Here is a 102429-nt window from a genome sequence, read left to right as displayed (position 1 = left end):
GGTTGCAGGTGGATGATAGGCTGGACTGGTCAGTTAACACTGACCATGTCTGCAAGAAGCTGCAGTGTAGACGGTTTAATCTGAGGAGGTTGGCATCCTTCAACATCTGCAGGAAAAAGCTGCAGATTTATTATCAATCTGGGGTTGCCATCTTCTATGGGGTGGTGTGTTGGTGGGGGCATCAGACAGAGGGACACACAGAGTGTGGACAAATTAATTAATAAGGCCACCTCTGTGATCGGTGGTGTAGAGGAGAACATTTAAGAAACTGCTCTGTGTGATGTTTGACAGCAGACGTCCGCTGCATGATGTGGTGAAGGGACAGAGGAGCTCCTTCAGTAAGATGCTGCTCTATGAACGGCTCCACTGAAAGACTCGAGGTCCTGCATGTGATTGCTTTATTTTACTGTGTGACTGTGGTGCTGTGATTTTAACTGAGCACTTGGAAAATTGAATTTCCCTTGGGATTAATAAAGTATCTATCTATCTATCTACAGCTGGCCCATCTCTGTGTTTGTCTGTGTCAGTTCCTTTGTGGATTGGTGCTGGTTTTCATAGAGCATTCCTCTGTGCAGTATGTGTGTTTGTTTTTGGACACCTGCTGTTTGCAGCTGCATGTCCCCAGACGGCTCACTGAGGGGACGCTGAGGGGCTTTGAACCCCCAGCGGAAAAGGATGACTCGCTCACGTGTCACGTGCTCTCATCCGAGGAAAACAAGAGAAAATGTGTCACTTTGAATTGTGTGTAGATTTGTCCTCAGCGTTTCATGCTCTGTCTGTCCCCTCAGGTGTTCTGTCTCTAAGATTCGCTGTATCTTTCTATTAAAGAAGGGTCGAAGTGAAAACCATCTGTGGTTTGTTCCCATAGCAAAACATCCATGGATGACAACGTGCACTTTACATGTTTCACATTCACCCACACACAAACACACACACCTGTGACAGCAGAGGTCCTCACCTGATCCATAGGACACTTTGACATATTGACATCCTTTAGGAACTGAGGATTGATGGACATCCTCTCTGCCTCCTGGGACATTGCTGCAAAAACAAAGTAAACAGAAAAGGAGAGAATGGGCCACTTGTCCTTTTCTTTTTGGTCATTTCTTAAACTGTCTGTGGGGATTTCAGGAACTTTTAGCTTGTTTTTAGCTTTTTGTCATTTTGTGTCATTTTATGACTGTTATGCTGTCTGGTCATTTTTCCTTATTGAGTTGTTTAGCATCTCTGAATGAGCGTTGTGTGACTCTTCGTGGTCATTTAGTATTTTTTAGCTGAGCTCTTTTTACCACACATTATGAACAGTAACTGCACTTTGACCTTTTTGACACCTGTGCCCATTTAGTAATCCCTCCGTGATTTAACATCCCTTCAGTGTCGGCCCTAAAAACTAACCAGTGTGTACAATGATCCTTGTCAGTCACTGTGAATAAAAGTGTCTGCTAAACAACAAATTGCTCCAGTGCCAATTATTGCATTTCCCACATCTAATATTAACTGTAGTTTGACCAGTTTCAGGACAAGAGACAGAATATGTCTCACATGAAACTCACATTCTTATATTGTCTTGCAGGAGAAGACCCTACTTTGCCCTACTCGTTATCATTTGTGCAGTGTGACATGTGGCCCATGGGACTGCAGGATGTGGTCACCTTCAGATTCCCTTTCTGGAAGTTACGAGGACATGTTTTGAGAGATTAAACAAGCTGATTTGAATTATAATGCACTGAAAATGATGTTTGTGTAACAGTTCATATTTTATTTTGCTCTTAGGCCGGACTGACTTCACCTCCTTCAATTAATTCACTGGAAGGCAGTTTGCTAATCTTTGTTGTATTATTGCTTATTATCTCCATCAGTTAAAAGTTTAATGTATAAAAAAAAGTAAAAGTATGAATTCAAATTAAGACACATTTGGAGACAAACTGTATGTCCAATGCTAACTTACATTTACGGACACTTTTGTTAGAATCATTTTGGTGACATCTTGTAAGGTTTCAACACCCACAGGGATCCAAAAGCAGGAGTCAGGAGAAGCGCAGTCAAAGCAAATGTATTAAAAAGAAAACTCAGTAATAAAAACTCAGTAACAAAAAACTCAGCTTACGGGTTGAGGAAAGAAACAAAAATGCTCACTACAAAAGGTAGGATAATAATAGATTAATAGAATCGTTAGAAAACAAAAGCGCTCGCTACAGACAGTAGGAGAGATACAAACAAAAACTCAACTGCAGGGACACATGCAAAGAGAAGATCAAAAAACAAAAAACACACATGAAAAAACTGATAGGAGAACAGAACACTTAACTTCTGACACATCTAATATTTGTGGCTCAGTTGGAAGCTAGTTACTTTTCCCATTTTGTGGTAGCATTAGCTTTGTCCATTCTGGGCCACTGTGGAAACTTGGCGGTGCAACATGTTCCCTTACTGAAAGGTGAACACACAGCTCCAAAGCTGGGGACACCTGCAGAAAGGGACAGAGAGAGGGAGACAGAGAAGGAGAAAGACAACTACGGGAGATCGAAGACACAGAGTTAATGTGGTGACAATTGTGGAGAGAGAGACAAGAGTAGGAAAGGAGCTCAGTGCATTGGGGGGAGGGTCCCCCAGCAGTCTAAGCCTATAGCAGCATGACTACAATTAACTATAAGCTTTATTAAAGAGGAAGGTTTTAAGCCGAGACTTAAAAGTAGAGAGGGTGTCTGCTCTCTGAATCTGAACTGGGAGCTGGTTCCACAGGAGAGGAGCTTGATAGCTAAAGGCTCTGCCTCCGATTCTACCTTTGGAAATTCTGGGAACCACAAGTCTACTGGGATGATATGGTGCTATAAGGTCTTTGACATACGATGTTTAGCAGTTGGTTTTTGTTGCCTCCAGGCCTTTAGACGCCTGCAGATTATTCTATTTCACTCTGCGTTTCTTTGTGGAGGACACAGTTAATGTAAAAGTTGAGTCTGGTCATTTATTACATGATCAGGAAGTGCTTTCAACAAACGGACATATGAGAGGTTCAAATGATCTGTGTGGCTTTTAAGACTGCAGAACAGAATGAGGCGCGAGACACAGGCGCATGGCAAGTTTGTAGAAACAAATGAGACTTACTTTGGTTTGATCCACTCACCAACCAGCTCACTGGGGGTGCAAACCTGCAGCCTTCCTTTAAGAAGCTTGCTTCTCTAACCACTAGGCCATCTAACCATCCTCTCTTCCCAAAGATACAACAGAAATAAAAAAAAGAGTGATTTTAACTTTTTAATGACATAAATCCTATAAAAACACTTAAACAGTAAAAATATAAAACAAAAAGGCTCCGTTCAAGTGCAGATCTTGCCTGTAAATGTCAGCTTTCAAAGTTTTCTCCAGTAATACAGCAATGCAGTGATGTCTGCACGTTTCAGTGCAAACAAGCATTGTGTAAATAGACAGTGCGAATAGAAATATACTGTGTGCTTAAACCCATGAGGAGGCCCACAGCATTAACCATGGTTACATAATATGTCCTGTTTACTTCTCCTGCATATTATGGGAACTGTAACTCATAAACTTTGAGCAATGATCCCCAATAGTAAATAAATAGAAGCAAGAGTCAATGACTGAGAAGTTGGAAGGCTCGACTCAGTTTGAAGACTGTGAAAGGGAACGTTTCCTTTGTAACCTTATGCTTTGTGCATTGATTTTTTTCTTTGTCGTGATTCCCTGTTTCAGGAGAAAATCCCATTTCCTGTCTTTGTATGGAAGGGCAGAAGTTAATGTTGAAACGTGAAGGCCCTGCTAAGTCCCCCCAGAATCAGAATCGCCTGGCTAAGCCACGCTGAAAAGCTTTATGTTGTTTATTTTGTGTTACTGAGTCTGAACACAGCGCTTTGCAGTATAAGCAGTATCTGTACTCACAAGGCCTTAACCTTATCCACAGTGGAGCTGTTCTCACAACAACAGGGTCATTGATGAAGCATCACGATCAGCATTTTATTTACAAAGACCAACAGCAGCAGCAGAGGAACCTCTCAGAACAAAAAGAAGGATTTCTCTTGTGTCATTACACCAAGTCAAAGGAAAAAGGCGCTTTGTTTGCTGTGCTACTGAACTCCATCCATAATGCTGTTCATGCGATGAAATACTTTGAGGTTTAATTTCTACACAGATAAAGTAAATCTAAACTACAGTCATTTACACTAAAAATGAACAGCACAGCTCCGAAAATCTACAGTAAGTCAAGACCACTGTGCACAAAATAACATTTTTATGTTAAATAATAACTCAGCATGCTAATGTGTGCTTGCACTTCAAATGCAGATAAACATGCAGAAGCTAAGCGGGTCTCGTGTTAATTATGTCCACCATGAGCAATCAAACATTTGCTGATTAAAAGCCAATTTTGCAACATGTTCCAGGTCCTCAGAGGTGCAACTTGGCCCCTGTCGTTTTGGAAGGATGTAGAAGTTGCTTCATGTCCCTTCAAATCAAATTCATAATGTTCTGATTCTCCATACTGCAAATGTGTTGTGTTGATTTGCACATCTGTGTTGATCTGTTACATGTTCCTGCATCTCAGCTGCTCTTCATGGAGTTTCTTCCATTTCTTCCCTTTAAAGCAGGGTCTCCAGTGCTGCAGTCCTTCAGGTTTTCCAACTACCTCTGCATTGCACTACCCACTGCTGATCACCTGGATCAAATTAGAGAATTAATGCGAAATTATCTGATTAAGGGATGTTTGATTTGTTGCTCTTGGCGAAATCATGAATCAGTGGCTCAGGCAGAGAAACCCTAAAGATGAGCCTTGTTGTTTTGCTGCACTTTTCTTACTTCTGTCTTAAACTAAACCCACAGTTGCTCTGACCTGGGAGCACGTTCTAATGAGGACATCAGGTTGGAGTCAGATATCTCAGCACCTAATTACAGCTTCAGCCAGCGACTGGCCCTTGTGCCTTTTGGAGTGGCCTCATTGATCTGTTGTGTTTACAGGTTGTGTCTTTGAAGGATCGAGCTTTCTGTGCGCTGACGCTTGCAGAGGTCTTGGCTTAATCAGATGAACGAGCCGAACCGTACACATTTCCTCCCTTTCTGATGATGTCCCATAATTGAACACTCCAGGCCCTGCATTAATCCTCATTATCTGCGAGGCACATAAACACCGTTCACTGCCATTCATTAAGATGATTTGTGGTTCAAGGTGCAACAACTAATTCAAATGAGTGACATGATGTGCAGAAACGCTCACATCTTCACGACAAGACAGCAAATGCTTCTTGTGTTTTAATGGTGTTCAGGTTTAGAGAAATGCTGGAGTTTGACCTCTGTCAGGTGATGTGTCTGTCCATAAACTATCTCTAGCTTCTCTCAGTGTCCTCAGTCAAACACAAAGGATAATTTCGGTCATTTTCTAAATTAGTTGCATTTTCCACATATTGTTTAGTGCCTGTCAGTCTCCAGCCTGGTTTTTCCTGTTTGTCTGTGCTCAGTTATCTCCGGTGATCCTGGTATTTTTAGCAAGTGTTGCCTCACATGGCAACTGACCGTGTGCGACAGATTGCGATTGGTGTGGACAATGTTTAACAGCATCTGGGTTTTGGGAATTACCTTGGAGAATAATCGAGGGCTATGGCACAAGCTAATCCAGGCTGCTGACTGACGGTTGACCAAATGTGATTCAGTGCTGGTTTTGGTGTCTCTGTGGTGATTGTGGACAATATGATTCATTTAGAAAAGGGAATTATCCTTTGAAGAAAACCTTGATCTTTCCCTGATTGTAACCGAAGTGCTTTTGTTGCCTAACCCTAACCAGCCTGTTCTCATTTGCCAAGACGCTGAAGTTACCTGCTTGCGTCAGTGATTGGAACTTTCGGTGTATTTAAGTAAAAACCCCGGCACATCCATATTTCATGCCAAAATCGATAACATAAAAAAAGAAGAAAAAAGTCTCATAGGGAAGAGGACAGGGTGGATGATACACCAAGACACATGACTTTTCAATGGTAGAGTGGGGTTCTACTTAAGTACGAGATGTTTTTTGCTTTATTGATGATTGTTTCACAACGTGGTTGCTATATTAAGGAAGTACATGTGTGTCGTTGTCCCTTTTTGTAACCTTACCCTGACGTTTTTGTGCCTAACTCGAACCGTAGTTGCTTCTTATGTAACTTTACTCTGAAGTGGTTTTTCTGCCCTAAAGTAGTTTTTTGCGCACAGTGGTGATACTAGTCTGTTTCCCAAACCAGACTCCAAAGAGCACAGTAACTTACAGTAAGACATTGTAGTGATTTATAGCACACTGTCTTTTCTTTCCATCTAAAGTTCATAACTTAGCATCATAGCTCAACAGTTAGCTTCATCACATACAGCTTTCATCAGATTACTACAGAAATGGATGGTCTGAGTTAGCTGATTATTTGCAGCCTGTAAGCTAAGCTAACACATTGACTTCTTGACACATTAAGCTGTTAATTCAATGTCAATTTAAACAAAAGGAACAATGTGACACCAGTGGACGTTACGTTATTGAACTTGTTTTGTCTCTTTATCACAATTTCAGCTACACTAGCAGCATTTTTCTAACGCTATTTAGTATATTTAATCTTTATCACCGCCACTGCTCCTCTCACCACTATCTTGCTTTTTTTTCCTGTTCTTCTTTTTCACTCCCAGAATCATAAGTCCTGTTCATTCTCATCTTCATTAGACCTGTTTGTTTGCTCTGAATCACGGTGACAGTCGGGGTCCTGTTAGGGGGGTCTGCAAGTGGCAGTGTTGTTGCCACATTCAGTGCTGTACACAGTCAGCCCTCGGGGGCCCCTACTGGCCGGGGGCCCGAGCAGTTGCCTGCCTGGCCTCTGTTTGTACATATGAAGTTGGTCCTATCACTGTGGTCCTGTTGTGCCCGTGTAGTGTCCAATAGTAACCGTTTGGCATCATAATTATATGCCAAAGAACGTGTAAAGCAGCACAATTTGACGCCGTAGGACCGTGAATATCTGACCCTGTGGGATGAGAACGTGTTGCCCTTACGAGGTTCATCCATTCATCCATCCACTTACAACATTTTCTACACAAAAATAGTTGTAGGTGGATGCTGCTAAAAGGTCTGAGCATCTTTTAGTTCAGATGAGCACATTTAGTTCATTCTGCAGTCTTGGCAGGGGTTTAACTTTCTCTGGGAGCTTTCTATCTGCCACATGTCAGTCAAGAGAATTATTTTCACACATCACAGAGATTCAATGCAATGTGTGTGGCAGCTGTGGTTCTGCTTTGGGGACAAGAATGTGGCTTTGGGAAGGTGACGGCACCTCCCTCAAAGGGCAAATATTAAGATTACAAACCAGTTACTGCAGCGTCGAGCTCCTGCAGCCTGCGGAGGATCGATCACTAAGAGCATCTTCTATGTTTGCGTGCCAGCTTCACTGCTGTCACATGTCTGTCTGTGCTGGGCAGCTGGCTGACATATACGGCAGGACATGGGAATATAAACCACACCGGGAAATACGTTTGGAGCCCGAGTTAACCTTTGCTATGCTAAATTATGCAGATGTAACACTGGCCAGCTGCACCTTGTGAAAACTTCCCATGACAGCAGGAGTTTGTTTGCTCATCATAGTGGATGTAGATCACTGTCCCATAGGTGCTGCTGACATACAACAAGTGTCAAATAACGTCCAAAGATCCTCACAGCAACACTGCGGTGAACTAGTTTCAGGCTGTGTTTAGTGTATTAGGTCAGCATGTGTGCTTCAACGATACATTTATGACTTCAGGCTAATGCTGATAAGTAATTGAATGAGAATATGGCTTTCGAAGCCATAATTCTCACAAACTGGGCTTAATAAAAGCCCTTCTTCTCATGGGAGAAGAGGAACTTCTTTATGAAGCTTAATTGATTAAAAGTGGACTCAGAGAAGAAAGCAGATGCCCATGTGACCTTTAATGCAAATGGTTTATTAAAAGGAAAGAAGAAGGGAGGACCAGAAATAAAAAGCCCATTTAGAAATAAAAACTGAAAATTGGCTAGAGTAGTTAGAAGAAGGAAACAGTGTGAATCTGCCCAGAAATGTACACGTTTACAGCTCAAATAAAAGTGTGGCTTGAGACGCAGCAAGTTCAGGGAGCAACCCACAATGTGTCTTTATGAAACCAAAGTCAGATCTGGATTGATTTATCAGAACCGGTGTTGACGACAGGCTCAGCAGAAAGACGTAACAGCGACTTCCGCTCCATGAAGACTGATAGCATTTGTTCCCCTTCCTATTGGATTTTTCCTGACAGTGACGATGAATGTGTTCAGATCGCGAACAGATAACATGACAGAGCATCATTATATGTTTCAGAGGAGGGATGAGGGTACAAATGAACAGAAACACCTGACGTGTGTTTTGTGTCAGCATTGTTTATAGCTTCAGCCGACACCTTTAGAGTCGTTCATTCATTATTTCAACCAACATCATCATTGGAAAAAAGCCTTTTTTTAAAAATGGTGGTGATAAGGACGTGGAGAGCTGAACAGGAATAAGTATGCATTTATGTTCTATTTTACAATATTAAAAGGAATTTTCATGGGAAAGCAGAACCTACTCATGATAGGCAAATCCCAGGAGAGTGGACCCCCCAGTGCATCTGTGTCACCTCTGGGAAAATAATTAAACAAATCAGGACTAAAATACACTTGTTATAACTGCTAGGACGCCCTTCACTGAAGAATAAATCTGACCTCTTGTTTCAGCAATAACTGGTTTATGTTTATATAGGCTCTTTATAGTTCTATGTGTGTCTGCAATCATGCTTGAGCTCCACCACACAGACACGATTGGAACCAGTCGTAAACAGAAACATCACAAACATCTTATGTAAGTGAATATTGTGGAGAACAGGATGCAAAGGTTTCTGCAGCAAGTGCAGCACAGTGTTTAGTGAATCACCTGTTTCATCCACAGCAGCAACTGCTATGGGAAAATCTAAAGTCTGACTGTGGGTGCGAACGCTGTCAAGCTCCACCAAGACACGTCGTTGGGAGTTTGCATGTGATGGGATGGTGTGTGGTATTTTGCATGGTCGAGACAGTTTGGACATACGTAGGTTGATAAAATGGAAGCAGTCTTCATTAATTTAGGGGGTTTTCTCAGTTAAAGTTAATTAAAAATGTACACGTGTAATGGACTAGTGACGTATTCAAAGTTGCCTTCATCAAGACAGATTGAGCTGGTTCAGATAGTCGGACATACAGTCACAACAAAAAGTAATAGCATTGTTTGCAATGTCCTTGATCATGAAATATGATCTGCTCTTCACCAAATATCAACAAGCACAAAACAGTCATGATCTTTCATATCTTTAGTGACTACGTCCATTAAATACACAAAGTGATGGTGGAAAAACAAAAGACAACAGTGGTTTAATAACTCGCTGAATCACCTTTGGCAGCAATCATAACCTCAACCGAGCTCTTCCTGTAGCTGTGGATTGGAGCTGCACAGTGCAGTTCCTGCCCTTTATTTTCATCATTTAAGCTAAAAAGGACGAAAACAAGATATTTGTGTCCCTGTATGAGGCACAACCTAACTCCAGATTGATAATTATCTTTTGCTCCAGACTAGTGAGACTAGAAATGTCATGTTTACTTTGAAGTGGAAAAGGTCTGCTGCTATGGGCTCTGCATGCTTTTATTATGCAGACACTATCTTCTTTCAGCAGGCCCAGGAGGAACTCTGCTCTTTAGGTAAACACACATGTACAGGATCTGCACTTTTTTGCATAACAATAAGTAAGTTTAAAAATGCTGATCATGTTGGATTAGAGGGAAACTGCCTTGTTGAGTTGCAGGGCCTTGTATTAAGGCTCAAGGCTGCTCCCCTTTCTGCAGCCAACCGTGCCCTCGGGTATATAAAAGAATCAAACTCATCTCAGAGCCCAGCAAAGCACGGCACTCCTAACTAGCATAAAGGTCATCCACAGAGCTGATCACAGCGAGACGAGCGGGAAACATGGTGGACAGCAGGATCAAAAGGATCCGGAACGAAGACAAATATCCAGTGAGGCATGGTTTGAAAAAAAGATGAGACAGAAGGAGCGGGAGCTGAGGAGACTCTTGCACTTAAAAGTACGAAAAGCTTGTGCGTATTCGGATCACGTGAAGCTGAACAACATGCAATATTGGGATGATCAAGCAGAAGTTGGCGTGACACCGATGCACACTTCAAAGCCAACAGAGCAGCGATTTGTTGCATCTGAAGTGTAACAGACGTTCAGGTCCAAGCAGGGTTATGACTGTGACTGTTCCCACTTTGAAATGTGATAAACGCTTCATTTCCTGCTTGTTCTGTGTTACTCTGCTTTGTGTGTCTCCAGCAGGTCACCAAGCCACAGATCGCCCTGAGGTCAGTCGCCAAGATACCGAATGCGGCTGAGGAGACTCACAGAGAGTGATGATGATAAGTTCATTGAGGGAAGACAATGAAAGTCCCACCTGATGGAGTCCAGACGCTGTGAATACCTACAGAAAAGTCATCAAGACATGATAATTGGACTGAATTCAGATGACGACACATCTTTGACTGTAGTTTAGGTTCAGATATCAAGGGAAATGTCTAACATGTACTAAATGACTACACGTACAACTAAGTGAGCAGCGTTACTGATGTCACCAAATTAGAAAAAAAAGACCTGCAGGGATTTTGCCCAAATTTAGTGGAAGATTTTCTCATTTACTTAAAGTAAATATTAAAGTTTGATAAATCTAATGAATTCAGTGCGCCTTTGTTTCCAGACCACTTTACCATTTAAAAACACAAATTTGATGAATCGAATGAAAGAATGACTTAATTTAAGTCATTTTTAAAAATAAAAACAAACCTGTCAGACTTGAGGCCTAAAATTCCTCAGACTTATTTTAGCAGTGACGATTCATTTTCATAGTGATGCTAAACATGATAAATGCATGTGTTATATTCAGTTTTTACCCACAAATTAAAAGAACAGCCTCAGAAACCTCAGAAATCACATTCACACTGATGAATACAAGATGACAGAAGTAGCTGCAGCTGCGTGTTGACAATCTGACTGACCCTTTTAGCACAAGGAGAATTATTATGTACATTTAAGGTGGCTTCATATATCTCTCCCCAGCTGTTAATTATTATTTGTTTCTGATTGTTTGGAGGTGAGTTAGTATGGTAGAAAAGTTACACACAGGACATCTCACACACTGAGCAAAAACATTTTGATAATCAAATTACAACCCTATCAATATACAGTTCATCAACATTTTTAAATTTGACTTTATGCATATGACTAAACAAATATCTACTGTGATTTTGCAGTTACTGTAACAACTCAGAAAATGGTGTTGAACTAACTATTTAAAGGTTTGATTTGCATTTTTAGGGAAACAGGGAAACTTATGTTGTAGGCTGAACAAACTAAAAATGATTTCCAGCGTCTGAACGATTGCAAAGATGACTCTAATGCAAAGTATAATTACAAGAACTTGTTTATCTTGTCAATGGTTAGTTTTGCCAAGAAAATACTTGTTTCACCCTGATTGACAGAAACACACAAACAGGAAAGACCACTGTCCACCTGCTGCCAGAGAGGCGATCTGCAGTTACACCAACATAACATGTCCCTGTCCAACAAGCCCCACACTCACAGCCATCTTTTATTCATGAACACCGTTTCTTTCAACCTTCTAAAGGTCAATGTGTTAAATCTCTTGATGTGTCATGTTCCATTAATGTTCCATGGAAACATCAAATTAAATTATATTTAAAAGCCCCAAATCACAAGTGTTCGTGACGGAGCTCTACAACATGTTTTATGGTTTGCAAATCAGTCGCAGCTACTGATTAAATCAAAGGTGTGTGCTACCTCCTGGAGACAGAGAATAAGAACATATCTCTTGCTGCTGAAGCAACAATAAAAATAATAGGTGTTTTCTCATTATTGGATTACAGGAAACTGTGAGGCATTCGGTTTATTTATGTCTTTAATATACTCAACTATTGATTCAACAGGACTCAAATTCTCAAGGGACAGGGATGTATAAAGCCTAATAATGATATTGTGTGTGTGCCACCGAGCAAACTAAACATTAGAGGGCCGTGGATTGATCCCTGTGGAACACCACAAACAGTCAGCCTTTGGAAAACTGCCCACAAACTGACTCCTAAAAACTTCAGGCTTTAGAATTGATTAGTGAACACTATGCACCCCAAGCATGGCTACAAGAAGGAAGAGACAAGACTTGTTAGTTGGAGACAGTTTTTGTTTTAAATGCATTGGGATGTAGAGCAGTAGCACGACGACCATCAGCATAAAGGTTTACGTTAAAATCCAAACACAGCTTTCCCTAACACATCAACTACACACTTATCCATCTAGAGGTGGCACGAGTTCAGAAATCTGTAAATGTAGGACTCTGTCCAAACTGGTGAATAACATTCTCAAAATGTATTTAATTGTGACTCTTTCTTACAAATAAATCCATAATACTGGAGGGAGGGAACTCTAGAAACAACAATGCAAAGTGCTTGAAAAGAACCTGTGAAGCAATTCTGATAATACAATTACTTACATATGTTTAGTTGTTCTTTGTGTAATTTCTGATTATATACAAAACAATACAATAAGTGCAATAGAGAAAGCTGTCACCACACAGTATATGAAAAACCATTCAATACTATATTTACTTTTGCCTTTTTGTGGTTTCTCTGAGTCACCAATAGTTTCATATACTGTGAAAACGTTTCAGCAAGAACACATGTAATGAATTAACAATGTTTATTTTTTGGGGCATATTTAAACTGCATTTATTGAAATTTACAGAACTGTAGTAAAAATTGAAAGGGTCACAGGTGCAGTCAGGACCTCAAAGCAGACATTTAAGTGCAGTTTCCCTAACTTTGCAAAGTAAATGTATTATTACCTTTAAATTCTCAGTTTTATTCCATAAAGAAAAACAAAAATCCTGAGGTAAATTCAAATATCAAATAACATTCCAGAGAATTGAAACAAATTTTAATGAACAACAGATTCAGCCACCATCCTTAACCCATTAGTCAAAAACACTAAGGTACAATGGAAAGCTGACCGAGCACAAGACCAACAGCAAGTATTTACAATAGGGCCGTTATTTTGACTTTGGTGGATTATTCATAAGCAACGTTTGTACAGTAACTATTAGAGATAATTATCAAACATGAAGAGTAAACAGTAAACTACAAAATCCTAATATTATAGTGCAACATTTATCTTTGCTAAATCTTATTGCAAGTCTGTGATTGTTTTTTCAATCTTTATCAAATAGTGCAAAACTACTGAGCAATTAATGTCAGTTTTTTTGAAACGAGTACAACATTCAAATTATGTTATAAATGATACCAGCCTAATAATAGTTTCCTCGCACCAAAGCAGAAAGAATTAAATATATACACACATGGTTATGAGATGACAAAAAAACCAATCAAGCAAGAGAAAATTACATGGAGAGCAAATCCATTTTTCAGCATTGATAAATGCAGTTATAAATAAAGTTTCCCAGGGTGGTGAATGGTCCCCTCAGCGATAGAGGCACATGTTTGTGCTCTGATAAAGGTACATGTAGGCATCACAGAAGAGACGCTTGGCCACACCTTTCATGTCTCGTGGCACTTGATTGGCCAGCTCAGCGGGAGACATTTCCATGTACATGCCAACCTCAGGACAGGCATGGACCTCAGGGATGTTGAAGCCATCTCTCTCTCCTAATCACAACAAACAGCTGAGTATTTCTATTAATGAAGAATGTGATGAGACAATGCATAAAAAACAAGCACTCACCTTGTCTGTCCGCCATGCTGTCAAAAAAGATCCAGTCTTCACTCTTGGGTCCGTATTTGATGAAGGAGACATAGTGGCTCGTCTCGATACAGAGCACGGCAAACAGCTCCAGTTTGTCTCTGGTCAGAGCATGAGGCATGCTGTGACCCAGGTAAGCTGGGGGGATGTCCAGATCGACTGGTTTATGAAACCGGCGCTGGGGGTGAGAGTGCACCTGACAAGAGAAGACCAGTTACAAACGCTACAAGCAATACTTATTTTCATTATAGATTATTATTAGAATATTTGCTTTTATCACATATGTAACTAATAATAGAATTATAAAAAATAATAGTAACAAATAATCGAATTAGAGTTGTTTAACAGCACCTACGGCCGGTGACATGGTGACATAATTATCAGTAGTATCACATGAAAAATTTAAATCATTGCTCAGTTCCACCCAACAAGCTCTTATGCTACCGACAACATCACTAGGGTGTTAAGATGGTGAGCCAAACCTGAGATGAGCATGTCATGCAGAAGACTTTGAAACCTGTCTGGTTGAAAACAGGATCTTTAAAGCACTCGGTGCACTCTTTAGCAGCCAGGTGTCCACACAGTATGCACTGCTGAGGCCCTGAAACAAGACACAGCACATGTGGCATTCACTTGTGTTTTTACATGTTGGTCTGTGTGCACCGTCTATGTGTGTTAACCTTCAGAGAGGAGGTCTGTGATGTCCAGCTCCAAAGAGGGAATGATCTTGTCGAACATCTTGAATTTCTTTCCAAAGCGAGGCATCTGGAGAATGAGGCAGGAGGGCACCTGCAATTATAAGAGAATCAAATGAAAAGAATATAGACTGCACAGAGAGGATTCAGAGAAATGAACCAGGATGTGCTGAGAAAAATGTCCAACAGCACCACCTAGTGAAAAAAGACACATCACACATCGGTTAAGGCAAAATATAAACACAGACATAAGACCCTGACGTTTTTTTACCCAAAAATTTAAAAACCAACTGCGTTACCTTAACAAACATCTAAGAAAAATACAAAGAAATATACCAAATGCCTGTTATTGACAGTTTGGAAATTGAAAGAATTATGGTGCATAATAATAATAATTTCACATTTTATGAAAACAAATGTTAATTGTACTGCACTTATACAACTCTTTGGAATGACCCGCTGTTTTGAATAAATGGTCTTAAAATATGGTAAGAACCGTATTAAAGTCAATTAAATGTCATCACATTTTCTGATCAAATAATCAGGTACTTGAAAAGAGTTCACGCACATTTTCTTGCCACTGTGGATCATTGTTATTAGGAGGTGCTAATTCGCAGAAAGTCTTTGTCTCTTAGTGCTGTACACGTAATCAGAGCTGTACAAGTGTTGACTGGTGGGGGTCTCACCTCTGCCAGCTTGAGTCCTGTACTGTGGAAGGAATGCTCCAGCAGCTGCTGGACTGTAGGCAGAACCAGGCTGTGGTTTTGGTCCAGGAAGATTTGATAGCAGTAACTCTCCTGCACTTTACCACCAGCTGAGCTAAATGTGACAGGGAGAGAAATGTGAAGCGTGAACGTAACTTTCCTCAAAAGTTCACTGTGTTCAAGCTAGTGTGAAGTGGTATTTAACAGTGTCCTACAGTTTGAGCAGAGGGTCCAGGGCGAGAATGTGGTGCATGATGACAATGAGGAACTCCTCTGGATCTGAAAGACAACAGTCATATCAACGGTTCCTTTGCATCAAAAAAGCTAATGAAGTGTTTCATAGCTTGATTTAAAGCTGACCCTTCTCATCTGTGGTGAAAGAGTGACTGTAGCCATGTTTCTGCAGCTGCTGCCGGAGCTTCATTATGTGCCGCCCTTCCACAAAGCCCTTACTGCAACAGACATACACAGGCAATCACAAACTGTATGGACAATTTACTGAGCATATTACAAAGTAACACAAAAACTGCATGCACCTGCGAAGGGGGTTGACAATGTTGTGAAGCAGGGTTTTCTGAATTGGGGCATCTTGAGGTGCTGTTGACTTAAATAGCATAGAGTCCAACACGGAGGAGCAGGAAAACAAACTGAAAGCACAGACAGAAACAGGAGTTATGACATGAGTAACTGATTATATTCCCTCCCAAAATAAAAAAAAATCTTTACACATATTTAAAACGGATGGAAAAAAGCTACATTCTCAAAGGCTCTAATTAAGGATCTAAAGCAGTAAACACACAGATGATACGGATGTGGACAGATGAGTTTGCTTGTTTCTTCTGTTAAGAAAAATACGGATTGTTGAATGCACCACATATCACTTACTAAAGCACAACTTTCCGAAAACCAGTTGTTTACAGTCATCATTTACCAACTCAGTCAGGTTGTAAGGTCTGTGAGTTAAATTCCATCACAGTGAGGTTGCAAAATGATTCTAAAATCTGACACACTTTTGAAATGTTCTACAAGAACGAGACTTGTGTGTGATTTTGTTAAGTTAATAGAGCTGCTAAAGTTCAGTGTAGACATAAAAATACACATCATTCTTTAGCATGTGTTCATGTTCCTGACCCAAAGAGGGCAGCATCCATGTAGCAGGAGTTGCAGTGGCCCTGGATCCCCTTCATTCGTCCAATCAGAATTTGTTGAACCTGCTCAGCGCTGACAGGAGGAACAGTCTCCAGCGTCCATGTAGTGGACTCTCCATCTTTCTCTGTAGTAATACACAAAAACACACACGCGTGTACGTACATACATACATAGTTACGCATGCAAACGTATAAAACCAGTAAGGATATTTGCTGATGCTGGTGATGCTAGAGTGATGCTACAAGATCAACTAGCAAATGTTGCCTCCATAATATTTTATGAACAACCCGTGAAAATGTAAATAAAAACATTTTCAAATCTCATCAACTTGTATTTTATCCACAATAGAACAAACACAACTGGATGCATGTGATCTTTGAGTCCTCAGGCAGCACTGCACTAAAAACAGGCCTGATTCTCTACTGGACATCACTGCATGGGCTCAGGAACACTTCCAGAAATCACTGTCTGAGAACACAGTTCACTGTACAATCCACAAATCCGTGTTCTCTGGGCCAAAGCTCATTTAAAATGGTCTGAGCAAACACGGAAAACTGTGCCTAAACATTAGTGTCTATGCTGTGGGCAGCTTACACATCTGGAAAGGCTCCATCATTGCTGAAAAGTACATAGAAGTTTTAGAGCAACATATGCTCCATCCAGACTACGTCTATTTCAGGGAAGGCCTTTCATATTTCAGTAACACAATGCTAAACTACATACTGCGTCCATGACAACAGCATGGCTTCACAGGAGAAGAGTCTGGGTGCTGAACTGGCCTATCTGCAGTCCAAAGCTTTCACCAATAGAAAACATTTGGCGCATCATAAAACGAAACTCCAGCAACTGGTCTCCTCACTTTCCAGACGTTTACCGACAGTTCTTAAAAGAAGAGGGGCTGCTACACAATGGTGAACATCACCCTGTTCCAACTTTTTTGAGATGTTTTGCTGCCATCAAATTCTAAATGAGCTAATATTTTCCATGAAATGATAAAATGTCTCTGTTTTAACATCTGATCTGTTGTTTACGTTCTATTTTGAATAAAATATGGATTGATGAGATTTGCAAATCATTGCATTCTGTTTTTATTTATGTTTTATATATAATAGTAATTTTCAACACATTTTTGAAATAATGGAAAGTAAACAATTCTGCTGCAATCAGGAACATGGTGCTTCCACAAGAGGGCACTAACTGCACAAACCAATGGAAATGTTGTTCAACGAGAAAACATGGATTTTATTGAACCCACTGATTCCATCAAGATTAGTGAGTCCGCTCCCAATCTAACCTGTGTCTTCCACTTGTGGCATCTTCTTGTGGTGATTGGCTGATATGCTCTGAAAGCGTGAGTCAGGACGACAGGAGCTCAGCTTCACAAAAAGAGCTTTCTTGGGAGGACACGTGAATAAGCGTACATCTTTAAGGGTACCATCACTCACTCCCCTGTCTTCGTCCTGCAGATGGAATTACAAACAGAGCCAACCAATGACAGAAACCAAGTCTAAGATTAGATCATATGAAATAACTTAAAAATCCTAACGGCTACTTCTCTTAAACAGTATCAACCTTCTCAGAAGATTTTATTCAGCTTTTATTCATTAGCCTAAACCTATTTAATAAAAATTTATCATGTTTAAGGGGCGGGGGGTGGGGGGGCTGGAGCCTATCCCAGCTGTCACAGGATAAGGCAGCCAAATGTGCACCTTAATGCGTCACTGAAAATATTACCAGCTCTAGTCCAGCCAATGTTTCCTTTCGTCCAGGCACGGTACCGATCCAGCGGATGATTCCGTATGAAGTGCCTTGAGCCAAGTTCACCTCTACCACAGAGTTCACAGTCAGACCAAAGTCATTACTGTTTAGTTCTTCTGCGGGTCCATCAATGTCCATTTTCTCTGGCTCTGTAGTAAAGGATACATCCACTTTAAGATTTTTTTAAAGAATTTTATAAAATTTGAGAAACAACCTCAGGCATCATCATGTAAACAGCTGCTCAAACCTGTAGGCACCTCTCCCTTTGCAACGCAGTCTAGCGGAACTTGAACTTCGCCCCCTGTCTTACCATTCTCATCTGTGTCCTGGAGAAAGCAACAAACAAAAATTAGACATGTCTTGTAAAATGTTACACTTGTGCCACAGGACAAAGCAGATGTCATTTCAAATCTGAAATCCCCAAGGATGAGCAGAAAAATACAAGTGATGGCTTGGTCTCTGATGGACAAAAACCGATGAAAAGTGTGTGTAAATATGAGCCAAAAACTACTTATTGAAAGCGCCGTCTACTGCATAGACATGATGCCCGAACAGCTAATGACTTACTGTGGAAATCCGAACAACGTGCTGTCCGTCCCTTTCCTGCACATCCACGACCATGCCGTGGCGACATATATTATTTGTGATATAAGTGACTCTATCTCCTGGGCTTAGCTCTTCTGTTTGTGGCTGTGGGGAGGGCGACAATGAGCTGGGAACCAAAGGCCTGACTCTGGAGAAGGGGGCAAAAATGCCACAGTCTTTCGGGCAAGGAAAGAATTCCTTATACCCATACATGCCATTGGTATTCCCCTTTCCCTTGTCTGGTCCCTGGGGGAAAGGAGCAAAGCAGGGTCCTTTAAACAATATCACAGTCTTAGTTCAATGCCCATAAAAAAAACTTTGGTTTTATTGTTAAAAAAACATTTTATATATATATATATATATATATATATATATATATATAAATAACACACACAGTTCCATTGTACTAGGGAAGGGACACAAACTTCAGAGCCAGGTGAAACCAAACCTACAATGCCTGATACCAGTGGGGGAAGCTAGAAAATGAGTCCCACCTGCAGTTCAACTCCAAAGAACGTTCCTGATATATGATGAGGATATTTGGGCTCTGTCAGCCTCCCGATGTAGCGGATCATTCCCCTCAACTCCTCTTTTTTTTCTTCTACGATCACAGGCACACCCTTCGTGAGTCCCAGTGCTGTCCGGAGAGCATTTCTCTCTCTGAACCACTTCAGCCTCTCTTTGTCATTAGACAGGGCCTGCAGCAGCTCAGCTTCCTCTGCAGTCAGTGGGCTCATGTGATTCACATCTATATCATAGTTTAATCCTACACCTGAGCTCAGTGGGATCACTGACAACTTGGATGTGGTCTTGTGCTTGTATTCAGAGGTGTAACAGATTTGCCCAGCCTCGATGTGTTTAGGATTTGGAGGTTTTTCTGTGATGATGAAGTACCGGTGGTCTACTGATGTCATGTTGAGATGTAGCAGGGACCTGTAAAGAAAGACACACACAGTCTCATACATCAGTTCTCTAACAACACTGGGAGCAGCTAAGTGGCTACAAACAATGATCAAGCTAACTAGCTGGGAGTTTACAGCGACACGCAGAAATCCCAGACGACGTTCAAGTTCATGTAAACTTAATGGAACCAATTGACTCTGGAACAGTTCAGAAAGTCTCTGTTACTTTCTCCAACAAGTATTCGTGACGGGTTTGAGTTTAGCGTAGGTCTGACGCATTACCTTTGCTGCTTTAACAACTTTCACGCTGGCTTTCTGTTTTAACTTCGTTCTTTTCAGTCTCGCTTGGTTTCACTTCCCCTTTCATTTCATTTCACAGCGGCGTCATTTGCCATGTCACGTCCTCTTCCTCTGGACAAAAAAGAAGGTTCCTAACAAAGTTTGGAACCTAAGTCCTTATTGCCAACAGCGCGCGTCTTGGAGAAGAGCTCGAGAAAGTTTTGAACGATTCTTTCTAAAGTGACGCTGCTGTTTTCAGTTGACAGCCAGTAGAACGTGGCCAATGCGCACAGTAAGCTCTGAGTACGAACTTACAGGATAAACACCGGCTTTACTAAATACTCTGCTCAGCTGGAAACTGGGTTAAGTCGCAGGGTCATCGTGCTGTGTTTTTCTGGTATTTGTAGTTCAACAAAGTGCTTTCTGATTTATACCGTGTAAGCTTAATTATGCAGGTCAAAAGTAGGTATTACCTAATATCTCCAATGTGTAAGCCAACTTGTCATTAAGTCTTTCTCATTATTATCAGTTATCCCATTATCAAAATAAAAATGGGCTTAGTTCACCCAAATGCCAAAGGGCTTTACCCCTGCATCTATTCATGCAGACAGTTCTGATTGTATATGTTTAGACTTTGAAACATGGCACTCAGTTGTTCCCCACACACTGGAGGTAAAATATGTATTTGTTGAGAAGAGTAATTCTATAAAGAGCATGACACACATTCTAAAGAATTTGAGTGGATAAAAAAACAAGAATTCTTTAGCTGATATGACCTAATGTAGGAGGTGTATTCTTTTGACAGACTTATATTTACCTTTTAAAAAGTGGTTTTGTTTTTTTAATGCGTTGGCAGTTTTTCATTTTTCCTAAGCATGAGATCAATTAGTTTTTTTAAAAATGCCATGAGATTAAAACATTATTAAACAATTAAATACTTTTACTACGTTAATTTATCTATTATTCCTTAATGATGGTTTATTACATAATGTCTTATTTTAGAGCTGTTGTTTCTAATTCATACTGAACACTTTGTGGTACGTGAAATCTTCCCAATTAACTCTCCTAAAAAAAAATAAAAAAAAAGAACATTTTTCACCACATAAGTTAACAAACTTTGACTACGACTGAACTCTTAGCCTGCCAGACATAACTGAGGGAACACCTAAGGTCTGATCAGGAAAACTACGATCTGTGATTGGATCGTATAAAAAACGTCATTTTAAAGCGCCAATGCCTTTGATGACGTTCAAATTCCGTTGTCAACATGGAGGAGAGAGAATCTCTCAAGAGGCAAATTGAACTTCTTCAGAGTAAGTTTTGTCTTTTAAATTTCGTGTGCTGTGTGAAGAGGTATCTCGTTGATGTCTCCCATCTAATCGGTGATTATTAACTAGCTAACTGTTTATGTCGGTAACGGTTAGCTAACGGTATCGCCTCATGTTATTAGCATTAGCTTAACGGTACATCAGGGCCATTCTGTCATAAGAGTACAACTGGACTTAAAGCCAAATGGCTTGATTCTTTTTAAGCGTTGCTTGACTCAAAAAGTTAAGAAAACCTCAGCTCTTTCGGAAAGCCTTGAGTTATTACTCGAATTTAACGTTACAGGTGTGTGATACAACTTCATTTTCTGAGGTCGACCACAATCCTCAAGAACAACTCTACTAAATGCTTTTTTCTGGAACAGGGCTGCCAAAATTGCTATATTAAGCCATTATTTGAACGATATTGACAATAAATGGACCAAATTTTTATCATACTGTAAGGTTACCCACTAGCAAAATGAAGATCTTTTGGTTTGGGGCTAGCTGTGGGCATTTGACAAACTGGAGATCTGTCCAGGGTGGACCCCGGCCGGTCGCCCAATGAAAGCTGGGACAGCCTCCAGCCCCTAAACATGATTAAGCGCAGTTAAGATAATGATTGATTAATGATTTGTTGGGGGCGAAAGAAATTTGCTCACCTTTTTTTTCTTTCTTTTTTTTTTTAAAGCCCTTTGCAAGTGGTTTCACAACAAACTCATGCCCTTGTTTTTTCAGATCTCATCAATAAACATAAGAGCATCTATGGTGACAGTCCCTCTGTAACGGTTGATCAGAGCTATCCAGATGCTTCAACATCAGCGAGAGGCAGAGGCCATAGCACGTCTATCAGAGGGAGACCGTATGCTCTTCAGAGCCGTGGAAGTTGGAGGAAGACCTACTCTCTGAGAAACAAGAATCCTCAATCCTCTGTTGGGCATCCCTCAGCTTGTACCTCCTCCTCTGTGGATCAGTGTAGTTCACAAGACCTAACTCACACCACCTTGCTGCCCAGCTACAGCAGAGCACAGCAAAATGATGAAACAAAAACTACCACTGTATTGTCAGAGAATACTCAACAGAAGAAGGAGGGACATACAAACAGCATCGCATGGATTAGGGATGATGCGACAACAGCCAAACATGCTGTATATAAAAGAAGTGAAGAGGTGGTTGGGTCTCAGCATGAAGTTGAAAAAGGAAAAGTTTCAGTCCTAGCAAGTGCTGGTGTGCAACAAGCAAATCTTGACAGACAAACTCTGGAATTTCACCAGAATGCTGACAGCAAGTGTGTTGTTCTTTTAGAAGAGAAAGTCATCGATTCTTCAGAAGTGCCTTCTGTGATCAACACCTCGACCACTTTACAGAGCAGCTCTGAAGTACAGGTCAAACATTCCCTGACCAACAAAACAAGCACGGACACTAAACAGGCTACAACTCAAGCACTTATTTTGACTGATAAAATCCCACTGCTTCCTCCTACTATGTCCAAAATATCAAAAGAAACTTCTCTTAACCCCCTATTTCAGAAGAGCCAGGTACAAGCTGGAGCATCTTTTTTGAAAAAATCCAAGTTTACTTGGGTAAAGAGCCAGAATATGGAGGGAGTTGACCTTAGAAAAGGTAGCTCAATTTCTTTGGGCAAAGCTGTGACTGTTGCCCCAACTCCAATCTCAAAACCTGGAGTTGCTCGTGGAAGCTCCCCCTCATTTACAATCAACAAGAAAACTCCTGCCAAGAAGTTACCTCGAAAGCTTAGCGTGATCAGTGTAGCCCCCAAGACGTCAAAGTACAAATGGGTGTCCTTCTCTGCTGGAGCCCAAGCTAAGACACCTCAGAAACCACTTTCACCCAAAGCTCTGACACTTGCTCAGAGAGCTCTAGAAAAGGGAGAGACCACAGTGAAACTAAAAACTAGCCCCACTCCCTCTGCTAAAATAAAAAAGGGAACCAGCTCTTCACTTGGTAGCCAATATTGCTGGAAGGCTGGGGGACAGGGTACCACTGCATCAGTGGCAGGAGGCGCAACAGCGGCCCGGCGAAGATCTGCCTTTCACTGGACTTCAGAAAAAAACAACAAAGGAGTGAAAGGAGGGCTCGTTGTTTCCCTATCTCTACCTCAACGTGCCCCCCTTCAATCTTCCTCCCCTGGTGGGTTCAAGCTCTGCAGCAGGATGAAAATCATTAGGAGGTCAGCCAGCAGGTAAGCGATAAAAATGTACATGTCCATATTAATGTTCTAATGTTTTTGTTTATGAATAAATTAGAATTTTGTCTTTCATTTGTTTAACAGTAGCTGCTTTTGTATGACTGATTGCACTACTTTCTTTTGCCCTTTGTATTGTGACCACAGTGGTTGTGGAACAGAGAAGGGGAGTGCATCGTCAGCAGTGAAGTACTCCCCACGGAGCCGAATACACCCCTCAACCAGGAGTGCCGTGGGAGTCAGGAGGGCACCCACCAGAGAGCTAGTGTCTTTTGGAAGACACAAGCTGAGGCGACTCTCTCCCGCGTTATCAGGGACAAGTAAGAACTGATACACTGAATTTAAATTATATGACTTATGTAAAAGCTGTTTTGATGAAAATAGTACTGTCGTTTATATTCGTATTTAGTTTCTTAATATTTATTCTGTAGAGCTTTTCTGTCATGAATTTCTTCCATGTCCAAGTCCTCTAATGAGTGGTCAACAATTTCATCCTTAAGAATTTAACACCAAGTGGTAGACGAGGCCTATGCTAAAATTATGTCAATTCAGTGGAAGTAAGGGAACCGTTCATTCTATATAAATGCTTCTTTTTACTATATCTTGTCTTTGCTTTCCCAGAAAGCTTGTGGATTTCGAAAACTTTAAGCTTTACATTCGGACTGCCAACATCCATGTTTCAAATCTTTTCCACTCCTTCTATAATAAGAGCTATACCCTGTGGCCATCTGGTGGTGCTACACAACATGTCTTAGACAATAACTCACCAACTGTTGATCAAGCTTTCAAGTCCCTGATGTTACCAAAATGGAATCAAATTCATCACAATTCAGATCTTTTCTGCTAACTGTTAAATTTGCCATTTTGCTCTACATAATAAAAAACAAACTCACCAATCTTTTGTAGCATCCTCACACACTGAAGCAATTTTCCTCTGATTTTAGACATGGAGTTAGTGGTAGATTTGCCATATGAGAGATGTCTGTGAGGATTCTCAGTCATCCAGGTCGTGGTTTCCCAAAAAGGCAACTCCTTTTAGTTTTTGTTACCAGTTCTGCACCAACAAACTGTGTCCAGTGAGTAGGAATGTGTGTCTGTCTGTGTTAGCCCTGAGACAGAGAGGAGATGTGTCCAGGTTGGACCCCTTATCTTTCCCAATGATAGCTGGGATAGGCTGCAGCTCTCCATGACCCTGAACACGTTAAGCAATTTAAGAAAATTCATGGATGTATTAATTATGCAGTACACTGTCTTTTATAGAGATTTTTAAAAGTTACTTTATTAGATATCACAGAATTGTACCATTGTACATTAAGAAGCTATGATGTAGTACATGTGCTTAAGGTTCCGTCTGAAATTTTTTAAAAAGTTTTAAAGCTTAATTTTGGCGTTTTCACCTTCATCTTCAATTAACTGTAGTTCATCTATTTGCTTATGTGGAAGAACGGTATTTTTAAAAAATCAAGCATTTTCAACAAGAATATTTTTTTGATTAGTTATCGTAAAGGTGTGAATGCATTGATTGAATCACAGTATTTACTGCATGTTGCTGCCTCCTGCAGGTATAGCTGTCTCCAGTAGAGGGCAACAACTCACATCCATGTCTTCCCTGTCTCTGCTTTGTGTTGCTGGCTGTCACAGCACTATAAGCTGAGGGGGGAGGTTAATTGATTGCCCAATTCAGCCATGATGGCGAACAAGTGCCGATAGCGGGTAATTTGCAGAGGTGGAGGCAGGCAGCGCCACTGCTATCAAGCCCTGGCACCACTCTCCCTTCAGTAGATAAAAAGGAGCTAATGCATAATTATCCTTTTGCAAATTGGATTGTTTTAACGAACTGTAGAATATAGGCCTAACCTGATGGAAAGCAATCATTGTTTTTACAGCCCCCTCTTTCCCTCCCTCTCTCTCCCTCGTCGCCTCTCTCCCTCCACTTGCCCCGCCAACCCTCCGGTCATTTTGCGTGTACCCTACACGCCTCATGCCCATCTTGGTGTAATCTCCCATACTCAATGGAGTCAGAAGACATTAGAAAAGCCATCACTATTAACATTAGGCTTTATTTGTCCCTATGGCTCTGCATCTATCAGTCTGTTTTTCTTTTTCTGATTCTTTAACTTTATGTGTCCTTTCTCACACCTACTACATCCTCGTCCCCCTGCCCCCTTTTCTTCATCATTTCTCGCTGCTTTTTATGCCGTTTGAAGAACCTGACTGGCCTACAGCAGGAACACATGCAATTCTAATTAAAGATGGGGATTTGGAATTGGACACAAAGGAAAGGTGGAGCAGGGGTGAGTGCAGAAGAAGATGGAGTGTAGAAAGCTGCTCGTAGCCGTCTGTGCCTCTGATAAGAGCTGCTAATAAAGAGCAAATTGAATTACTAATGATGGGAAGCAGAGTCCCTATAGATGAGCCTGTTAAACACCAACCTTATGACCACTCACACATGCATGATAATACACTCACAAACAATGTTTCTTAATTTCCTCCTCAATGACTAGCTTTAGCCTCCCCTCTTTACCTAAAGGGCTGGGCATCGTCTGTGGTGCTCAGTTATCTGCAGTTTAATTTAAAGACAGCATAAACCTAAGCAAGCAGTTAGGCCTATAATGAATTGAGAGCCTTGTGTATGTATATACAGTATCTGTATGTGCTTGCATCCGCCTAGAGACAGCCATGTAGCACTGATAATCTAATAAAGCAGATAAATGTCAAGAGCGGGCAGAGCACAGAGAGGAAGAGTGCTGAGCCGAGCGGCTTCAGGCCCCATGTGACAGGCTTCTGGAGCATTTTAGGTCTCTATCTCACTGGCTTTTCCACTTTTCTTTCCTCCCTCACCATCTCTCATCCAGTCTCACTCAGTCTTTTCCCTATTTGAAGCTGTCTTTGCTGTTCTGCTTATATTCACATAGATTTTTTTTTTAAGCCAAGTACTGTCACTTTGAAGACTGCAGGCTTTTTTTTTGTATCTTCTCATTTTAGCTCTGCTCTGTCATGAGAGTTACTGAGTTTCTGAATTAGAATTTTCTAAAAATGGGATTATGTATTCAAGAAATTGAAACATCCATATTAAATCTTGGCATTAATCATGTTACAAAATAATTCGATCTGAAACTGCAACTAACAATTTCCAATTTTAATTAATCTGCTCGTCGTCTTTTTTTTATTGTTTTGTTTTATAAATGTTCAGAATGTGGCTTAATGCTTTTTATTTTTTTTTAGGTTTTGTGCAATAAACAGTCCAGAATCAAAGATATTCAGTTCATTGTCACATAAGAGAAAATCGGCAAATCCTCGACTTCACTTTCAAATTAGCTGCAGATTTGTGTTAAATTAATTTCATTACAGTATAAATTCTGTTATTCAAAAATGTCAATAAGGCAATTTGTTGCATGATGTGTAATTTTTACTTTTTACCTCAGTTATTGGTATTTATGTGGTGCAGTGATTCTCAAGTTTTAAACCTCTAGTTCATTATATACTGTAGTATTATTTAGTACTATTGCACAATTGTAGCAGCACTAAAAACTCACTGTGTGATATTGCTCTAAAAAAAAAAGTCAGTGGTACATTATTTATAATGACTTTCAAAAATATGACTTCAGCCTGTTGAAAACTTCCTCCCTCTGTCTGTCGCCTTAACAGAAACTTGTTTTACTCCCCTTTGTCTCAGTCTGTCAGGTTGTTCAGTGTGTCTTTCTGCATTTGGGCAGTGGTGGAGCCTTCATCGCACTTCATTGTGCGACCACATCCCTGATCAGGCAGGGCAGGGTAATTCTTGGTTTGGGGGCTAGTAAAGCTGTGACAGAACTGTTGTGAAAAAAAGCTGCTACACTACTAGCAGACCAACATGCTGCTAACGTCCATTTTCAGTGCATGGTCTAACTGACACACCCAGAACAGTGGAACAACCAAGTAATATCTTGAAAGAGGACATCACAGTTCCACAATTGCATTGGCACTTTTTTTCTATTCTGATTTCCTAATTTCCTGAAACGAATATTCTTGTATCCCTAGTAGTTAGATTTGTGAAGATTTGCATTGGCCTTGCATTCCCAAGACCCTTACCGTAACTATCAGAACTGAATGCAGTCCCAAGAAAAAGTAATGGCCTTTTTTGTAAATTCCTGGATTTCTGCATAAATGGGACATGTAATGCAATCTGAAGTTCATCATAGTCACAAATATCACCAATCACAAACTGTGTACAAGGGATGGTGGACGCAACAAAAGGCTACTGGATTCACTAAATGTAAAACACTCACAGTATTAGCGGCTGTAGCTCAGCATCATCGTTCTTTCAGGAAGCATGACCCAAAATTCTTCCTTGACACTGTGCAGGTCTAATCCACTGAGGCAGAGGCAGTGCCTGGTTGAGGTTTGTTGCCATAGGAGTTATAACCAGTTTCTAAAGCAATTGATATGATTCATTCTTTGGATAACCAAACCTGGATGACTGAGAATCTTTACTGACCTGTATGACAGCTGTAAGACCGTGGTGAGGTGCTGTAGGTGTAACAGAGGTGGAGGTGAGTCTGCATCAAGGATCAGCTCTGAGCCCCTTCTTGTTTGCTCTGGTGATGGACAGACTGACAGATGAGGTCAGACAGGAATCTCCATGGACTATGATGTTTGCAGGTGACATTGTGATTAGTAGTGAGAGCAGGGAGCAGGTGGAGGAAAATCTAGAGAGGTGGAGGTCTGCTCTGGAAAACAGAGGAATGAAGCTTAGCCGCAGTAAGACAGAATACATGTGTGTCAATGAGAGGGACCCAGGGGGAACGGTGAGGTTACAGGGAGCAGAGGTGAAGAAGGTGCAGGACATTAAGTACTTAGGGTCAACGGTTCAGAGCAACGATGAGTGTGGAAAAGAGGTGAAGAGGCGAGTGCAAGCAGGTTGGAACGGGTGGAGAAAAGTGTCAGGTGTGTTGTGTGATAAAGAGTATCAGCAAGAATAAAAGGAAAGATGTTCAAGACGGTGGTGAGACCAGAGATGTTGTTCGGCTTAGAGACTGTGGCTCTGAAGAAAAGACAGGAGGCAGAGCTGGAGGTAGCAGAGCTTAAGATGTTGAGGTTCTCTTTGGGAGTGACGAGGATGGACAGGATCAGGAATGAGGACATCAGAGGGACAGTTCATGTTAGATGTGTTGGAGATAAAGTCAGAACCTAAATTGTAACTTAAGTACAACCATTTTCCCCGAAACCAAGTCGTAACCCGTAAACACCTCTTGGAAGGTTTGAGGTCACAGCAATATTTCAAATTAAAACAACCATAGAGATGTGTTTTTGTACACACACCCACACAGCGGGTCAGACTGTTGACCTGTTTGTGTGTTGGCCCTCTCACAGTAGCAGTGCTGCCACCTTTGCTCTCTCAGCTTCAGCTTACCAACATGCAGCCCTCCACCAGCTGACACCATGGAGCCCATTACCGCCACAAAGGAATGCTCCCTCGTCACCGCCCTCCTTCAGTGATCGTGTTACCGTGCCTACAGTGATCCCATTTATTTCACCCATAAATCATATGTGCTGCTCTGCATCAAGGCCCTACTCTTACTGACATTTTCCACTTGCTATATTGTAACGTTTGAGCACATTCCTTTATGGAGTGTGTATCCAGTATGTTCCTGTATGCAAACACACATTGAAAAATGTCATGTACAATACTGTAGTTCAACAAAGATATTTGAGAACTTCAAAATATTCTTGTAGGTTCTTCATAAAGTGGATCATGCAGTACAAGTAATACGCGAGTTATATTTTTCTTGTATTAGCAGGTCCCAGTGACCAGGGCAGTTGGCTTGCATTGGAAGAGTTGCACTTCTAGGAAAATCATGGCTTCTTTTAAAATAGAATTCCAATTAAAGTAATTTGCTACCAGCAGCTTTTTTAGGAAAAGACTGTAGTAACGTTTCGTTTCCCCTTGTTATCTGTGTGAGATCAACTGGCAGTGGAACATTAGTGATTTGATTGGGGTTGAGTGATGTATCACAGTAATAAAGGATAATAAGGATTTAGAGATGTTCTTTATTTAATTTGTTAATCCAGTAATCACAATGTCTTTTCATACATTGCAGCATGTGCAGCTCTACTCCTAAAGCCCTGTCTGTCCTTTTCTGAATTCAGCTTGGCATGACACAAGTTTGCTTATTTTTGTTTGTATATTTGCATCTCTCCCTGGTTCACACATGCTCCAGTTTCTCCCACTTTTCCTTCGTGCTGCAGCTACTTGTCTATCGCTCATCTCTGTGACTGGCTCTCCCACATTAACACACACACACACACAGAGGTAGCTTATGGAACACATTAAGTCACTGTGTGTTTGTTTGGACCTCACCGCACACAGCAAGTGTTGCTATGTGCAAACTGAAAGTGTTACTCTATATCATATGTATATGTGTTCTGAGCTTTCTCTGAACCTTTTATTAGTCAAATGATTTTAATAGTTTGTGTGTGTGTGAGACAGAGATTCACCCACCAGCTGCTTTCCACATACCGTTGTTCGAATGCCATACCTTAGTGCTCCCATAGTATTATCAGTTGTACAACACATACACATTGACACTGTGTGGACCTTAACCTAGTACACACATGCATGCATTCTGCTCATTCCTCCACACTTTCTCAGGCTCTCTGTGTCAAACAGGTGGACCTCTGTCTTCTCTTTCTGTCTGTAGCTTTCTTTCTCTTCCTTTCTCTTTATATCTGTCACCATTTGTCTCACGCACACACAGATGCTTTACAAGACATATGTGCCCGCAAACATTTAAACAAATCACACATCCAGAATTGTTGCCCAAATGATTTAGGCAGAAAGTGCTGCTATCATTGGAGACAGAAAAGAAGAGTAAAAAAAAAAATAGACTTGTTATTGGTAAATTCCTGCAGATTTTTGTGGGGGAATTTTGGAGAAAAGACTGTGCACCTCTGCATAGAATTTGCATGTATCTTTGTGCCTATATATAACAGTTTGCTATTCGGTTGCGTGAATGGTTCAGTTTCTCATGAAGATGGTGTCTTGTGCAGGACAGGCTTAGTATAGCACTTTGCCGTGGTGCACAGTAACATTTGGCATTTTGATTAACCTCTCAGGACTCGGTGAGCAGTGCGTGCCATGATCGGACCCCCGTACCTACAGTATGTCTACATGAGTAACTCCACTCCATCTGTGTTGTAAGACCACGTCCTCCTTTCCAGGACTCTCATTAAACTGTCAACTGGCCATAATTAAAGTTCTCAACTCATATGAGGTGAACATGACGATGAACGTCTTGAACATTCAGTAGAGCAGTGAACAAGTGACTTGTATCTTTGGTTATAAATGTTTCAGTTTGTATTTATTGATTTATTTTTCATTAGCACTATAAGTCCTGTTTTTTTTTTTTTCTACATGTTCTACAAGTCTTTTATTAATAGTTTTTAAAAACAAAACATAAAAAAAACAACTCTAAGATGAACTCAGAGTGTTGACTGCCACGAGGGGGTGTTTTTATCCTGTGTGTCTCTGAGAGGGCGATGAAGAGCATGTGTTGAAATGTGTAATCAATACTATTGAGCCCAGAAACTTTAGCCTGAGATGACTCTGACTCCTTCCCAGTTAAGGACGTAAATGTTTTCTTGGTATTCACAAGAGCGGCCCATGTGCCAGGCTGCCTGAGTAAATCAGAAACCTAACAGGACACGAGCAGAGCCCTACTAATTATTTGAGAACACATGGCAGGAAAAGAGTTTCATTTATTAATTAATGCCTTGGCTTTAGGAAGGCGTGTGTGCGGTCATCTTTTCTTATAGGGTTAATAATTTTACTGATAATGCAATTTTCCACTATTTAAACAGGACCTTTCGCAACTTTGTGGGTGTTGTCTTTGGCTGTTGTTACTTGTTAACGATTACACTAGTGCATTGTTTTTGCAAGTTAACTCATAAACGAAACCCTGAATAACGTTTGTAATAGTTCTGACTATAAAGCTGGAGTTACATCGAGTGCAAGATTTGGATCCATCTACACAGGCCCTCAGTGTCAGCTTTACAACCACAGAATGGTTTGATAGAAGTAAAATGTTTAATGGGCAGAATATCATAAATCATAAAAACCCATAAAAAAGTCTAATTTTTAACCTTCTTGAAAGAATCTGGATTTAGTGTGTTTCTGAATTGCACTTTTTTTTCACACCCATATTTGCACACGGCAGAATATGCCATTTGATTTCTGATTGATTTTGTTTCTGCAGTACTAAAAGCAATAGTTGGCTCGACGGTGGTGGTAGTCAAGGAATTTGCTAAGGAATATGTGTTAATCCAGTGTGGGTTTGGTCTTGTGTTACATAAAAATGTGTATTCTGGTAACATGGAGGAGAAATTCAGGGGCCATTAGGAGCTGCTCCATAAATCTTCACCTTTTGTCAGCTGGAGAGCATGCTGGTATAGCTTCCTAGCCCCTCACCCCGCTGTACCTCTGGCCCTATCACAGTAACCCTATCCCCCCAGCTCTCCCCCATATGTCTGCACACTGACGTGCTACCATAATAATCATTGGGGGTTTGCCGTTTATGTGGGAAGATGAGCCAAGAGTCTGAGGAGTTCTTGGCATGTTAATTATGCCCCCAACACACACACACACACACACACCAGCATGGGCAGGGATTGTGTGACTGATTTGGGGGGGGTTCTATTGGGCACTGACTAGTCATTATGGCCATGACAGGGTTATCTGGGCACTGGGCATGGTTGTTGACATGGAGGATAGTTTATAACTTCATGGTCTTGTTGAGGATTTCTAGGTGGTTTATAAATTGCACTGTACGATTTAATCACGTAATGCATTCTTGTATTTAATGGCTTGACCAAGGGACCTGCTGTATGGATTAATCTGAAACCTTGGCTTAGTCCAGTTCCCGTGGTCTTAATTATCCTTAGGTGTTCTTTTTCTCAAGCCGTTTCCTTCACACAATCTTATTAGAGACAATTTCAGATTGTAGAATCTTTTCAGATTAAACTCTGCTGTCACATTGATGGATACTGAGAGAAGTCTTGATTTGTAAAATAGTTGGCTTTGTTGACCTAATTGGTGCTTGAGAGGGATCAAGGATCTTCAGGCAGATCCCTGTGTTGTCATACCATCCCTGCAGAGGTCACACTGACCACACACATACAGTGTACAGGCTATTATCATTACCATGCTTCCTTTCCTCTCTCTACTATCCCTCTTTCCAGTCTTCTGTCTGCAGGCACATTCTGTAATTGCTCACCCACACCCTCGCTCGAGTTCTCCACTGCCTCCCTGTCCAGAAGGACTAAATGTATTCCCTTAATTGATGGCTTGGCTGCATGTCTTGGTAGGCTGGTGGAGCCAAGCAGGGGCCGAGACCCATATTCCTATAATGACAGTGAATTTCGTATGGTCAAATGAACTGATCATCCCTTCTAGCTCAGTACTCAGGTTTTATCATCATAAGCTCTTATCTTTTTATTATCAATGTCTTTCTGTCTCTCTTCATCTTATCGTCCCCTTTTCTGAGTATGCAGTCCCCATCCCACCTACTCCACCTGGCTGTCCAGCCAAACCAGAGCAAGGTGTTAGGTTGAGGTACACATGCCTGAGTAACTTGACCTCTTATGTGTGTGATGTGTTGTTTTTTTGTTTTGTTTCCAATTTTCCATTTCAGTCACCTGAACCCCCCCAAGTCTATTCTGGTCTTGCAGAGGTATGCAGTGGCTCTCCATCTTCCCCACCAGTCCATACTGCTTATTTCCCCCCATCCCTCTAAGTACCTCCTTTACCCCTCTCTGTTTACCACTAGGTCCATGCGCCTGTGCCATATTTCTGTCCTGTGGGGAAAATTAGGCCTCGTCTACTCTTTTGGGAGCCTTAAGTATTTGAGAGCATGTCTTCAGCCATGATTGGCATGCAAGTGTCTGGTCAATGCCCCAACTTTCCCTTATGTCCCTGACATCCCTGGCTGAAGACAGAGGGTACGCTTCCAAAGCTCACCCTAGTCTCCCTGCCTGTCCCCCACTTTAACTATTTAAATGTAATGTGATGTAGTGTAGGGACCAAACGTGGAGTAGATTATTCAGCACAGACCGTTAGAAACTGAGTGATCGTTTAAACCTTTTGTCCTCTTTTGTGTTTTTGTTAATTGAAGATTTTACAGTGCCAAAAGAAACCAACCTCATTTATTCACTTCAAATACCAAGAAATGATGTTGTTTTTATTGACTGGCAGTTACTTTAAATGGTCTTTTAAGTGTAAGAATTTCAAGTGCCCATTAGAATTTCCTAAAGGTATGGTGATGTCATCAATTTGGCCCAAACCATATATATACTCACTTGTATTGTTTGGCTCTTTAGCTTAAAAAAATTACTTAAATCAATAACAGATTCTCAAAAACGCTGATTTATTTATTTATATTATTTTTTTCTGTTGATTGACTAAATGATAGGTCAGAATGTTTTTGAGCACTATTCTGTTGCGTATGTATGTATGTAAGTAGGTCTTTATAATGTCTAGGCTTTGTATTTTGGTTTACTTAAAAAGGTGGTGAACTTGCACACTTTTAGTCCAGATGTGCACAGCATTTATTAATTCAATGCAGAGAAGCCCCCCAGCCTGTGGAGCCTCAGTTGTGTGTTGATATTTAATATTGGATGACTGTGTTTGTCAGTATGCACACTCTTGTTAAAGGCCTTTAATTTCAGCAGGGCTGTATCGATTTGAGGGGCTGGGTGCAGATAGCTTTATAGCCCAAGTAGACCACAGACACATCACCCATCCCCTAATCACCTCCTACCCATGCTCCTTTAGTACCCTCTCTCTTTTCAAGGGTGTCTTTTTACTTCTCTGTGGTTGAATAATTAATGTCTAACGTATTTAATTAGTGAGATTTACTTTAAACAGAAGTGAGTAATTGAGTCTTCAACACTGTTTGACTGGGGAAGAGTGTTTATGTTTATCTGTGTCTGTGAGTAACCGTTGCACGTACGTGATCACGGCGTTAAGTTGCTCACTTCCTCCTGCACACTGTTGAAACTGCTGCATGATTTACAGTAGCACTGTGGTTTCAACAGGACCGTCACTGAGCTGGCAAAAGCTGTGTTGGCATTTGTGGTAGAGGAGGTGTAATCCACTTTGGTATGGCAACTTTGGCAGTAGAGGCTGTGGTTGTTTTTGAGCAGCGCTCACGCCAGCACGGTTGGCATGGATGACAAAGAGGAATTAGCAGTGATGGGTGGAGAGCTCAGACGGTGAGGAGTAGTTGTGACATTAATAACCAGTACAAGCAAAAGTGGTAAAGGATTTTTGAATTATCTTGGTGTTGTAATTGAGGCTTAAAACTTTGAATTCTGATCAAATAAAGTAACACAAAATGTTGCTGGACTCACAGCGCTCTGTTGTGACAGATGTTTGGATGCTGTGGTTTTACTATCTTCTTTTTTGAGACTCTGAAAATGTGACTCTGACACAGTGTAGCATATGATCAACTTCTATATCTTTTTTATTATTATTTTTAGTTATAGTTTCATTTATATTTCAGAAAACAGTGTTCCTCAGTCAATATGGAAACTGAGCTTTGATTCATGTGAGACTTTAATTGTGTTTGCAGACTTGCAGGACTTGTGGTCAGAAAGTGATTAGTGTATAATATGTGAAAATAAAAGTATTATTGGTTGATATATTGTTTACTGCAGTTGCAACACCGGCCAGCTCTACACTGCGACAGCCCAAAATTTGGACCAGAAAAAACTTGGCATGAAAACACAGAATCGGGGGACAGTACTATTAATAATCACCTGTGAGTAGGTCAGGGTGTACAGCCAGAATCTGGACTCTCACTCGCACGCACATGCACACTTAAAGGGATAGTTTGGGATTTTTCAAGAAAATTAAATGATGTTTCTACATCTTACAATTGCTTTTCTACCAGAATAATGGTTTTCTCTCCAAAACTGCACTGACATAGAATGAGAGGCAGTGTACACTCTGGACGGATCAGGACACAGATTTGCACATTTTCACGCATTCGGCACTTTGCCCCTGGCAGATATCCACTGATTGATCCTAATAAGACAAATTCTGATTGGGATCAAGGCAAAAAAATAACTTTATCAAATCTCTGTTAAAAGACTAAGCAGCTTGATGTTCATGTGATCACAGCTGCTAATATTATTAGGTTTAAAGTTCATTGGACACTAGCCAACTTCCCTGGAGGTGGCTACAGGAGGAAAACTGACCCCAGATGGAAACTTCAAAGCAGGTTGATGCTGACTCCAAAATCAAGGTGTCGACAGGATCAGCAGTGTCGCTTCACACCGCACTTTTTTTTAGGAAAACCCTGTTCACATTTACACACAAAGTCTGATCTGTGACCACTGAGCAGCTGTTTTTTTTTGTTGTTGTTTTGTTTTTACTTGTCTCACTATTTTATCATGCTGATCTGAGATTGAACTGGTGACCTTCTGGCCTCAAGCCTTTATAAAATTTAGGCAACCACTGCAACTAAATGAATACAGCTTATCATTCCCTCACAGGAGAAACGTACAGTACATCCCAAAAACTCAAAAACCTTCTAGAGTAAATCATTATGAGTCATGATCCTAATTCAGTTGAACATCTAAGAAAGGAAAGACATAATCAAATCTGGATTATTACGATGACTAATTGTTTTATTACAAGTTTATATATTTTTTAATACTTTGTTTAGATTAGTGGGCGAATCTTTATTTGAGCAGTGCTCCAGGTAAATTGGTTTATTGATAGCAGCAAAAAAAAATGGAGTTGTAGTGTATTAAAGCAGCATGCATGTAGCTTGACCTTAACCTGAGCATGACATATAGTCAGGCAGTATCATGAATGCAAACTCGGAGGAACTGTTATGTTAGTTATTAAATGTCTTTATTGGTTTTCAGTATTCTCTCGATTTGTGTGAAATACTAGGGACACAAAAATATTTCAAGCTAATTTATGCAAACAGATGTTCTTATGTCCCTTTTGTGAAATTCTGAAGTGTCTTCCTTTGGTGGGCTGCAGTTCTGTGTGTCTGTGTAGCAGAGCAGAGAGTGACTGTGAGAGTATAGTATTGATCTGGAGCGGTTCATTTTCTGCTGTCCCCGGTGAGTTGCTCTGGGGGAAATGGCTAGTTTGTCTCCTGTCATTGGAGCTTCAGAGTTAAAGAGGGGTTAAGAAAAAAAGAGGGTTGGGGGGGAAGAAACCACTTGTCAATGGAGACATGACAACCACAAAAGAGTTCCCAGATTACAGGGGAGCTTTAGCATCAAATTTTGCATATTTGCGTCTAACATGTTATGGACATGCACAGGTTGTCATACTGTCCCCTAGATATGCGTTTGTGACCTGCACATATATTGTACTTGGGTCATATGTATCTGTGACGTAATATTGTGTGGGCTCTTGTGAGGAACGTGATATTGATCATTTGCCGTTTTCTGTCCCCTGCTCCTTTGTGGGAAGTGGTTAATTTGTCTCTTGTCCCTCGTGTGTGTGTGTGTGTGTGTGTGTCTGTGTATGTGTGTGTGCGTAATTTGTGTCCTGTCTTTTGGGGCTTAGCTGTTAAATACCCCACTTTGTCTCTGTGGAGACACACACTGATATCATTGATCGTTTTGTTCCATGACAGTAATGTTGGATGTATTGGCAAGTAGCTGCCATTAACAATGTAAATTGTAATTTAAATACAGAAAATAAAAGAGATGTAAGTTAGTTTGTCCATCATCTGAAGCGGAGCAGACACATCTGATATTTACATCTATCCCACATTTTAGCATTGTCACAATCAAACAAATGTATTTAAAAAAGAAAGTACTTGATTAGTTAATTAAGTGGGAGGTAAAGGGTCAAGAATTCAACGGAATGAAAGGCTTTAACGTGCTGCAAAAGCCTTTACATTTGGTTGATATTTCAAGATAGTCGCACATTGATTAGGCAGGTCAGGCCATATAGTGAAATGAAGAACTCGACAACATATCTTTTTTTTAATTTGGTACAGAAACTCCAGATCAATTTCCCCTGCCTTTTATTTACACCGGGCATCCTGTGCCTACACGTACGCACCTGTGGATGCAGGCATGTCATATCTGCTCTCTTACAGTTTAGCTAGTGTACTTGAAGTTCATGGCCCCGTGCTCTATTTTGGAGAGGATTACCATGCTGCTATTTCCTCCCTTGTCTGACTCACATGGCAGCTTGTGTTTCAGTGCATTCCTGCTTTAATGAGTTTGTACATATGAACGACCAGTTGGAAGCAACACGTGTTAGGTTACCACAATGATGGGTTGTGTAACTAATGTACCTAATGGTAACTAATAGTTTGCAGGCACACATGGTTTGTTTTGCTGCAAGAAGCTGTCTTGCAGCAAAACACGATGTAAATGTCTCAGGTAAAGGAGCAGCATGATTTGCAGTCAATATATAACACATGGTCTAATATGAAGCTTAATACTATTTTAAGTTTAATCACCATGTTATTGAGCTGATGAAATCGGCTGTTATATCTGCTGTGACTTTGAAGGACCTTTAATAGTACAAACGTCTATGTGTTTGCAAGTGGACTGTGCCAGTGGTTCAGCAGCAGTGTCCGCTCTGAGCAGATGCCCACTCCTCCTAGTTGCGATCAGCATTTTAGCAGACTGCTGCCAGCTCTCCTATGGCCCAAAGGGACCAATTAGGGCCTGGCAGCTGCATCCAGAATACCACTATGGAATAAGGGGGCAATGGGGGGGTGAGGGTGCTAGATAAGAGAAGGGCAGATAAAACTAAGGACACACATGTAGACACAGAGTAAGAGCTCTGATATTGTTGTGAATTGCATTTATTCCGGCATCCGTAGTTAACCTTTCTCTGTCTTCCTGCTTTCCTCAAAATGTATAGCAACAGTGGTTTCTGGCTTTTATTTTGCTGAGCAGCAATATATTCTGAGTATGTTATTATTAAAGGCCCAATAAGAACATTTTATTAGTTATTACAGTAAGGTTCTACAAATGAGTCCTGGGAAGGAACAGGTAAGCACACATGAAATGACCAGGTACTAGTCAGGAGATGACGATAAGGAAGATGATGATGATGATGATGATGATAACAACAATAATAATAATAGTAATGGAGCATGCAATGATAAATAGTTATTTGTGTTCTGAGTTCCTAGGGTATCAGTACAGCAGCCCACACACCACCACCAAACCAGATAACACCCTGTAGCAGCATTAGCTGTCAGCAGAGAGTCCACATCAGTGGAAGACAGAGGACAGAGATCAGTGATAGGGACTAATGTTCATTCTTCTTCAACTTTACCTAGTTTCCATTTATTAAGGAGATATTGAGTCTTTTTGGTGAATTTTTGATGAATATTGGGGTGGACAAAATATTAGAAAAAAACCCTTTCGTATCAGGTTGTACTGCAGTTAGTGTAACCATTTCTCCAGCACTTGCTTGTAGCTAGTAAGAAGTGGATAAGCATAGTGTAACCTTTAACTGCTGCAGCCTAAAACAGAGCCACTCTTTGCCCCCTGCCCTCAACAGATTGACACAGATTGACATTGAGTCAACAAGAGGCTCTGTCCCCTATCACACAGTCCTTCCCACTTTCTGACCTCTAGCCCTCAAACCCTCACTTTTCACCTAAGTAGATACAGTGCCATTTTCAGACCTGGGCCCCCTGTTACTGAGCTGACCATGGCCAAGGGCCAGCTCAAACCATCAGATATAAGCTCCATAGTTATTCCAGCAGGCCCTCTTCATCCAGACTCAGAGGTCAAATATCAGTGTCATTGCCAAGGGTCATCTGTAAATCTATACTGTGTATATTATTGGACACACAGATTCACACATCGAGGCCTAATGTGTCATCAAATTCTGTTTATATGTATATTTAAATGTACAAGTATACAGTTCCAGTCAAATGTTTGGACACACCTTTTTTTTTTAAGTTGGTATTTTGTACATTGTGTGATTGTATTGAAAACATCAAAAGTATGAAATAACACATGAAATTATGTAGGAATCTGACTTTTCAAGGGTGATTTCTGAGGCTTGAACTCCTGGTCTCCAACACAGGTAACTCTCCATCAGCTTTTTTCTTGGGTTGGCCAGTTTTATCCTGCGCTGGAATAAGGTTAAAAATAAAGGCTCTGAGTATTATACATTTTTTCCAAGCCTTATAAGCTGCTTCATTAGCCCTATTAGATGTTCTTTCATCACCATTTCTGGACTTGGAGGCAGATGGTTACCAGTTCTACTCTGGATAGACTCCTTCTACACTGTTGTAAGATCAAAGCAGTTCATTTTCTAAGAAATGATCAGTTAACTGTATAATCGTTCCAACTTAAGATTCAAAGAATGGCATAAACTGATGTTGATGGCCTGGCAGTGTAAAAGCTAAGTGGGAACCAGTTACCAGTATTTTTGTTCCCCAACCTTGATAGAGTGCAGCTGTATCCAAGCGTCACCTTTATCCTCTGAAAAATGCACCTTCATTTGTAGCTGAGTGTAAAAACCCCCTAAATGGTGCTTATGAGCAGCCTCTTCCTGCTGCCTGGGGGGTTTTCTTTCCTCCCTACACCCATGTTCTGCCTCATTCTCTTTTGACACTTTAACACATTCATGCTTCTACTGTGTTTGCCAGTGGGCTTGTACATGCCCTCCTTGTCACTCACTTGGTGGTTGAAACAGAAGTTGGGGGAGGGGTTTTCTGACCGGCAGACCAGGGTCCATGATTCACTTGCCTAAAAGATCAGCAGCATGACGGATGGGCATCATGCTGGCATCTGCAACCAGAACAGCAGAACTGGTTTATCTGATCTGTGTGTGTGTGTGGTGACTGACATAAAGTACTGCAGCGCCCTGCATGTGTCTTCAGCCCATCAGTCAGTATGATAAAACAAAGTTAGATAAAACAAAGTGACCACACTGTCGGAACACAACAGCACATTTTTCTCAATATTACTTGATTCGAGTGCAAGAGTGTTTACAGCAAAGACCTGCAAGTCACAGACTATTTCTGAGTAACACTGTTTACAGAAGAAAGTTTCATGGCAGGTGGGACACATGTGCATGGGCTCAACCGTAACAGGGTCCGTAAGGCTGATACCAATATCAGGATTCTTAGAATTTGTAGTTTTAAGTTCAGTGACTTTTCATTCTATGACTTTATAAAGAGCTTATAAATGCTGACGCATGCATAAAACAAAGTCAAAAAACAAACAATAAATCATACTGACAAGTCTGGAAAGTTATCCTGATAGCAAACGTCTCATTATTTTTAACGACTTTTAGAAAAATAACTGTAATATAGCATTAACGCTTGCTGCTTGCAACCACTTAAGAAAGCTACTCCTGACCCCTCAGTTGTGGAGAATTAAAGACCTGTCTCTCTTCCATTAATGGCTAAAACCCTTAAATGAGCAGTCTTCAATCAAATGTCATATTTCCGTTACTCAACTTGTGGTCTTCTCAGCTAGACCTTCCATGCTACACAGCATTAGCATCAACTTAGGCTCTTGGGTGATTGTTTTAGGTAGGTCTAAGCATTGTGCTCTGCCACCAAACATCATTGGTTTGACCTTTGACCACTATGCAAAAGATCCCAAGCAAAGCTCTTCAGCTCTGTGGTCACACAATGGTGGAATGAGCTGCCAAACCCTACATGTTCCGCAGCCTCACTGCCAATATAAAAGAACAACTGTTGAGGACAGAAGTCTTCTGCTAATTCCTATGCACTTAGGATTTAAATAAAAACTTAAAAGCTTATCAGTCCGATCTTGAAGTTCTGTTTTACTTCACTTTTTCTTAACAGATTTTTTTTTTTACAAAGCAAGCAAGCTTTGTAATTTACTTGTAAGAGGCCTATAACTAAAATGTATAGGCCTCTGAAAAATGACTAGGGTAAATGTGTTGCAGAAAAACTCAAACCAGATCCATCTTTAGTCTTCACATGTCTGCATCATTTACAGTGCTAGTGTCCCCTGCATTGCTAGTCCCCATGAAAGACTGAGCCATTTTTTCCACACACTGTGAAAATCTGTCTGAACATGGCCCCAGATTCACTTGTAGCCTACTGTCTCCACAGACATTTACCCTGTTTTTCTTCTATCTCTCCCTCACATCCAGGGCTTCATGTGGGTCTTGAGGGGTTTAGTTTGGGCCATAGGTTCACATCCCTGTAGGGATGCACTCACTTAACCTTCAGGTGCTTCGGTCACACTTGGAATATGTTTTATGACACACACTTTTTTCCCAGGCTTTTCGCTCTCTCCCACAAGCGTGTACACACACACACACACACACACACACACACAAACACACACAAACACACACACACACACACACACACACACACACACACACACACACAACCAGATGCACTTATAATGTACTGTGTAATAATGGTTGTGCTTAAGTGGACAGAGCCCCAGGCTCTTCCACTCGATGGGTCTGATGGGATCTTCTGATTGACAGCCACAATCACGCCTTTGACCAAACATGACAAAGTGTGTAAACCACACATCGTAGGACACACATAAAGTGTTCGTGGTCACGTTCAGCGCTAAAGATTTTGCCAGCTCTCAGTGCTGGGGTCAGGGTCAAGGTTGAGTTCACAGGAAATGCATGTTTTCGTCATGTCTTATTTACACTATTGATGTTCTTTACGGCTACTCTGGAAAAGCACACATAGGGCATATTATCATTGAATTATTCATCAAGGATGTTGCCAGTTCCTTTTTCATATTATTGTTCAACATTTGGAAAAATACTTAGACATGAATTATGCTTTTAGGAGATTGTCATGACTAAAGTTATTTTTGACATTTCTGGTAAATAAAAGTTCTCATTTACTTGCTGGGAGGCGATTTAAAAGATTATTTCATGCTTTTGCATTAGGAGTCTGGTGCTTGGTGAATTTAGCATAATAAAGAGAAGGACACAAAGGGTTTGACATTTTTCTTTTTGTTTCTAGTATGTACATAAACAAGAACTTAAAAAAGGGAATTTATAGTTTCTTATGTGTCATATTAGCATTAATCTATCATTTTGAAATGACCAGTCCTAGTGCACAACTTTGTTCAAAATTTGTATTTAAATTTGTTACGTACTTCAGTATTATGGCATCTTACAATTTTGATGAGCGGCAAGTGAGATCCTTTGTCAGTATGTAATATCAAAACGTTTGTCTTCAGGAAATATTTATTATGTCCTCTCGTTTTTGTGGAGTTTGGAAATGAACATTTGAGGAGTATCCTTGTACCTCCCAGAATTTTAGGAGAGACTGCGAATCTCACTTGCTGCTGTGTGATTTTAACGACACGGACTACGCACCTGTCACCAATATTTCAAGTGGGACAAAACTAAGGCGCAGCAGCTTTGGTTTATTACACTATTATTTTGATCCTGCAATTTTATTACATTTTTTATTTAAATGATCTATTAATAGTTTTGTGATTCTGATACAAAAAGCTACACAGTACAGAACATTAAAACTGTATAGTGTGTAGTGTTACTATAGCAACAACTAGCAAGCATGCATTGGTCTTTGCTCGATTGGAAGAATCCCCCCTCCTTCGTCAACATAAGGTTCTCCAGGTCAGCTGGTATATGTTACAGCTGATGGCCCCATTGTGATGATGGACGAGGCCACAAGCCACTAGCTCCCCTGCGCCTGTCTGTAATCACCACCATCCACTTCTCCCCTTAAACACACCCCTTCTCCCTGAGCATGCTGCTCTGTGTTGACATCGTGTGCTGACTGCAACACCAGGGGCCTCCTGTGTCAATACAAGGGCCCACACAGCCATTTCCCTGTCAGTCTATGTTAGGTCAACTCATCATATTATCCACATGTAGCCAATAAGCATTCCTTATAATACAACAAAGCTCTCCTCAATATCATACAGTTTATTCTCTAGCGTCTGATTTGCAAGTGTTAATGTAGGCATGGCTTTGTATAACTGAAGAACAACTGAATCATGGTAAATCACCTAGTTTACATGCCCCTAAGTTACCTCTTTCAACAAATCTGATTTCTTAATTGTCACAGAAGAATCACAAATAATATGGTTTTTGTAATCTGTGTTGAGGATTAGTGTAACCGGATGTGTCCTGGAGACTGCTGGTTTGGCTGCACTGTTTACATGGAACTGGGTTACTGGCTGGCTATTTAGAAGAGGTCAAGACAAATGCTGCAGAAAGGGAACGGACTGGATGAAAGAGATCATTACATACAGCAACGCATCCTCGTTTTAAATCAAGTCGGACTAAATCTGAAAATCACACATTAGAGCTTTACCAAAAAAAACCCTTCAGGCTAATCTACTTTCCTCAGTATTTATTCAATTTATAATTTTAAGCTTCTATTTTCTTTTCTGAGATCTTGTTAAACTGAGATGTTTTTGTCAACGCATGCATATAAAACCCCTCCAAAATAAAAATGCTTCCAAAATAAGTGAGGTAGATGAGACCCTTACCTGTTACATGCATTTGTGGATTTACGGTGACTAGGTTACTGATGTGCATGTAAATGAACTCGCTCACACCAGTTGTCTGAAGGCAGTTCTGTTTATAGTTCCTGCAGAAGTGAGTCGAGGCTATATAAAGTATTAGTTGAAGATTTCCAGGTACACACATTTGTTCATGCATCATCACAGCTCCACTAGTTTTTCTTTGATTTTAAAATTCACTCGCATCAAACATTTTATAATATTGAAACACATTGCTTTGTCCTCTTTACTTTTAATGTTAAGATTGTTCACATGCAACATCTTGTGCAAAGCTCAGATTCTAGTCGTACTTCAGAAGTACGATACACTGATATGAGTTACGGGATGCAGTATTTATAAGACCTTGGAATGCATTTCTCTGTTGGCAGGGTGGGCATCAAACTCCGTTGACGTCTCTGGGTAGTCTGTTAGGGAGTATCACTAGGTGTCAAACATGTAGAGTTCATATTATCCCATCCTCTCAGGCTTACAACGCGTTATTAAATTGTGGTAACTCCCTTGATGGGAGTGTGGCACAGTTGTCTTCTGTAAGAGCACCAGAACAGTGGGGGTCAGAAGATGAGCCTCAGGGGGGAAAAGAACATGAGATGTCAAGGGGAACAGACACTGTCAATAACATTTTTTATTTATTTTTTATCCATTGGGTGTCCTAGGGGGGGCAGATCACTTTTCCTTGGAATTTGCCATCAGGTATTGAGGGGAAGACCGCTGGGGGTATCCCTAAGAGGATAAAGGTGGGGAGGCATGGAGCAGTGTCCTGTCAGTAACCCGAGGCATAATGCTGAGTTTAGAGAGATAGTGCATGGAATTATAAAAGCTCTCAAGCGGAAGACAACTTTACGCAAAGTGTCATCCATAGCACTTAGAAGAGGCTCAGTCATCTTCCCAGATCCATTTATGTGATGTTAAATCTGTCCTTTAAAGTTGATTTTTCATATGTTTTGAATAGGTTCAAGTTGGACTAACAGAAGATCAGACCTGTTATGTTAGAGAGTGGATAAATGAGCAAAAAAAAAAAAAAATTATTTAATTTTTAAAAGAGGAAACAAAAATATCCAGAATGCTGCAGTCCTCAAAACTGGGTTTGTGGCCTGACTGAGAAAATGTGGAAAATGTAATTTTGTAACAACATTTACAGATAAACTGTTGATGGAAAAAAGCAATAAAGAGACTTTGCAATATAATAGAATACGATTCAATGAGTGGATAATAAGCAGCTACTTAATTAAATTAGAAAGCAATTTAAAAAAATTAAAGCTGATTGCCATCAAAACAACGGCTCCACTTTCCAACCTGCAGGTATTTGTCTTGTATGTTTTCTTAGCCCCCTGCTATAGCAAATAAATGTCTTTGAACCTTTGGTCAAACAAAATAAGCTATTTTATAATGTCACTCTGGGAACTGGGAAAGGGTGATAAGAATTTTATGGACCAAACAGTTGATTAAGAAAGCAGCTGGCAAAAGTATCAATAATGAAAAAGATCATTAGCTGCAGCTCTGAAAGAGACAATTTAATGTGGACCAGAGGCTGAGACTCGAGTGATCCAGCAGGTCAGTGATGAGTCCTTAGGCCTGAGCATCACTAACAAATTCCACTCAGCCCTATTGCTGAGGCACAAATCTTAGAGCTCTCAAACCTTTGAGGCTATAAACCTTAAACTACCTGCATGGATACATGGCCTACCACTGGTGTCAGGTGACAAAATACATTGGACTGACTCTTTAATGTGGCTTTGTGACTAAAAGGCAGGGGACTCGCAGGAGGAGTGGTGAGTGCACCAGAGTAGATTATCTATGGATTCACAGCAGCAAGTCAGTGGGAGATGGATGGACAATGTGTGAGCTGCATGCGTCTGCAAACAGTGTCTTCACAGCACAGGGTGCCACTTTGCTTCGCTTGCCCACCCCCCATGTTGCAAGGCAGGCCACTGTCAAAGGGTCTATTAGGGGAAGATTGAGACCCCAGGTCTATGTGTGTGAGTAAGTGTGTGTTTGTGTGTAAGTGTGTTCACATGCTCATTGGTCATGGTCTTGTACAAGAAGATTGAGACCCCATTGCTCCCAGAGCCACTCAACCAACACAACCTGCAGTGGTTTACAATCAGAGCAACACCGTCCATCCATCCCTGCTGACACACACACACACACACACACACACACACACACACACACACACACACACACACACACACACACACACACACACAGAACAACAGCATGGCTCACTTTAGATGTCATTAAACAGAAGCCAAGGTGGAACAGCTGTGTGACAGCGTCATAGACATGCAGTTGTCAGGATATTTGGAGCGAGGTGTTACAGCTCGATCGAGGAGCATCTGATGCTAAGTTGTGTGTTGTGGTGGTGGTTGGGGGTGGTCCAGGGTGGGAATCACAGCAACACCTTTGACAAGCCCTATTTGTCATATGCCAGGGTGCCCAAATAGCTCTGACTGCAATACAGATGGATTGTGGGAGAAACAGTGACTTAAGGCCAAGCAACTAATCCTGTACAAACCTCTACCCCCCACCTGCTCCCCTACACTCTCCAGCTCTTTTTTTTCCTGGTCTCTCTTTCATAACCCACCACATATCTAATATGCCTGCTGATCCAGAACTGGGTAATTTAGTTAGAAAATATTATCGCTAAATATATTAGAATTAGTTTTTACACTAATATATAACTAGCTAAAACAGAAAGTTGAAAAAGAAGACGTTGCAGACTTTTAAAGGTTTTAAATAATAACAGGACTGGTAGTAGTATATCTAGGATGTTACTATAACATCTTTCTAGGGATGGCTGTGTCAGTGGTTCGATCCCCGGCCCCGGCTATATGTTGAAGTGTCTATGGGCAAGACAGTGAACGCCTAAAAGCCCATTCCCCAGCTGTGCATTGCAGGTCCAAGCCCAGTGTAACCAGTGTTGCCCCCACCCAAACTGCATTAAAAAAATATATTAGTCTTGGCTAGACTTAGTCTAGACTTAGTCTTGGCTAGACTTAGACTATTGATTTTAAAAGGTTTTTTCTACCTTAGCTGCATCGATGAGCATATTGTATAAAAACACATAATTTATAGCAGTGAAATTTCTTTACTACTCACGATCATGTTCAAATCATAGAAAATTGTTTAGTCAGTTTAATTCAAGTTTAAACACACCAATGTTTCCTGTGACTTCCTACAGTATAACACGACACTGATGAATCAACTTTTCTTTTGAATGTCCCGTTAAAAAAATTTTATTTTTCATGCCACTAAGATTAGTAAAGTTAGACTTTAACATGACATTTCATTTTGGTATGTAAAACCGTATGTACAATATTGGCCAAAAATATCTGCACCCTTGTAATTCTGTCAGAAAATCCAAGTCTCTCTCAGAGGATTTTTGCAGTTGCAAATGTTTTGCTATTCACAAGCTTATTGTTTGTGTTTACAGTGGATAAACACCAACAAACAGAAGAAAAGTCAAATCCACACAGAACCCAAAAAATTCACTGGACAAAATGACTGACACCTTAACTTAATACTTGGTAGCGCCCTCTATGGGAAAACTAACTGAAATCACTCGCCTCCTGTAAACATGAGTCACATCCACCTCTCTACTGGAATGTTGGACCACTCGTCCTTTGCAAACTGCTGCAGGTCATTCAGGTTTGAAGGAGGCCTTCTCCCACCTGCTGTTCTGAGATCTCTCCACAGGTGTTTGGGATTCAGATGTGGACGATATCTCGCACAGTGGACACAGGAACATTAAGATCTCTGGAGATGGACTTGTACCCTTCTATTTTCCATGTTTTTCCACAATTTTTCACATAAGACTTCTATTTTCACTTCTTTCTTTTCTCCGTGCTCAATGTGACACGCAACGCAAAGGTTGAGTCCATTTTTCTTCATTTTAACTGGTTGCCAGTGTGATTACTATTGCCCACACCTGGTACTTGCCACAGGTGTCTAAATGCAAATTACAGGAGCATCACATTCTTGAAAAGCAATTATTTCTTAAATTTTTGACAAAGTGCCAGTAGTCCATTTTTGAGTTCTCTGTTATTTATTCATTCATTCATTCATTCATTCAAAGTTGAATTTTCTTCAGTGTTTTGAGTTGTTCCAGCGCAAACAAAAACAATAAGCACGTGATTCGCAATACCTTTGCAATTGAAATAATTTTCTGAAAGAACGGTTGCATTTTCTTTTTGTTGCGTGGGTACTGAAATTTTGGCCATGTCTCTATATACATTTCTGCTTAAGGTTATATGTGTAATCCTCAGTGTGTATGTGTGTCCTATACATGCACTCTGTATTTCGTCAGCCACACAGCTTACAGTGATTTGCCCAACAGCAAATGATTGTCTGAGATGAATTCTTTAGTTGATCCAGAGCTGCATCCAGGCTGACAAATGAAACCAGTGCCTGAGGGGGAGGAAAAGGGAAAGGAAGGAGCCGAGAGAGCGAGAAAGACAAGGTGGACTGTGTAAAAGCAGGAATCAAATCATTTTATTGTTTGTCGCCACAGCTCCCATGATCACGAGTCTTTATTAAATGCTAATTAAAATGGCAACAATCCTGACAATTAACAATTAGAGACTTGTACAAGAGGTGATGTGCAGTGAGCTTCTTTCTCGGAGTATGAACTCATTTGTTATCTTTTCTTTACTCATTTGGTAAATACGGTGCTGTCACTGACCACAGCAGTGCACATGTTGCATGAAATGTTTCTCTCAGGCTGTAGTAGTGGATGAATTGTACCTTTTCAATGAATGCAACTTGATTAAATAAAATGAAGACCTATAAAAATTAACACAATGTAAACGGGAAATCTTGTTTTCAAAATCAGGGTGGGACATCAGCTTTGCTCAATTAAAGCTGATTTCACCAGGTAGATTTCTCTGCCATGTATATGTGTAACCAGGCTACCAATCAGCTTCCTCTAACAGCACTTGTGTAAAACTAAAGGCCGCAAACTGGGCAGTGAAAGGCATTTCACCAAAGTCTAACTGATAATATACAAGCACAGTAGGCCTCAAACAACTCTAAGTAAGCTGCTTTCCACCACATTTTTTTATATTAATTCCGAGCATTCATGCTGTGTATCACTCTCAATTCTGCAGCAAAAAAGAAAAGTCAGAAAGCAGCAATTTCTTTCACTATACAGTTAAAATCTGTGAGCCAGGCTTCTAAAATGAGTCTGACATGGAGGGGTAATGGGATTAATCTTCTGAAGCATATATTTGTGGATTTCCAGTAACCTAGGTAAACTCTGTGTCCTGATTACCAGAGAAATCTGGTGTCTCTCAGTAACCTGGTTACTGAAGTGCATGTGAACTTCAGACTTCTTCACCTCCTGTACTGTAGTCTTTGATGTTGGTACACTGGTATAAACAGGGACTTAGATGATCCGCAATGCAAATTCTGTTCTTTGTGTTAGTAAGTCAGCCAGGACATCATAAAACAACATGATGGATACACGGCCAAATAAATAAATAAATAAATAAACACATTGTCGTCTTTTTTTCTAATGTGATCTCTCTTCTCTTACAGCACTTCTCTGATGGATCTGTAAAATGATATAATGAATGAGACCTAAAGTGAGAAAGGAGGGAGGGAGGCTGGGTAGGAGGGATGAAGGCAGCGAGGAAAGAGACAGAGGATATGATTTATTAGGCTCATAAAAATTCTCCCTTTGTTATTCCCTCTCATTTTTATATGTGAAGCTTATTAAAGAGCACACCTGCCAGAGTCCTCTGACAAACTTGTGTGTGTGTGTGCACATTTCTATGAATTCAAAACATTGTGTATTTGTTCACACGCTGACTGGATGTTCAACTCCTTTGCTTTTGTATGTGATCAGATTTTATACTGATGCCAACTTTGCTGTTCTCAGGTACCACCTCTTCCTCCCAGCGTAGCCCTGGTTCACGGCAGGTCTACAGGACACGCTACAAGATGGTGACTCACCCTGGTTGCAGCACTGCGCACACCCTCCACTACAACTCCGCCCTCTCCTGGAGAGCCAGGAAGATCCAGTCTGCCAGGTAATCCACATTAGCCAAGACAAATACACATACAGCTCCTGTAGGTCTGGGTTTAATGGGTCTCAATGGCTAATATCCCTCAGTGCAGAGCAGCACCCTGTCTTTCATGTCACTGTCATGTGCAGCATGAGTTGAAGAGGTTGGGAATTTATGGTGCTCATTTTTACACAGTAGATAACCCAGAGAATAAACCATTTACACCAGTGTGCTCCTTTCATTAATTTACACCAGCTGAAAGATACAGAGAGAGCGTGGTGGTGGGGCTTGTTTGGATTTGTCTTTAAAGACTCGAATATACCCCCCCACCCCTAATTTTAGTTATCCAACCTTCTTCATCTCGGTCTCAGTGCTCATCTTATTGTCATTTAACTCAAAACCTGAAAACGCCTATAAGTAGTAAGGTATGAGTTATGTTTTTTATGTATTTATGCCTCTGCACAATCAATAAGCCAAAGTCTTCATGTTTTTTGGGTTGTCTCTCCGTGAGTGAAGCTGTTGTAAAAGATCCAACTGTGGCTGCAATAACATGTATTTTTAATAATTGTTCAATATGTCTATTTGTAGCTCACGGTATAAAATGCCAGGAAATTTAGGGATAACACTGTTTTATCATTGCAAAATCTGTTTCACCAATCACGGGGTTGGCCTTTTGATCCCCAGCGCTTCTGTTCACATGTCCTTGGGCAAGAGACTGAACCCCTGATTGCTAGCAGATAATTTCGCTCTGTCTTACACTGGGTACGGTGGCCTGGTGAAAAGATTGGTAGAACATCCGGTTGGGATGCAAAGGGCCAGGGGATCAAATCCCACACCACCAGGTGTGGCCCCGCCCAAGCATCGAGGGCTATCTTGGTGCCGGTCCCAAGTGTGGACAAAATGGGAGAGTTGCGGCAGGAACTTTGTCTTACGTTGAGTCCAGACTACATGATATTTTGTCTGATATGATGGTGATCATGTCAGATAAAGACATGGACCTGGCCAGCATGACAGATGCTGCTTTACACCTCCAGCATTCAGAGCTCTGTCAGTGCCAGAGACCAGCTTTAGGCCGTAGTTGGCCCATACAAGTGTTCCCCATTGTTTCGAGGGCTTTATAATTTGTGATTTGCTATCTCAATGCCACTGGCAGTAATCAAAGGATTGTTTGTTTTTCTTTTTTAAACTAATTGGTTTCTTGAGGAGATGTCAAAATGGCAGTGAAGTTGTTGCCACAGCTCTGCCAAACTTTGCTCCGTCTTACAGCTCCAGGAGCAGCATCAGTCCTTTTTCATTTCATAATCACAGTTGTGTGCAGAAGAACCAACCGATGTCAACCAACATATTGTGGGAGCGAAAAAATCTGTGTTGGGAAATTGTGTCATTCACTGTGAGCATTATGGCACAATATGAGATAAAATGATCATTTGTCTGTCCAATGTGTGTTTTTTGTGTGCATTTTTACTGTGTTTTGAGCCTGTAATCAGACTCCCATTGTGTAGTCACAACAGTGTTTTAGATATTTAGTATCACCCACAAACTTCACTGTAAACAGGTTTAATATAAGAACTCTGTCTTAGGTAGAAAACTGTTGTAATTTATCTACATAGCTTCATGTCCCTACGGGGAAGTACAGGGATAGATATAGATCTAGATAGATCTATATCTATATATAGAGATATCTATCATCTTTGTAATATAATATATATAATAATATATTTATGCATTTTTGTTTTGCTTTCATGTGTCTTGGTGATGGGATGTTCATTTGCTTAATCCAGATTTGGTGAGACAAAGAGCCCTGGACTCTGGCTGGACTCAGCCTCTGGTGACTTATTACTATTCATTTAGCTGCTGCAGTAAATATTGATTCATCAAGGGATTTTCAATTTGAGCCCTGTGACATCTTGTGAAATATCACCAAGTGTGTACAAGTGAGGAAAGAGATAGGGAGGTAGGGAGGGACAGGTCTGGTCCCCAGGGATAGTGGATCACACCCCATCACCCACTCATCCTCTCCTTTCTCATGCTTATCTATCTGTTTAACTCCAAAGACCCTTTTATCAGTTTGAGGCTATTGAGTTGCACATGAGCTCATATTCTTTGCTCTTAACTACTGAGTGCTGCACTTCATCTTTGGCCTATCACACCTACTGATCCCTCATATGTTCTTAGCTCTTATCTGTGTGGCTGCTCATAGCTGATCCCTCTCACACTGGGCCAAGCTGAGGCCCAGAGGTTCCCAGTGTTGTGTAGGCTCTATGGATTTCACATTACACTATTTAAAGCAAAAATGAAATTAATGATTTTAGTTAAGTTGGAGGATAACTCAAAATGAATTGCATTATCCACAATCACCACACAGATGCTTAGGTTAACAATAAATCTTCTGTACTCAACTTTGGTTAGCTGTCGGTCTGCAGCCTGGATTCGTTCACTTGGTTGTCCCACGGACCTCTGTTGTCCAAAAACTATTTCAAAATAAATCAGCCAAATACACTCCAAGTATTCTACTGATTATTTCATTGGTTGAGTAATAAGAAGTAAGTTTACTTTATTAATGAGCAGGAAATATACATTAAAATGAACAAGTAATTGGGTTCTTGTTTAAATTAGAGACAGAACTATTATCTGTCAAAAATAAACCCATTTAGTCCATTTAACTACTTTTTTGCTGACAGGAGATTAATCAATATGTTTTTTAATTTATTGTGTTTTTATTAACAGGCTGCCAAGTAAATAAAGCTTTCATATACTGCAAATGTAGTGGGGAAAAGAGTATTTTCCACTTAGTTTTAAAGGACAATCTTGGAATGAAAATACTCTAAATACTGAGTTTGTGGTGGCCAGTCACCCAGGTTAGGTGGTGAAATAAAGACCACCCAACCTGGGAAAGCTCTCCCAGCTTTTTTTGTCATTTTGCAAAAAAGCCATCACTCAAACATGTAGCACGGTGAACAGCAGTATCATCCATACAAATCGCAGTGCACAGTATGTAGGTATACGGACTAAATGAAGCCTCAATGCTAAGAATTTGCATCAACAAATTTTAGTAAGCGAGTTAAAGAAGTTAATCGCTGAATCATTTCAGCCCTAGCTAGAGCCTCTGAGTGTGACCAACTTTGTCAACAAGAGATGTAATTAGCCAAGGACAGGAAAAGCAAACATTGCCTGTGTAAAAGGCAGAAGAGGAAGCTGACGCTGTCTGCGCCACAGTTCTGGATTCATTTTAAATCCCCCAATATGAGGAGACACCCAAACCCAAAATATCTATACCTTTTTTTTTATTATTATTATTATATGTCTTCACACACGTACATACTCACACACTCATCTCATCTCCTTTAGTGCTTTAGTATCGATCAAAACAGGATGTAAGAGACTGGGCAATAAAGTGAAGCAGTGCTCCCTCTTCTTCACTTCTCTGCTTTTCCTGCATTCAATCCCCCATTCATCCCCTTTAATACCACAGTTCATTCATTTACTCATTACTTATCACATTAGTCATCCACCTGTCACCTACACTTGTGCCTTATGAGCCTCTTCTGGTGCTGTTCACACACTATTCTGCACAGATGCACTCTGGCTTGCCCATCAGAGTTATTGTCCACCTCAAAAGTGTTTAGTTCATTACAGTCAGCTCCTTTTAAGCTGGATTTGATAGGACCGCGATGTGTAATGAAACTGCTTTGGTTTCCTTTAAGTGCCTGCAGGAAAGCAGCAGTTCTCACTGTTGGAATTAGCCAGATGACTGTTTTTGCTGTGCTCTGTTTCAAGGGTAACTGTTTCCCAATGTGAGCTTACTAATGCTTGGTTTGCAGACAAATGGACAAGGGCAGCATTATTCTGAGCAGTCACGCGACCCTCCAAATTCTTCCCTGTCACTAAAACAAAAGTCGGATCATTCATCAACTGCGCCGTTAGTGCTGAATTGCGCTCTCCTCTATCTGTGCGTTGCATGGTCAGAGCCGTTCATGTATATGCACCTGCACACACACTCACATGCCCATGCAGACTAGTCCCAAGGGGCTTTCTTTGTGCCCTTGCCCCCTCCTACTTCTTCCTCCTTTTTTTTTCTCTGAATATTTTTTCCCTTCTTTTTTTTTTTTATTGTTTTTGGTCTTGTAGTCTTTGTCTTTGTCTTTGTTTTATATCACACTCAAATGAGTAAACGGACTTTCTCAAACGTAGGAAAATCACTGAATTTGCTGTACACTTGGGGTTTGACAGTTTGGACAATGCATTTTTTTGATTTGATGCGGTAACTTTGTGTTTCTATATGTGCTAGTTGTTGCTAATTATTAAATATTACTTATTGAAGCTGACAATGACTCTGAGTGAAGAGTGTATGCATCAATTGTGCTTCTGTAAAAAGGGCTTAGTCCTAAATCATCCACCCGATGCAGGTTCTAACAGTATCTGTTATATCAACACTTTATCATTTTATTTTCAATCCAATTTTCCCTGAGGTACGAACCCATAACAGTAAAAATACATTGTCAATTAAACAACACAATTTTTATTTATTTATTTTTTTTTTTTATGACATTATTGCCTTTTAATTATGCTGTCCAATGTTTGTTTCCGATCTTCATTCCTCCATATCTCTGTTGTCACAGGCAGAATAGCTTCTTGCTTAGCTTTGCCCAGACAGGCTATATGGTGTTAGACCTGAGGGTACCACATATCTCAAATTGGTCTGGTGAGAATTTGTTTATGCAAACAAAACTGCAACTCCCATAGAAGTGTAAGATCATAATTCAGTAAATGCACAAATAAGGCTGTCAATTAGAGTAACTCATATGAGGTTGTATCAAATCTGTGTGTTTCTTTCAATATTCTTTACACTTCAAATTCAGTTAGCTAAACAGTTGCATTTCATTTTTAAGTTTCTAATATACTGTTTTTTAATTTACCTGTGTTTGTCAAAACGGTGCAAACGCGGAGTTTGTTTGTTCCATAAGATGTTTACAGGCTGGACAATATTTCTCAGTTTGCATCTATCAGAAATTACTCCGAGGCTTAGACCTAAACTGATGAACGGAGCATGGAAAAGTCCTTACAGATTCACCCCCCTGACTACAGCCCTGTGTCGGGATTAACTGCCATCTGTGTTAACTGTTCATGTCATATCCTCATTAACCTCCATTGTGGCTCCTCAGGCCGCCTGGTCCTTGTTTAAGCCTCCCTGGGTGGCAGTCATCGCTACAACATTAGCCTCCATTACAGCTCCCTTGGCTGCAGTTGCCCTGTGTAGGGCAGCTACTGATCTTGTATCAGTGAAACTGAGTGTCTGTGTCCCTGAGTTATGGCATGCAGTCAGGTAGACTGTGTACATGAATGCAGCTGATATGTGCTCCCTTTTTTTCTTTCTTTTTTTTGCAGCAGTGCAGCAGCTCTCCACTAGCTGCAGAATGTTAAGCGTCCGTGTCAGTTGTTTTGTGCGCGCCATGTGTTCGGGGTAATCCTCTCTTTTCTCTGTAATGGGAGGCATGAACTCTCGCTCTAAACCCATTTCCAGCCCATCTGAAATACGGCAGCAAATTACCTCCAACGGCACCCTGCACACCAGCCCCAATCTGCCCCAAATAGAAGTGACAGGACAGCGCAATTTATCGCCATAACCCCTGCACCGCCACACCACCACCCAACATCCCTGTACACACTGCAGGCTCACACGTACAGCCGCCGCACACATACACAATTCTACTGACTGACTTCTAGATGGTGAGCATGTGTGTAGAGGCGTGTGATTGTGTGGACTGTACATACTGTAGCAGGAGTGTGTGCGTGTGTGGTCTCTACACTCCAGTGTAGGGGCCAACCTCGCTGCTCTGGCCCCCTGCCCTGCCTATTATCTCATTGATTTCCTCCTCTCCTCTTTTCAATTCTCTCCATTTCCACACTGCCGTCCTTTCCATTAGAGGAGCAATTTAACAGAGTGCTGTGACATGGGAGGGAGGAGGGGAGACTAGAGGATGGGAAACATAAAGTGAGGAGGGGAGATATAGTGGAAGAGCTGGAGGGAAGACAGGCAAAAGGGGAGGGGAGCGAGGAGCAGAACCAGTAATATTCCAGCATGGCTGAAAATTTCATACAGTTTGAACTGAATTGAACAGATGATTATAATCATACCCATTATCATTCAAAGTTGTAATGAACTGGGACAATACTTGTGTTGTCTAAAAGAATATGACATCCAGAGTCTGCATATCCTTCACCACCTCATGTCTTACTTTTTTCTTGTGTCTTTCTCGTCCCTCACAGGACTTTCCTCCAGAGCCGTCTTCGGGTTCACCATGACAGATACCGGTCATCCACCCAGCCATGGAGAGGAAGCATGTGCTGGATTCGTGGTTCGTTGTACCGTGTGTCGGCCAATAAGTTATCCCGCACTGTGGCACCCAACATGTCGATCAACAGAACAGGTACGCAAACAATCACCGTGCCCATTATCCACAACATCTGCACTCAGCTGACAGAACTTTAATAATTTCACAGTTTAGGTATAAATGAAAAGGCAAATCAAAACAAACAACTGTGCTATTATTATTATTATTATTATTATTATTATTATTATTATTATTATTATTCTATCTTATTCTGGAGAAGGGCTGTTAACACTTCTGATGAAGTCAGACTGCCAGTGTGTGGCAGCAGGGCAGGGATAATAACTTCTAAATGTTTTTGACTGAGGCTTCCGTTCTAACAAATCAGAGCATTTTTAATATTTCTGCTTGAATAGTAAGTGTTGCAGCTTCTTATTTATAGTAATTGGATAATGTGTGAAGGGCTGTAAATAGCTGTAGTGTAAACTTAAGTTACATTAACATTAAAATGTTTTCATCTGTATATTTTAAATCTGTTTTTAAGTGTTTCTTGCACCTGTACAATGAGTCTGATGTAGGTTTCTTTTCTTTCTTTTTTTTAAGCTAGAGAATTTCTAACTATAACAAAATTTATAGCAAAGATTTAATGAATTTGCTTTGAGTTTTACAAGCCATCACTGGAACTAAAACCCTCTTAATCATTTTTCATCAATACAATCTATTAGTTCAGACTCAAGTCTTCAATCAGACTGTTGATAGTTGGTCTTGACATCATTGCCAGTATCATAGCTGACTTATGGCTTCTCCAACACAACTGAGATTTAAAAATGTGAAACTTTTTCTACTAAATTCTTATTAAATTAATCTAGTTTCATAGCTTTTTTTCCTTGATCTTATATAAAAAAGTGACCAGTGCAGATTTAATCCAGTCATCTTGTAGTCTGTGCTATGGGCAGACTTGAGTAAGTGCCAAAAATGTACTGAGGTTCGATACCCTGCGCTATTCAAGACGTGGCTTGTGAGTGCAAGGCAGGACGTCTGTGTGCCCTGAGGTGATACATAAGTGTTTATTCATGCTTGTGGCTGCAGCTCTGTCCACATGCTCTCTAATAGACTTACAGGAGCCGGCTGGATTCGCCATCTGAAATAATAAAGTTGTCATCTGTCAGAGCAGAGAGGGGGAGGGTCTGGAGAACTGGACGGTGCAGATTAAAGCCCGGATCTGCCTCTACCCCCTTCACCCTGCTCTGCACACATTCTGTTGCAGCTACACCTGAAGGTGAAATTGAAGAGCTCCATTCTGTTGGAATCGTTACCGGCAACCCAATGCACACAAATTCCTGCATCGTCCCAAAACATGTCTATGGCGTCCTCCCAGCAGCACTTGTGATTTCACATCTGTAGCCCTAACGAGCTTCACATTTGTTCTCGGTCTGTTGCCACTGGCTTATAATAATTCTGTTTACCTCAAACCCAACTGCTCACCGAATCAGAGACCTACCTGCCCCCAAAAAGTTCCAAATTTATAATTATGAATAAGAGCAACTGTCCTTTGTAAAGCCAGCTTGCCTCCTTATGCTCTTGTGCTCTCCTCTGCTGGCCTTCAACAACATGCTCACACAAACACACACCCCTTTTCTTCCAGTATTTGGTGAGTGTATTGGCTACATGCTGTTTATAATGTTCTTAGACAGGGCTGGACGTCACATTTGACTTTAGCTCCACAGTATAAATAACCAGTGACCTATCAGGTTGTTATTGAATCTGACTGCACAAACACACAGCCAGACAGCTCCACTTCTGTCATGTCTGATGTCAATAGTTAAATAATATCGTTTAATATATTTTGTTTAATATTTTAATATATTTTGTGCAACCACAAAACACCCAGTGGAGACTTGGTGGATTCTCTCCATTTACGTAATAAATAAACATTTGCATTTAAATTGCTCATTTGTCTTATTTCTTCCATGTTTAGGAAGGTCCTCCAGTCCCCTGGTGTTGTCCATGGTTCCTGGTTTGAACCGAAACTCCGGTAATCGTCACTTAGCCAGGTAGTGTACTCACAGCTCTTACAGTGCTTGTTTTGCTTCCTCTCATCAGGAGCCCTGGAGCAGAAATAATGTAAACTTTTCCCTTTTTAATCAGCGATACAGGAGCCATCCTGCAGGTGATCCGAGCTGTTGCATCATGCCGTTCTCACTATGCCTCCAAATTTTTACTGCCTTTCAACACTGTCGAGGAAAAGCTATATAAGTTATCTTTTAAAACAAAATGTAGCTCTTACCTTAAGCACCTAATAAGAGTGAGAATTAGAGTTCTTACCACAGTCCCCCACCCTTTTTTTTTAAACCACAATCTGCTTATTCTTCACCTATGGTTTGTCTCCTTCTCTAGGACCAGCCGTGCAGTCCAGCGGAGTCTAGCCATCATCAGACATGCTCGTCAGAAGAAGCCGCAGAAGCAGTACTGCATGTACTACAACCGCTTTGGCAAATGCAACCGGGGCAATAGCTGTCCTTACATACACGACCCGGACAAGGTGGCCGTTTGCACCAGGTAACACAGCCGCCAAGTACCTTTGGAGAAAAGCACAGCAGAAGCTCAGCTTCATGTCAGTGTTCTGTGATGTGGTCAGGCAAATCAAGTGACTCCTGTCTGAGCAACAGGATTCAGATACAGGAACATAATGCAGTCACTATTGTTTCAAATCGTTTCAACAATGTGGCAAACTAGGTAAACTTAACTAGAGTAAATCAACTGTTTAACAGGAATTTAACTACTGTTATTTATGTAGATTTGCAGCTACATCAAATAGCTTAATGTCTCAGACATGTTTCTTTTGTCTTTGGACAGGTTTCTGCGGGGGACATGCAAGCAGGGAGATGGAACTTGTCCTTTCTCGCATAAAGTGGCTAAAGAGAAGGTAACAGACATAAACAATCACTAGTCCACTATATGGACTAGATGTTGGGCAACGTAATTTTTTTTTATCGACTACAGTCATCGTGGTATTTGAGTGTTCGGTGTGGCTCCCATTTCCATGGCACAGGAGGCAGTAAGGAAAGATTATTCCGAAGAAAAAAAAATATTGCTTGCGTCCCTAAAAATAGTTCTATTTTTTATATTAAAAGACATCACTATGTGACAAAATGACTTAAATTACTGGATCTTATTAATGATCCTTTTCATGATCATTTTCATACCCAGTGGGTCTCAGCCGACTGTGGCTAAGAGGACACTTGCATAAAGTTGAGCCTTTCGGAATTTCTGGCCCAAGCTCTTGTGTCTGTGGACGCACTGTTAATAATTAAATCAGCACTTTTCTTTACACAAACATTGACATATTTCGTCACACTAAGATTTAACCAAACGTTTTGTAACCTTACAGCCCAAACACAGCTCTCAGAACTGTCGTGTGATACAACCTGACCACATTCTGGCCAGAACTCACCACTTCAAAGTCTGTTTGAGGGTTGGGACTTAGTTTGGGGTTATGGGAAGGGTTGGGGTTTGGTATTTAGTGGTAATGAGGTTAGTGTAAGGGGCTAGGGAATACATTACATCTGTTTTCACAGCTACAGAGAGTGTGTGTGTGTGTGACTGTCAAGGGGAAAGTGTAACCACACAAAAAGGAAAGCTTTAAAAAAAAAAAAAAAAATATATATATATATATATATATATATATATATATATATATATATATATATATATATATATATATATATATATATATATATATATATATATATATATATATATATATATATATATATATATATATATATATATATATATATATATATATATTTACACACACACACACACACACACACACACACACACACTTAAGACAAACAGCCCTAAAACAGGTGCCTTGCCTCACCCTCCACACACACACTTTTCCAAAATGCCCTGCACCTGTGTTGGTTGTCACACTGCTGCCTCTAAGTGCTGAGAGCCCAGCTGTCTGTTATGTAACACCACCTCTCCAAAATCGCCCCCACCAATCCTTTGGCCCCTCCCTACACAGAATACACCTGGTCTTATTTCAGGAGCCCTTAAACAGGATTTTTTTTGGGGGGGGGGGTGTTAAGAGGTTGAGTACTGAACCCACCAGCCCTCCAAACCTGATCTGGGCACCACTGCGGTATAGTCAAACCTGTGTCCTTCACCCCACCCTTGTGTCTCCCCCATGACCACAAATACCCTGGAACCAGACACCCAAGGCTACTCCCATGGTGTCCCACCCCACCCCTCCCTCCTCCTTCACCTAGTCAGTGTGCACATCCAAAGCGCATAAACACATCATGAGAGCTGGACAAGCTGCTGTCTGGATAAATATTTCTGTTGCAGTTAATTAGGTAAAACTGATCCCAACGAGAAGGAGTCCTCCACCAAACCCCCTCAACACTCCCCGCTGACCTCCCCCTATTTTCTCCACTGAACTCTCCGAGGTATATTTAGAACGGCCTGTACTGGGCTCGCCCCCCACACACCAAACTGTATATCTTTCTTCTCACACACGCTGTGCACACTTTGTCAAGACAAGCATTCACTCTCACTCGGACGCTGTCAACTGCAATTAAGGTCATTTAGCTGCTCAGCATAACAGATCTCTTGGCACAAGGGACATGAGCTGGGCCTCTACGGGATGACGGTGGCACATCTGTTCTCAAACTCATAATGTCATGCTCTCATCCTCTGTGTTTATCACTTTACTTGTTATACAGCTAATGAAGAGATGAAGATGCTGCTGTGGAGCAGTTTTGTAGTGCTGTATTGTTCACAGCAGAAGGTTCTGTGTTTGAACCTGCCAATCTGTTTGCTGTGACAAAGACCAACTGCTGCCTCAGCTCACGTCACTTTTTGCCATGGTCGAAAAGAAACACTTAATCCCACCGTGAACACGACAGCTAGTGAGCATGTACGTTCTGCTCCTCCATTAGAGGAAAAAAAGCAGAAGACCTGGAACTGCGTGCACTCAAACTCCCAACAGGTTATAGCTTCTTCTAATGAAGGATAAATCTAAGGCGAAGTTACAGTACTGTACTGGCGTTGGTCATTCTGTGGTATTCACTGAGCTCAACATTGAGTCAGAATGGTCTCTTTCACCAACAAAACCAACGGCAGGTCAACACGTCAAATTATCGAGAAGGCTGCTGATGGGGTCCAACTAGACAGTGCAGGACACTTCACAACAATCTCAGTTAGGCGCTGCACAGATTACTGAACAGGCTCAGGGGCCTGAGGGGTCGGGCGGCCCCCAGGTGAGAGTCGAAGGTTTGCATCTCGCTCTTCCCTGAGTGTGTCCCTGAGACACTGGAGCCCCAAAAGGCCCCATCCCCAGCTGTGCTGGTCCCAAGCCTGTTATAAATCGGGTAGGGGTTGTATCAGGAAGGGCATCCAGCGTAAAAACTGTGCCAAATCAACATGCGGACAAAAAGATCCGCTGTGGCGACTCTGAACTCACAGGATACGCTAAAAGGACAAATAAAAAAATGTCATAACATGTCCATGCAAACATGTTATGTATATATGTATGTATATTTACATTATTTACAATTTCCCATGTTCAGATGGATTATATTTATGTCTCTGACTCTTTCCAGATGCCAGTTTGCTCCTATTTCCTGAGGGGAATCTGTAACAACAGTGACTGTCCTTACAGTCATGTGTACGTGTCCCGCAAAGCTGACGTGTGTAAGGACTTTGTCAATGGCTACTGTCCTGCGGGAGAGAAGGTACAAACACACACCTTTCATTATTCTACTGTTTATGATGTCATGCTTTAGGGCAGAGCTAGTTTTGCCTCCAGCTTTTGATTTAGTCTTTTGATGAATATATAAATTGCTTTTACACAGATTTTATTCAACAAAAGCTGAAAACATACTTGTCTAGGTTTGGTCTGTAGTAGTTAAGTCTCAAGTTTGTCTTGTGGATTAAATATTTAGGTGTATCCATTTATTTATTCAGTAATTTAAATATATATACATCCATACATACACACCATGGTTAGGGACAAATTCAGTTTATTTGTTCACACATTCCGTGTCTCTGCTCTGCACAGAGTGATTCACAAGCTGATTCACTTACATTTAGTCCAAAACATTCTTCACTGGATGCAGCTTGACAGAAAAACATAAACCATCACATAATATTTTATTACTATTTCATGTTGGTGTGCTGTTGCTTTTTGCATTGTCTGTTCTGTTTCTCAGTGGAGCACTTCAGTTCATAAACCAGGAAATATCAGGTGACAGAGACAGAATGCAAAATGCTTCTTATTAATAGTTGTGCAACAGGTTGAGGATTCAAATCAATTTTTGGAAACAGATACTTTAGGCAAAGAAGGAAACACAGTGATGATGATCCCACACATGCTGCTGGACAATAGAAAAGATTTTGCATTGCAAGACATTTTTTATGTCTGTTTGTCCCATTTAGTTTGTGTTCACTGTTGACAAATGTAAAAAATATTGTCATACATTTCCTTTTCAAAAGATACTTTAGTTTTGTCTTAATGAAAAATTGGTGAGCAACGATTATCATAGATTTCGTTAACACTAGCACTGCTTTAGAGCAGACGTATATCATTCTGTACAGTCTTCTGTACACTGTATAATTTGTCTCCATCTTCCTTAAATGACTTTTAAATGAAATATTGAGTGAGTCAGTGAGCAGCCACAGGGCAGTTGTTAGTCAGCTGTTATAAAGTTTCCTATTCAGGTGGGTTATGGACACAGGTTCAGAACATTGTGATATGATAAAGTATGCACGGACACATGACCAACTTCATACAATGACAGATTAGTTTGGTGTAGATTATTTTAGCCTCACTAGATTTGTTTTAAGAAGAGTGTTCACCCCTTTGTCTAAGTGTTTTTATGTTTTAAAGGTATAATTAAATTGTAAAATGTGTATACAGTTCCCCTGAAGTTAAAGTGAGACCTAGGTAAACAAGTAGTGTGGTAACCAATCCCCACCCCCCCTCACACACACATGTACACAGTGACACACAGGCAGGAACAGCTGCAGGTGCTGGTTGTCCATAATGGCATAACTGTAGTGTCTGAGTGACACATTGAGGGCCTGATGAGTAACAGAGAGCCACCTACACATGACTCGAGACACCCGAGTCTCCCCACACACAGTCGCTCTCTCCCCACGTCCACGTCAAACACACCCTTAGCTCCTCCCCGTCTCTCCCCTGCTGTGTTTTACCTCCCTTTTGTCCCCCCCCTCCCCCCCCCGCGCTTGTTTTTGAGCGTCAAGTGTGAAACAGATGCTATTTCACACTGTCAGACCTCATTTAAATACTGCATGGGGAAATGAGGATATAGAAAACAAAAGGGATATTAATATTTATTCTATTAGCTGAAGTGCTTAGGTCTGTGATTTTCCCCGTGTGTGTATGTGTGTGTTTTTGAGCCTGAATACACGTGTGTGTGTGTGTTTATGGAGCGCTGCGCTGTGAGGCTCTGGCGGCTCTATGATGGATAGCAGGCAGTAATTATAGATGGGAAAACTGCTGAGGATGGCACTACAGGCCAGGCAGGCAGACACCAGCAGCTCAGGGGTTAAGTCTGCTCCTCGCCTCCATCCTCTTCCTCCTCCTCCTCCTTATAGACTTGTCTCCATCCTGCCTCATCTTGGCTTTGTCTTACTCTCATCCTCCTAATTGCACCTCTCATTTCATTTCTCCAGAGAATCAGTTTTTGATTATTTACATTTTTGTATTACAAATGGGGCTTTTGCATCAGGTCCATCATCTCCCAGATTCCTGACAACTTAAATAAATAGTTCTTTAGTTTTTTCAAGCTGATCTTAATAGAAATTAGAATATTCATGCATGTGACTGATAGTCTTGGTCACTAAACTTTTCTTGCTTTCCACAGTGTCCACAAACACTGTAGGAACTGAGGGACATGGTTTGCAGCTCTTTTTCTGTTTTAAAAAAGCACTTAACAATTCAGCTGAGACTCTAGTGGTTATACTGGGCTACAGTGGTTCTAAATTATCAAAGCTACAGTGTCCCACCCAACACAAATCCCACCTTTTGCTTTTCTCCTTAGCTGTAACGGAACAAAATGATCTCTGTGATTTTACTCCCGGTTATGAAATCAGAGGCATCCTAATTAATAGTTTGTTGGCTTTTGAATTTTAGGAGCGTTTCACTTCATGAGTACAGAAATGAAAATGAACAAAAAGGCTACTGAATCCAAACACAAAGGCATTAACAGTATTCCAGTCTCTTTGTTACCATACTATGCACCCGGCTGGCAAACATGCTGTGAGAAAAACAGGCCATATATTTCTTTCCACTTTCATTCATCAGCTGCCGTTTTTAGGTGATGTTACAGACTTTTTCTCTCACAGCAACATCGTCTTCAATTGGTCCGTCAGGAGGAATCTGTGGAACATTTTCATCCATCGCTTGTATCTTTCAAAACAACATACATGCTCTATGTTGGTAGAACCCTTTAAGCCACACACACACACACACACAATCCAAATATAGATGAAATTAGTTTTATTAAATTGTAAACTGCATTTTTAATAAAATATAATAAAATAATCTGGAAACTTTAGATCATTTATTGTTTTATTCCACTCACAAGTGTCTGCTTAATGGCCAAGGTGTAAATGCAAGCGATGTGCCTTTTTATTTCACTGCCTCCCTCCTTTGTTGCTTCTTTTGCTTCTTCTCTCGGTCTCTAGGGAAATGTGCTGAGTCCTCCTGGTTTCGGCCCAGCAGAGAGCTCTCTAATAGGCCCCAGAGACGTTCCAGCATTCCTTAAATCAAGTGGAAAATTGTTAACTTGGTGTGGGATAAAGATGTCCACTTTAGCTTTTCCCTCCAATTTCTCTCTCTCTCTCTCTCTGTCTGTCTGTTTGTGTCTCTCTCTCTCCCTCTCCCTTCCTCCCTCCCTTCCTCTCCCTTTTTATGAAGATGAATGGAGCTTTGGGAAGGCTGCACTTTTACAGTCAAGTTCTCTGACACTTTTGGTTTCTCACACTGCTAAAGTGCTTCTGTTTTACCTGCCCATCCTCAGATAAAAACTGTCCCCCTCATCAGTGATTTGAACTTTATGCTTTTGTTTGAGATTCTGAGAACATGAGTTGCTGTGTGCATCTTTGAATATAAAGCCCACTGAGTCACATTTATTTGTGACATTGGACTACATCAAAAACATAACTGGGATTTGCTACTGCATACAGCAGTTATTGTGTGGATTACTATGGCCTTAAATTAAATGATGGTAGACGTTTTCTGTAATGACATTGCAGAAGCATAATAGTTCAGATTTTCTATTTTATTTCTTTTTAATTAACTCATGAAAAGTCATGAGCAGTTTGTTTTAGTTGGATTGTACACATGCATGTTTACACACACACTGTCATTTGAATGTGGATAAACACCTTAATAGATAAGGATGCAGCAGATTCTGTCACTGCGAGCTGTCTGTTGTTCCTGTGTTTAAGCCATTTTCTGAGTTTGCTTTGAGGTTGAAAAGTGTTTCATCGATGGCTTTCTTAGAAAATATTTCAACTCTGCTTTCATAGAACATCAGGGAATTACCTTGCATGATCCTAAGGATTATTTTTGTCCCTATGAAAAATTCATGTCACACATACAGTCATGGCCAAAAAATGGATCAGAAAATTGCTCCAATTGCAAAAGTTCACATGCTGGTTGTTTTTGTTTGCACTGGAACAACACAGAAAAAGTCAAGAAGAAAAGTAGAAAAAATTCCCACAGAACTCAAAATGGACAGGACAAAATTATTGGCACCTTGTCAAAATTGTAAGAAACAATTGCTTTTCAAGCATGTGATGCTCTTGTAATTTGTATTTAGACACACCTGTGGCAAGTTGTGTGTCACACTGAGCATGGAGAAAATAAAAAAGTGTAAAGAGGAGTCTGCGGATCTGCAGAGAAAAAATTGTGTGTCCACTGGGCGCAATATCATCAAGAGGTTTACAGCCTATGGCACTGTAGCTACCCTCCCTGGACGTGGACGGAAGAGCAAAAGTATTACAACAAAACACAGTCTGAATGGTGGATAAAGAACCCAGACGAACTTCCAAACAACAGTGTCAGCTCACACAATCCGTCACCGTCTGAATGAAAAGGGACACAGGAGGACACCACTGCTGACACCATATAAAAGCAAAACTGGAGTTTGCCAAAACTTGTGTGACAAAACCACAATCCTTCTGGGAGAAGCTACCATGGACAGATGAGACAAAAGTAGAGCTTTTTGTTAAAGGACATCATGGCTCGGTTTACAGGAAAAGAAAAGAACACAGTCCCTACAGTGTAACATGGTGGAGGTTCAAAGATGTTTGGGGCTGCTTGGCTGCTTCTGGAACTGGATGCCTTTACTGTGTGAACGGTATCACGAAAGCTGAGGATTTGTGCCAGTGTCAGAAAGCTGCGTCTCCACCAGAGGTCATGGGTCCTCCAGCAGGACGATGACCTGAATTACACTTCAAAAAGCACAAAGAAATGGTTCCAAACAAAGCAAGTTTGCAAAGGACGAGTGGTCCAACATTCCAGTAGAGAGGTGGATGAGACTCATGTTTACAGGAGGCGAGTGATTTCAGTTAGTTTTCCCATAGGGGGCGCTACCAAGTATTAAGTTAAGGTGTCAATTATTTTGTCCAGTGCACTTTTTGGGTTCTGTGTGGATTTGACTTTTCTTCTTGTTTGTGTTTATACATTGCAAACACAAACAATAAGCTGAAAAATAGCAAAACTTTTAAAACTGGAACAATCTTCTGAGAGAGAGTTGGATTTTCTGACAGAATTACAAGGGTGCAGATATTTTTGGCCATGACTGTATTTGCCTCTTTACAACTATGAACAAGAAGGAAAAATTTGTCATGTAGGGCTGAAAGGTGGGTTAATCAGCTGCTTGGTCTAACTAACAAAATAATTTAAATTTCAGTTATCTTAATAATGCTAATCAAACATTTTCAGGTCTCAATATTAAAACACACAAATTAATCACACGCACTTTAATGTTGCTTGAAAAACATGAGTATCACTTCGTTATTAATAAATAGATAATAACAATTTGGCTAATATATAGATAATTTCCCTACAACAAAAATGCCAAATTTACTTCTTCTGTTTTATTGGAGTTTTCTATATTTATGTCATAAATGACCGAAAATGATGATGGATTTAAAAAAGGAAAAACCCAACAAATGTTTTTGGTTTCAGTTTCAGAATGTTTCAGTTCATGACTGCTTCCTAAAAGCCCAGGGAAAAGTGAAAAGGTAATTTGAAATATTTTAAGATTGTGTACATTTCTTACAGTTAATTGCCAAAAAAAAAGGGATGAATCAAAAAAGAGAGCTGGTTATTTGCAGCCATAATATTGTGAACCACAGTGTATGATATAACTGATAGGGTCACTTATGATCTCATGCACCAAATATAAACCCCTGGGCATCATCAACACCAGTGGCAGGCTTGATTTGTTGGGTAAAATGTTGTGTCAAAACCGCAGCCGTATAAGATGATCCAGAGAAACATTTGACAGGGAGCTGATCCCGGAGCTCCCTGGCACCCAGGGGTGCACGAACATGTGTGAGAGTGCGGTGGAAGGGGGTCCGGTGGCAGCAAGTCAGGGCTGCTTGACTCCACAGAGAGTTGACCACGAGTCGTTAGCCTTCCTGGAAAATTGATCTCAGGATCAGGATCTCTCTCCCCTCCACACACACACACACGCCTCCTGATCCACACTCTATTTCTAGACCAACCTGCTTCCCAGTCCCACACTCCTCAGCCTTCCACACGCTCCTTGCAGCCTGCACTCCAGAGTGAATATAATTAGCTTTTCTGACAGGTGGGAGGGATCAGATCTCATGGAGAATGAAGCTACCAATTTACACCCGTATTACACTGTCATACACACTCACTTACAAACATGCATGTGAAAGCTTGCTGTTTCAGGCACAACTCTCCCCAGAATGACACTAACTGTGACCCACTTTCTCAACCTGCAGTGTAAAGGAGAAGGATAGGAGTGTCTCCAACAGTAGTAAGCTTCAAAAGCTGCTCATCTTCTAAGACTGGATGGAATAAGAGAATAGCAAGGACCTAATCAGGAGCTGGAACTCTTTACCATCTTTGTGCAGCTACATTACTGAGTCGCTCCTAAAAACAGAAATGGGGATGTCTCAAAACCGGTACCAGCATCGGGTCCCATATTGCCCTTGTGTACTTATACTCATACTGAGAAAACTTCTCCAATATGCCATCCGATACCACGCTAACCTCATGTTGGTTAAACAGGTAGGCGGTGGTTTGGAACTGCGGTTGTAGCTCAGTGGGGCAGCTCCTTGGGCACTGACACTGAACTCCCAAGTCGTCCCTGGTGTCTGCTGCTCAGTTATAAATCACTTTGCATAAAAGTGTCTGTTAAATACTAATCCGTGTTGTCTGTGAATCTCCATCCTGGATTTCATCCCAAATTGGCCCTTTGTTTTTTTTCTTTTTGTTCTTTTTGGCAAAAGTTGGGTCTGTTAATCAATGAGCTACTGTATCTCTGTTATGAGAACGTCCACTCATTAGTTGGGTTGTTATTCAAGACTGTCAGACTAGAAATATGTGACAGTGGAAAAGTCTTCACGTGTGTCCCCACTACAATTTGGACAAGCAGCTCGTACTAGAATCCCAACCGTTCAGTACTGAGTATTGTCAAATAGTCAATGGTAAGTGTTGTACTTTGCAAAAAAGTACTAATGGGACATCCCTAGACAAAAACTTTTAGTTTTCCCCAATACTCTTAAAAGAGAAATATTCTGCAAGCGTTTGTTAACATTGAGAGGTGCCATCAAAAGCTTCTGTGGCCCACAGTTTGTGAACAGCCTGGCATCAGAGCAGAGATTCTTCTAATGCCTTTTTTTTTTCTAAAGCTTCGATCCATGTGTTCATAAACTAATTAAAGAAGTATTTTCTTTGAATATGAAGAAAGACCTTTCTTAAATTGCTTGTACATCCTTTCTGTAAAACATTAAAGAGTGACTTCATCAATTTTCAACTAGTGTGTAAATGTACAATATTTTCCTGCTCCTGGCTGAAAAACTCCTTCAGGTGACATCTGGAGGGGTTTTTCATGATTAGGAGTTCAGATGATGCAGTCGGGGTGACCATGATTAGAACCAAAGAGCCATGAGGTGACCTAGTCGGAACTGAAGGTTCCTCCGAGTGATATCATCTCTTTTTAGCTAGAAGTAGAGACATTTTGATATAGGGACGTCAATGGGAAATTTTATTTACATGACCTACACTAACTAGAATCAAAAGAAGTGAAGGTGTCCTTTTAACAGAGCACTCAGACTGTGTAAAGCCATGAGCTGCAAGCTGTGGCTGCCATAAGATACAGTTAGCTGCAAATGTTTGCAATGGCAGAAAGAGTCAAACAAAGAATTGTTCATCAACATAATATTTATTCCACATTCTGCTGGTACAAAAGTTCCTTCAATGGTAGTTAATGTTGTTAACTACTGATGGATGCAGCCTCTTGCCTAGATATTAGCTGGACCTGTGAGACCCCTACTACAAAGTGAGAGAGTTCGCGAGTTGACAACATTTGTATGAAACAATTACTGTAAAATGTATTTTTTTGGGCTGGAACGGCTTTGATGTGTGGCCAACAAAACACTGTGTGAAACAACAAACTGTCAGTAACTGGGTGGATTCCGTTCTTTGTGGAGATTTCCTCTCTAACGTGGTATTTACATTTGGGAGTTTGCTCATGAATTCTGCTTTGTACCTCACATCTGGCAGATTACTAAACTGAAACTTGAAATCCTGTTGCTCTGTGTGTAACCACCAGTGTAAGAAGAAGCACACTCTAGTGTGTCCAGACTTTTCCAAGACGGGGTCCTGCCCACGAGGCACCCGCTGCAAGCTGCAGCATCGCCAACGAACCAAACAAAGTGCCAGCAACGCCTCCTCCGTCCCGGCTAAGAAAACCCGAACCAAGGAGTCTTGTAAGAGGTTAGAAAAGCCGATCACACGTTGTTAATCCTAGTGTTTGGTCCTGTTTTATTGTTCTTGTCTTTTTTCCACCCCCTCACCCCACCAGGCCCCGTCTATCTGTCGCCATGCCTCCGGGCTCCCCGGCAGCTACAGAGACACCCGCTACAGGTCCTCTGGCTCTGCCGTCTTTCATCTCTCTTTCCAGCTCTCCGGAAGAGGCCAACGCACCAGACATGCTGCCAGTCGAGACCACAAAGGTTAAAGGTAACAAAATGCATACAAACTAAATATTTAATGTCTGAGAAATGGGCAATATTTATTTGAAAATGAAAGTTATACTGTCTGTATATTTTCTTTTTAACTGTGAAATTCGGACCTGCTTCACATCGCATTCTTTTCTACACCAACTTGTGGTAGATATCAACTGTCTTTTCACATGCGAAATACATACGCTATTAAAAAAACACTTCCCTTCCTTTGGGAGAACTAACTGTGCTGAGATATTGTGCAGAGATGGTTTGTGGAAGGATCTTGTTTGACATGAAAGCCAAAGGATCATTCCTCAGTTGATCTGAGCTGCAGACGGATAATGATGATCAGAGCAGAGCTGCAGACAGAAGTGTGATGATGCTAGGGGAGCAGCAATGACGCTCAGTGGACAGAGGTAATAATATTTAGCTTTTGTTTGTTTCTGGGGGGACAGAAGCACAGCTGAGCTCTCTGTTGACAGACTTGACAGAAGATTAGGAGCGAGGCAGCCTCCCCCGAGCCTTCCCACCCCTCTTCTGCTAAATTATCCACCTGCCCCTGCTTGCTGGACACACACACACACACACAAACAACCCCTGCAATGCAACATTTGACCACTTGCAACACGTGTGTTCAACCTAAGTTTGCCAGCAGTGATAAACGTTTTACCAAACCAAAGAGATGCAGCAAACCAGTTCTGAACAGCCTGCTGTACAAGATGGTCAAACTTGAGATTTTCCACAATGCAGGTCAGTTTGACTGTGCTGTTGTAACAAGGGCAGAATGTGGTTTGACATTGGGACCTTGCCCGATAAAGATATCGTCTGGATGGTAACATACAGTCAGCTGTTTCAAAACCTGCAAATATCTTTCCATATTGATGGTGCAGATTATACATAATGCTGTGTGCACTCATGTACCACCACACGCAACTTTCCTGAGATGTTTTAATTATATTATGAAGGTGATGAAATCCCCAAATTCTTTTTACCTTTACAAGCATTACATTGTGAAACTCAGCTGGATCCTGGATACATGGTAAAGTGTCCTTGGAAAAGAATCTGAAATCCAAGTTCCCCCCGGTGGTTCAGGCTCAGGAGACTGAGAAAACCATTTATGTTTCGGCTGTTAAACTGCCCCAGTCTAATTAGGGATTGCATCAAATTCACACTGATCAAATTTCTCAATTTGATGAGTTAGGTCTTGATTTAGGGTCTTTTTACAATTTGCGATCAGAAATCAGTTTAATTGATTTGCAAATCTTTGTGTTCTCTTTTTTTTCTATGTACATTTTGCATTTTGTCACAACTTTTCTAAAAAAAATAGGGTTTTTATTATCAAATATCAAAACAGTAGTTTTGTTTTGCAGAGAAAGTGCATGTCTGTCTCATTGTGGTAACTGAATCTTATTCTTGTGGGACAGTGATAGTCTGTCAGTCTTTTCTCTTAACTAGGATTTTATGAGAGAGATTTCAGCTTCTTTTTAGATTTCTTGGAAACAGGCAGAACCTTTGACCTTGGTTATCTTGACCTCTGACCTTCTACTCAGACACAGATTTAGTGGACATGTTTGAACTCAATGGTATTTTTCATTCTAAAAGTGTGTCCTTGCTCTACACTTTGGTGTTGAGAAGGTTGAGTACAACATCTCCAGGTGACGATTCACAGTTTGTGAAGAGCTGCCATCAATGAGAGCAGCAGCATGACGGGTTAACACTGCCATGTCCGTCCTAATAAGGACGTCGCTCTTTGAAGCTCTTCACACCGAAAAAAGATGATTCCTCGTCTTTGCACCTTCCTTGTCCAGTTGGTTTGTGCTCTAAAGTCTTACTAATGACACTGTGCCCCTCACCAATGCACTGCACCACCCAGAGCCTTATTAAAGGTGGAACGCAGCCAAACAAGCTCCTCTTCACTTTGCATAAATTAGCTCAGATGCAATGTATCACTGCCAATACTGCAACGTCACACACACACACACTTACACAATTTCATCCATCCTTGTTGTCCTCTTCTCTCCCTCATTTACTCATCAGCTGAGATGTCATCACTCAGCATTTCAGCAGGATTCAACACCCAGTGCATCAGTCAGTTGGACACAAGTGAACACACACCTTGTTTTTATTTTTTTATTTTTTATTGTATCATTTCTGCCAAAACTTTTCCTCTTTTCATTCTTTTCATTTCTATTTCCTCTTCCTCAGAGAAAAAGCTGCAGATCAAGCCTCGATTGTAAAACCACAGATACCAGCAGCACCAGAGGTGAACGACACTTTATGGTTTGTGAGCTTCAGGTTTGTCCTGACAGGTGTATATGTGAATTATTTCACTCAGGGCCTGAAAGTTTTAATTCCAAGCCTCTGCATCTATTTTACATTTCAATTTGGATGATTACAAAAGTGATTTTCTCATAAGATCTTGTGATTTTTTTTTTTAAATAAAGCATTAACTTTTACCACTTTCTGTTTGACAATCTCTCTTTGATAAGTGAAGCATTGCAGGGTGTGTCTGTTTTGTCTGAGTGTGTTATGTGAGCATTTACAGCCGCTTACTTTTTAGACAGGGTTAAAATCACTGATTGGTGCAGCTCATTTTTTTTATAAAGTAATGTAGAAAATACAGATATTATAGTCTGACACTGGAAACAAAGTTTGACTTTTACTGAGCAGGTTTCCTGATAAGAGTCTGTGAGATTTTGGTTCACAAACAGGCACAAATGTGTCAAACCTGGCAGCTGATTTTTAGGCCTCTGAAGTCTGCACACGATCACTCTGCAGGGGAGGTTTTTGTCAAAAAATGATTCTAATAGTTCCCCTCCTGAATCCGCAAATGTCATTTGAAGACCTGCGTTTGTGTGCACTTAGCTGTAGGAATGGTTTGGTCTCATTTTAGCTGTTTCCAGCTCAGTACTCAGCACAAAGATGTGACAACATTGAAGCACATTTTCCAACATCGTGAACTATTTCTCAGCAACACACCTGCCCCACACACATGCTATGCTGAGATACAGTCGACTCTATGATTTTGCTGATAAGAAATAAAAAAAATTGATCTTCCTATGTAAACTTTAATCCCCCAAAAACCTCACTTCTCCCAGATCAAACTGTGACATGAAGGACGTGCGTCGTGCTTGTTAACATAAACTGAAACATAAATTAGAGACTATTCGACTGGTGGTTGTTGGAGAACTTTGGTCCTTGAGCAACATTGTCATATGCTGCCAGTTAGTGTGTGTGTGTGTGTGTGTTCATCTCTCCTGGATTTATTGACAGCAGCGAGTGGAGATGGAGAGTTGGACATGTTTCTCAGAAAAGGCAAGCGACAGCGAGCCATCACTCTTCTATTCTCACCACTTTTTTTCCCCTTTCCTTCCTCCTCCTCCTCCTCCTCACCCACGTTGCTCCTCTCCTGCGCTGAAGACGTAAGTGCCTTAGACAGATGTCTGCTGCCTCTTGTCTAAAACCCTCAACGTGAGCTGCTGAGCTCGGCAAACTCTAATTAAGATCAATATTTCAATTTTTAGTAAAAGCGCAAGAGACGGAGGGAAGACAGGGAGAGAAATCATCTGTCCACGGAGACTCAAAGAGACAAAAAGAAAGGTCAACTGTGATTCTTCATTCTGCGTGTTTGTGTGCAAAGTGTGTAGTTAATGTTCTCAAGACTCCTTTTTTATTCAGATGTTTTTCTTTTTGGTGGAATAGTTGGTGTGTACAACTTGTTTTTGTAGTGTTGCCCTTTGTACGTGGATGAATGGTTAAACTGTCTTTACTAACTGATGCACGGCTGCTAACGCACAGTCAAACAAGACACCAGTCAGATCATAACTGATGACATACTGAAAACATATAATTTAATTTTTCAATTCAACTTTATTTACATTGCGCCAATTCACATAAAGATGTATAGAGAGAACCCAACAATTCCCCCTTTAACCAGCACTAAGCAACAGTTGAGAGGAAAAACTCCCATTAACGGAAGAAACCTCCAGCAGAACCAGGCTCAGGGTGGACGACCATCTGCCTCGACCGGTTGGGGTGAGTGGAAAGTGAAGAGAGAAGAGAAAAGGGCAACAAAAGCAACAACAAAACATCGGGCAGGATGGTAGGACCAGTATCTGCAGACTGGTAAACGCACACCTCCAAAGCTAGAGACACCTGCAGAAAGACAGAGAGAGGGAGACAGAGAAGGACAACTACTACTGTACAACGTACAGTAACATACTTCAAAGGTTCTTGTTTTAGCTACAAGATTGAAAAGGTCAATACTGAAAAGAACAAGCCCAATGAAATGGATGAAGAAATGAAGGGGAAAAAACACTTATGACAGAACACTGGCAGATATCACCTCCATCCGTTTGCAGCTGTGTGCACAAAGTCATTTTTTTGCACAAGAATCTGTTACTATTGTCTTTTTAAACCACCAGCAGCAGCTTCAAACTAAATCCTCCCTGATGTTGTTTCTCCCAAAACCTATAGTAAAGAAGCAGGTGTCAACCTACTGAGCTCCAGCCTTTTTTTTTCCCCCTTATGAGCTGCTTCATCCTTTTTCCCATCACATATGAAAGCAAAACACATGACACCTTCCAAGTTCACAGTAAACTCCCACTGACCCCGAAGGACGTCTGTTAACTTTTGCAGAAACAATTTGGACGATGCCTTTTGGAACAGCATTGATTGTTTCTGATGGACATTAAGGTTGTAGGCAAATTGCTCTGAGTGCAATGTTAGGACCTAAACTTTTGTAAAGTTCGCAGAACAACTTAATGCCTCCACTTTTGTTCTTCCAGTAGTTGTGCCCAACATTTGAGCTGCTCAACTTCTGAGTTTTAGCTCTACACTAAGTGACAATTATAGTTAATGTGGGTCAACTGTTGGTCTGTTTACAATCTGTGTGAAGCAAAAGATGGAGGAAGAGACGCACCACTTATGACTCATTGCTGATTGAGTTGGGAGATAAAAAGAAATCTAATTTCTCCTTTTATTTGTCTTTAGGAGATGTGTCAGCCCTGAGTTACCGCATTACTGCTCCTTCTGGTTCAGGTGCTGCTGGCTCCTCTAATGAACCTCATTTTGAACAGGTTTCACGTTAACAGCTAGAATCCGGGGGTTTAACAAAAGGAGACTTTACTTTGTGATCCATTCGGTTCCACCTTCAGTCCTCGGCAGGTCCAGAGCTTCAGCACCAACTTCCCAGATCTCAGTGCCCTGTTCTCAGCTCTAAAGTGTCCTCACAACACTCACAATTCCCCCTGAAGTTTACTTTTCCATTTTCCTGCCTTCAGCTCAGACTCGGATGTCTCTGCTTCTTTGGGACCCAAACCCCCTTTTCATCACTCTGGCGAATAAACATGATTTGTATAAAAGCCAGGCCTCGTGCATGTGTGGAAACTCCTGCTTTCTAAAGAAAGCTGCATGCGTGCGTGCGTGCTTGCGTGCGTGTCCCATCGCTGCACAATTAGAGCTGATTCCTCCACAGTGGTATTAGTGACAAAAAGCCCCTCCAGGCTTCAGATAACCCTGAGCCACCTCCCGGTGCTGGTCTCTGTGCTGTGGATGCTGGCTGCCCCGGCTCAAAGCCACCGCCGATCCTCCACCTTGCTGATGTCCATTTTGCTTAAATCGGTAGAACTGCACTTGCAGCGAAGTCCCACTATGCATAGGCACAATGAAAACCCTGACTTGAAAAATTTATGTCTCAAGCCCCCGGCCGCAGACACTCCCCTTCCCCTGACAATGAATGGACCACAGCAGATCTTCTTAAAGCTGCCATCTCAATGCAGACTGCTTAGCTTGGCGTTTGGGGGCCAGCTCCTGCTTCTTTGATTAAAAAAAGCCGCTCTCCTAATGACTTCGCGCACCTAAACTTCAAATACCATGATATGATTTCTGTCCCTTCATCTCAGACTCTTCTTTTCATCCTCGCCAGCAGATTTGAGGCGGGGGGCGCGCGCGTATTTCATGGCGAGTTCGGACGGGAAGTAAAGCTCAGCAGCTGCGCAAGGCTTTCCCTTTCTCATCTGACCAAGTGAAACTTACTGCCACCTGTTTTTCTCGCACATAGACACTTTATTCGGCAGATATATCACTCACGTGTCGGGGGTAGATGGGACTCCTGGGGGCGGCCGCTGCTGAACAGGCTAAACGGGGTCAGGTGCAGCCGTGTCCCGGTTTAAGTCCTGCTGCCATGATGCTTATCACCGGTATCGACATCCTGCTCATCCTCGCGCTCTGATTTGCTTCACCCCAGTTAAAGCTTGTCTCTCCCCAGAAGGAAAAAAAGACAAAAGTGTCCAGAATGGAGACGTGCGCGGCGGAGCTTAATTATCCGTCGATCCCCGGAGATGAGCCGGGATGCAATTTGCGGTTAATTGCGAATGAAAACCCTTTAGACCAGTGCCAGGGACTTTCCAATCACACTTAACCCGTGCGCAGCCAGCGCGGCCTCCTCGTGGTCTCGCGGAAATGACTTTTGGCAGAGGGAGTTGCGGCCTTAAATCGATCAGTGATTGATTGATTTGGTGGCTGGTGGTGTCACCAGGAGCCTCAGATTTCCTCACAGAGACTCGTACAATAAGCCGTTTGTAATAAAGCCGTCAGTGGACGCGCCTCAGTTCTGTGCCTGATCGCATGTTTTTCTCTGTTGGTTCGTGTGAACGCTTCAGTTCAGTGACTCAGCAAACGTCATTATTTTATTAGAGACTTTTATTTCATCGCTACTGATGCTCAAATGGATTCACTGTGCTTTGCTTTATTCCGTTTTTATCCTTTGAGTTTAGCGTGTCTCCGTCCTAGGACTCTGGACTCATAGTGTGAATCCCTCTGTGAGTCGTGCTTTTCAGTTTGCCATCAGAAAATGTTTAATGAATGCAGTCAACGGAAATGTAAATGTGTCCTTAGTCTGTCCAAAGCTTACGACATGTTTGCGATAACAACCTGGTGGGACACCTGAGCGCATTGCCGTCAACTGTGTGTGTCTGTGTGTGTGTGAGGCCTCAGGTAGAAAAGCGCCGTGTGGGCGGAGATTATTCACAAGCAAATTAAATATTTATCACATTTTAAAAGTTTAAATTAATATCTTTGAATTTTTTTTTCACCTTAAAGTCCTATTAAAAATATATGGACATCAGGGTCTTCAACAACCCGGACGTCATTTTCTTGTCCTGTGACGTCTTAGTACACGCGCACAGCCTCCCTGCATCACTGGCACGCGCCCATAACACGGTAAGGGCCGTTTGTAAACTTTGAATTAGATTTTTAATCTGAGAAACTCGGAGCTGTCACCTACCGTGCAGTAGCATCTGCTCGGGCACTAGAGGGGGGCAAGGGGGGGGGGGGGGGGGGGTCTGCTGCACCTGTTTTCCGTGCGCTCTCCCTCCCGCTCACTTCGTCTTTGCTCGGCTCTTCTCGACCGGACGCTGCCCGGAGAGTGTATAGAGGGCTGCGATTGGAGAATGCAAATCGGCCTCTGAGATCTCCTCCCATTGGCCCGTCACACCTCTGTGTGGGAGGGTCGGGGGCCACGCTGTCTTTATAAGTGCAGTTTGCCTCCCAGTGCCACAGTGGCACTGCGTTGGTTGCTCGGTGAGTCTCTTGCAAACAGTTTGAAGGTCGTTAGAGAGAAAGTGGAATTTATCACCTCCTGCGTAATAACATACACACTCAACACATAAGGTCATAGGCGCGCGCTGGTGAGCGGCAACAGCAACAGCAACGTGGGGACGGAACCTGCAAGTAGACGCTGCTTGAATTAAATACCTGGACTGAGCAGAACAGCGGGGGGTCGGGCTGTCCTGTCCCTGCGTGCAGGACAACTACCTGCAACTTCACAATAATCTTCAATCATATGAACTTTGAAAACTTTTGCACGTGTCGTTCCATTTTGGAGTCTGGAGAGGTTTTTACGCACACGTGCGCATCGCCCTGTGACTGTCACACGCTCTGAAGTCAGTGCGTTTGTTTGAAACTTAAAATTCGGGCCATGCTGCAGTGACTTCAGCCCGCTGACCGGGGCCACGTTGGAAACAGCGGGACGCTTGGAAAATATTTCTCACGCACCGAACGGAGGAGACTCGGTGGAGAAGAACAGAGGACAGTAAATCACAAGGAGGCAAGTGGGCTGCTGAGGTGAAGCGAGGACAAGGCAGGTTGGTGTCTCCAAATTACTGGGCTCCGGTTTCAGCCGCCCCGGGGGTTCCTGGTATTAAGGCTTGCATTTGACCTGGGATAAGTTGTCAACAAGAGCAGCGAGTGGAGGCGCACTGGCAGGTGTACAAGTTCATTTACATGCATACATATATTCACGCAACTAAATATAGAAGTTGTCTTAGGGAAGAGCAGCCTTAATAAGTTTCCCCACCCACCCGCTGGCTCTGCAGCAGCTCCACGCACCGGGCGTGTGCGTGTGTCTATATATACACCATACAGGCTTTTATTCCTGCTCGCAATCTGTATTCGAGAGGGCTTCCCGCCGTCGGTTTGGCTGTGAGGGCAGGAGTCGTCGCATGGACTGACATGGCCACCGACCTCGCCATGAGCGCAGAGCTGCCCAACAGCCCTCTGGCCATAGAGTACGTTAATGACTTTGACCTGATGAAGTTTGAGGTGAAGAAGGAGCCGCCGGAGGCCGATCGCTACTGCCACCGTCTCCCGTCGGGCTCCCTCTCCTCCACCCCCATTAGCACACCCTGCTCCTCCGTGCCTTCCTCCCCAAGTTTCTGCGCTCCCAGCCCGGGCGCGCAGCCCAACCCGAGCCTCGCCGGCGGGGTCAACGGCAGTGGCAACAGCAACAACAGCAGCAGCGGCAACAACAATCACGGCAGCGCGGGCAAACCTCAGCTGGAGGACCTGTACTGGATCCCCAGCTACCAGCACCACATCAACCCCGAGGCGCTCAACTTGACCCCGGAGGACGCGGTGGAGGCCCTGATCGGTAACGCGCATCACCATCACCACCACCATCAGGCCTATGAAGGCTTCCGCGGGCAGCAGTACGTCGGGGAGGACCTGTCCTCGGCCTCGGCGGGCCACCATCACCAGGCCCATCACCACCACCATCACCACCACCACGGCCACCACGTCCGCCTGGAGGACCGCTTCTCCGACGAGCAGCTGGTCAGTATGACGGTGCGGGAGCTGAACCGGCAGCTGCGGGGCTTCAGCAAGGAGGAGGTGATCCGCCTGAAACAGAAGAGGCGCACCCTAAAGAACCGGGGCTACGCGCAGTCCTGCCGCTTCAAGCGCGTCCAGCAGAGGCACATGCTCGAGACCGAGAAGTGCACCCTGCAGAACCAGGTAGAGCAGCTGAAGCAGGACGTGGCGCGTCTTGCTAAGGAGAGGGATCTTTACAAGGAGAAGTACGAGAAGCTGGCCAGCCGGACCTACAGTGCCGGTGGAGCCGCCAACACGAGAGACCCGCCCGGGAAACAGGCCAACACAGAGTTCTTCATGTGAGAGACTGATGATTTGTAGCATAGACCCGCCATACCTCCCTGTTACATTCATTTCAATTTTCTGCCTTTGTATTTTGTTTACAGTTATTCCCTGGACAGAAAAAGACTCTAGAACACAGCGTCTGAACAGTGACTGCACTAATGTGTGCGCGCATTGTGAGTCTTAAAGATGTTGTGGCAACACTTCTGTAAGCTGTGATGTGGGCGCATGGGATCACTCACCCTGTGGTAACAGAACCTGGTCAGGAGTCTTCCTGAAGCACCCTGACATTTAGCGGGACTGTCTTAATTCAGAGACGATGTTGTCTTAAAACTGGGGGGGGGGGATGGGGCAATAGGGTTTGTTATACGTTTGGGGCTGAAACTGCAGCAGACGTGTAGGAAGCTCCGCAGACTGTTGGTGTGTTGCACACAAGGCACCTGTCCATATTGCAAGTCTGTAGTTTTCCTGTCCCCATTTGCAACCCTGCATGCAGGACATGTATGGTACCTTTCAGTCATCTCCCAGAATCCCTCCACATGTATGGAAAGCATGGCCCATGGCTCTGTCCTCGTCCTCCTCCTCCTCCTCGGCCAGCAGTTAAGGCCTGGGTATGCAAAACGTTTTCCCATTGGCGGGCAAAAATGCAAAAACAATGTGCTACTGCGAAAACTGAATGCGTCTTCAACTGCTATTTTCAATCAAGTTTTCTATTTGTTTTAAAAAAGAAAAGAGAAAAAAACGACAAAAAGAGATTAACTGAGCCAGATTTTAGACTGTATTTATTTCCACCTGTACATAACGTAGAGAAAAAAACGGTCAACTGTGTTATTTTATCTTCTCTCTTTTTAAAGATCAACTGCTTTTGTTGCTTGGATTATTGGAAACGTCTTAATACAAATGTTTGTATGTTACAGCATGCAAAGCCTCCTCCTCCTCCTCCTCTTACTGAACGTGTGTAATGTCAAAGGCAACTGCACTAGGACGAGATCAAACTGGACGAACGTTTACTTTCATAGGACCTTTGATGTGGTACTTTCTAAAAAGCTGGATGGGAATTTGATGAGGTGAAAGTCTGCTTTGTTAGACGGACACGGACCGCGTTCGCTGCTAAAACTCTATGCACCAACCTAATGATTAAAGACACTTAATTTCATGATTGATTTTTTTTTTTTTGTATGTTTAGTCTTTTTTACTTTAAATATTTGTAGCCAACATTTTCTCGGGCCTGCGGGTTCGTCCTGCAGCTCGGCTTCTTAATGAGAGGAGGTGGTAGAGATGTACTGTTCTTGGAGGAACTCGATGCATTATTCTGTGAACAAGAAAAGCCCTGCTCCGTGTGTTTTCTGCTGCCTAGATATATGTGCAATATTGTGCAGAAGTGTCCGCACCTGTTGAGTGACGTGCAGGAGAAGACACTGGGAATATTAGGTTTAGCTCAAAATGTGCCACAGGAAAACAACCACGAAACGCAAACTAAATCTCTGGAGCACCTGGTGCTTCCTAAAACTCTCCTCGGGTTAAATGAGTGAAACATAATAAAAACCATATGAACAACAAGTAATTGGTGCTAATTAAAATTTAGACCAACAACAATTTACCTCTTTATTTTTTTTTTGTTTGTTTTGTTTTATCCTGAATTTGTGGATGTTTCTTAAAGCAACTACAACCTAAAACATCCTTAATTGACTTTAAAGGAAACTGCAACAAATAAAAGGGAGAAAAACATGAGAGCAAACTTCTGCACAGTGCTGTTAATGTATATCTGTACATATCATTTCTATATTTATTCAATGAACGTGTCCTAACGTGTCAACAAGTGAAAAACCTACAAAGTGGAACGTTGTTGAGAATCTTGTTTTCATAATGTTTAATAAAAAGTTCTGTCCCAAATCTGTGAGACTGCTGCTGCCGTCCTTGGTACAGAGAGGAGGGTTGTTTTTGTTTTTTTTGTTTTTTTATTTATCTTTCTGCCTTTAAAGTATTAGCTTTGATTTATGTCCAAATATCATTCTTTAAGTTTGGCATTTCAGGCCCGAGTTTATTTCACTGCAGCTGCATGAATGGGATTTAAAAAAAGATCTGGAATGTAAAGATAAAAAAAATTAGGCCGTTTAATTCTAAAATATGCGCTTATATTAATGGAAAAACGCGCGTTTGGAAAATAAAAATCCAAAACAAATACGAAGCAGTTTAGCCTGTATTTACAACGTCAATAATAATTATAATTTAAATGAAATATATTGACAGAACACGGATAAATTGGAAGTATGCTTCATAATTTAATAATCAATTTCTTCTTATTATTACTATTATTATTAACAATAATAATATTATTGTTAATATTAACAATATTTGTTGGTAGTAGTAGCAGCGGTAATATGCGTAATTAAGTTTAAAAATGTGGCTGCTGAAATTCAATACTGAATTTTTTTTTCTGTGTTTTATCCTGGAATACAAACAGCACTTTCGGTGCTTGTGTCCCAGCATCTCCGTGTCCGGTGGAGCCGGATGTGCGGGGACATCACGTCCCACGTTTCCACATTCGTGTCCGTGAGTGTGAGAAGCACCGGCGGAGGCGGTGACATCGCAGCGGCCTCTGTGCGCCTCGTCAGCCGCTGACGGTTAAGTGAGAGCGGCCTGTTCTCTGCCGCTTCCTGCTGCCGCTTCCTGTCTCACACACTTGTGTTTTGAATTTGTCCACAGGCAACTGCATGATGCCCGGCACGCGCCCCAGGCTTCATTAAGTGTTCTCTCCTCCTCGAGGCAGCGCAGGTCGCGACAGATGCCCCCCACCCCACCGCGTTGCTGCTGATGTGACACCGCTGTCAGGCCCGTTGGGTTACGGCTCACTGCAAACACACACCGTAACTCACCGTGTGTGTGTGTGTGTGTGTCTGTGTGTGTAAGAGCCAAATACTTCCAGGTGTGTTCCTTACACGTCCCTCTTTTCATACAATCAGATTTCATAGCTTCTTGGTGACACACGTTGTTCTATGAACTGATGTAAAGTCACAGCGCTTCCAAACATCGCCTCGCTCTTTCTCACGCCCCTCACACACCTGTGGACGCTTGTGTACGTACACATTTATTGCACAGCTGTTCTCATCTGTGCAATCAGCACCTTCCAGCATGTGTGTGTCCCAGCCAAATTGCTGAATGATGAAATCTGTTCAGATTTAAATTTTCTCTTAATACCTGACCCCCCACCCCCCGCCCCTCTCCTCAGCCTCTCCATCACTCCTCTCTTTGAGTTTTTGCTGACTCAGGAGAAACGCGGAGCAGCGTGACAGGCGTCACCTCGCTGAGAGTCAGAGTGCACGTATAGAAACTGTGCTGCTGTGCAGTGGAATGAAGAATCAAGAGTGTGCGTGTGTGTGTGCGCGCGCGCACAAGACACTGAGATAGAGATCACTCTGACTGTACCGTGGGCTTTTCTTTCCATAAATCAGGGCAGAGTCCATCCGAGCTGCATCTGAGAGACAAACTGAGTGAAGCAGAGAGAGAGTGAGGTGCAGTGTGTCTCTGGCGTCTGGAGCTGCTGCTGCTGCTCAGATTCAACACAGTCAGCGTCTCTTCGGCTCAGCTTACCTACAGTGTACACACACACACACACACACACACACACACACACACACACACACACACACACACACACACACACACACACACACACACACACACACACACACACACACACACACACACACCATGAACAGAGTCCAGACCAACAGTGTGGTAGCTGTGGTGCAGCTGATAGATTCACATCTTTTTAATAAGACTGATAAGACCCTCAGCCTCCACCCCTCCTCTCCCTCGCCTGTTGTTATTTCTGTTGTTGTTGCATGGGCCCTGGGGCCACACAGGCCCCTGGAAACCTCAAAGCCCAGGTGTAAAGGGAGCCAAGATCAAAATCTAGTGTAAATTTCTAAGTTAAGGGATGTTTTGGGAAGCCACTACAAACTGATTTGTGAATAGAAAATGACACAATTATGGAAATAAAATCTCCATAAAAAACATCCAAACCGCTACAGATAGATGGAAAATAAGCAGCAGAATGATCCCAAAGACCCAAAAACTGGCAACAAACAGCTAATTTGAAGTCATTGTGTCTCTGCAACACAATAGTGGTCATTCGCTTCTTTGTTTCAACACTTTCAATTTCAATTTGCTCGAATAATCAAACGGTGTGTTAGGAGCCACTCATGAGGGAGAAGCTTTTACGTTTGATGACCTGTTAACAACATCCTCCTTTGTGCTGTGGAGGAGCTTTTGTTTTGGACGTTAGAAGACACATTAGTGTGAAAGCTGCGTGGCCTGAACATGCCGTGATTCGTGGGAATTTGGAGCTGAGCAGTTTCCTCCGTTGCAGCCGTTTCCTCTCTCTAGGTCTGTGTCGGGAACAATCTTTGATCCAAAAGTCACAGCAAATGAAGGCGACGGATGGTTTTAGTTTTGAAGAACTTGTTTTAATAATCTCCTCCTCGGTGCTGCGGAGGCCTTTTCATTTAGCACCAACCCACTCGGCTCCATGCAGCAAAGTGTTCTCCTGCTCCACTTAGAGCTGCTCCCAGGAGACGAACTCGGCTTCACAAAGTTGTCACCCTGCACAAAATGTAATTGACATTTTTGATAAATCACCTGCGCGCTGTTAACACTCACAGGGTATTAATAATTATTACTCCTGATCTGGTGATTGAGTTAGTGACCTGGGGCCAGGAGCCCCCACAGAGCATGGAGGGGGGTCCACCACACCATCCTGAGCTGGTCTCCAGCTCAACACGCCCAGGAAAGCAATTTGGCCGTGGTGCTGCTGCTGCTGCTGCTGCTGCTGCTGCTGCGACCCCTGAGCATGTGCACTGCCTCCACTGGCTCACACACACACACACACACACACACAGTCTGACATGCCACATGCTGAGTAGACACATTTAAACATGCTATCACAGGAGAAAATATGCCCAAACAGCAAATCCCAGCTTGTCCCAAGCTTTGAAAATAGACTAATAAACAAAGCTAACCGGCAAACAAACAAACAAACAAATGAGACCAGTGGGATGATGTGCTGATACATTGAGAAGGAGTTGAGGGGGGGGGGTCACAGAAAATAAGCTACATTTTACTTGAGAGTGGAAAGGGAAAGTAAAGCCTTCACAACGTGCCTGGAAGGAAAAATGATCTGTCACAAATCATTACTTAGTTAGTGTTATTACTGTTATTGTTGTGCTGCAGATGGTTTTGTACTTTGTCTTCGTTCTCAGAAGCTGTTTCCACTCAACGTTTGTTTCAAAGAAGTTGCTTCATGTTAGTGTTTCCTGTTGACGGTGGTCACGCGGCGATTTACTGAGTCAGCTTTTTAACGAGGGGTCAAGTTCCTGCTGAATCCCTCAAACCACCACTATCACTTCCCTTCATGGTCCACTGAATCACACACTGTGTGTGTGTGTGGTGTGTGTGATTCAGCATCTTTCTCTAAATCTACTGCTCATTATTCCTTAAACTTAACTCATTTTCACTGTGTCACAGGTCTCACAGACCTCCTTGTTTTCATTATACTTGTTGGTTTGTGGCTGTGGTTTGTGGGAAAAGATCACTCTCACTCACACACACACACACACACACACACACACACACACATGCTGTTGACCACAGGAGTCTGTGCAGTAATGCAGTGGTGAGGAAGGTCTTCAGTGGCAGTAGAGGGTCAATCGCCAATCAATTATTCCACTCAGCCTGGCCTGCAGCCACAGCACAGACTCACTTCCTGCACCACACACACACGCACACACACACACACACACACACACACACACACACCATCATAGACTATAACATTCCTTCACTCTCCTCCTGATGCATAGTTCACAAAACCCACGTTTTTATACTGTAACATGATACAAGGAACTGCAGCTTGAAAAATCTGTAGACTGGTTGAGTTATTTTGGTTAATGACATTGTGCATCTGTGACATTTACTGTAATATTGCAACGTTTATAAAAATAAACCTATTTTGAATGTAGGACTGTGTGCTTCATGTCCACTCGTTGATGCTACACAGTCTCTGCATGAAGAGGTGGATTCAAACAATGGGCTCAGCTTCACAGTGACGGCTGAAGCCTCATCATTGAGACAAACAATCAGCTGATCCTAGGACATTAGGAAACACTGCTCTTCAGTTCCTGCTGCAGAAAATGCTTCATCATATTGGATCAACATTATTTTAGTGCAGTAAATGAACGTCACTGTATCAGTTTCAGTACCTGAACTCTTACTGTGGCCGCTCATAGTGTAAACACTATAAATGTGCCATTGTGATGCTTTCACTGAACCACAGGATCTTAAAAAACTGTCCCCTTTTTTTTTTTATATCTCTTTGTCCTGCAGAAACATAAATAAGCTGCTTCTTATGCTTATGGAGTTATGGTAACTGTGAAGTGAAGAGACAAAAAGGTGTCCAATCACATGAGGTCAGAAATGTCCAAAATGTGCTGCCAGGAAAAAGGGGGTCAAGCGTGCAACAGTCAGCCCCTCGTGGAAAATCTGAAAGCAGTCAATTAGAGCACTGATCGTGGGAATGATAAGCAGCCACACACGCGGGAGGGGGGAGAGGGGAGGGGGAGGAGGGGTCCAACTCCCCGTATCACCCAGCGGCTTTTTTTGTGGGTGTGTTGGCTTGTTTGTGAGCCCCGGGAGCTCTGGGGGCTCATGGTCCAGAGCTCTGAAGTTACTGTGCATATGTCTCTTTGGGAAGACCTGAATCAGGAGGCACAAAAGATACAAAACGAAGAGGTGAAACAAACAAAAACACACGCACACTGACAAAAGACAAAATCAATGCACTATTCAGAAAAGCAAATGTAAAATGATCGCGGAGTCAAAAACTGATCCAAAGCAAAGGATGAGTGGCTCCTCCCCCGTCTCTGCCCATTGTCTCCTGATTGTCCATCTCTGCAACACCTTCTCTGCACATATCATATTGTTTTTAGAAACCTCACCGCTTTAGACAACAGGCCCTTGGCACCAAACACTTTCAGGATCCTCAGCTTCAAAGCACTTGGTGGACTCTCAGATCAGATCAAATCGTTTACGTCTGTCACAACTCTGTGAATGTTAAACCACATGAAGCAGAGGCAGATTTCTCCCTGGTCTCTGAGCTACTCGTCTTCAGTCCTGAGGGTGAACGTGCGTTTGCCTTGTGTCTCGCACAGGACGGGAGGCCAGCGTCACACTGCCTGCTGTCATGCAGCCCGTCGCCCTCTGCACCCACAAAATGCCGTGCAGACACTCGTGGTGGTGGTGAAGCAACTGATGTGTCACGGAAGCTAACACACAAACACAGACTGAGAACAAGGACCCAGAGGCAGACACACACTGTCCCAACAGATGCATGTCTAAAAAGGAACCCACCCCCCCCCACACTTCCAGCAGACTGAGTGTGTGTGAGCATCTGTAGAATGTTTGTTAAGTGGCTTTTGCCGTGTTTGTCATGCAGGAGGACACACACAGTCCAGAGCATGGACAGACTCAGCAAGCGTAAATCCAAAAAGGACTCTTCAGAGGAGGATTAGACCACGTCTCACACCATCTGTGTGGGCTCACGTTCAGGTACCAAGCACACATGCAACAATTCAGTTTGTTGTTTGTCCACATCAGTCCACATTTTGTGACCTCGTGTCTGTACTTTACAAAGTGAGACAAAATGACTCCACTGCAACAATATTAAAAGTCCAGACCTTCATGATTGGACTAGAGGGGGTCCACACATGCTGTGTTTCTGAACGTACAGGACCAGATCTCAGGAATCTGGGTTCACTGTAGACAGTGAGACATTTTTAATTTGTGCATAGAAAATTGTGGATATTCCAGAAATGTCGCCCCTGATCTTGAAATATCTCAAAATGTTTTTTTCAATATTTGGCTGAGGTTGAAGTGCTAATGTTTATATGGATTAAAGCAAACGTGGCGGACATGGATTATGGGCCCTAACGTCCAGCAGGGAGGGAAAAAGAGTGCAGACTAAAACAGATCCAGGTCCTAAATGTTGGCCTCTTTTGGTTCAGGGAGTCCTAGAGGAGCGGGAGCTGGTCAGATTTGACTCGGAAAATCACTTTTCTTCCGTCGGTAATTAATGTGGCACCAACCACCAATTTCTGCACGATCGAACACTTTGTGTTACAGTTTGCACTACAGAGGAAAACCCACTGTTGACACAAAGATCTCGTCCCCACTCGTCTGACTGGTTTCCAGCTGTGGATGAATGAATAGCTGCCCCTGTAGGGCAGAGTTTCAGAGGACTGGGTCGAGGCTCAGAGAGGGGGCAAACTAAGGCTGAGTTTTACATCGTGGTGCGTGTCACTGCCAAAACTTTTCCTCCAGAGAGAGAAACAGCTAAATCCAGTGCTGCTGTGTGACAGCGACTGTCGAACCAACACAAAGCGACAGTACAACGTTAAACTGGGTGCAGTCAAAGCCGCTGCCTTATAAAAGCACGTCCTCATTTAGCCCGTTTAATAGCGAGCAGAGGAAGAGAAAGACGAGGAGAAATAAACAGAATGAAGAAGTGTTTGTGGCGAAGCAGTGCAGACTCAGCACTGCCGCCGGCGCGCGGAGGAGATGGAGCTCAAACTGTCATGGCAGCCCCCGCTCGGTGACAGAGCGGTTGGAGCCGTCTCACAGGAGACGAGCAGCAAAGGCGGCGGAAACGAAGAGACACTAAAGGGACTTAGTGAAATAGAGGAGCTACTTGTCTGACATGTTGCCTTTTCATTTAGAGGCGTTTTTGTGGTGAGCTATGTTGGCAGTTTGGTTTCTACCTTCACTGTGATACTGTCGTCTTCTTTTTCTGGTTCACTCGCTCACGCGCATAAGCTGAGGCAGGTCCATTCTGTCAGTCTCAGGTTCAGCCATGTTCCCGTTCTTATTCTCTGAAAACTCTCACTGAAAAACTTTGGTTCACCCGCTTTTTAGTGTGATTTTCAGATCATTTTGAACAGTGCAAACTGAGAAATCAGCGCATTTAAAATCAACTGAGGTAAAGTAGAAGCCGTCCTGTGTTCTTCCTGGACGAGGACAGGGACCATCTGACCTTATCAGCCCAGTTCAAAGGTCAGCACCTGTGCTGCTAGTAGGTGGGCTCTAATGTACACAGCATGAGTAACTGCACAGCAGACGATGCCCCTCACAGGCTGGGACTTGGTTGTTTCAGCAGCACAACGTGAAACCACAAATTTGCAAATACTACAGCAACGTGGCTCAGTAGTAAAAAAGTCCGGGTGACCTACTTGCAGTCTGGCCCCGTCCCCCACTGAAAACAGTTTGGAAAAACTGTATTTTCTTCGGGCTGTTTAAATGATTTGCAGATCGTCACATTATTTATTATTCACAATTTGCACAGCGTCCCATTGTGTGTGAAAACAGGCAAATGCTGTGAGATTCTGAAAAGTTGAAATGACTGAATTAGTGGTAGTAAATGGAGGTAAACAAGTTGCAGCAATAGAGTTATGTTTGGCTTTATTAACCATTCTAAGCCAAAAGGACAAAAAATTCTACAAATGCCCCGGTCAACAGCTTTAGCCAGAGCTGCAGGCTGGGTGGAGTTCAGAGGATTCACACCGTATTAATATTTCAGAACAGGATAATAATGCATTTATTTCCAATTACTTGGACACTTTCACTTCTTGGATTCTGCCCAAAGAGGAAGTCATTCATCATATTTAGTCAAACAGAAAAATTGAAGTGACCCTGGGAACTCTCCATTTTTCTACTGACCCCAAAAGATGCATCATGCTTGCCATCAAATGTCTACAGACCTAGAAACTTCCAGATCCTTGACCATTTTTCGCCAATTTGTCCTCTGATGATCCTTAGATACTTCATCTCCTCTGTATGACGATTTAAATACCAGCTCACTTCACTGCTTCATTTTTAAATTTCCTTCCTTTCCTCCTCTGTTTTGTCCATCTTTGACTCTTCTGAAAGCACGAAACGTTATCAAACGGCAATCGTTCTTTTGGCTATTAAAACATTAAATGTGAGACTAGAAGCTGGTATCTCTATCCCCCCAGGTGCTCGTGACTTTTTCCACGGAGCAGAAGGACAAATCACATCTGCGGCCTGTCGTCTTGAGTCGGACAGAAGCTGAGGTGGAAATGTCACATGTCTGATTAGTGAAACATCCCACGGTACATGTGTAACTCCTCCAAATGATGGAGCAGTGGTGCGTTTGGTTAAAACCTCAGGATTTGCCTTGTGAGTAGAGCGGATATGGAGATTCATCAAACCTGTCAGGAGGGGAGTGGGAAGGAATCCCCCCTGGAGAAGGGAACTCACCCTGGTCCTGATGAGAGAGATTCATCTTCCACATTCTGTCACACCACCGAAGCCTCTGGTTATGTAAGGAGAATGACCGATGAGTGACAGCTGTGGGAAATTGAGAGTGGAGGGATCAGATACGAGGGGCCGATAGTTTGTTTGTTCCGTTTAGAGTTTTATCTCTTAAAGTGAAGCTTTGGTCATTTTCTAAATGAATCAGAGCGTCACACATCAGCTTTTCTGTCAATAAGTTCTGCCTGTTGTTGTGTAAAAACTGAAGGTTGTTCAAGAAGGTTGTTAGATTAGTGAACTGGTTCAGCCAATTATCTTGATAAACGAGGATATTAATAGCATTAACTGTTACACATGTGGAATTAGGTGTAAGCACACAGCAAAAACATTTTTGACTATATCAATACATTTAAATGCTTTTTAAAAATGAATATACATTTCTCAGTTAAATCTACACTTTCTTCATCAGTTTACTTTCAGTTTTTGCAGCTGTTTGGGATCAGGATGACTACGAAGCAGAGCTTGTTTCTCTGGCCAGAGCTGAGGCTTGTGGGTGTTGTAGTTTTGACAATCTCACAACCCGAACAGAGGAAAACAAATCTTCTTAGGAAAAACTGCCCTGAGGTGCAAAACACAACAACATTTCAGAAAACGCATTCACTTTTTCGGAAACACGAATACATCTCATTTGACATCACTTCATGTTGAATTTTAGCTTTGTAGCCTTTCTGTTGGTGATTCAGAGTCTGGGTTTTTGACTCCCCACAGTAGGTCAGCAGAGGTCGTTTTACCATCAGCCGTCCCCTAACAGGTAACACAGCATGATGTCACATTCTGAAATCTGAAAGGTTGTTTCCTTTGATTGTGGTTTAGTTTGGCTCCACAGGGCCACCGTAGAGATGCTTCAGTTTGATTTTTCAAATAAAATCTTTGAAGTGTCAATGTACAGTAAATGAACGACTTTCATCAGCACCTTCAGTCATTCCTCATTTAAATAGAAAGGTCAAAATCCACTCGTGAACCACATCTGTTACCTAATTAGACAATAACACATGAACAGGCTGATGTCAGATCCAGTAAATAATCACATGATTATATTTAACCTTCACACAGGTTTGATCTTTAGAATCAGAGAGAGTGTGAGAGCCCTCGTTGTCTGAAAGTCTAATGTGAGAGATATTGGACACAAGTAGACGTTTGCAAATATCACAAAATCTAATAAAACCCTAGCTGTTATCCTGAGTGGTTGCCTGATGGAGCAGTGGAAGAGCGTTGGGTTGGGAAGCAGAAGGCCCCAATCCCACCCCACCAGGCTTGGCCCGCCCAGCCACCAAGGGCCAACTTGGTGCCTGTCCCAAGCCCGGGTGTAAATGGGAGGGTTGTGGCAGGAACGGCGTTCGGCATAAAATCTCACGTCAAATCAACGTGGGCAACACTGTAGTGACCTGAAGGCACGAGCTGAAAACCGTGGATTTGAGATGTTTGAGTGTTTGCCAATACGTTATGTACATGGAGACCAGAGGTGTGTGTTTGACTCCCGCTCGCGCTCAGGTGGGTTAATGATCAGTGTCTGTGGGGCACAGATGGGATGTTTCTGCACTGCTCTGATACTGCGTGTCATAAGCCCAGTTCTGATTAAATATTCATGAGGCATGCAGCGTGTGTGTGTGTGTGTGGATGAGGTGGATGTGATGTGCCAGGGTGTCGGTGCACTCAGTGGGAGGTCAACTTCAGCAGAGAGAGAGGGGAAAGGTGCTGAGTTACCAAGGAGATAGTTCTCACTCCAGCCAGACAGAGCGACACCCCTCTCTTACACACACACACACACACACACATTCATAATTAGATCTTGTATCCACAGTATTTTTTAATTGAAAAATCATCATGGACTCAGGATTGAGGGACTGTTAGAACACACACTAACTGGTTCAGTTGCCAGGTTTAGAGCCACATTTTACACCTTCACTGTCTCTCATTTTATGAAGATTCTGTTTCCTGTGAAGAACTGTGGCCTTCAACCAATGTGAGGCTTCTCACACTGATGCACAGTAAAGAAATCACAGTGTTATCCAAAGTTTTAGCTTTGGTTGGATCTTTTTCGCACAAAGCAGTTCCACTTCCTTCTTCATGCAGACAAGGAATCCACATTCAAAATGTATTATATTGTGGACAGGTGCTGTCAGAAAATTAGAAATGGTTCTGCACAGAGCGCAGCAGACAGTAGAAGAGCATAAAGGTGCAGGGAGAGGGAGAGCTGGGCAGAGGGTGCTATGACTTAAGTTGCATATCGCTGCTTCAGTGATTACTGTCATGGATTCAGCTTTGGTGGAGCAGCCAGAGAAGGTGGTCAGTTAATTTCTGGTTCCCTGTCACAAGCAGTTGTTGGATAAGATGCTAAGAGCTATGATGTGCAGCCCCCAACCCTAACCAGTGATCCCAGCTTCTCCTGAACCAAAGGTTGTAGTGATCCTAACAAAATCTCTCTGGAGAAACAAACCCAGAGGAACCACATCATGAAAACAGGGTGAAGTGTAGCCTGACATAAAACTAGTAAATGTACTTAGTTCCATTCCAACTTTGTGGCTGTTGTAAACCTTTTCGTCCCAAAAGTCCAGTGTTGGAACAGCTCTTACTTCAAGTGAACCACCCTGAGCCTCACAGACTGCAGAAGCAACCTTTCCAATTTTCCTCCCCCGTCTCACCTCCTGCAGGTTAATGGGAGAAACCCCTCCATTGAAGAGGCCCACTTTCAAGCCATTAAGCTGTCGTTCCGACTTCCCACATCTCTATTGAGCCTTTCATGAGGTTAAGGATTCTGCAGCGCCGTCATGTACACATCACCAGGGTTTCCAATTAGGAGGTTATTTCCCATGATGCTTATTGTGCTGTGACTCTGAGTCCACAGAGGCTAAACACTCTGGTGTGTGTGTGTGTGTGTGTGAGAAAGAGAAAGCTCCTTGTATGTGTGGAAGGTTAGTATGAACTCTAATAAAGAAATGCAGAGTCAGTAGGAGAAAGGGAGGAAAGTGGAGGCTTTAGATGCAAAAGCAAGAGAGAATAAGAAATAAGAAACCAAAATTAGTGAACATTTCTCTTTTCAGGCAGAAAGTAGTTTTAACACTTTCCTGTAGCTTCTGTTGCTCTTAGATTATTGTCTGTGTTTAACGTCCTTTTACTCTTTGCTGTAAATGTTCTGTTTTTCTGCAAATGTTCTGTTTTGCTGTGAATGTCCATCCATCCATTATCTGTTCAGAGTCTTGGGGGGGCTGGAGTCTATCCCAGCTGTCATTGGGAGAGAGGTGGGGTCCACCCTGGACAGGTCTTGCATCTCTCTGAGAAAGACGTACATTTAAATTTAAATGTTTTACCCATAATAACCCAACTGTCCAGTGTGACCATGTTGTAATGTTGTGTTTTGTAAAATCCCCTTTTCGGCTGCTTTCAGCAAACGCACATGTTTAGGATGAGTGACTCTGAGGGCATTTCCCTGTGTTTATTATCAGCTGTAAAATGTCTCACTGGTGTTTCCATTATTGATGCCGTCATTTGTCACAGGAACAAAACTAAACTAACTGAGAAATATTAATGAGAAATGCACGAGTTCTTTTTGTCCTCACAGTTGGTCCTTTTCTTTCGGACCACGCTGCGATGTCATGCAGTGTTAGTGGAATGACAAGAAGCTGATCATTCACCAGCTTCCTAACCATTAAACTGAATGCACGACCAAGCTGGAGGTAGTGGGAGCCGGTCTTTGAAAGTTGGCATCCAACAAGAACACTGTTAAAGGGCAACTTCACCAACTTTCAACTTGCACATCAATGCGTTTAAATGTCCTTCTAACTTCCCTATATTAAAACATTTCTCTGCTACTAGCTTTTTAACGCTTAGATTTCAGATAATATCATCTGGAGAAGCAGATGACATAGTGTGTGATGTCATCTGGAGGCGTTTTGCAGCTAGAAGTAGTGAGAGATTTTGTTTGATTTTTGAATGTCAGAGGGAAGTTTAATGGCGTTTATTTACACGTAGACATTTTTCAATTCTTACATTTGAGAAACTGATGCTGTGAAATGTTTGGATGAAGAATTACTTGAGTAAATGTACTTAGTTACATTTTAAACATGGCAGTGTGCGACCAACTTGCCCGAGTTTAATGTCAAATTCAGTTGCTGATCGTGTTGTCAAACACATTTGGTAAAATACAAAATGTGAAATGTGGGAAAAAAAGTGACTAAAATCTGACTGAACCCAAAAAGACAATGAAAATCAGAAGCCAGATTTACCAGAGGAGGATAACAGGGGAACTTAAAGGCCACAGGAGCAGAAAAGGTGGAGCCGGTAATCAACAGAGATGAAATGTTGGCAGAGCACTCACTGAATAATTTAGTCCTCCCTTTTCCGCACCTGTCATGCCACCTTTACTCTTCCCTCTCTTTTAATCTCTCACAGTTTCCCTTCGCTTCGTTCTGTGACATAAAGTAAGTCACGAACAGCTGATGGGCATCGACAAACCTGCTGTTTCTCTCCAGGGACACGGTGAGCATTTGAACACAACACACATCGCTTCCACTAAGCAGAGAGCTACTAATTAATACATACAGCCTGCAGATTTAAAGGTGATGCAGTGTTAATGTGAGTGACTCATCGTTCTCCAGGTTGACAGCCCTGTGACGGACAGGTAGCTCTAATGGGGACAGTCCATTTACCCGAATTATTGAAGGCTTCGCCGTGTGAGGTGAGTCCACTTTGGGACCATTTAAGCTTGTTCTGCGTCTTACCAAGCACATTCACATATTGATTACTGTTCAAAAAGATTTCCCATAAAGGTTCATGTAGCGTAAACTTGAGGATTGATGTTTTCATTTTGGTCCAAAGAATGCACAGATTTTACTAAGCAGCAGGAGCTGTGCTGGCCTCCATGTCGTCGAGGTGGTTAGTTTTATTTAGTCAGGAAATGTCAAATGTCGTTCTGCTTTGGAAGAAAAAGCCGAGAGCAAAAATAAACGTATGCAGCAAACCGCCTTGAAAACAGCTCTGACCTCAAAGTGTGGACTCCACAAGACCTCTGAAAGTGTCCTCTGAAGACACCAAGGTATCAGCAGCAGATCCTTCTTATGAGCGTCTCTTCACTTTGTAATCAAGAAGCAGCTGTGAAAGAAAATGTGACTCCTCAGACCAGGGCCCCGTCTTCCACTGCCCCAGGGTCCACTTCTGAAGGTCATGTGTCCATTGGACAGGGAGCAGCAAGCGAAGAGGCGTTGCTTAGGAAAAAGATGACAGACGGTCAAGTGTGGGAACGTTCAGGTTGAAAAGAACGGCATCACTGTTCCTCTCACCCCACCTTCAAGCCAACTTTGGTGTTAAAGCGTAGCGGTCATTATTAGGTCTTTGTTGAAAGGTGTGTGTCCACAAACTCAGGATCTTATCAATATTAATCATCAGAAAGAAGCATTTATCAGGCTTCAGAAAACCCACTTATGGTTCACACAGACCAGCAAGCTGGATGAAGTCCACTCGGCAGTGTCTGTATCACATTGGACCCTTTAAATCCATTTATGTAGTGAGAACCTTCAAAAGTAACTGATTTTTGAAGCCTTTGAATTCTCACACTTACTGCACCAAAATCAAAAGGAAACGGTTTAGTGTGTTTTAGCAACTCTGAAGACAAAGTTGTTCCACTTGTTGAGGCACCGTAAAGGTTTTGTGTGAGTGTGATAACTGTGTTCAGACCTGCTCACACGAGCAGCACATGAAAAGGAACCAGGCTTTGATTCAACTGCACTAAATGAGTAACTGCTGTTAGTGAGACTTAATCACAGATGAGGGAGAAAATGACCCAAATAACAATAATACAACAGGTTTTTTTATGTATATTTGCAGAAATATCTGTCAAGGTGCAGATGAAAAGATAAGAATGCTGCTGGAGTGATTGTCCATCAGGCTGCTGCCTGAACCCTCCAATGCAATAAGGTGCTGAATCTTGAAGAGCTGGACGGATGTTCAGGATTCAGGCCCAGGTAAGACACGATGACTGCATGGATACGAGAATTCTGTCCCACAGGCTCAAAATGTGAAGTGTGAAAGTTTAAGCTTGTGTGTGTGCACAGAAAGTGAGATTCAGCTCTGATGTGTATCATCAGCTCTGCCTGCAGCTAAAACACACACCGAGGTGATTGTGCGAGGTGATTGTGTAAATGTGAGCACTTATGTCAGTGTAAACTTTGAAGAAAGAGAGGAGAGTTTCAAGTTCAGCATTGCCCTTGGGTCTCGGTATCTGAAGTGGACAGACCTTGTGTCAGCAGGTTGGTTTAAGAGAGCACACACACACACACACACACACACACACACACTGAGTGGCTGAGCAAACAACATCACCAGCACATAAACAGGTGTAATCAAATGTGCTGAAGAAGGTGGAATCTGTGACGTGCATGATAAAAGGGCTCTTTGAGCAGCTGAAAAGCAGACGTTGAAGACCACAGAAGAAGAACAGAGCAGGAGAGAGATGAAGACGAGGCCTTGGCCTGAGGCTTGTTAGTTTGTGTCTCTAACAGCAGTTTGTTTGAACCTCTGCATCACCTGTTTTCGTATCGACGTCTTCTCCCTCATCACACTGCCAGGCCGTGGGGGTCGCAGAAGGTGTGAGGGTGGGTTGGGGGAGGCGGTCTCACACACCCCACCCCCTTCAGAGCTGGATGCTGCAGCTAAAGCGCTGATAGTTAGCTAGCACAGCTCCCTTTGTGCTGAAGCCCAAGCTTTAAAATGCTGCGTCTGCCTCTGACACACACGTACGTCCACACACACCTCAGCAGAAAAAAACACAAATGCAATCCATCGATACACAGCCGTCACCTGGTGTGCAGAAACTAAACACGAGCGTGATCAAACACACGTGCAGCCGCTGACAACGCCATGTGACATCACCCGGGCCCTCAGGTGCCTCCCTCGGCTCCTCTGTATGCGCAGTCCTGATGTCCCACACACACACACACACACACACACAGAGTTCACCTTTGGTCACGATGCACACTCTCAGAGGACACTTCCTGCTCCTACAGCACTGATGCGGTCATCAGGAGGGCCATTAATTGTGGCGTCCCTCAGGGGGTGGCAGGTGTTTGTGTGTTTTTATTGCTGTGCTACCATCTTTGTGAGGACAAATTCAGTTTTGCTGTGAGGACATTTAGCAGACTGAGGGGATTTTGGGGCTCGAGAAACTTTTTTGAAAGTGAGATCAGACGTGTAAAGTGCATGTTTGGTGATGTTTGGCCTTTGGACTGTTTTTCAGATTAAGACGTTTTTTTCCACAACATTTTTTAACAGAAATGTTTTTGGAGGGTTTTTTTAAAAAGGGGAAATTATTTTGTAAAGTGAAACAAGTACATTCCTTCAAGTGGTGGTGTATCTAGACAGGATGTCTTCTGTCTTTGTGGGGACTGGTAGGGCATTTAAGGGACTGAGGGGATATTTGGAAGTCAAGTTGGCAGGTTAGAACGTGGAGATACTTTTTCACAAAGTAAAGGGTTTTTTGGGGAAAAAGGAAACATTTTTCAGAAGCTAAAAGTGAAAACTTTAGAAGATTTGTCATGTCTTCTAAAAGTTAGGTAGCGAGACCCGCGAACCTTAAGATGGTCGAGAACTAAACCTCGAACCAATAGTTCAAAGGTGTCAGATCTCAGATGAACTTGCTGTTTACCAGTACATCACTCGTGTAAAGTCGCAACGTACTCAGAGTCACTGCTCACACACAGGAGGATTCATTAGTTACTCTGGTCACATGCAAAACCAATATTCCAAATCAAAACAGGCTACGATTTGTTACCATTTTCATACACAAACATGTATGTTTGTGGCTTTGCTCAATCATCTTCATCCCATCTTCTCCCCAAATTAAAAAACTTCAGCTAATAAATTCTTGCAGAGGTTGAGGTTGTCATTCATCTTCGTCTGCACTCTGAAATTCCTGAGCATGTTAGATATTACAAAGATACACTTTGTAGAAAATTATGGCAATTTTGAAAGCTAAAGACAGTTTTATACACTTGCGCATTCTGAGAAAGTAAGAAACATTATGAAAAGATACGACTTTTGTCCAGCCTCCTCCTCTGTAAAGGGCTCATTGGGTCATGGAGATGCACTTTGTCAACAAGGGTCCTCGAAAGCATAGAAGGGCAAAATTCTTTATGAACATACGATGGGGGCTGTGGAGCCCGCTGTGGCATCTGGCATCGGGGAGACATTTTGCTGGGTTAGCATTTCACCGTAGCATTCTGCTGCTCGGGTTGTGTGTGCGATGGAATAGGAAAAGCAGTAACACTTATTTCTATAACGCTTCCAAAGCAGAGTTACAGCAGAGCAAATACAAAGAAAGCGTAATAAAAGTAAACACAGAAATAAGACATGAATGTGGACATGGTTGATTTCACTTTTGGAACCAAACACGAGTTTTCTATGCAGTATGTACAGGTACTGCGTGTACACATACTGCATGTACACATGCAGGATGTTCTCGGAGCCTCTGTTTCCAAATGTTTGTGTGTGTGACAGTGAAATAATGCGCATGTGTTCATGTGCTGTAAATCCCCTCTGTTTGTCTGGTTTCCTCCTCATTAGCGAGAGAGAGTTAACGTTAGCACAAGTGTCCTGCGCTGGACCGTGAGATTAGTAATTAACGCCGAGTCTAACGAAGGGAGAAAAAACAACACCTCGACAAAGTCCGACCATCAAGCAGCCAGACCTGCTGACAGAGACAACTTATTCACTGACACTTCCAAACTCCGCCTGGGGTGCACAGTCACATGAGCGGTGTGTGTGTGTGTGTGTGTGTGTGTGTGTGTGTTTGAATATTTTTATTCTTTTTGCTACGGAGCAAAAAGAGAGTGGTGATAACCCAGAGACAAAGAAGACACAAATAAAATCCCGGATGCTCTGTGTTGCTCTCTATTTCTTTCCTTTTTTAATTTCAGATCCAATCACAATATCAGCTTTTCTGCAATCTTGGAGACCCCGTCCCCCCAACCAATCGGCCTCTCCCAGGCCTTCACCGTGTGGCTTACAGAAATCCCAGCAATCCAAGCACATGGGAGCTCCTTGTGGTTAATGATGTCATGGGCTGATCCATTCCTGTGTCCTCCACGCTTGCGCTCAAATCCTCCACAATTCCCATATGTGCGTCGTGATAAGTCCCATCATGCCTCTCTGCTGACCCTCCTCGACCCCTCATTCATTCTGGCCTGTCTCCTCCTGAGCCTGGATTTGGGTGGACTGGGGACCGGTTTGAAAGGGTTAAAAGGAAGCTAAGCGGGAGTAAAACGAATGAAGGAGGAGGAGACGGCCGACGTTTAGTTCACCTTGGTATCATAAGGACCAGGAGACGTCCTCATGTCCTCCACTGAGCTGCAAATGGGTTTTTTATCCCAGTCAGGAGGAAAAAAGGCTCGGTGTGTGAAACATATGACTCGCTTATGTTTTTATATTTTTTCAGTTAGGAAAAAACACAGACAAGAACTTTACAGCTGCATCTATTGTATAATACCTTTAGAAAAATGACGTTATGATGACGTTAATGATGTTAATAATTGCCAGAAGATGAATTGGTCCAATTGAACAACACAGTACAAGAAATGCTAATGGGATTCACACATTGTTTGCAAGGACATTTCTAACTTTAAACCTCCATATTTAAATTTTGCTTTTGATTTTTACAGATTGTCCCACGTTGACTATTTATGCAAAATGTCCCGACACTCTGCAAAAAGTACATTTAAAAATATAAATTGATGCATTAATGAAATACGTGTATTGCTTGTTAATATATGTTGGGAACATCAAGGTTTAAACTTGGATGGATGACAGGGAAATTATCCCAAGAGCAAGCAGATTAAAGGTCACCTACCTGTAGGACCACGAGACTGAACGGGACACAGGACAGAAGCTTTTTATCTCATTTTGCATCTTTTAACTTAGCTCTGCGATTTTCAAAAAAGAGATAATAGCAGTTACTGGCGTCAGTGATCCATCTATAGGTGTAGAGCTGCGGGATGTAACGTTTTTCTAATGTTTCTTTAGTAGAATTTGAGACCAAAACCTCATTTAGTGGAGAGAGGTGCTTCCAAAGGCTTCTGCGACCCAGACTTACAGCCAGCAGCAGTGCACAAATATCCCCTTCTGATTAGAGGTTTGGATTGGAGAATTTCAGCCATTTCTGCTTCATTCATCAGTTTTTTTATTTGTAGTAACTTTGTTACCTGAAGACCTGTTCAGAGTTTAAAAGAGCAGGGAGTAGATTGGTGTTAGTCTCATTCCCCACACTCACGTACTTCTTCTGCATCATCTTGTTGTTGTCATCTTTTACAGTATGTGCAAATTTCGAATATGCATAAAAAGGTGTGGCTGGAATCACACTTGATTGCGTTTGTCCAGTCCTCACATTCCGGTAAGGTTAAAAGTCAGACTCGGTATTTGAATCAGATCCTGAATAAGGCTTAACTCCCATGCACCTGCATGTGTTTGTTTGTGTGCAGGCAACGGCAGAGTAAATGTGGAACTGTCAGCTTCATGTCATGTTGTTGGAGGACTGAGAGAGGTGGGCCAGTGAATAATTAATAATAAGTAGATTTCAATAGGCTGAACACGTCTCTCCTGATGAGTGACCTGTCAATCAGTTCTGGACCCTTCCTGTCGTTGGACGGGGGTGTCGAGGTGCTGATGGATCAGACCTGTAAGCAATGGATGAAGCAAAGACGATAGGATGGGGAGATGGAAATGTAAGGGGGGTTAGTAGGAATCAAACCTCCCCCCCTCCCCCACCACCACTCACCTGGAGAGACTCACACACACAGTGTTTCTCCTCAGACCTCGGGGACGTCAAACCCAAAATGCTTCTGGAGCGGAACACTGTGAACCCAGGCCACGAGGAGGAGCTGAATTAGAGGAGGAAAGTGGCTAAAAAGCTCTGAGGAAGTTGCTGACGGAGGCAGTTGTGTGGATCAACTCTCTCAGGTGGCTGCCAGGCTTTCCCAACTCTGTAAACTCTGTGTTTGTGTAGCCTGTGTGTGTGTGTGCATGGAGAGGCGACGTTGGTAATGGCAGCAGCGACCGGCCATCTCTCAGACCAAATGGGTCTCAGCTGTCAGCTGTGGTAGAGCTAAACTGAGTTTAGGGGAGATTAACACAGAATGACATCCTGTTTGCTTCAGTCTAATGCTAATCTAATCTGAAGGGGCTGCATTTGGGAAACGCTGCGCTCACTTTGACACAATGAAAGAATGTAAAACAAGTTTTTCGTGCGGGAAGACAAAACTGGAAAGTGAATTCTGGGGAGTGTTTTCTTGATCAAAGTTTCAAGTCAAAATCCAAGTCCAACAGACAACTCGAGTCACTGGTGCAAGTCTCAAACCTCGAATGTGCTGTGGTTTCATCTAAAAGGTGTAAGGATGGATGACAGGTGGACGGCTTGATGGGTGCATGGATGGACAGAGGGTAGAGATGCCTAGATGAACAGAAAAACTGATGGCTGGATGAGGAATTGATGCACGTACGAGCTGCAGAGACGAGAAGCTTGACGGAAAAATGGATGGACTTACCGACGACTAACCTGTTGGACGACTGGATAGATGGTAAAAGACAGGGTTGGGTAGGGAGATGAATGAAAGGATGATGGATGCCTCCATGGACAGACTGATAAAGGACCTGGATAGACAGATGGAGAAATGCAGAGTTATGGATGGAAGAAAAAACAGAAGGACTGAAAGAGCCATGAAAGAACAGATGAAAGTTTCCTCCAACAAACAGCACACGTTCATAAACGATTGGATTTCATGTTGTTGATTTATTGTTCATTCGTTCAGCAAGTGTTTCTTCACCGCACTTCAACCTCTCTCCTCTAACACACACACACGCACATGCAAAAACACACACACACACACTGGGCGTGGTATGTCTCTGATATAAATTTTTCACATGGGGGATCTGTGCTGGAAGTGGCAGATCTGCCGGGAGCTTCTCCACACATGTGAAACACTGCTAACAGCTACCAAGGGAGGAAGAGGAGGAGAGTGTGTGAGTGTGTGTGTTTCCTTTCACTTCCCCTTCTCTGACTATGGGAATCAAGCGAATCAATAAATACTCTATTCCGTTCCTTTCTTTAGTAATATTTCAAAGACCCATTTCATGTTTCGTCGCTCTGA

The 102429-nt window shown here is 42.2% G+C and overlaps 3 protein-coding genes across 9 annotated transcripts; 2 read left to right on the top strand and 1 right to left on the bottom strand.

Annotated features, from left to right (window-relative positions):
- Positions 1-12977: 12977 nt before the first annotated feature.
- cyldl (cylindromatosis (turban tumor syndrome), like) lies at positions 12978-20190 on the bottom strand. 4 transcript variants are annotated; one of them, XM_067513985.1, is made up of 15 exons: positions 19894-20189; positions 19204-19642; positions 18692-18955; positions 18372-18450; positions 18101-18294; positions 17661-17826; positions 16349-16490; positions 15754-15864; positions 15578-15669; positions 15433-15496; positions 15200-15332; positions 14499-14607; positions 14301-14419; positions 13801-14014; positions 12978-13724 (listed from the first exon to the last, which is right to left on the bottom strand). In XM_067513985.1, exons 2-15 carry the CDS (start codon positions 19621-19623, stop codon positions 13540-13542), a joined length of 2292 nt encoding a protein of 763 aa, XP_067370086.1. In that variant the 5' UTR covers positions 19624-19642; positions 19894-20189; the 3' UTR covers positions 12978-13539. The 4 variants fall into 4 exon arrangements, with proteins under 4 accessions (XP_067370086.1, XP_067370087.1, XP_067370088.1 ...); XM_067513986.1 differs by having other exon boundaries at positions 18101-18273; XM_067513987.1 differs by lacking the exon at positions 18692-18955 and having other exon boundaries at positions 19894-20190.
- A 929-nt stretch (positions 20191-21119) lies between these two features.
- zc3h3 (zinc finger CCCH-type containing 3) lies at positions 21120-72949 on the top strand. Of its 4 annotated transcripts, none has more exons than XM_067513477.1 (13): positions 21120-21203; positions 21933-23397; positions 23548-23720; positions 49784-49934; positions 56178-56338; positions 58218-58293; positions 58637-58798; positions 59096-59165; positions 61852-61983; positions 70096-70259; positions 70348-70505; positions 72527-72577; positions 72695-72949. In XM_067513477.1, exons 1-13 carry the CDS (start codon positions 21158-21160, stop codon positions 72724-72726), a joined length of 2841 nt encoding a protein of 946 aa, XP_067369578.1. In that variant the 5' UTR covers positions 21120-21157; the 3' UTR covers positions 72727-72949. The 4 variants fall into 4 exon arrangements, with proteins under 4 accessions (XP_067369578.1, XP_067369577.1, XP_067369579.1 ...); XM_067513476.1 differs by having other exon boundaries at positions 72527-72592; XM_067513478.1 differs by lacking the exon at positions 72527-72577.
- Positions 72950-77931: 4982 nt separating this feature from the next.
- On the top strand, positions 77932-81811 carry mafaa (MAF bZIP transcription factor Aa). Its single transcript, XM_067514295.1, has 2 exons — positions 77932-79935; positions 80023-81811. Exons 1-2 carry the CDS (start codon positions 79001-79003, stop codon positions 80048-80050), a joined length of 963 nt encoding a protein of 320 aa, XP_067370396.1. The 5' UTR covers positions 77932-79000; the 3' UTR covers positions 80051-81811.
- The last annotated feature ends 20618 nt before the right edge of the window (positions 81812-102429 follow it).

This window comes from Channa argus, chromosome 8, assembly GCF_033026475.1.
Source record: "Channa argus isolate prfri chromosome 8, Channa argus male v1.0, whole genome shotgun sequence".
NCBI lineage: Eukaryota > Metazoa > Chordata > Actinopteri > Anabantiformes > Channidae > Channa > Channa argus.
Note: the sequence above shows the minus strand (reverse complement) of the source record. Positions and strands in the feature narration are given on the sequence as shown.

Excerpts from the sequence above, each read along its gene's own strand:
- cyldl (XM_067513985.1), bottom strand. The coding sequence starts at position 19,623 with ATGACATCAGTAGACCACCGGTACTTCATCATCACAGAAAAACCTCCA. Across the intron at positions 18,295-18,371 it reads AAAGGGAGAGGTGCCTACAG|TGGATGTATCCTTTACTACA; the intron begins GTTTGAGCAGCT and ends AAAATCTTAAAG. Across the intron at positions 17,827-18,100 it reads CATTGGCTGGACTAGAGCTG|GACGAAGACAGGGGAGTGAG; the intron begins GTAATATTTTCA and ends TTCCATCTGCAG.
- zc3h3 (XM_067513475.1), top strand. The coding sequence starts at position 21,158 with ATGGAGGAGAGAGAATCTCTCAAGAGGCAAATTGAACTTCTTCAGA. Across the intron at positions 23,721-49,783 it reads TCCCGCGTTATCAGGGACAA|GTACCACCTCTTCCTCCCAG; the intron begins GTAAGAACTGAT and ends TGCTGTTCTCAG. Across the intron at positions 49,935-56,177 it reads AGGAAGATCCAGTCTGCCAG|GACTTTCCTCCAGAGCCGTC; the intron begins GTAATCCACATT and ends CGTCCCTCACAG.
- mafaa (XM_067514295.1), top strand. The coding sequence starts at position 79,001 with ATGGCCACCGACCTCGCCATGAGCGCAGAGCTGCCCAACAGCCCTCTG. Across the intron at positions 79,936-80,022 it reads GCCAACACAGAGTTCTTCAT|TTATTCCCTGGACAGAAAAA; the intron begins GTGAGAGACTGA and ends TTTTGTTTACAG.